This window comes from Schistocerca nitens, chromosome 7 (assembly GCF_023898315.1).
Source record: "Schistocerca nitens isolate TAMUIC-IGC-003100 chromosome 7, iqSchNite1.1, whole genome shotgun sequence".
NCBI classification, from domain to species: Eukaryota; Metazoa; Arthropoda; class Insecta; order Orthoptera; family Acrididae; genus Schistocerca; species Schistocerca nitens.
In genome coordinates this window covers 22,480,467-22,624,645 of record NC_064620.1, presented here as the reverse complement: position 1 = coordinate 22,624,645, position 144,179 = coordinate 22,480,467, and the positions used below count along the sequence as shown (strand labels likewise).

The window sequence follows — 144,179 nt, the reverse complement described above, 5'->3', positions numbered from 1 at the left end:
TCTTTTTTCACATGCAGCTCTGTCGCATCGCTGGGACGTCTTTATAAAGGAAGAGCAGTTTTCATGATACCAGCTCTTTAAAGAAATCACTTTCTTCTTACTACTAAATCATTGTATCCTCATCCTCTTCGTCTGAACTTGGTGAAGTGAAAATATTATCTTTAGAGCACTCCATTCAACTAAGATGTTTCTTTGAAATGTTTTTTTCCAGTTATATTTTAAAAATGTGAATGTTTTCTTGGGTGGTTATAAAATAACAATGCCTTCCTCTCGTTTTCCTGCAGAAGAGATAAATTTCTGTTGATTTCTTCTATAAGGTTGCCCGCTGTCAAAACTTGAACAGGTGTGGACGTAGCTGACACCGCCGTTGCTCACCATGCTTTGATAAATGCCTTGCGACGTGATGGTGTCATAGTTGATGTACAGATGAGAGGGAGAATTTTCCATGGGATGCTAAGGAGTCTGCATCATTATCATTCATTTCTTGTGTGAGGGTTCATCATCGCGCTTATCAGAGAGTGTGTAGTTAATATTGTTAAGAATGTCAGGATTCCAATGAAATACTCCCGTGGCTGTAAAGCCTGACACAGAGTTTCCAAAGGTGGATAAATTTCCCATTCTCTGTTTAAACGACTCATCAAACTGTAGTCGCCGTTACTATCTTTTCAGCATCTAGTTGATAAAAAACAGCAGTACCTTGAAGCACACATGTGCTTCCATAAGTGTTGATTAACATTAAATAATCTCGACTGAGATCTCTTTTTTCAGTCGAAACACAGCAATAACTGCAGTTCTGAAGATATTATGTCTAGCATTAGCTCTTCCTCAGTGTTCTTCAATCCATTCTAAGAACTTCAAGGAAATGAAAAACACTGTATCAAGCTCCTGTCAAGATTGTATAGAATGCGGAAGCTTGAGTCCGGAACCGGTCGCAAGTTCGAATCCTGCCTCGGGCATGGATGTGTATGATGTGACTAGGTGAAATGTCGTGTGACGAGGGCCTCCCGTCGGGTAGACCGTTCGCCTGCTGCAAGTCTTTCGATTTGACGCCACTTCGGCGACTTGCGCGTCAATGCGGATGAAATGATGATGATTAGGACAACACAACACCCCGTCCCTGAGTGAAGAAAATCTCCGACCCAACCGGGAATCGAACCCGGGCCCTTTGGATTGACAGTCTGTCGCGCTGACCACTCAGCTACCGGGGGCGGATGTGACTAGGTTAGCAAGGTTTAAAGTAGTTCTAAGTCCAGGGGACTGATGACCTCAGATGTTAAGTCCCATAGTGCTTAGAGCCATTTTTGAATACGGAAGCAGGTACAGCAAAGTAACAGTATTGGCTTCGGCAGTTTCTAAAGGTCAACAGAAGGGTGAGATGCATGTCAGTTAAGAATTTTGAGAGGCGCCATTTACAAACGTATCACTTTTGACATCTACTATTGCAGGTCTCTGACATTATTTAGTATACTTACCAGGGTTTGCGTTTCTCCTTTAGAATATGTTGGCATTTTCCTGCAGTACGGTACAGTCTCAAGCAATCACTTAAGGAATACCCTCATAAGATTCCCCATTTATTTGTCAGAGTTAGTGGCCATCCGTTCTAAATGGTGAAAAAGTGCCTCTTTAGAAATATGATTGGAATTTAGAGGTTACAGTAATTAACTTAACACTGCATTCATCTATTTTAAGAGAATCACAAACCTATTTCAGTCCATATGTACAGAAAATGGTGTAATGTTTTGCTGGCTATAATAGATGGATAGCAGTTTTAGTCGTATTATTTAGTGTACAAATGTCATTTCCCCGCCGAACGAAATACAATTCTTGCATTCGTCGGATCAATTATGAGCACTGACTGAAATGCAGCGCTGTCTAGACGAATTTTAATGAGGACCCAGAATGTCTCTAACGCCTTCCCCATTATCCACAATCCCTGAGTTTAGCTCCTAGTTCACACGTGTTCTAAGTGTTCCTTTCTGTAGTCATGGAAGACGTTTTTACCCCTTTCCCCACCTCCTAGTATTTTTATACCTGTTATGAAATGTTCTTTCGTCTTCTTCAGCGATAGGTTCACATACAATGTGAGCAGAATTAGTGATAACCACCAGAATTTCTCTTCACATAATGCTAAACGGAGGTTCTTTTAGGTGATATTCCACACCTACTAAGAGCCCTACGCTACGTAAATGCTGCACAGTCCTCGTTTATATCGCTTGTTTATCAGTATTTTTGTTGCTAATATGGTTGGCCATTTTGCGTTCCTTTAAAGTAATTTGATGAAGTGCATTTTGTCTTAGCAATTAGAATAATATCAGAATAAGATACACAGTACATTACATTTCATCAGATTAATACTTGTTCCATACATCATGAATATGATATTTCATAATGATGTGGAACGTGTCAGTTTAACATAAGATTTCTTCACACAATTACTTTATAGTTATCATTTAATGTCAGAAAATTCACCTATTGAGTAGAAAGAGGTGTCATTCAGATATTCTTTTAATTTATTTATTTATTTATTTTTTGTTAAATGTAGGTTGGCTATCTGCTATTTGGCAAATGACAAAAGATGTTCGTAGCGGCATAATTCACCCCTTTCTGTGCCAAAGTTAGATTTAACCCACAATAGTGAAGATAATCCTTTCTTCTAGTGTCATAGCAATGCACTTCGCTTTCATTTTTGGATTGGGATGGATTATTAATAACAACTTTCATAAGGGAATATATGTATTGCGAAGGTACTGTGATTATCCAGAGTTCCTTAAATAAATGTCTGCAAGGTGATCTTGGGTGGGCTCCAGCTATTATTCTGATTACACGATTTTGTGGAATGAATGCTTTTTCTCTTCATGATGAACTACCCCAAAATATGATTACATAGGAAAGGAGTAAATGAAAACGGACATAGTAGGCTAATTTACTGATATATTTATCACCAAAATTTTGATGTAACCGTAACAGTACAAGTAATTGGCCTAGCTGTCCCACTACATTGTCAATGTGTTTTTTCCAATTCAATTTCCCATCAATGCACGCAACCAGAAATTTTTAATATTCGACCTTGGCAAGAGATGTCTCTTCAAAGTCTTTATTTATCAGTGTACTAGGCCATTTACTGTAGAGAATTGTATATGGTGTATTTTCTCAAAATTTTGTAAGAGTCCAGAGAATCATTTAACTATTTTCTGATAGACATTATTTAGAATTTCCTCAGATGATTCTTGTTTCCTATGTGTGATTACTATACTTGTACCATCAGCAAAAAGAACTAACTTTGTATCTTCATGAATACAGAATGGCAAGTCATTAATATCTTTTAAGATCAACAAGGTACTTTAGACTGAACCCTGTGGGACACCATTCTTGATACTTCAGCAGTTAGAGAATTCTTCTGATTTTTGCAGACTATCTCTACTGTTAATTTCAGCCTTCTAAATTCTTTCAGTTTAGTATGAATTAAACCACTTGTGCACTGTGCCACTCTTACCACAACATTTGAGCTTATCTAGAAGAAGTTCATGATTCACTTGGAGAGATCGCAAAATATGCATTTGCTGTTGAAAAGCTTTTCTAAAAACCAAATTGACAATTTTAGTGTTTCATTTTTGGAAAAATGTGATGTAATTCTTGAATATATTAGTTTTTAAAGAATTTTGGATAAAGCTGTCAAATGTGAGATTGAGTGGTAGTTGTTAGCATCAGACCTATCCCCTTTTCTATGCAATGCTTTAGTAACAGCGTATTTCAGTCTAAGGGAAAAAATGCCCTGTTTCTGTGAGCTACTACATATGTGGCTGAGAATGCTACTTATCTAATGGGAATAAGCTTTTAGTACTCTGTTAGACATACCAGCAATTCCCACGTGAGCTTTTACTTTTGAGTGAATTTATTGTTTTCCTAATTTCAGTTATAACAAATTGCATAGGTATTGCCTCTTTCATATACTGCCTTGCAGTTTTTAATGAATAGCTGGATCCTAATTACTCTACAACCATTAAAATGTTTATTAAAATGTTTTCTACTTCAGATTTTTTGTTAATAAAATTTTCATTGATTTTGATAGAAATACAATCTTCTTGTGCTCTCGGTTGCCCTGGTTCGCTTTTAACAATATTCCAAATTGATTTAACTTTATTACCAGATGTGCTAATCTCAGATATATTGGACATACTTTAGGACTTTTTTTATTAATACAGTGCAGTAGTTTTGATAATGTTTCAATGTTTCTCGATCATTACTGCTTCTAGCTATAAGCCACATTTCGCTTTTCTGTTTACAAGATATTTTTATCCCTTTACTAAGCCATGGCCATTAGATGGTTTCTTAGAATTATATTTCACTGCTTGCTTAGGTGCGTAGTTGAAAATTACCAGTCGTTGGGAATTCTGGTTGTATTAGGTGCTAATGTAGCCCGCAAAGCTGTGAGGTACTCGACTGTGAGCGCACGTGGAGCTGTGGGACTTAACTGCGGCGCATTTGGCTGCATAACTGAGGCTTAGAATCCCTGTGGGAGGAAGCGGGCATGTTAGCTAAAAGCACTGTGCCGACGAAGGGGCCTTCCGCCCGAGGTTGCCGGCGTCCGTAATGCGGATGAGTTTAGAGCGTAGCAGGATGGTGGGTGGCACGAAACTGTACTTCATCTCAGCTACAGCAACGATCACGTCTATGTTAGTAAGAAAGTCTGAGAAGAAACTGCCCTCAGGCAAGGCCTTGGCTATAAGGGGCAATCCAATGAAAATGAGACCGACGGAAGAAAGTACACTACTGGCCATTAAAATTGCTACACCACGATGATGACGTGCTACAGACGCGAAATCTAACCGACAGGAAGAAGATGCTGTGATATGCAAATGATGAGCTTTTCAGAGCATTCACACAACGTTGGCGCCGGTGGCGACACCTACAACGTGCTGACATGAGGAAAGTTTCCAAAGGATTTCTCATACACAAACCGCACTTGCCTGGTGAAATTTTGTTGTTTGATTTGATCCATTGTAAATGGTTTCTGAAAGCCTGCGACTGTAGATACAATAGGTTTGTTTATAAATAAATAAATCTTCTGCTACCAGTCACGATTTTTCTTTATTTTACTATTCGCACGACGCGTTTCGAGAAATAATTCCCATTTTCAAGTGTTTTTTTTATGTGTGTTATGCCATTTCTTTTGATGTTGTCAGTGTGTGTGAGTCTGCTTCATTTTGTTGACTTTTACTGTAATACATAAGAAACGTGATTTTTAGTTGGGTATCAATTCTTTCTGTGAGGTTGGAGGCTAAAGTTTGAGAACAATTTGTACTTACAGTGTTCTAATGGTCCATTTGTGTAGAGTCTCACACACACTTAACATCACACACAACTTGTACACTTTACACATCGAAAATATCTTATATAAACAAAACAGTTACAAAGATCTTCTTACAGGTAGTTCACAGAGATAACATTATAGGTCTTCCACAGATTATGATATGCTTTTGTACAAAGGTTATTTATCTTAACAGTTTGTCTCATGAATTACTTATATTTATTTTACAATTGTGCTTATTTATATGTTTTACTATTTTTATTTAAGTATATTATCGAAACATCTGAAGAAATTCACTGATTCACTTTCAAGTTTTCCATTTAATATTTTATCTTCATATTTTCTGTAATGTAAATATATCTCCAGTTCTTCAAGCAAATCCATTTATGTCCTTTATTTAGTCGGTGGAGTACTTTGACATTTTGCTCTATTTTTCCAAATGGGTGTCCTGTATTACGTATGTGTGTTGGTACTGCTGATGTAGTGTCTTTGTTGTGTGTGTATGCTCTAATGTGCTCTGTGTACCTGGTGTTAATATTTCGGCCTGTTTGTCCTACGTAGAACTTGGAGCATTCCTGACATGTTACCTTGTATATTCCAGAGTCTGAATATGGATCATGATTACACTTTATATTTTGTATTAGTTTTTGGTGTAGTTTATTGGATGTAGAAAACCCAATTTTTACTCTGTGATTTTTGAAAATATTTGTAATCTTCTGTGATACATTGCCTATGTATGGAATGCTAGATATATATTTGTTTTTCTCTTTTTCTTCTGCGGTGCAGTTTGTACCTAGGGTTCTCTTCACTTTGTCTAACATTGTGTCAACCATGGAAGCATTGTAACCATTGGCAACTGCAATCTTCTTCACTGTGTTTATTTCTTGTTTGCATATTTTCTTGGTTCAATGGTATTTTTGTTGCCCTATGCAGCATTGACCTGTATGCTGCCTGTTTATGGATATTTGGGTGACATGAGGTTGCAGGGATTGTGGTGTCAGTCATTGTGTTTTTCCTATAAATTTTGAATGTGCATGTGTTGTTGTGTCTTGCAATATTTAGGTCCAGAAAGTTGATACTTTTATTTTGCTCATGTTCCACTGTAAATTTGATTTTCTCATTTAGATTATTGAAATGATTAAGAATGTCTGTGATGTCTTTGGTATCTCCTTTCACTAACAGTAGTGTGTCATCTACATATCTCCTATAAAATTCTATTTTCTTTAGGCAAGGTTCTTGGCTGTCAAATAATTTTTGTTCTAACTGATTTATGTATATGTCAGCTATGGTACCGGATATACATGATCCCATTGCTAGGCCATCTGGTTGCTTATAAATGTTGTCATTAAAGGTAAAGTAGTTGTAACTTAGGGTTAGCTGAAGGAGTTCCATAAATTCGACAATCTCTGTGTATGAACGTTTCTTGTGTTGCATAAGGTTCTTTTGTATTACTGTTAGAGCTTCTTGTATGGGTATGTTTGTATAAAGGTTGGTGATGTCAAGTGATATAAACTGTGCATCTTGGGGGAGCTTCCTGGTTCTTAGTTCTTTGGCAAGAATCATGCTGTTTTTTATGGAATATGTTGTTTCATATGTATAATTTTTCACCAGTATGTTATTTAGTTTTTGTGACAGTTTGTATGCTGGGCTATTTATAGAGTTGACCACGGGACGTATCGGGTTTCCATTTTTGTGTATTTTTGGCTGTGCTCTTAGGCGTGGTGCTTTTGGATTCAAAATAGTAAAACATATAAATAAGCACAATTGTAAAATCAATATAAGTAATTCAAGAGCCAAACTGTTAAGATAAATAACCTTTGTACTAAAGCATATCATAATCTGTGGAAGACCTATAATGTTATCTCTGTGAACTACCTGTAAGAAGATCTTTGTAACTGTTTTGTTTATATAAGATATTTTCGATGTGTAAAGTGTACAAGTTGTGTGTGATGTTAAATGTGTGTGAGACTCTACACAAATGGACCATTAGAAAACTGTAAGTACAAATTGTTCTCAAACTTTAGCCACTAACCTCACAGAAAGAATTGATACCCAACTAAAAATCGCGTTTCTTACGTATTACAGTAAAAGTCAACAAAATGAGGCAGACCCACACACACTGACAACATCAAAAGAAATGGCTTAACACACATAAAAAAACCACTTGAAAATGGGAATTATTTCTCGAAACGCGTCGTGCGAATAGTAAAATAAAGAAAAATCGTGACTGGTAGCAGAAGATTTATTTATTTATAAACAAACCTAAATTTCGTTGTGATGCCTCGTGTAATGAAGAGAAATGCGTTCCATCACGTTTCCCACTTTGATAAAGGTCGGATTGTAGCCTATCGCGATTGCGGTTTATCGTATCGCGACATTGCTGCTAGCGTTGGTCGAGATCCAATGAGTGTTAGCAGAATATGCAATCGGTGGGTTCAGGAGAGTAATACGGAACGCCGTGCTGGATCCCAACGGCCTCGTATCACTGTCGAGATGACAGGCAACTTATCCGCATGGCTGTACCGGATCGTGCAGCCACGTCTCGACCCCTGAGTCAACAGATGAGGTCGTTTGCTAGACAGCAACCATCTACACGAACAGTTCGACGACGTTTGCCGCAGTATGGACTACCAGCTCGGAGACCATGGCTGCGGTTACCCTTGACGCTGCTCACAGACAGCAGCGCCTGCGATGGTGTACTCAACGACGAACCTGGGTCCACGAATGGCAAAACGTCATTTTTTCGGATTAATCCAGGTTCTATTTACAGCATCATGATGGTCGCATCCGTGTTTGGCGACATCGTAGTGAACGCACATTGGAAGCGTGTATTCGTCATCGCCATACTGCCGTATCACCCGGCGTGATGGTATGGGGTGCCATTCTTTACACGTCTCGGTCACCTCTTCTTCCCATTGACAGCACTTTGACCAGTGTACGTCATATTTCAGATGTGTTACGACCCGTGGTTGGACCCTTCATTCGATCCCTGCGAAACCCTACATTTCAGCAGGGTAATGGACGACCGCATGTTGCAGGTCCTGTACGGGCCTTTCTGGATACAGACAATGTTCGACTACTGACCTGGCCAGCACGTTCTCCAGATGGGGACGTTTGCAAACGTTTGAAAACGTGTGGTCAATGGTGACAGAGCAACTGGCTCGTCACAATACGCCAGTCACTACTCTTGATGAACTGTGGTATCGTATCGAAGCTGCGTGGGCAGCTGTATCTGTACACTCCATCCAAGCTCTGTCTGACTCAATGCCCAGGTGTATCAAGGCCGTTATTACGGACAGAGGTGGTTGTTCTGGGTTCTGATTTCTCAGGATCTATGCACCCAAACTGCGTGAAAATGTAATCGCATGTCAGTTCTAGTATAATATATCTGTCTAAAGAATACCCGTTTATCATCTGCATCTCTTCTTGGTGTAGCAGTTTTAATGGCCACTAGTGTATATTATTTCAAAAGTGATCGCCATAAGTGTTAACACATTTAGCCAACATTTAGAAAGGTCGGTCAATTCCTTCATGTAAAGATGTTTGCAGTTGCATGCGGAACCATGATTGTACTCTGGCGTGCGCCCCTGCGTCCGAAGCAAATCGGCGGCTACGAGTGTCTTTCCTCAAAGCTCCAAACGTGTGGACATTGCATGGAGAGAGATCGGCACTCTATGTATGATGTGTAAGGGCTTCCCAGCGTAACGTTTACAGCATAGTGGAGATAATCGTGGTGGCGTGTTAGCGGGCATTATACTTCAACAGCATAATGCTGTCCGTCAACATTCTTGGGCGTTTGGACTTAATGGCTTGCTTCAGTTTTTGCAGTGTCTGAATACCGCTGTGCGTTAATTGTGACGACATGTTTCAGAACGTAAATGGTCAGCTGACCCTGGCAGTCAAAGAAGAGCGACGTCATGACGGCTGTTTGCTTAGCGTTCGCTGCAGAAATGCCGCTAGGAAGCCGTTAACATCCTTTTTACATTTTAGAACTCTCCCCATGTGACTTCCATATTTTTGGAGCCCTGCAAAAAGACATTAGTGGCCGTCGATTTACTCCGGACAAAGAGCTGCAACGTATGGGTACAATCATGTCACTGTAGGCGACCGCAGTTTCTTTTCCTTCATGAAGGCATTGGCACTTCTGTCTCACAGAGGGATAAGTGTATTAACCGTAATCGTGATTACTTTTGAAATAACGAAACAGTTTACTGACCGTTTTTCCATCTGTCTCGTTTGCATTTGACTCCCCCTTATAAAACGAATGCTCGAGTCTGGTAGTAGCGGAACATATATAGGAACTAATAACAAGTTTTTCACTCATAGTAGATTTATAGTGTCTGTTATAGCTGACAGAAAAAACACGAGGCTCCAGTGAAATACTAGGGAAAAAACCGTGTTGTCCGTAGTTCCGAGCCGCCACCGACAGATACCTGCCCTGAAATGGCGTCGTCTCCCGTTCGATGTCAGATCCCGCCTACTTCCAGGAAGTTCCAGACGTAGTAATCTCGTTTTGCTTTCTACTCGCCGTGACGAGACCGGTGTCAACCGTCGAGCAGTGAGCAGACTTCCGTCTCCTGTGAATTGTACCTACGAGTCAACGCTATCAGAACTGTGTCAGTGTCTACGAACTGGCGTTTTCTAGTTACCATATTGAAGCCACAGTATGGCCATCCTGAAGTGGTATCCATTCACCACACAGTAATTGTGTCTCATTTAGTACGTTCCGAACTGCAAGTAGATATGTTAAGGTTCATAGCTACAGTCGAGCCTGAGGAGCAAAGATAAGTTTTCTTGGAATATAATAATTACTCCAGAATGAGATTTACACTCTGCAGCGGAGTGTGCGCTGATATGAAACACCCTGGGAGATTAAAACTGTGTGCCGGACCGAGACTCGAACTCGGGACCTTTGCCTTTCGCGGGCAAGCGCTCTACCAACTGAGCTACCCGAGCACGACTCACGCCCGTCCTCACAGCTTTACCTCTGCCAGTACCTCGCCTCCTACCTTCCAAACTTTACAGAAGGTTCACAGGAGAGCTTCTGTAAAGTTTGGAAGGTAGGAGGCGAGGTACTGGCAGAGGTAAAGCTGTGAGGACGGGCGTGAGTCGTGCTCGGGTAGCTCAGTTGGTAGAGCGCTTGCCCGCGAAAGGCAAAGGTCCCGAGTTCGAGTCTCGGTCCGGCACACAGTTTTAATCTGTCAGGGAGTTTCATAATAATTACTTATTCAGAGTGTTCTAAGTAACTGTATTATTAGTAGTCATTTAGTGTCCAAGAAGTCGGACGCAACAGGTGGGCCGCGCGGAGTGGCCGCGAGGTTTGAGGTTCCATGTCACGGATTGCGCGGCCCCTCCCGCCGGAGGTTCGAGTCATCCATCGGGGATAGGTGTCCGTCTGGTTCTTAGCGAAAGTTAGTTTAAGTTAGTTTACGTAGTGTGTAAGTCTAGGGACCGATGACGTCAGCAGTTTGGTCCCTTAGGAATTCACACACATTTGATCATCTCAGCAGCCGGTGGTAACTTACGATATTGTAGCATACTAGCCACAGCCCAGTCAAATCGCTGCAGTGCGTTAAGGGGAGCCGGAGGTGGACAAATCCAAAAAATTACGACTTTTTTTTCTACCGAAAATTAATTGGAACATTCCTCTTTAATGTAAACTTTGAATTATTGTTCTACTCGGCCTAGAAGTGGAGTTATTACCATTTTCCCCCACGCCTGCAGAGGAAATGGGCGGCCGCTGAATGCATTTAACACCCTCTCGTGACTTCCTGGCGAACTGCTTGGGATTTTCTCGGCCTGTTACGCATACAGCACCTTATGTTACGCATACAGCGAGTGTGCGAGGGTTGGCTACATTGTTTTCTGTGACAAATATTACCCGTATTTCCTTACAGCTTACTCCTATTTTCCTCAGAATTTCAAACATCTTGCTCCATTTAATATTGTCGTACACTTTTGTTCTGGTTACGATGCCACGTTCTAGTAACCGTGTATATACGAAGAGGAAGAACGTAGGGAAAAGAAAATTAACACTAATACCAAGTTGCGATACTACAATGAATAAGAGAGCGGAACATCGTCTCTTTGCTGTTTACCGTTTCGAATTAGTTCAGTGTTGCGCCTGTTGTTGGTAGTATTATACTTCTTGTGTAAAGCGGGTAATATGCAGTATGTACAAGAATCAGGAGGGAACAATAAAACCAATTTTTCATGACTTAGCACAGCCAGAATTGTTACACAAATGTCTACACGGAAAGACACAGAATCCTAATGAGAGCGTAAACAATTTGATTTGGAAAGTGATTCCTAAAATGGTGTTTGTAAGCATAAAAACACTGCACTTTGGCATTTATGATGCAATAGCAATCTGCAACCAAGAGAACAGTGTGAAGTGTGAAGTTCTGAAGGCATTAGGATTTACAGCTGGGGTGAACACTGTACGAACACTAAGAAATATTGACAGAGAAAGGATAAGAGGAGCAGAAAGATGAGAAAGGCATATGAAGTATGATGGAACAACAGGCCACAAAAGAAAACAGAAGAGGAAGCTTTTGGAGGATGAAGAAGAAGACCCCGATAATCCATCCTATAGTGCAGGAATGTATTGAGAAACTTTGATAGTTATTTCCCGCAAATTAGAATTTTTCGAATGTTGTTGTTGTTGTCTTCAGTCCTGAGACTGGTTTGATGCAGCTCTCCATGCTACTCTATCCTGTGCAAGATTCTTCAGCTTCCAGTACCTACTGCAGCCTACATCCTTCTGAATCTGCTTAGTGTATTCATCTCTTGGTCTCCCTCTACGATTTTTACCCTCCACGCTGCCCTCCAATGCTAAATTTGTGATTCCGTCATGCCTTAAAACAAGTCCTACCAACCGATCCCTTCTTCTAGTCAAGTTGTGCCACAAACTTCTCTTCTCCCCAATCCTATTCAATACCTCCTCATTAGTTACGTGATCTATCCACCTTATCTTCATTCTTCTGTAGCACCACCTTTCGAAAGCTTCTATTCTCTTCTTGTCCAAACTGGTTATCGTCCATGTTTCACTTCCATACATGGCTACACTCCATACAAATACTTTCAGAAACGACTTCCTGACACTTAAATCTATACTCGATGTTAACAAATTTCTCTTCTTCAGAAACGATTTCCTTGCCATTGCCAGTCTACATTTTATATCCTCTCTACTTCGACCATCATCAGTTATTTTACTCCCTAAATAGCAAAACTCCTTTACTACTTTAAGTGTCTCATTTCGTAATCTAATTCCCTCAGCATCACCCGATTTAATTTGACTACATTCCATTATCCTCATTTTGCTTTTGTTGATGTTCATCTTTTTTTCGAACATAAGGATCATTTTCTCAAAATCCACTCAAGCTAGAGTGACGAAATTTTTATACAGCACTCCTAGTGGTCAAACGTACATTGTAACACAGCCATTTGGCCATATGTTCAGTAGTTTCATTTCAGTTTCATTATAAAGCAATTATTTGTAAAAAAATTTGGGTCATTAATAAAAAAAAATAGTTGGAAGGGAACTAGAAAAGTTTCTCCAAAATCCCTCTGTCATAACTGCAATACTAAACCACTCTATTTGTAAAAAAAATTCAAATTTTTCTATTTGGTATTTTATTCATGAATGTTCCTCAAACTTAGTGATTTTAACATGGGCAGCATAGGCACCTCCGGCTCCCCTTAATCTGTCGATTTAACTTCACTCATTCTGCGCTAAATTGAGCTTGTACTTATATTAGTCTCTCCATTCCTCGCTCTGACTGCTTGTACTCACAGTACCTTGCCTGTTCTAGAACTTACCTGAAATACAAAAACCATACATTGGTTCTCTCAAGTTCTGCGAAAATACGAGACACTGAAATTAGTGGCAGCTTCACCACACATATGTGCGTCATACGCTTGAACACTGTGCGTGTCTGTAGAAATACGAAAAAAACTCATGTTTGATGCGACATCCACTTTCAGCAGAACACCTCAGTTAGTTTCATGTACCCAAAAAAAGCTACTAAAATTGTGATATTTTGCGTATTCACAAGAGTAGTGTACTGTATCTCCTGAGGTGGCCATGAACTTGAAGTGTGTAAATGCCATGTACCGATAATTATTGTATGAGTAGCTGGCGAAGCACGCCAGCGAGTAAACAAAGGCTTTATACAGCAATTCCATGTACATTAGAGATTCTGTGTCTGAACGCTCTATTCTTTTGTCTTCTTCTTCTGTTATTGGACTTAAAGAGAAAAGAACGATTGTCTTAAGTTGATCTTGCTGTAATAGTCTATGTAAGTTGAAAAATTAGAAAAAATATAGTTGTTCATAACTTAAAATATGTGTACGTTGTTCAACAGTGTGTATTCTTCAGCCTTACTTGTCCTGAGTAGACATGACCTTAACGGAACATTGACGATTGTTAGGCGCCATACTAGAAAATAATTAGTAATTTTCATTCAGCTACTAGAAAATAATTAGTAATTTTCTTTCAGCTCATCTTCGAGACGTGCCACCGGTTAGGACACTAAACTTTCTTTCAGATTCTACGAGCTATGTGGCCGCTACGAATAATTTAATATATTTCACCTCCCAATTTTCTCAAGGTTGCGAGATAATATCCCACGCAGAAAGGCCTGGTCACAGGATTCTAGTTATATGACGTCACCTGCAAAAGATTATGCTTGTCATCTTATATTGGTATTCGAGACGAAACCACGATATGGAGATACGGGTTTTATTACTTCAAATTTAACTGGCATACGAAATATTATCTGGTGCTATAAGCACATAAGTTTTAACTATACTTTTGATGAGGATTCAAGAGAGACAATTATTTATGGTCCCGTAAGCACACTGAGTGCTGAGCTATTTTGCTGATTGTTGATCCACGTCGGGCTAAATTAAATTACGTTACACTGTTCAGAGTATAATTAGAGTTATTTCTCTCTTGTTTTGAAGTCACTTTATTAAAAGCATTCAAAGCAGATATAAAAAAAATTAAAATTTTAATAAATTACATTACAGTGGTGCCATATTAGTTTGATATTCGGTTTTTTGTTGTACATTCGTCGACCTTGTTAGGCGTGCTTGGTGTGTCGGCCTACGCTGTTCTGTGCATTTGGCAGCACTGTACAGCAGTTTGTGTTACTCAGTCACTAAGCTGCAGTACTGCGTACTCCTTGCATTTTGCGGTCCCTGGCGAAACATAACATCAAAGCGAACACCACAGTAGATTAGTGTTTGGGTCATTCTGCTGAATGGGCACATAAAATGCCACTTTAAAAACTAAATAATTTGCAATGAGTAAACAGTCTGTTAAAGAGCAGGTTTATTTCTTTTGACTTATTACCCCAATCTGTATTGCATGCACAATAGATCGAATATTGATGGTATGAGCTCTGAGGCCTGTTTAGAGACTAAGGTGTTCCGTTCACTCACGGTACTGGCTGATTTTAACAGTAACTCCCACATCACTCTTCACTCTCAAGCTTGCATTCGGGTTTATTTTGCTCTGTTGTAGCATATGCAAAATTTTACCAGTGTACAACAAACTGTTGCCCTACGGCCATTTGACTTGCATTGGTTTGTAATAGTAACTGAATTGAATATAAGAATTTTACTTACATAAATTGAACTTTTTAAATATACTTAAATTTTATGAATAATCCTTTAACATTGTGAGGAATAAAGCTAAATGATTAAAAAGCCGTTTCGTTATCGTGAACCGTTTATGTAGTATGACTATTGTTATGTCGACCTGATTTCCGATGTGCAGGGACGAAAACGTGTGCGTTATGTATGACTGTCAACCTGATATAAAAGCTGATAACTCGAGAATGAAATGAGATATCGCCATGCTCCCAATTTTAAATAGAATTTCACCTTATCTACATTTCACATGCAGGAATATGGGTTAAAATAAACTATTGGCGAAGTTTATAAAATACGTTATTACTCTGCAAACTGTCGAAAATCTTGTGCAATGCTTTATTTAATTTTATGTAACAGACTGACTATGACGAAAACTAGAGTAATTCAGTTCCTTATCGAGCGACGACATCAGATCATAAGATGCGCCATAATCAATTTTTTTTCTTTGGTTTTCTTAAAATCGCCTCATAATTATTTCGCAGCATCTGGAACATTATCTCTCAGTGCAGGTAGCAGCATTAGGCGAGCAGTACAGCGACAACAAAGCCACTCTCAGCAAGGAATGTAGAGAGTATGTCTGTAGCGGTCAAAGGATTAAGTCTTGTAATTAATAGTTGAACATTGTGAGAAATAAAGTAAAACGACAGAACAAGCAGATGTTGATAGTAGCAGCAATCTTACCTCGGCCGACGAACTGACAATCGGTGCACTAGACCAGTCAGCTGTGGCACTGTTACGACAACTGGTTCTCTGAAATTCCTCATACTCTACACCTGCACAACATTTTAGACGTTGTGTCCAAAGAAAACCATCGACCAGGCGCTGTGAGCAACGAATCCTCCTCAGTGCGAGCAGGGATGGCGTCTCACCAGAGCATGGGCAGTCGGAAACAGACACCTGCGTTTCCTCTCTGAATTGAACGTAGCGTGGCTGACCGCCATTTCAGCATTCGACACTAGTTTGTAGTTTTCGCGGAGAGAGCGCTACTGTACGTAACATATTTTCATCTGCTTTATTTACGGACCAGCATGCTTTGGGAGAGAACTGAAAGTACTGTAGTGCGATACCCGGCTCGCATTCGAAGAGATATGGCATAATTTTAATGGGATATTTAGAGAGTGGTGTGTCACATTATCACTGGTCCCTCAGTGATGGCAACCTCGTCACATCACTTTTGCATCTGTACACAGGTATCTATGGGAAACTGATTTTTGCGTATTATGTAATGCGTAGATTTCTATTGTCTATTGTTAAACCACAATTTATGAAAGATGTTTAGGCTATATTTTATCAATAGGATTAAGTAGGAATAATTAATATTTGTCATGTTGGAAATAATTGTGGTAGCGGGGAATGTCTGCACCAAAGTATTGTTGGCAAGAGAGACCGCACATTGATATAATTTTAAAAAGGGCGGGAGAGACCGCACCAACAGTAAATATTTGAAGCTTTTTCAGAATGGAATTAATTTTTGCCAGCAATGTTGCATTACTGATTATAATCCATCCCAAAAACCATCAACTTAAAACTTTGCCAACATTTTTTTGTTGCCAAAAAAAGTGTAACTATTAACTAAGTAACTTCAATCAAATTAATTAAAGAATAACGTCGGCTTTGGTATTAAAGTATAACGTCAGCTTTGGTAATAAATGCAGCCACTTATTATGACAGCCCACCAGCAGTTAATAGAGTATAGTAAACCAGAGTAAGTGTATTCATGTCGCAGTGCGAAGTAGTAGTCAGATGGCGATCCAGTAACAGCAAAAAAGGTAAGGAACAGTTTTGGGTTATTGCAGATAACGACTGAGGGCCACAACGACGACACATTCTATGTTTCGTCGAAATATTCAGAAAATCGCTTTTAATAAGCAGCAATTAAATTTGTATGCGAAGACTGAGAAAGAGAATAAATTTCAAAGGGAAGATTTCATTTGTTATTATTAAGCAACAGATAGAAATCCTAAGGAAAGGTTTCATAGGTTACTGTAGAAGGGAAGCTTGCGTAAAAAAAAGAAAAGAAAGTTATAGAGGAGACGGGAAGGTTTCGATCTTAATTACAATTCTCTAAACAGCCATCGGAAATCGCACATCTCTGACACCAGAAAATGTCCATGAACGACATCTGAGATTATCGGTTCACACTGCATCAAGACAATCAACATACATTTACTCACCACGTTTCCGAGGGAATCGAGTTGCTTTTTTGTCCTCTTCAAACACTGCTCCATTTTCGCTTAGGATGTGCACGGAGTCATCCACATAGGTGCCCTTTTCTGGTGTGTTTCACACACCTGACCTACTTTCGTAGTCTATACCTTATTGTTCGGGTCGGGGAATCTACAGCTGCGCTCTTCACATCTTCGACGACGTTTTCTGGTTTGGATTATGTGAACGGCTCCAGACGAGACAGTCGTGTTCAATCCTCCAGTCTCAGGAGGAATCCGAGAATAGCCTCAGATCCCAAGCGACAGATGTCGTTGATGCTGATGTGATGATGATGATGTTTGGTTTGTGGGGAGCTCAACTGCTTGGTCATCAGCGCCTGTACAAGATCCCAATGTTTACACAGTCCAATTTTTTTCACAGTCCAATCTAGGCACTGTCACGAATGATGATGGTGATGATGAAATGATGAAGACAAAACAAACATCCAGTCCCCGGGCAGAGAAAATCCCCAACCCGGCCGGGAACCGAAACCGGGACTCCGTGATATAGAGGCAGCAAAGATAACCACTAGACCAAGAGCTTCAGACTTGATACTGATGTGAGCGGATGTCAGTACTTTAAAACGTTGTATATGATCGTTATGTATGAAAGACATTTATGACCTACCTCCGAGGTTATTTAAAAACCGTTTTTACAGCAATGTGTTAATAATGTAATTTGTAGTAAAATAATGTTCTGTATTTTTTCCATTTAAAGTAATATATTTTGTAAAGAAACTCGTAATTATATAGTTCTCTCAGGGACTTTTGATAAGAGTCAGTCGGAAATGAATAATATGTAATTTCGGTAAAGAAACAATCGAAGATTACGTACTTCATTTATTATCTCGAGTTCGTGGCTCTTTTCCCTGTTGGATACCACAAAGTGAAAACATATGCTTATTTGTCAAATGTCAAATGTGTGTGAAATCTCATGGGACTTAACTGCTACGGTCACTGCTACGGTCATCAGTCCCTAAGCTTACACATTACTTAACCTAAATTATCCTAAGGACAAACACACACAGCCATGCCCGAGGGAGGACTCGAACCTCCGCCGGGACCAGCCGCACAGTCCATGACTGCAGCGCCTAGACCGCTCGGCTAATCCCGCGCAGCTATGCTTCTTTGTACCTCCGTATTTAGTTAAATATATGATATTTAGTTGAAATTTGTAAGTCGTTTTATTTAGAAAAGCACATCTCATCTATTCCTGTGACGAGTAATTGTATCTTCCTGTTATCAGCCACTAAAGAAAGGATGGCTGACGAATTATTCGAGCGTAGAACAACCGGACACGTTGGGAGTTGTTTCGTTACTTACTTGAATATGTCTAAGTCGAATTGCCCTGAGATCGATTTGCCGATCTTTTCCTTTCATTTCTTCCGTGCATTTTTACGTGAGTATAACGTTAAGCAGATCGGTCAATTACCGTCAAACAATGACGTTGGCAGTCGTTTCAGTGGCCTGATTGTCTTCTGTCCCACGATATTATTGGACGGTGACGTAAATGGATGCTTAATTCCCAACTGTTATCAATAATAATTAAGTTAACCTTCTCATTTTTTTTTTTTTTGCTTACGTTTGCCGTCTACGGAGGCTTCTCTCGTCCGCCACGAAATTGTACAACAATCAGTAATTTTTTATATCGCGATATAATGGGAGAATTTTGCTCCCAGAACCCTTTCATGCACTGTATATTCATAGAGAGAGTGAAAGAAACGTTTCAACCTGACAAGAACTCACGCTTGAATGTTCAGAGAACCAACTATTAATCCATGAAATTCTGCTCATTTAATTCATCAAATAATTTACTCTCTTCTGCAAGAAGGAAGTCAGTACCAAGACCAAGTTATCTGTGCACCGTTCAATCTTTCGACCAACTTTGTTGTATGGGAGCGAAAGCTGGGTGGATTCAGGTTACCTTATCAACAAGGTTGAGGTTACGGATATGAAAGTAGCTAGGATGATTGCAGGTACTAGTAGATGGGAACAATGGCACGAGGGTGTCCACAATGAGGAAATCAAAGAAAAACTGGGAATGAACTCTATAGATGTAGCAGTCAGGGCGAACAGGCTTAGATGGTGGGGTCATGTTACACGCTTGGGAGAAGCAAGGTTACCCAAGAGACTCATGGGTTCAGCAGTAGAGGGTCGGAGGAGTCGGGGCAGACCAAGGAGAAGGTACCTGGATTCGGTTAAGAATGATTTTGAAGTAACAGGTTTAACATCAGAAGAGGCACCAATGTTAGCACTGAATAGGGGATCATAGATGAATTTTATAAGGGGGCTATGCTCCAGACTGAACGCTGAAGGGCATAATCAGTCTTAAATGATGATGATGATGAATAATTTAAACATCTAGATGTGTGCAATCTTATATTACTTATAATCCAAACGCATTGTAGGTGACGAGTGCCTTGTATGCTACTTCTTCAAAGGAGTAATCCAATACAAATTCTTGTATACAAATAAGTTTCAGATAAGTGTCCAACGAAATGTTAATCATTGAGGAGAACAGTTTCGAACTTAACGAGCTATCTGGGAGATTTTTCACATCTGTTTTTTGAGACTGTGCTTGTGAAAAGAAAACATGGAAGAACGAAAATAACGAACTTAGGCTACATAAATATTTTCAGTTTCGATAAGAATCGAAGGCCGTCCGCACCAGCGAGAGCGTAAATGGCGGCACGATTTATCTACACAGATAAGCCTGTTTGCGTTCCTGAGTGGCACATCATGTTTCTGCCTTCCGACGTAATTTTAAGTGCGGCGTGGCAATTTGCGCAAAGACCGTAATCCCTGTTGGGCCGCGCAAATGGGCAACATTAGGCGGCCACCGGACAAAGAAGAGCTGTCAGCTGCGACCCGTGGCCCCTGCCAGCCGCTCCGCCCCCGCATTTAGGCCCAAGGGCTGGGATGAGGGGCGACTGCCACCGGGGTGGGATATTGTTGTGCTCTGTCGGAACCCCAGGGCTTCGGTTTACGTTTCTGGTTAACGCCCGCTCTCCGCTCGCTCATTTCCATCTCGTTTCTCTTCCCGTGTGGATTCGTCCGCATCCGTTGTGAGAGCGGAAGTAGGTAGCGAGAGGTTGTGGCAAGAGAGACGACAGGAAACGGCAAAGTAGATAGGGTGGTGAGAGACGTGGAGAGAGGAACAAAGAAAGTAAACAGAATGGTTCATGTCGAATCCGTTTTGGTCGATGGATTAGCGAATCATGCCAACACACGCAACTGAAATTCTCCCTGACGCTATAGCAATGGCGGAAATTAGCCATGTACTGCGTAAGGACACCATTATCGATACCCGTACGAGAGATCGATATTAGAACCTAATAACTGATGGCCGTGGTATCTATAGTGCTCCACAAGGTACTGGAAGATATTGCAGTGAGACAGTCAGCTGCAAGAAGCCGTAGTTGACGGTCGGCTTGCGATACAATAGCGCCCACAGTAGATGAACACAAATGTGTAACGAGTGAGAAAGAAATGGGTGGTTGAAAAATCAATGACGCAAATATTGTGGTGCAGAAGTGTGAGAAAGATGGTTCCGTGAGTAGTTTCAATATGGTATAGTATTATGCGAACAGCAAGCTAGTTTATCAGGCAGATGTGTATAAAGATTGAATATTGGAAAAAGTCATGAACAATTCCAGGTCATCTGAGCAAGTATTCGTAACTGATTGCTTTATAAAGTGAAACAACTGAAGGAAACAATCTTACGTGCGTAAGTGAGATGAGTTATTAATAATGATTAACACTTTTATGGAAGGTGAAAGCGATTTTAGGTGATCTCTTAAAATTTAGAAAAATCTTTTATCAAAAATCTTTTAACTACCCTTTAACAATTGGCATGTGATTACTTTACTAGTTTCAGTTGTCATTGCCACCAACCTCAGACCAGGCTCGTATGAGAAGCAAGTTAAACGAAGATTGAATGTAGCAGTAATAACTATGTCATCCAATAACTAAGACTTGTATAATAGACAAGTTCAATAAAAAATGTGATCATAACCGCACAACAAAAATGAAACCAGTTTTACGCTACGGGTAGTCAAACTTGAATCATAAAAAGGCCATCATTACACCATGTAACTAGCCGACTGTGAAATAAAATTTTGTCAGTCCAGTAGGACTACCCTGACTGTAACGTATGTGTTATGGCTATGAATGGGTAACAGGCAAGATAGTCCTAGTGTCACACAGACATTTTATTTTACTTTCGATAAGTTAGACATCTCAACAATGAAACAGTGATATTTGTGCTTTACGTTCTCTCTCTCTCTCTCTCTGTCTCTGTCTCTCTCTCTCTCTCTCTCTCTCTAGAACCCCGAAAGTCAGAGATCTCCCCGCAGAATTCGTCACTACGAACAAAAGAAGAAATTTATGCTCACATCAAGAAACTTAAAAGCGATAAAGCAGCATGGGAGCATGGAATTGTAACAGAACTCTTGAAGAACTTAGGCCCAAATTCAGTCAAAGAAACTGCTCAAATAATCGAAAACATCTGGCAAACCGAAAAAGTCCCGGGATGAATGGAAAATTGCTCTGACTCATCCACTACATAAAACAGCTAATAAATTAGATGTAAACAACTATACGGGGCTCTGTCTATTACCAGTCACCCACAAAATGCTCTCAGCTTCCCTCTTCTATAGAACACATCAATTAGAACCCAAAGTAGCTGAATATCAAGTAGGATTCAGACCGGACGGATCATGTCCCGAGCAAATTTTTAACCTCAAAGCGAGCTCTCAGACAAAAACCTGTAGCATGCACATTTGCAGATTTCAGAAAATCATAAGATTTAATAGACAGGCCCTCACTATTCCAAATTTTAGAAGAGAGGGCATTAGATCCCGAAAAAGTGGAAATCATAAAACAGACACTAATTGGTACGAAATGCAAAGTAAAATTTATGTGGGGGATCTCAGAACCCTTCGACAGTCAAGTAGGTGTGAGACAAGATGTTGTACTCTCTCCTATTCTGTTCAACGTAGTTCTTGACAAAGTTGTGGAAGAGCGGAAGAAAGAAATGTGGGGTTTGGAGGCCATCCGACTGGGCGTTGCCAGACCGATATCTCACCATCAGTGCCCGCAGACGGCCACGGAGTAATGCTGGCAGCCTTGCTCGGGACCTGAAAAAGTTGTCTCGAGACACACAGCCTACAGACGACTGAACAGACATGGTTTATTTGTCCGGAACCTGAAACGTGCATTCCACTGACCCCTGGTCACAGGAAAGCCCGTAAAGCCTGGTGTCAAGAACACAGTACATGGTCGTTTGAACAGTGGTCCAAGCTTATGTTCACGGACGAGTTCAGGTATAGTCTGAACAGTGATTCTCGCCGGGTTTTCATCTGGCCTGAACCAGGAACCAGGTACCAACCCCTTAATGTCCTTGAAAGGAACCTGTATGGAGGTTGTGGTTTGCTGGTGTGGGGTGGGATTATGTTTGGTGCACGTACACCCCTGCATGTCTTTGACAGAGGAACTGTAACGGGTCAGGGGTATCGGGACGTCATTTTGAACCAGAATGTCCGCCTTTTCAGAGGTGCAGTGGGTACCACCTTCCTCCTGATGGATGATAACGCACGACCCCACCGAGCTGCCATAGTGCAGGAGTACCTTGAAACAGGCGAATGGAGTGGCCTGCCTGTTCTCCAGACCTAAAACCCATCGAACACGTCTGGTATGCTCTCGGTCGACGTATCGCTGCACGTCTTCAAACCCCTAGGAGACTTCAGGAGCTCCGACATACACTGGTGCAAGAATGGGAGGCTATACCCCAACAGCTGCTCGAAGACCTGATCCATATTTCAAATAACTTCCGGGAATTCAGCCAGGTAACACTTTCAGCGACCGCCGATATTTCGGCGGGAGAACACCCCGCCATTTTCAAGGCAAACTGCAACGGACAGGCGGCGTGCATGCAAATTTAATACCTCGGTTCTGCGACAGAAGCAGGAAAGATAACACACACACTGAACACTAGTGCCACCAAAGATGACCAAAGTCAGAGCTATCGATAGTGAGACTAAGAATTCACAGGTGAGGCAGCATGGACTCTGTTCCTCTGTTTTTTGACAAGGGAGAGAGCCGGATTCCAAACAGAGTTTAAACAGAAACCTCCATCCCTGTTAACGAGGTTGCTCGCTAGTTTAATCTCAACTGCCTCCTTAATGACACTGTCCCAATAGCTGGACGTGCATGCCAATATCTCGGTGTTATTATATAACATGGGGTGACCAGTATCCAAGCAATGTTCGGCAATAGCAGATCTATTTGGCTGCTGTAATCGTGTGTGCCGTTTATGCTCAGTACATCTGTCCTCCACGGTCCTGATAGTTTGACCAATATATGCCATACCGCAGCTACAGGGAATACGATACACACCTGCCTTACGCAATCCAAGATCATCCTTAACGGAACTCAAAAGTGCTCTAATTGTAGATGGAGGTCGGAAAACACATTTCACATCGTATTTCCGTAAAATACGACCGATCTTATTGGACGTGTTTCCTACGTAAGGCAAAAAGGCAGTAGACTTAGGTGTTGACTCAGAATTATCATCAATCACCCGATGTACAGTTGGTCGATAGCGCAACGCACGTTCAATCTGTCTATCACTATAACCATTTTGACGAAATGTAACTTCAAGATGGGACAGCTCAGCTGGCAAAGTCTCAGCGTCAGAAACGACATGTGCCCTGTGTACCAAGGTACGAAGTACCCCTTCACGCTGAGCCGAATGGTGACAACTATTAGCTTGTAAGTACAAATCGGTGTGAGTACGTTTCCTGTAGACTGCATGTCCCAATGATCCATCATCCTTCCTCCTAACCAACACGTCGAGAAAGGGAAGGCAACCATCCTCTTCCACCTCCATCGTAAAACGAATGTTCGGGTGGATCGAGTTCAGATGTTCTAGAAAGACATTCAAATTCTCCCTACCGTGAGGCCAAACAACGAAGGTATCGTCAACGTATCTAAAGAAACAGGCGGGTTTTAAAGGCGCCGACTCCAATGCACGTTCCTCGAAGTCTTCCATAAATAAATTTGCGATCACAGGAGACAACGGACTACCCATCGCAACTCCATCTGTCTGCTCGTAATACTGGTCATTAAATAAAAAGTAAGTGGATGTCAACACATGCCTAAAGAGATTAGTTAAATCAGTACCAAACCTGGCTTCAATTAACCGCAACGAATCAGACAGAGGAACACGAGTGAAGAGAGAGACCACATCGAAACTCACTAAAATATCAGAGTCATTCAGCCTCAGTCCCTCCAAACGACGTAAAAAAATCAGCTGAGTTCCTGATATGATGTTCACACTGTCCTACTTGTGGACTCAACAGAGAAGCAAGATGCTTCGATACACGATATGTCGGAGCGCCGATGTTACTCACTATAGGACGGAAAGGAACCCCTTCCTTATGAACCTTTGGAAGGCCATATAACTTAGGGGGGACGGCACTATAGGTGTTAAGCCTCTTGATTGTGTCCTGCGAAAAACCACTTTTCTTCAGGAGGCTGTTGGTCTTTCTCTCAACACTTTTCGTGGGGTCAGCATCGATTCTGCGATACGCTGAATCAGATAGTAAACGTTGCATCTTTTGTACATAATCAGGTTTATTTAAAACAACGGTGGCATTGCCCTTGTCAGCAGGTAAAATAACAATACTGGGATCAACTTTGAGAGAGCGTAAAGCAGCCCTCTCTGCTGCTGTTACATTACTCTTGGGTGGACGAGCCCTAGTCAAAACACGGCATGCCTCCCTCCTAACTTCCTCTGCAGCGTCAGGAGGTAGTTTGCAAACTGCCTGTTCAGTTGAACTAATAAAATCAACTACCGGCAAATTCTTCGGAGTGGGTGCAAAATTTAAACCCTTCCCTAGCACGGATAAGGTTGCGTCGTCAAAAGATTTCTCTGTGAGATTTATCACAGAACGTCGAGATATAACATCCGACTCCGCGCTATGAAAACGTTCAAACTTTGCCAAATGCCGGGCAGTAACGTTACTGCCCGGCATTTGGCAAAGTTTGAACGTTTTCATAGCGCGGAGTCGGATGTTATATCTCGACGTTCTGTGATAAATCTCACAGAGAAATCTTTTGACGACGCAACCTTATCCGTGCTAGGGAAGGGTTTAAATTTTGCACCCACTCCGAAGAATTTGCCGGTAGTTGATTTTATTAGTTCAACTGAACAGGCAGTTTGCAAACTACCTCCTGACGCTGCAGAGGAAGTTAGGAGGGAGGCATGCCGTGTTTTGACTAGGGCTCGTCCACCCAAGAGTAATGTAACAGCAGCAGAGAGGGCTGCTTTACGCTCTCTCAAAGTTGATCCCAGTATTGTTATTTTACCTGCTGACAAGGGCAATGCCACCGTTGTTTTAAATAAACCTGATTATGTACAAAAGATGCAACGTTTACTATCTGATTCAGCGTATCGCAGAATCGATGCTGACCCCACGAAAAGTGTTGAGAGAAAGACCAACAGCCTCCTGAAGAAAAGTGGTTTTTCGCAGGACACAATCAAGAGGCTTAACACCTATAGTGCCGTCCCCCCTAGGTTATATGGCCTTCCAAAGGTTCATAAGGAAGGGGTTCCTTTCCGTCCTATAGTGAGTAACATCGGCGCTCCGACATATCGTGTATCGAAGCATCTTGCTTCTCTGTTGAGTCCACAAGTAGGACAGTGTGAACATCATATCAGGAACTCAGCTGATTTTTTTACGTCGTTTGGAGGGACTGAGGCTGAATGACTCTGATATTTTAGTGAGTTTCGATGTGGTCTCTCTCTTCACTCGTGTTCCTCTGTCTGATTCGTTGCGGTTAATTGAAGCCAGGTTTGGTACTGATTTAACTAATCTCTTTAGGCATGTGTTGACATCCACTTACTTTTTATTTAATGACCAGTATTACGAGCAGACAGATGGAGTTGCGATGGGTAGTCCGTTGTCTCCTGTGATCGCAAATTTATTTATGGAAGACTTCGAGGAACGTGCATTGGAGTCGGCGCCTTTAAAACCCGCCTATTTCTTTAGATACGTTGACGATACCTTCGTTGTTTGGCCTCACGGTAGGGAGAATTTGAATGTCTTTCTAGAACATCTGAACTCGATCCACCCGAACATTCGTTTTACGATGGAGGTGGAAGAGGATGGTTGCCTTCCCTTTCTCGACGTGTTGGTTAGGAGGAAGGATGATGGATCATTGGGACATGCAGTCTACAGGAAACGTACTCACACCGATTTGTACTTACAAGCTAATAGTTGTCACCATTCGGCTCAGCGTGAAGGGGTACTTCGTACCTTGGTACACAGGGCACATGTCGTTTCTGACGCTGAGACTTTGCCAGCTGAGCTGTCCCATCTTGAAGTTACATTTCGTCAAAATGGTTATAGTGATAGACAGATTGAACGTGCGTTGCGCTATCGACCAACTGTACATCGGGTGATTGATGATAATTCTGAGTCAACACCTAAGTCTACTGCCTTTTTGCCTTACGTAGGAAACACGTCCAATAAGATCGGTCGTATTTTACGGAAATACGATGTGAAATGTGTTTTCCGACCTCCATCTACAATTAGAGCACTTTTGAGTTCCGTTAAGGATGATCTTGGATTGCGTAAGGCAGGTGTGTATCGTATTCCCTGTAGCTGCGGTATGGCATATATTGGTCAAACTATCAGGACCGTGGAGGACAGATGTACTGAGCATAAACGGCACACACGATTACAGCAGCCAAATAGATCTGCTATTGCCGAACATTGCTTGGATACTGGTCACCCCATGTTATATAATAACACCGAGATATTGGCATGCACGTCCAGCTATTGGGACAGTGTCATTAAGGAGGCAGTTGAGATTAAACTAGCGAGCAACCTCGTTAACAGGGATGGAGGTTTCTGTTTAAACTCTGTTTGGAATCCGGCTCTCTCCCTTGTCAAAAAACAGAGGAACAGAGTCCATGCTGCCTCACCTGTGAATTCATAGTCTCACTATCGATAGCTCTGACTTTGGTCATCTTTGGTGGCACTAGTGTTCAGTGTGTGTGTTATCTTTCCTGCTTCTGTCGCAGAACCGAGGTATTAAATTTGCATGCACGCCGCCTGTCCGTTGCAGTTTGCCTTGAAAATGGCGGGGTGTTCTCCCGCCGAAATATCGGCGGTCGCTGAAAGTGTTACCTGGCTGAATTCCCGGAAGTTATTTGAAAGTTGTATACGCCAGGAGAAACTCATGTCTCACCTGATCCATAGTATGCCATCCCGTTGTGCGGCCTGTGTACGTGTGCATGGTGATCATATCCCATTTTGAGTCCGGGTACATCCGCAGGAAACAGTTGCGTTTTGTAGCACATGTGTTTCTCAACTACCGGCCGGAGTGGCCGTGCGGTTCTAGACGCTACAATCTGGAGCTGATCGACCGCTACGGTCGCATGTTCGAATCCTGCCTCGGCTATGCATGTGTGTGATGTCCCTAGGTTAGTTAGTTTTAATTAGTTCTAATTTCTAGGCGACTGATGACCTCAGAAGTTAAGTCGCATATTGCTCAGAGCCATTTGAACCATTTCGTTTCGGAACTTATCACCTATACCGCGGACTTAAGGATCTGTGTCGTGTGTGTCCCTATGTGTCTATGCCATTAGAGCCAGTTTTGTGTAGTGCCACGTTGTGAGTCACCATATTTTTCAATTATTCTTAATTTATGAGCATGAGTGTAGTTACCCCTATCTCCTTCTTCTAAACAGTAAACTTTTATATTAATTCCCCCCCCCCTATCTTATTCTTCCTTATTGAAATCATCTCTGTGTTAAACTCACATCCCTCTGTCTACATCCTTCTCGCTTTCCTTAATAATTCCATTCCCACTCTTAATTCTTATCTCCTAGCAATCTTTTATACCTGTTTCCCTCACATTTCCGTTTAACATCACCTTTTGGTAACTTCCACAAATCATAAACGCTTCTCATTTTCCCCCCAAAATATCTCCTCAACAAAATGTTCAGTGTCGATGACGGAACTAACCACAAATGAACATCTCCAAATTTCTTGGCTTCCTTTAATCCACAAAAGTTCACTTCTTTCTGCTTTACACTACATTATATCAGAGAATCTACTATTATTTCAGCAAACTATCCACATGCCAATCTCTGTCTTCCTCCTTGCTTTCTACTCTTTCCCCATAACACATTTCCTCTGGAGAAGAGTTGCTTTAGTTGTTACTTTATTGTTCTTCCCTCACGAGTATCCTTTTGATATACTGAGAAGGTTAGAAAATTTATTTTAATTAAATATATACAAATTAAAAATAAATTGTATGGATTTCATTAGCTTCCCTAGTCTTTGAGTTCTACAATTTGCTTTCAATGAAATCTGGATATTTGATACATCTAATATTTCTTGTGGAGTTAATATTTACTGTTTTACCCTTTATACAGTTTCAAGTGACTCACATGGTGCAAGCTCAATGATTTTCCTGTTTTGGGGTTAATCAGTTGGATTGCATTTTCATGAACCACTTTAGTTACATCCATACGGCCTTTATATACGGAAAAGAACTTTTGGCTTTGACGTTTCTTCTTGCTAGAGAGATGGTGGGTTTTCACAAGTACTTTTTGGCCTAGTGAAAATATTCGTGAGTTTGCCGTTTTGTCCGCCCGGTTCTTTCTATTTAAAGCCGCAGCCTTCAAATGGCTCAGTGCTTATTTTAATAGATGTTGATGTTATACCCTGGGTACTGGTGATAATTTATTTTCTAGGTAAGTCCCTATACTATATACACCATCTGACTTGGGTATCAATCTTGGTGTTGCCAATGGTGAATTATCCTCTTGGCATACTATTCCTCTCTCGGTTTCGTATTAATGAACTAATCCTCCACAATTTGGTCATCATCAGTTTTCGTACAACTGCATACATTAACTGTTCACAACTCTTGTTCCTCATCATCGGACGGTTCCCAGTCAATTGTCTCCCAGCATGCTGGTATTTGCCTCTGATCACTCCCTAAACCTACTTCAGAATCTTGCTGATCAAAGCTAAGTCTGTTTACACATTTAATTATAAAATCAACTTCATTTGGCGATTGAATCTCTTGTGATTGGTCTTCGTACGGTTCATCTCGTCAGTTCTGTTTTTTACCGGGGTTTGGTGGGCTCAACTCGACTTCCTGTGTCCGCATCTCGTTATCTCGCGCTCGCGTCCTCGCTTCCCGAGCACGCGGTCCTGGGTGCGGTGCCTGGCGGGGTCAGGGATTTTCACCTGCACCGAGATGACTGGGTGTTTGTTCTGTCCTCATCATTTGATCATCATTCATGGAAGTGGCGAGATTGGACTGAGCAAAGGCTGGCAATTTTTACGGGCGCTGATAACCGCGCAGTTGAGCGCCCCACAAACCAGACATCATCATCATCATCATCATCATCGACTTCCTGTACTGGTTCATCTCGCGTCTGTTGTCCTGCTGAAGTCTGATCCTCCCAACCTTTCTGCATTCTAGGCATTCTAGTTTCATCCGAATAATTTCGGTTTTATGGTGGAAACCTCTAAACCTTTCAGATTCGTTTAAATGGTGATCATATCGCGAGTTATAGTTACCACCATAATTTATGGAACCAAAGCAATTATCGTAATTCTGCGGCTCATCAAAACTATAATTATTGTTTGACCTATGTGAGTTGTCAAAACCGTAGCTATTGTTATCCTATGGACGACTACTATTCTTCTCAAAACGATTACCATTCCCTACGTTACTATTGCCATTGTAAGCATTATTAAAGGCCAATCGGTTGCTATTATTCCCCCTACCATTGGTTTCTCTCACTGCACGTTGTTTCTTCGCGTCATCTTCAATGAAGATGAATTCAAGTTCCCTTAATATCCCTTTAAGTGTCTCAATATTATCTCCAGCTCCCCTAACCCCCTGATAACGCTACGGTAACTTCATTGTGCTCATACATATCAGTTCCCCATCACTGTCTGGATGGTCTTAACACTGATTATTTTACATTTCTTCAAAAATCTAACTGGGTTCCTTTCTCCCAAATTTTCAAATGACGCCTTCTATAGCAATTCATATTTTATCCTATTTTGACTTTCCACGGACGAGTATCGCTCCAAGAATGCAGACTTAAATCATACGACCGAAAGTTTGCAGCGATTCTTTGCATCGTTTACGCTATTGCGCCTTCCATATGACCACAAATGAAATCAAGGTTATGTCTAAGTGGCCATTGTTCTGGTAAACCGATTTGGAATTGATGTATAAACGTGCAGGTGTAGAAGCCGTTCCGATTTTGTTTGTAATGTTGGAATTTTCTGATTGTCAAAAAACGATTATTGTAAAATTTTTCTATTCCACCATATGCCGTTTATGTTTTTGCAACATTTTCCGTTGTCTTCAAACCACATTTGGATGCTGAGACGACATATTTGAGTCCCATCTAGCATCGCATCTACGCAGTGGTGTGCAATTATCTAAACCGTACCGTTCCTCGTGTATAGGACTGGAAGATACGATTAAATTTCCCATTACTGAATCAGTGTTTTGTCTTTGTACTTATTTCATACTGAACTGCGGTATGTGGCCTGTTGTAGTGTAACTCGTGAGCTGAGAATTTGATGCGTGTGGCGCAGTAACCTGCTCTGTTATCGCGTCATTCGCGTACTTTCGGAGGTTTGGCTGCCTATCTGTTGGTATGCGCGCAGTTACCGCTTCTTGCACCATCGTCTGCTGTGAACGCACACTACCTGTTTCGCTCACCTGTCTCATATGTACTCCTACCATTTGCTTCTGTTTCGGATCGGAAAATACTGACGCAACATGGTGTGGACATACAAATAGAATCTCATGACTTTTTTGTGTTTCCGCAACTGACACGGAAGGCTGCATAACGGACTTGGTTACCTCTGGATTTTTTTCCACCACTATGTCAAATGATACAACCTATTCCGTTGTCTCACTACTGCTTTCTGTACGGTTCTCAGCACACCGTTTCAGTTCTGTACGAAGCTGTTCATACTGCTGCTTACTTTTCGAGACGATGTTTAAATTGCGTGTATCGAATCTTTTTAAGGCGGATCGCGTGACACGTATTTTGACATTGAGTTCTTCCACGACTTTTTGCGCCTTACCAGACGCCTTACGTGCTAAATTATCAGCCCTCTGTTTGATATTAGACACTGCATGCTGCACCTGGCCAATGTCAATACACATCTTTTTTCTGACCAGCCCTAAGCGATTGAATTAGTTCGTGCGCGTCTCTTGCCTCTTTCCGGATTTCAGTAAACTGTTCACTAACTTCCGTTCTCATCTTTTGCTGACCTATGAGGACTTTTTAGAACTCAGCATTGGTTTCTAATTTGTTACCATTCAAACCAGCATTTGTTTCGGTTTTTAAATTCGCCGTTTCCGTTTTTAAATTCGCTGTTTCGGTTTTTAAAGCCGTCAACCCCGTATTTGTTTCTGTTTTTAAGTCTGCTAATCCTGCACTTGTTTCTATTTCTAAGTCTCCTAACCCTGCTCTCGTCTCTTAGCGTGTTTGCTTGAGAACACTAGTGAGTTGCTTCAATATTGCGAACACACTGTTAGACTCTTCACCATCGTCATTTGTAACCATTTGGTGTAAATTTAGCCGTGTGCATCTTTCATGGGACGTCTCACCGAGTTTCGTGCATAGTGCTGACGCACTTACACACATTATTTCCGTAGGAAACTGTCCCGTTTGATTCAGAATTACAATATTTGGTTCAACGTACTGAAGCTACACGTCCTCTGATTCTGCTTCTGAACCAGTAGATCTGTGATGTTTTCGGTTTTGTGCGGTCTCAACCTGAGATACAGATAGCTAAACTGCCACCATTCCCTCTGCACTGTCATTTAGTTCGGTTTCGTGACTCTCATTCGATACGTTTTGTTTAAAGTCATTTTCTATCCTATCAAGGTTTTACGTTTGCCCTATATGCAATGATCTACGTCCGTCCGCCATCTCAGACCGTCCAACTGACTTTCTTTCACGATTTGCGCGCCCCAGAGCTCAACAAGAAGTTATATGACCTTAAACGTCTACAAAATATCATAGAAATTCTCTTATGCCTTTAGCACATCATTAGCAACGACATTCACTATTAGTGGGCACTCAAACCAACTGAACAACGCCGTAGATAGCTTCGCGCACAATCCTGCAGACCAATTCCCATCCTGTCAGGGTAGCCATTATCTGACACTCCACTCCTTTTCACATTCGTCAGACATCAGCAAAAACTCTGTAAGTGCGTTAGCGTCACTAGAATAAAATTTTTTGGTTAGGAGTAGACCCTTAGTCTATGACAGTCCACATCGGTGTTTAGCTGTAAAATTGGTTTAATTTATCTATATTGCCGAAGGAGCACACTTGTTTATACAGACTGTTACATGACAATTTCAGGATAGTTGTCAAGGTAGCGCATTACGTCCTGTTTAGCAGAAATAACACTGAATACAACAATACAAAATTGAAGTAGAAGGTTCTCTACAAGATGTTTCGTACTTGTAGACAGTGAAGTTGGTCAGTATTACACCAAATCATTTGATTCTGGTTCTAAGTTCGGTACTATTTAGGATGACAATCAAGTCTATGCATGATCGTTGGTTTTTGTGACAAGATGGGCAAAAGATTACTCAAGATTGCTCGAGTTCGCAGTGGCACAAGCTGCTGACCCAACAAGTTTACGCCTTTGCCAGCGACATGTACCTTTTGCTCCGACGTGCTGTCTGCTACTTTGCTGGTCTCGCCGTCTGAAAATCGTATCTGTACTGATCTCATTAGCTGAAACTGTCCTATGTTTGTCGTTAGGTGACAAAACATTCATTAATTCCTAGTCTGGAAAACACGCCGATATACACGTGTATAGATGGAGCAGCTTGTATGCTTCAATGCCCTCTCCATTTTCGCAAGAAAAATTAACTACGTGGCTGTTTCGTGTCTCGGCTGTCGAGGCCCAGCGACTCTTCAGCTAATTTATAGCTGAATGTCAGCCACATTCAACGCAGTGTTCACACAAAAATTGCCCTTTAGGCATAGTACAGAGCGTGATGCCCCCTGTTCTACACTTGTCGCTGGTTCAGAGTAGAGTGCCAGAAGTTTTCGGTATTGTGTCTTTCTTAGCAAATTGTCCCCCACCTGTGTCCTTTCGTGCTTCACGTCATTGCTTTTTCAGACCATTGAGTGTGTTCCTTTCACCTTTTGGAATCTACCCCTGCCAATCGCAATGGGCCTACCTTTAAACTGTGTCGCCACATCGCCCGTTTTTCTGCTTCCGAGTTTATTTCAGCTAACCAGACATTTTGTACCAGCTCCTGACGCCTGAAAGTTACACGCATACATCACAAGCGTACCAAAGGCCTTTCACACTGCATCACTGGTCAATAAGTATCTGTCTACAAATTCTGCAACACAGTTGTCTATAGAATTTCTCCGCCGCAAGCAGCGCTGAGCTGCTTCCTGCTCCCCTTATTGTATCGCCAGGTGCATTCGTTGTCTCTCTCGCGGTGGGTCGCCAACCTCTGTTAGAATCCTTCTGTTGTACGTGGGCCATGACGTCGCAACTCGCTTCTGCCCCCAAACTGAAATGTTCCTTCCAGCAGCTTTTCTCACCTTTGGCTCATTGACATGCACGATTTGGGTTCGGTGTGTTAATACCGTCGAATCGAGTGACATCCCTTTGCATTACATGCTGTACATTTTGACAGGCAAATCTGCTCACTATCGCCATAGTATGTCAGGTGACATATACTTCTACTTGTTACACTGTATAAATCTCATGTAAGGTGCGGAATTAACATTGGTTCAAACTGCCACCTTACACAGTCTACAGTCGTAGCTTTTCCCGAACTTGTGTAGACGGCCTTCGACATTCTGGGAGGTGGCGATCCAATCTGCTTCCGCTGGAGACTATTTCGTTTTGACTCGGATGCAAAGTGATGACGCCGTGTCTCGTCTGCAGCAGCCACTCATGACAAGAACTCATTCCTCTCCTTGACACAGCACTGCAGATGTTCAAAATAGTCTCATTCGACATGATTCCTGTGTTGGTTAAAAAGACTAAGGTACCCACTGGGCGCACCCTTTGCGAAATTTCAACAACTAGTGGCATCTGTCCTTCCCTGAATCGCATCTGCCATACTTGTTACGGTAGTCTCCGTACACTTGTTGCATTCCTCAAAGAATATTCGTTTCCCACGCGCCTTCCGCTAGCAGTAAACGCACTATACTCTTTTGCTCTTCTTTTGAACCTTCCATTTCACGGTTTTCAGTGTGACTGAGTGCACTGGGCTGTCAACATGGAGGTATGCTCGACCTGTTGTCAAGAGGGCACGTGCCGGTGCCCCTGTAGTGGCGTTTGGGAACTCAGTGCTCTTACATGGAACGCACATAATCTATGGGCAAAGACATCATGGTCCTTCAGCGGTTTTCTTTTCAATAGCCTCCGGCAGGTTACGTTTTGTATGCATCTTCCGTGAATGTCTATTTTACTAATTTTACTATCATCTGACGTAAATATACGTTTATGCTTAGTTTCTAATAAAAAAACTCACCAAAACCATGTTTTAAACTTTTTTCCCTCCACTACACAGTGCGTAGGTTACCCCAGCGTCGTAACACAACACACACGTCTCATTAACACATAAAGATCCATCTGATGATGGATCTTTATACCTCTGAAATGCGTTGTGGATATAAATGAACAATGACTGGTAATAACAAAACTGCTGTTCCCTTCAGTAATAATAGCAGTCAGGGTAAATCCTAATCTCAAACTTCCGCCTTTACAATTCTTTTTACCTGAATAGTCAGTCACCTTCTCTATTTTTATTTCTGATTACTTTGGTGTCCTGATGGAATCTAACTGAAACTGTATCAGCACATTAGATTTTTGCGAAAATCAGATACAGTAGACTCACTGTTTCTTAATTGGAGTATGAATTGATGTGAAAAGGTTTGTTGAGTCATTAAAATCGTTTTCAATTTGCTTAAGTTCCTTCCATTTTAACGCCTACAATTCGTCCTACTCTCTTGAAAGTGTTCTTTCGTGATAATGTCTCAGAATGTTGGTAAGAGTCATTCACTTGACAAAAGACTAACATTGATATGGTTACGTGGTTCTTATCGATCATGTAAATTGTTGATCTAAACTATTTCCCATTTTCAAGAGTTTCTGGGAAGCGCTCTTTATAACGGCGTTATCCTAAATGCCAGATGCATTCATTTTATGCCTACATTCTGCGAATGATCGTTAAAGTATCTCTTCCACCGTACTACATCTACGTTCACACACCTACACTTATTTGACAATACCATCATTTTTAATTGTGAATGTATAAAACTACATTATCATGATAATTTGGCATTGTAACCGCTTTTCTGATTTACTACGTGAACTAAACGGTGGTTTAAGGAATCATCCTCAACTACAGTCATAGTTACCTAAAACCAGACTACGGAAAATTTACATCCGTGTCTTCCATCGTCGAGTTTGTGCTTCTTCTCCAATATGTCCTATTTTTAGCATGAGACTCGCTTTTAAATTTTTGCTAACGACTACCAGACTGTGAGACTGAATTTTGAGGGTTGGGATGTGAGGGCTCCGTTATTTTAAAACGTGTCAGTTCTGGTTGTTAAAACAATGGTTTCTCGGATATCGGCTGCGTGATTAAAATTTTTTACGATTTCCGTGGAGACCAAATTCGACTATTTGAAACCGATTTATAGAGTTCCGTCGTGGCCTTGCTTCCTGCTTTCATCAGCTATGAATTTTAAGAATATCGACAAAAATCGGTATTGTTCCAAAAATATTAATGATGTGCACAACATGAAAGTAGGGAATCTCTATTCTACTTACCATGACGTACAATGATCCTCCGACATACCGGAGGTTCCAGTGCGTTTGCCTTTGGAAGCAAGTTTAACTGTCAAGGTGAATCTATCCCTACTGGATTCCATTTGACCTAAACTCTAAGACACGATCTCGCTATCTGACCCAAGGAAGTATTCATAAATCTCCGACAGGAAACGAACAATTTGTTCACAACATGGTAGGAGCAGACAGGCACTGGATTTACTTGTAGATGTCGGGCGTTAAACGGCTATCATCTATTTTGGTATTCCATGTTGAACCAAAACCAACGAATGTGGTTACTTCATCATGCACTTCCAAGAAACGTATCGCTAGTTTCTTTAGCTACACTACATACGTCGCGACCTTCCCTCTTGAGGTTAAAGGAACAGTTAATGTTGAAAAATATATAACAAATCATTGATAAAATGAAGAAAAATAACCGGAAATGCACAGTTTTTCGTCATCACGAAAACGCCAACTGTCGCATATCACGTAATTCAATTGCTGTATCGTGGAGTACATCGAGTTCATGTCACATTACCATTGTTCGCATGATTTATTGTCTAAATACTTCACATTGTTCCTTTGCGTGTAACCCAATGTCCATGGACAGTAAATCTCATCACCCCAGGAAGACGCTGAATCGTACGACAACCATACATTTGAGGCACCAACATCACTATGCGAAAATATTTCCAAAACTGGTACGGACGTTTGCTAAAGAGCAGGCGAATCTTTTAAGGAACGATAAAATGATTATTAGCAATAGGATTTAACTGCATTGTTCTCTCGAAGAATCTAAACGGTGGAATACAATTCCGCTGTCAAGTGCGATGGTGGTACATGAATATACGAAAAGATAAGGTGTCAGAAGGAGACTTCAGATGACGAAAATCTTTGTTATTTCCGACAGAGCTCAGCATTAATTACGGTCAACATGATGCACGCTACAGACAAATAAAACGTTGAGTTTCTCTCATACGCAGAATACGAAGGGATTAAAAACAATATCTAGCCACTGGGGGCAGCTTGTACTCTCTTGCGAGCCAGAATACTGAGGTAATTAAAATACGCGCTTGTAGTTGCGCCGGTATGTAGAAGGAGAGAGAAAATAATAATAAAAAAGAATAACAACAAGTTATGCGCCGTCCTGCTACGATGTTTACGGGTGTCGTGTAATTAGCGTTACTCTGCGCAGCAGACCGCAGACACTCGGCTTTTCTCGTAAACTGGACCGAGATGTTAAGGCCACACGCTACGCCCGTACTCCGGGTGAGATTTCCTGCGTACGGTGGCGCGCCAGCCGCCCCAAGGCATTGCCTCATTACAAATACGACAGCCACGGGGACTTTGGCTAGCGCCATGAAGGTCATCTCATCCCCTCAGAAATAGAGTTTTTTATGACTGAAACGAATTCAGCGAGTTAAATATCGCATGTAGCGACCATTTAGAACATGAGCCTTGATTTTTATGAATGTTCAGAACGTGTACAATTTGCGTCATTCTTTAATACGCCACTACTTTCCTCTGCTTTACGCATGATATTTGAATTTCGTACCTCTTCTTTTACTATCCGCAATGTGGAGATTGGTTGTCTTTACAGCCGAATACATTTTAACACTGCGTCCCCTGTGTGTTACGTAACTGTCCTCATGAAATCCCTAAACGATTACTATTATTGATTAGGGGGCTGGACGCCTATTAGTCGATATTGAGGGGAGGTTTACCATCATTGGCCCGAGAAAAGCATGTTCTTTGGGAATTTTTCCTCAGGATGTCTTATAGATATCAATGTCAGATTTGGTCCAAACGTTTATTTATATTTCCTCTAGAAACTGCATTTTTTTCGACCAGAAATGTCGAAGAGCAAAGGCGGAAGTGCAGTGGTAACGAAACAAAATTTCGATGTAGACCTCCACGCGCGGTATGTCACAGGTCAGCCGGCTCGTCTGAAATCAAAATTGAGTTGACGTTACCGAAGTATATGAGATTCTTTAGGAGTTGTACCTCGCGTAAGTTATTTGGACCATATGAAACAAAATGGCGGCCATTTGAAAAAATATGGTTTTTCTCATCGATTTTTCGACTTCGTAGGCCAAGTAAAAATATTTAGATTTGATGGATCGGAATAACAGTAGTTCAACTCCAATGCAATTTAGTTAGCTCGTCGGAAACAAAGAATCATGCCAATCGGTTCAGTAGATTTGAAGTTACCATACCGCGCGATAAAAAAAAGTCATTTCGAGAAAAACGCGTTTGAAGGTTCAAATGAGTCTGAGCACTATGGGACCCAACCACTGAGGTCATCAGTACCCTAGAACTTAGAACTACTTAAACCTAAATAACCTAAGGACATCACACACATCCATGCCCGAGGCAGGATTCGCGTTTGATGTTTAGACTACATATAAATGAAATATTATGCAACTTTCTTTCAATCTGCTGTTCCGGGTCCATAAACTAGTCCTTTCTCTTCCTCATAGAGGGCGCTCTGCTCGATCTGGGCCATCCTACGCTGTTCCAGAGCCGCTCGCACGGCCGGTGACAAGTGGTTTTCGATCGCTTGCATTCGGTGGTCCTTCGAATGCTTGGCGAATTGCGTCGGATAGAGTCCCAGGGTGACGTCCATCATTGTCATGGTCTTGATAATTGCTGAATACCCTTCGTTGCAGCTGCTTACTGCCATGAAAGTCGCAATCTCCACAGTCTTTGCATCAGAATGCAAATGCTTGGGGGCTGACTTCCAAACACACGCGTTCCAACTTTCATTTGAATTTTGAGTGTTTCCTCCCAATCACCACTAAAATAACTCGTCCTCCGAAAGAAAAAAAACTGGTGATTGAAAAAGGCCGACTTCAGGCAGGTGCATTTTTTAGTTCAACCGCAATTAACAAACATTTCCGTTCCGTATTCGGAAAAACAGTTTCAGGGATGGATTCTCAACACTTTTATGGATCCAAAAATGCATCTTAAAAACCGATTTTTTGAACCAAAAGGTAGTAAACCTCCCCTTAATGCGGGACGTTTCCACCTTTAATCTTTATAACAGCTTGAAATCTGGTGGGGTCGTGAATGTATGTAGTGGATTTACGACGTCTTCCTCCTCGAGAGACGAAATAAGAGGAGGAAGTGGTGTTGGACTATGTTGTGTGGGGCAAAGTCGACGTTTCAACATACTCCAAAGATGTTAAAATCTGTTCAGTCGGGTTTCTGGGCAGCTCAGTCCATTTCATAAATGGTACTATCCACGAATGATTGTCTTACAGAAATTGCTTTATAGCAAGATGCATTGTAAGATTGGTGCAAACTGCCACGGCTCCAACAATTCCTCTTCTGTACGCAGTACTCAGTGACACAAAAGTAGTTCATATCCCCAGCATCTATCGTTAAGTGAAATGAGAGGATCTCTCCCTTACCTCATAAAATGTCCCCATATGGTAACACCACCTCCTTCGTCCTTCAATGTTGGCATTGCACATTATGACAGGTAATGTTCTCCAGGCCTTCGTTAAACCACAAACGGATCGGGCACTTTCACAGCACCGTTATAAAACGTTTTAAACTAGTCTCTAATCGCTCTCCCATGTATGGCTCGTTCAGAGGGAGCGTGGCAAGCTATGGGCTACATTTCATGCAGGCCGTCATTGCCTTGTGTCTCAAGTAGAGTTTCCTACCAATGTAGATACATTTTCCTGACGATTGTACATATTTCTCTCTTGTCGGGTAGAAAGGTATGCAGTGTGTCAGCAGGTAGTGCTATTGTAGTAACTTTTTCCGGAGGTAGCGTTACAGGAGTAAGAGAAACGCTGAAACGAAGGGTAAGAATGCCGAACATGCGTCGTGAGAATATACTATTAAAACTCGTTATTCTTTGTATTGCGACATAACTGTCACGAAGGAGTCTAACTGAATGAAATTTAAAACGTTAATTTGACAAACGGTCGTGAAGTCACAGTAAATAGAAAAACCTTTAAAAATGTTGTGTCTTAATGTGTGTGGGTTGACGACCGTTTGTGGTGCCAAATAAACATTATATAAACCATTTCTTCCTTAGTGACTCCTTGTTGTAGCTTAGAGGAAAAATATCGTCTGCCAGCCCAACCATTGGAGTTGTTGTATGCATTTTCCCTGACATTCTACATTAAGTAGAGTTGAAAATAGCTCTGTCGACAAGAGCTTTCCGTAGCTTAAATTTTGCAAACACTCCACCACCAAATCGTTCAGTAATACCTAAATTTACGTACAGAATCTTGTATTTAGCATATACAAGGGCAAATAAAATTATTCTGATGGAAAACTTGAGATTGTAAAAGTGAGACCTACTGTCATGTGAACATTTTATGTAACGATGCCTGTGTTACAAGCGTTCCCTATTCCTCGAAATCATTCGCGATTCGCTTCCGCACCTGTTTACACAAATTCTTGTATGTCTACTACAGGATGAGGAGAGTGGAGCCAGCAAGAGTGAGCGATAGCCGCAGGTTCAAGGGCAGCCTTCAAGAGGTAAAAAGAGAAAACCCTCTAGTGTTCAACTAGATGCTACGAGAACTCTGTATGCGGCGGCCTAAATTACGATGCAGAATACAGAGCTAGTCGGTAAAGTAGGTGGAACATGTTATTAGGGTGACCGTCACAGACGTCCACCTCTGGTTATATTCAAACTGCCCCTCAAGGGCCAGGGATGAAGGACGAGTAAACACTATGAAATGAAGTAAATGAATTTTTTCTAAACTACTTTCAGAAAAACCTTTATGCACAAAAAAAGGTGCTTATGAGGTATAGTGTGTACTAAACAGCTAGTTTCCTTCCGATAGTGCTGTATAAAGAGCTTCACAGTTTTCTGTTATTATTTTTTGTCAATGTGCACTGCGGTATTCCAGTGCTGTACTGTAAACAAGAATAGCCTTTGTTGTCGCAAGAAAACCGAGGTTCTGCCTTTTCCGGATGTAGCATTTCTGGGTTGACTTTTGTGCTTCGTAATATCAGGAGTCACTTTCCCGAGTACATACTCGGATGTATTCTCGTGGCAAAAACTTTCCTACGACTGTACGTCCTCAGCTTCCATGTCCGCGACATTCCCTGTGAAATACTTTTGTTAACTCACCGCGGAAGTCACTGCTTCGCCCACGTAGATCTCCTGTCTTCTCCTTTTTCTCTGTTGCTCTTCCAAATGTAAACACTACGCAACGTCTTCTTCGCCAGTTGTGAAGGAACTATGAGGAAATATTTTATGAGTAATAGCCCTTTTTACGCCACATCAGAGATCTTTGCCAAGCAAATATGACTAATGTGACATAAATTTCATTTTCAAATGGGTTTAATAGTATAATACCGGCATAAGCTAACTCTGTGACAATGGCTATCGCATTAGATTCTCACAACAATTTTTAGACAAAATTTTGAATGACAGGAAATATAATGAGCGCAATTACAATGCTCAGCAAAAAGGGTCACTTTATTAACGCTCAATAACTGTCTTCCATCGCGAAGCAGAAGATTGAACTATGGCTCAAAACTCCCTACACTGGAAAAGCGTCACACTCGGGCTGGGCGACCCTCCAAACTGGGACATAAGAGACCGAAATACAGAAGGCCATGTAAAGTGTAAGGTGGGTTAACCCGTTGAGTCAAAACAATGTAAAAAGGTTGATTTTAAACTTTTTAATAAAATTAATATCTACTGTCGTAGTAGGCAACGAATAGAAGTAGACATTAGCAAGAACTAAACAATCAATTATTTTAAAGCTTTGGTTTCACTTTGGAACCACTGGGACATAGTTTTCAACTACCCATCATTTCATTAGATATAAACAGACGGAAAAAATTGCAGCACTAGAAAATATTTAATGCAGAGAAATGAAATTTCAAGAATACATTTGTCTAGGTAGCATATTTAAGAGTGATTAACACTGGAAGCTCACAGGTTACTGTGAGCGCGATATGTTGTTGTTGTTGTTGTGGTCTTCAGTCCTGTGACTGGTTTGATGCAGCTCTCCATGCTACTCTATCCTGTGCAAGCTTCTTCATCTCCCAGTACCTACTGCAACCTACATCCTTCTGAATCTGCTTAGTGTATTCATCTCTTGGTCTCCCTCTACGATTTTTACCCTCCACGCTGTCCTCCAATACTAAATTGGTGATCCCCTGATGCCTCAGAACATGTCCTACCAACCATTCCCGTCTTCAGGTCAAGTTGTGCCACAAACTTCTCTTCTCCCCAATCCTATTCAGTACTTCCACATTAGTTATGTGATCTACCCATCTAATCTTCAGCATTCTTCTGTAGCACCACATTTCGAAAGCTTCTATTCTCTTCTTGTCCAAACTATTTATCGTCCATGTTCCACTTCCATACATGGCTACACTCCATACAAATACTTTCAGAAATGACTTCCTGACACTTAAATCTATACTCGATGTTAACAAATTTCACTTTTTCAGAAACGCTTTCCTTTTCATTGCCAGTCTACATTTTATATCCTCTCTACTTCGACCATCATCAGTTATTTTGCTCCCCAAATAGCAAAACTCCTTCACTACTTTAAGTGCCTCATTTCCTAATCTAATTCCCTCAGCATCACCCGACTTAATTCGACTACATTCCATTATCCTCGTTTTGCTTTTGTTGATGTTCATTTTATATCCTCCTTTCAAGACACTGTCCATTCCATTCAACTGCTCTTCCAAGTCCTTTTCTGTCTCTGACAGAATTACAATGTCATCGGCGAACCTCAAAGTTTTTATTTCTTCTCCATGGATTTTAATACCTACTCCGAATGTTTCTTTTGTTTCCTTTACTGCTTGCTCAATATACAGATTGAATAACATCGGGGAGAGGCTACAACCCTCTTTCTCCCTTCCCAACCACTGCTTCCCTTTCATGTCCCTCGACTCTTATAACTGGCATCTGGTTTCTGTACAAATTGTAAATAGCCTTTCGCTCCCTGTATTTTACCCCTGCCACCTTTAGAATTTGAAAGAGAGTATTCCAGTTAACATTGTCAAAAGCTTTCTCTAAGTCTACAAATGCTAGAAACGTAGGTTTGCCTTTCCTTAATCTTTCTTCTAAGATAAGTCGAAGCTCAGTATTGCCTCACGTGTTCCAACATTTCTACGGAATCCAAACTGATCTTCCCCGAGGTTGGCTTCTATTAGTTTTTCCATTCGTCTGTAAAGAATTCGTGTTAGTATTTTGCAGCTGTGACTTATTAAACTGATAGTTCGGTAATTATCACATCTTTCAACACCTGCTTTCTTTGGGATTGGAATTATTATATTCTTCTTGAAGTCTGATGGTATTTCGCCTGTTTCATACATCTTGCTCACCAGATGGTAGAGTTTTGTCAGGACTGGCTCTCTGAAGGCCGTCAGTAGTTCCAATGGAATGTTGTCTAGTCCGGGGGCCTTGTTTCGACTCAGGTCTTTCAGTGCTCTGTCAAACTCTTCACAAAGTATCTTATCTCCCATTTCATCTTCATCTACATCCTCTTCCATTTCCATAATATTGTCCTCAAGTACATCGCCCTTGTATAGACCCTCTATATACTCCTTCCACCTTTCTGCTTTCCCTTCCTTGCTTAGAACTGGGTTTCCGTCTGAGCTCTTGATATTCATACAAGTCGTTCTCTTATCTCCAAAGGTCTCTTTAATTTTCCTGTAGGCAGTATCTATCTTACGCCTAGTGAGATAAGCCTCTACATCCCTACATTTGTCCTCTAGCCATCCCTGCTCAGCCATTTTGCACTTCCTGTCGATCTCATTTTTGAGACGTTTGTATTCCTTTTTGCCTGCTTCATTTACTGCGTTTTTATATTTTCTCCTTTCATCAATTAAATTCAATATTTCTTCTGTTACCCAAGGATTTCTACTAGACCTCGTCTTTTTACCTACTTGATCCTCTGCTGCCTTCGCTACTTCATCCCTCAAAGCTACCCATTCTTCTTCTACTGTATTTCTTTCCCCCATTCCTGTCAATTGTTCCCTTATGCTCTCCCTGAAACTCTGTACAACCTCTGGTTCTTTCAGGTTATCCAGGTCCCATCTCATTAAATTCCCACCTTTTTGCAGTTTCTTCAGTTTTAATCTACAGGTCATAACCAATAAATTGTGGTCAGAGTCAACATCTGCCCCTGGAAATGTCTTACAATTTAAAACCTGGTTCCTAAATCTATGTCTTACCATTATGTAATCTATCTGATACCTTTTAGTATCTCCAGGGTTCTTCCATGTATACAACCTTCTTTCATGATTCTTAAACCAAGTGTTAGCTATGATTAAGTTATGCTCTGTGCAAAATATAAGACATTGCAAATGAGAAATGCCGGTACATTAATAATTGGTGAAACAGACAGACTATTGAATGCAAGCATGTAAACGTGCATTCACAGTATTGTACAGGTGCCGTGTATCAGTTTATCGGATGCAGTTCCGTGCCCGTTGCTCTTGGTCAGTCAGTTCATGGACGGTTAATGCTGATTGTGGATAATGCTGGAGCTGTCCGTTCATGTCCCAAATGTGCTCCACAGGAGACACATCTGGTGATCGAGCAGACCATAGCAACATATCGATACTCTGTACTGCATGTTGGATTACAACAGCGGTTTTGTGAGCGAGCGTTATCCTGTTGGAAAATATCCCATGGAATTATGTTCATGAATGGCAGCACAACAGGTAGAATCACGAGAATAAAGCACAAATTTACGGTCATGGTGAGTGAGAGAACTTTGAGAGTACTCCCGCTGTCGTTCGAAATCTCACCCCGGACCATAACTCCAGGTGCAGATCCAGTCGGGTTTCAGAGGCTCATCTGGCTTCCCAACCACCACGCGGGCGTCACTGACACCGAGACAGAGCCGGATTTCATCAGAGAACTCAAAAGACCTTCACCCAGCCCTTCAACGAGCTCTCGCTTGACATCACTGACATCAAATATGGCGGTGTTTTCGGATCAGTGGAATGCACAGGGCGTCTGACTTTGATTTGTAACAGTTCGTGTGGTGCCAGCTGCTGCTCACATTGTTGCTACAGACGCAGCACGATGCGTCAGCGCAGTCCGCCGAACACGATGGTCTTACATCTCGGTAGGGCCACGTGGACGTCCAAACCTCGATTCTCTCGTGACAGTACATTTCCCGTGACAGCAATCATGTCCAGTGGATACATTCCAGCAGCGTCTTTCTCCAGTATCGCAGAAGCAACATCCACCTTTTCGTAGACCTAATATATCACCTTTTTCAAACTTAGTGAGGCGCTGATAATGGCGTCTTTCCGCTTTAAGGGGCTCCGAAAAGGCTCAAAATCATGAAAAGTTCAATTTTTACTTTTTTTTGCGTTTTCTGAATCTGCAGACTATTACCTTTTAATAGATATATAATTTATTCAATTCCGAAGATTACAACTATTTTAATTTTTTTTTTTGAAGTGTGTTCTTCATGGGAGTGACCCACTGTGGCGCTGTTAAGCTGCTGTCAAATGGTGTTATTATTAACGTCCGTGTTCATCAGGTACATTTTAGTGATGTGAGATAAAGTATGTGTTGTGGCTAACCTGTGATGGTTCAATATATATCGCTGGTGTGATTGTCGATTGTTTCTTGTTTATTTACTCTGTCGTTATCTCGAAAGTATTCGTAATTAATTCTGTTTCTTGAGTCTCTGTTTTGTTGAAGAATAATAATGAGTAAAAGTAAAGTTATTAGAAATCCTCTGAAGGCTTTTAAGAAAAAGAGAAATGTTGGAAAGCCAAAGGTATGTGTTATTACTGTAAACAATAAAGACGATGAAAATCCCCAACATAGCTTGTGTCCCAAAGAAGAAGACAGTTGGTGTAAATATAACAAAGGATTGCTAACTGGTGAAGTGTACACTCATAAGCATAGTCTGCCTCATGCAATAATGGAGGTGATAAAACCTATTTTCAGACACTTGGCAGCACCTGAACTGTTGAAAAAGTGTATTCACGGAAAAACTCAAAACCCCAATGAAAGTGTAAATAGTGTTATATGGTCGAGAATCCCCAAGACTGTATTTGTTGGAATAGAAACACTTCACTTTGGTGTGTATGATGCTGTTGCGACTTTCAATGATGGCAACATTGTAAGGTGCAAGGTATTTAGAAATATGGGAATGAAGATAGGTTCTAACATGGTACGAGCGATGCTTGCTTTAGACAAGGAACGCCTTCGGGCTGCAGACAGGGCTGTAAAGAGTCTAGAAATACAAGCAAGAGTAAACAGGAGGAGGAACAAGAGGAAGCTGGAGGAGGAGTTTGCAGAGGATGAAGATAATCCATCCTATGGACCTGGAATGCACTAAAAAGTTAATCCAATCTTTGTCGCTCGATTCCCAAAACTTTTATTTTCTCATACTAATTACATGTTTTCTAAGGATCTTCCAAACATATTTGTTTCAAACTTTCAGTAAATGTTACACAGTACCTTCTGCATAATTTAACACAGCCTTTTTCCAAAAAACTGTATGTTTTTGAATATATAAATAAAACATTGCAAAAAAATGTTGTGAATTTTCATTATAATTGAAAAAAAATCATATTTAATAACTGAACTAAAATTTTGTAAAATCCCTGTGTTAAGTGGTAGCCCATATTCCAATAAATAATCTGTTAAAAGTTCAACTTCCTACCTCAAATACTTTGTGAGGAAAGATGTAATTTATAAGCGTTATTTTAACATTGCAAGTATAGGGCGTTCCGGAGCCCCTTAAATGCAGTCTTGACTAACATCAACGCAACAGTTGCAGTCTCAACGGTACCTAATGCTCAAGACCGTCACAGGATGTATTTAAAGGAAACACAATCTGCATCCTCATTGTGGTGCTACTAGCTCAACTCTTGTGTGACTCTCGCGAAATATATTTCAGATACAGAGATCCGCCTACCAACTCCCGTTTATGTCGTACAACTCCATCTTGCTGCTGCGACATTTTCCTGTCGGTGTATTTGAAATTTCGCATCTTTCCCCGACACAATCCCACATCTCTAAACTTGCATGAACTCATAATGCCTAAAACAAATGGTAGTCCTACGGAAAGCAAGAATTGGCCTACAATTTTGTAATTTAATATCAAACGTACATACGGCTCCAGTGGTTTCAATTCGAAACCACTTACTTTTACTGTGAATGACCTCCTCAGGACGCTCACTATAAAAGAAAACCACTTGTCACAATCTCCTACATTAAAGTAGTACAGTCTCTGCGCCGACTGTTATTTTGCGAACTGTGACTGCTACACAGAAGTACCTCAGTGCACCATTGGACTTCTCTGACATTCAGTTCCATGGATAGTTTCATGCGAAAGGCGCTGGTACTTAACAAATAATAATAATAACAATAATAATGATAATTAAATCGTACTCTGCTTGATGAGTTAGAAGATAGAGGAATGGATGCTACAACACACGCAATAATAAAAGAAACGTTAAGTGACATTACTGCCAGGATCAAGCATCACAGTACGCTGTCAGACAGCTTCGAAATAAGGGGCAAGGGGGAAGGACTGTCACCAATTTTATTTAACCTGGTTTTGGACCAAGTAGTGAGACAGTGGAGACAACTAAGTAGTAACATGAAGATCAAAGGTGGGCAAGTGGGGTACAACGTCAAACATATTGCAACAATGGACTGCCTCGCATTCGCAGATGACATGGCTCTCTCAAATGAGACAGAAGAAGAGGCCAAGAGAGCACTAAAAAGTCTAGCAGAAGCAGCAGGAAAGGTCGGACTGAAGATTGCACATACGAAGACCAAGACATTGAACACCGAGTCTGACTGGAAGATAGGTGGCCAAGTAGTTGAGAAAATCAACAGTTTTCGCTGTTTGGGGGAGAATATGACTGGTGGCATACAGAGAAACCGTAGCGCAGTAGACAGGGGACAGCTTTTGCAGAACCTTCGGTATACGGTGAAAACAACATATGGTAAGAAAAAAATCTGTCACAGAAAGGCAAATTGAGACATTACACAGCAACTGTAAGAAATGCTGCTCTGTATCCATCAGAAACGATCACACTCGGCAACAGAGCATGTATACAGCTGGAGAAGAAGGAGCGGAAAATTCTGAGAGACATATGGGGCACCAAAAAACATGGGGATATCTGGATACAGAAACAGGACAAGAACTGTATGAAAGTATTGAACCCATATCACGCGAGATACCGAAGAGAAGGTTGGCCACATCGTGAGGATGGACGAGGATAGGTTTACTAATAAGGTACGGAATGCAACATGTCATTCTGGGAACAACTGGGTGAAGGAAGTCAGAGGTGACCGGAAGGCTGTAGGAATAAAAGAAAGGAATATTCAGGGAATTGTACAGGACAGGGAGATGTATAAAGGGTTGGTGGATGGTCACAGGTGGCCGGAGACCAAAATCGAAGTTGTCTTAACAGAAGAAGAAAGAAACAGAAGAAGGGGATGAGTGAAGAGGTATTTGGAAGAAAGAAGGCGTGCAAAACAAGTGACACGTGATCCTGAACGGTCCTAATCAAGCAGAAGAAGAAGGATAATTAAATCGTGGTTCAGGCAGAAACCACTGATGCTCGAAGGGTTGCTAACCTCACACGGGCACCAAATTTCACGACAATTTTGCCCATCGCCACCATGGATATGTAACACGATGGAAATCCGTCGCACCCACTCTTACCAACAGTACACCCCTTCTTTTGACGTCTTTACCACGACGCCCCCAGCGTTGAATTCACACTGTTTTGTTATGGAAGGTCGAGGAAAATATTTCGTACGCACCGCCGGTCAGAACCGGCATGGAAAAGCAGCAGGAGTGGTTTAAACAGTGAAACAACCCCTTGCCTTGCGGCGTTGATTCCCAAACAATTCAGGGTCTAAAACAACAGTGTACACTGCGACGTTCTTGACAACTGTCGACAATTCTGACACTCCCTGGACGACTGGTACCTTTCCTAAGACAGTGTAGTGCTGCAACTCCTTTGGAGTGTGGCGTGACCGCGGTTTTTAGTCTATACACTGCATGCAACGACTAGGGACTCTTCAAACCAATTCAACAAAATCTGAACGTGTTCCGAAGTAGCAAGTTGTATTTGTGCTCCTCTTCAGTTCTCACGCTTCGCGCCTTCCTCTAGCAGGATTATGCGGAAGGGGGAGAGGGGAAGTGGAGGTTCCACCATTGATAAATGCGTAAATAAAATGGAAAATAGTCCTTCTAAGACTCTCAAGTTCGACAACATAATTGACGCTATCCGCATACCTTCCTCGAACACTTTCAAATGACTCTGAGCACTATGGGACATAACATCTGTTGTCATCAGTCCCCTAGAACTTAAACCTAACTAACCTAAGGACATCACACACATCCATGCCCGAGGCAGGATTCGAAACTGCGACCGTAGCAGTCGCGAGCGAACACATTCAAAATCTACTTGTACCTAAATATTGACACCCATTTAGCTGAGTGCCACTCCATTGCTGCTCTAACACCTGCTCGCAGGTGTGTGAAACCTGAGGGATGTTAAAGGGCTTGCCTGCCCCAGATGGTACACTAGCGGTGGGGTGCCTCTAAGCGTAAGGGGTGGTCTCGTCTCTCTACGAGTATTCCTTGAACGTGTTCGGCAAAAGTGTATGGCTAGCAGCAAGGGTGATGCCAAGCTCATGGTTTTAGAGGAACCATTTGCCGCTTTATTCACACATGTATCAAGTGATCATGACAATGGAGGTCACGTGTCAGAAGGCTGAATAAACATAAACACCGGTTGCCACCTCGGATAATATCAAGATTTTGTTAAATTGTTTTCAATAGCCCTTGTTGTTCTACGCTGCATATTAGCAAAATTAGCGGTTGCGTTACACTCAAGGTCAGATCACATTCAGTGAGGTATCAGCCCCGTGATGCCCTTAGACAAGGGTTCAATCGTCTGCGGGGTTGTCAGCAGTGCCAGATGTTGTCGAGAACGTCATTGTGTGGCTCATCACACTGCGGCATGTCTTTTACGACAGCGAAATGTGTGGAAATCAACGCCCCAAGGGAAGGGGTGGTTTAACTGACGCCCTTTATCTCATTCCTGCAGCCTTACCGTCTTTCTTCCGGGTGGCGGTGTGTCTTAAATTTCTTCCTCGGCCAGTCACATGGAAAACGCTTGATTTCAACACTGGGATCGCGGTTCCAAAGAAAGGGTGAAACATCAGTAAGAGAGGGTACGGCGACCTTTCTCTTGTGTGACTTGTCCACTTTGGCTTTGAGCAGAATTATGAAGAATGGTGAAAATTTGTGTAACATGGCTGAGCCATGGTCGGCTCGGGCTGATGTCTTTTTTTTTTTTTTTGTCACCAATGAGTGGCGTCTTATTGCTCCCTCAGTTACTACCTAAACAAGCTGCTCACTTGCCTCCATCAGTGGCAGCAGCAGCGTTTATCGATACTACACTCCTGGAAATTGAAATAAGAACACGGTGAATTCATTGTCCCAGGAAGGGGAAACTTTATTGACACCTTCCTGGGGTCAGATACATCACATGATCACACTGACAGAACCACAGGAACATAGACACAGGCAACAGAGCATGCACAATGTCGGCACTAGTACAGTGTACATCCACCTTTCGCAGCAATGCAGGCTGCTATTCTCCCATGGAGACGATCGTAGAGATGCTGGATGTAGTCCTGTGGAACGGCTTGCCATGCCATTTCCACCTGGCGCCTCAGTTGGACCAGCGTTCGTGCTGGACGTGCAGACCGCGTGAGACGACGCTTCATCCAGTCCCAAACATGCTCAATGGGGGACAGATCCGGAGATCTTGCTGGCCAGGGTAGTTGACTTACACCTTCTAGAGCACGTTGGGTGGGACGGGATACATGCGGACGTGCATTGTCCTGTTGGAACAGTAAGTTCCCTTGCCGGTTTAGGAATGGTAGAACGATGGGTTCGATGACAGTTTGGATGTACCGTGCACTATTCAGTGTCCCCTCGACGATCACCAGTGGTGTACGGCCAGTGTAGGAGATGGCTCCCCACACCATGATGCCGGGTGTTGGCCCTGTGTGCCTCGGTCGTATGCAGTCCTGATTGTGGCGCTCACCTGCACGGCGCCAAACACGCATACGACCATCATTGGCACCAAGGCAGAAGCGACTCTCATCGCTGAAGACGACACGTCTCCATTCGTCCCTCCATTCACGCCTGTCGCGACACCACTGGAGGCGGGCTGCACGATGTTGGGGCGTGAGCGGAAGACGGCCTAACGGTGTGCGGGACCGTAGCCCAGCTTCATGGAGACAGTTGCGAATGGTCCTCGCCGATACCCCAGGAGCAACAGTGTCCCTAATTTGCTGGGAAGTGGCGGTGCGGTCCCCTACGGCACTGCGTAGGATCCTACGGTCTTGGCGTGCATCCGTGCGTCGCTGCGGTCCGGTCCCAGGTCGACGGGCACGTGCACCTTCCGCCGACCACTGGCGACAACATCGATGTACTGTGGAGACCTCACGCCCCACGTGTTGAGCAATTCGGCGGTACGTCCACCCGGCCTCCCGCATGCCCACTATACGCCCTCGCTCAAAGTCCGTCAACTGCACATACGGTTCACGTCCACGCTGTCGCGGCATGCTACCAGTGTTAAAGACTGCGATGGAGCTCCGTATGCCACGGCAAACTGGCTGACACTGACGGCGGCGGTGCACAAATGCTGCGCAGCTAGCGCCATTCGACGGCCAACACCGCGGTTCCTGGTGTGTCTGCTGTGCCGTGCGTGTGATCATTGCTTGTACAGCCCTCTCGCAGTGTCCGGAGCAAGTATGGTGGGTCTGACACACCGGTGTCAATGTGTTCTTTTTTCCATTTCCAGGAGTGTAGTACTGCTGTACCTTCCTCGGTGAGGCGGCTATATTGCCATGTCGTGGTGTGTGTGAGGCAGTTGGTCGGTTGGTCGGTAGCGACGGAGCAGCAAGGCAGTCTCCGCGGGTTGAGAGGTCAGGCCGAGTCCGCTGGCAGGTCGCACATACGGTCCGAGTTGTATGGCTCTAGGTGCGAGAGTTGCAAAGTTCGTCGCCCACCGAACCTGCATACTGGAGTTGAGTAATCAGTGAACCTGTTGTGAAATCTCAACTGCTGCGACGTCTCTCCATTGACAGCTCGTTGTTGCTCCCTGGGCTGTTCCCGCAACCAGCACTGTGTTGTTCTGTTTTGTAAACACTTGAGGTTACACACCTGGAGACGCGCTGTCAGGCTGCAGGCTGAGCGCGATGTCCCTGATGCCTCGCATATAAGTTGACGCAAAATCTGATAATTACAGACTCACGTAATTCTCCCTGCATTACATAGCCAGAATGCCGATGCGTTTCCACAGACATTTCATACATCGTCATCGAGAGTATTACTCCAACAAACAACAACTAATTAACTGCAAAGCGATTCTGCCGCTGTCAGTCTTTTTTATCGACCTAAAGCGCACGCAGATTGACTATAGTCACGTTAAATGGACTCATGGAAGGGGCAAGACCATTGCCACCTTACAAAACGAGCGGCTTTTTATTCGTTCGCCTGCTATCAACATACACATCGTACACTGCAACACTGCATGGTCTGAGAAAGATCCTAGGGATACGAAATGTCACTAGTTAAAAATTAATCATACCATGTCGAAGCACAATATATGTAGTTCACACATGGAGTTGGCTAAAATTTTGCAGTCGTCTTTCTGTATGATGTTTACCATTTGAAATGATTATAATTTATTAGTGAAATGCACCAGACGTATCATCAGCCTTGTGGCCGTAAACATTCCGGTTACCTGCCGTGGTCGTTGGAATAGCTTTCCGGCAGTGTGTTTTCCTCGCCGTCTTGATGGTGTCGGGCATAGCGTGTAGTTCGACAGCTTGAGGTTGTTCTCCATTGTCTTTGAGTGGCTGTTGTGCCTTGACTGTGCTTAGACGACAAAAATGGTTCAAATGGCTCTGAGCACTATGGGACTTAACATCTGAGGTCATCAGTCCCATAGAACTTAGAGCTACTTAAACCTAACTAACCTAAGGACAGCACACACATCCATGCCCGAGGCAGGATTTGAACCTGCGACCGTAGCGGTCGCGCGGTTCCGGACTGTAGCGCATAGAACCGCTCGGCCACACCGGCTGGCCCTTAGACGACAATTATTAAGACATAGTCCTGCTGTGATCGTCGTCCTCGCTGGTATTTTTGGTTCAAAAATGGTTCAAATGGCTCTGAGCACTATGTGACGTAACATCTATGGTCATCAGTCCCCTAGAACTTAGGACTACTTAAACCTAACTAACCTAAGGACAGCACACAACACCCAGTCATCACGAGGCAGACAAAATCCCTGACCCCGCCGGGAATCGAACCCGGGAACGCGGGCGTGGGAGGCGAGAACGCTACCGCACGACCACGAGCTGCGGACTTTGGTTCTCGTGTCATTGGTCGGGTGGAACGGAATTGATTAGGTTGTTGGTTGGTTCTTCGGCCGTCCCTAGACCGTGCTGCCACCCGATTATCTAGTGTTACTCTTGGCTGCCTGTCTCACCTCAACTGTTTTTAGAGTTTCCTCCCCCCAGGCCGACCCTTGGAACACTTCTCAGCACCACTGTTCTGCTGTCTGTGATTGTGATTTTCTTTTGTCATAGGTCTTTTGTCATGGCCTTCAGCCATGTATTAATTTTGTCTGTTCTATGTTCAGTATATGGGCTTCAGCCAAACCTTATCTGAAGTATTCTAAGATTAGGCTTTAGCCGTGTTTATTTAAAATTCTTTTTTGCTCTGTATTTAGGCGTTCAGCCGCGTTTGTTTTAACATTTGTAGCTCTCAGCTGTAATGTGTAAATTCCTGTCTGTAAGGTATCTCTTTAATTATCTTGAATTCTTAAAATGGCCTTCAGCCATAGTGTGTAAATGCTTATCTTAATGTTTGTCTTAAATTATTTTGAATAATTGTTTGGGCCTTCAGCCGTCAATATATTTCAAGTTATCTTAAGATGGTTTTCTGTTCTCCTGTTTAAATACATGTCTGTAAAGGTTTCCTTTTATTGTTGTTGTTGTTGTTGTGGTTTTCAGTTCTGAGAGTGTTTTGATGCAGCTCTCCATGCTACTCTATCCTGTGCAAGCTTCTTCATCTCCCAGTACCTACTGCAACCTACATTCTTCTGAATCTGCTTAGTGTATTCATCTCTTAGTCTCCCTCTACGATTTTTACCCTCCACGCTGCCCTCCAATGCTAAATTTGTGATCCCTTGATGCCTCAAAACATGTCCTACCAACCGATCCCTTCTTCTAGTCAAGTTGTGCCACAAACTTCTCTTCTCCCCAATCCTATTCAATACCTCCTCATTAGTTACGTGATCTAGCCACCTTATCTTCAGCATTCTTCTGTAGCACCACATTTCGAAAGCTTCTATTCTCTTCTTGTCCAAACGGGTTATCGTCCATGTTTCACTTCCATACATGGCTACACTCCATACAAATACTTTCAGAAACGACTTCCTGACACTTACATCTATACTCGATGTTAACAAATTTCTCTTTTTCAGAAACGATTTCCTTCCCATTGCCAGTCTACATTTTATATCCTCTCTACTTCGACCATCATCAGTTATTTTGCTCCCTAAATAGCAAAACTTCTTTACTACTTTAAGTGTCTCATTTCCTAATCTAATCGCCTCAGCATCATCCGATTTAATTTGACTACATTCCATTATCCTCGTTTTGCTTTTGTTGATTTTCATATTATATCCTCCTTTCAAGACACTGTCCATTCCGTTCAACTGCTCTTCCAAGTCCTTTGCTGTCTCTGACACAATTACAATGTCGTCGGCGAACCTCAAAATTTTTACTTCTTCTCCATGAATTTCAATACCTACTCCGAATTTTTCTTTTGTTTCCTTTACTGCTTGCTCAATATACAGATTGAATAACATCGGGGAGAGGCTACAACCCTGTCTCACTCCTTTCCCAACCACCACTTCCCTTTCATGCCCCTCGACTCTATTAACTGCCATCTGGTTTCTGTACAAATTGTAAATATCCTTTCGCTCCCTGTATTTTACCCCTGCCACCTTCAGAATTTGAAAGAGAGTATTCCAGTTAACGTTGTCAAAAGCTTTCTCTAAGTCTACAAATGCTAGAAATTCCTTTTACTATGTTTCAATATTATTGGGCTTTCAGCCGAGGAATTTATTTAAATTTTCCTTAATATGGCTTTTAGCCGAAATTGGTAAATACTTGCCTTTAAAGAATTTCATTTTCTGACATGTAATATTATTTCGGCCTTTAGCCGAGAAGATATTTTAATTTTACTTAAGTAAAGCCTTCAGCCGTTTCTCTAAATCCTTTTGTTTGAAAAGGAAATATTTAAACCTTACTGTTGTGAAGTTACTTGGGCACTCAGCCGTGAATTGATCCATGTTGCTTTAAACGTTTCGAGTAATAAAGTTCTCTGTTCTTGAGTAACAAACAGTAACTGATGTTGGCCCCTTTCTGCAACCTAATCCGCACTGTCCTGGATACCAGATTTCAATGGCACACATAAATGTTAAAGCACAACATACGCTGTTGCAAAAGTCATGGGATACCTTGTAATATCATGTCGGACCTCCTTTTTCCCGGGTTAGTGCAGCAGCTCGACGTGACAGAGACTTTCAAGTCATCGGAAGTCCCCTACAGAAAGACTGAGCCATGCTGCGTCTACTGAAGTCCATAATTGCGAAGGTGTTGCCGGTGCAGGATTTCGTGAGAGAACTGACCACCCGTTTACTTATCATAAATGTTCAAAAGTGTTCAAATGTGTGTCATATCTTATGGGACTTTAGTCCTAAGGTCATCAGTCCCTAAGTTTACACACTACTTAACCTAAATTATCCTAAGGACAAACACACACATCTGTGCCCGAGGGAGGACTCGAACCTCCGCGGGACCAGCCGCATAAATGTTCGATGGGATTCATGTAGGACGACCTGGATGGCCAAATCATTTAGTTGGATTGTCCAGAATGTTCTTCGAACCAGTCGTGAACAATGGTGGCCTGGTGACACTGTCCACTGACATGGGAACCTGAAGTTCTTGCATAGCTCCTAATGGTCTCCGAACTAAATAGTTTCCAATCAATGATCGGTTCGGTTGTACCAGACGACCCACTTGTGGGGCGGCGAGTAAGAAGAAAGGGAATATATGATTGCAGTACAAAATGTTGCTGTATAAAAGTTTGTTTGTTGTTTCAGCTTCTGGCTGTTAGAATACTGTTAAAGCTGTCTTTCGCCGTTCTCAACACTGGCTCTCTATTTACGTGTTAGCCCCCAGAAAGCGATTTAACAAAACGTGAAGCTTGTAAAAGAGTTCCTAGTGCCCACTTCATCTGAGAAATCTATTATAGCTGCAGCTTGTAGCTCTGAGGAATCAGGAGATTGTCCGGAATTTATAATCAAACACGATTTTCCAAAATAGTTGAGTATATTCTCAAATTCACTGGTAAAATTACAAGTATCCCTGCAACCTAACAGAGCAGTTCAGAGTCTAATGCGCTGATGCAACTATAAATGTCCGAATTAAATGTTGAAATGAATGCTCGCCATAATTTGATGAAAATATTTCATCAAACGCCACGCTAAATAATTGGTAGAATGTCTGTCCCGCGACGGCACGTGAAAATACGACAATATGCAAACTGAAGCTAGAAAATGAAAATCACTTGAAATGATTTCATGGTTACGCGCATCTCTAGTAACTTAATACGGCATCCGAGGCTGTTAGCAGCAGTGATACCGACGCGACGCGACTGCCGACACAGATGGCGTGTTATTCAGCGTCTGGAGAGAACTGGGGCCTTGCTTCCTCGCGCAGCGCTCTTATATACACTCCTGGAAATGGAAAAAAGAACACATTGACACCGGTGTGTCAGACCCACCATACTTGCTCCGGACACTGCGAGAGGGCTGTACAAGCAATGATCACACGCACGGCACAGCGGACACACCAGGAACCGCGGTGTTGGCCGTCGAATGGCGCTAGCTGCGCAGCATTTGTGCACCGCCGCCGTCAGTGTCAGCCAGTTTGCCGTGGCATACGGAGCTCCATCGCAGTCTTTAACACTGGTAGCATGCCGCGACAGCGTGGACGTGAACCGTATGTGCAGTTGACTGACTTTGAGCGAGGGCGTATAGTGGGCATGTGGGAGGCCGGGTGGACGTACCGCCGAATTGCTCAACACGTGGGGCGTGAGGTCTCCACAGTACATCGATGTTGTCGCCAGTGGTCGGCGGAAGGTGCACGTGCCCGTCGACCTGGGACCGGACCGCAGCGACGCACGGATGCACGCCAAGACCGTAGGATCCTACGCAGTGCCGTAGGGGACCGCACCGCCACTTCCCAGCAAATTAGGGACACTGTTGCTCCGGGGGTATCGGCGAGGACCATTCGCAACCGTCTCCATGAAGCTGGGCTACGGTCCCGCACACCGTTAGGCCGTCTTCCGCTCACGCCCCAACATCGTGCAGCCCGCCTCCAGTGGTGTCGCGACAGGCGTGAATGGAGGGACGAATGGAGACGTGTCGTCTTCAGCGATGAGAGTCGCTTCTGCCTCGGTGCCAATGATGGTCGTATGCGTGTTTGGCGCCGTGCAGGTGAGCGCCACAATCAGGACTGCATACGACCGAGGCACACAGGGCCAACACCCGGCATCATGGTGTGGGGAGCCATCTCCTACACTGGCCGTACACCACTGGTGATCATCGAGGGGACACTGAATAGTGCACGGTACATCCAAACCGTCATCGAACCCATCGTTCTACCATTCCTAGACCGGCAAGGGAACTTGCTGTTCCAACAGGACAATGCACGTCCGCATGTATCCCGTGCCACCCAACGTGCTCTAGATGGTGTAAGTCAACTACCCTGGCCAGCAAGATCTCCGGATCTGTCCCCCATTGAGCATGTTTGGGACTGGATGAAGCGTCGTCTCACGCGGTCTGCACGTCCGGCACGAACGCTGATCCAACTGAGGCGCCAGGTGGAAATGGCATGGCAAGCCGTTCCACAGGACTACATCCAGCATCTCTACGATCGTCTCCATGGGATAATAGCAGCCTGCATTGCTGCGAATGGTGGATATACACTGTACTAGTGCCGACATTGTGCATGCTCTGTTGCCTGTGTATATGTGCCTGTGGTTCTGTCAGTGTGATCATGTGATGTATCTGACCCCAGGAATGTGTCAATAAAGTTTCCCCTTCCTGGGACAATGAATTCACGGTGTTCTTATTTCAATTTCCAGGAGTGTATAAAGCCGTGGTGCGGACGGCTAAGGGAACGCCGGATAAAATCGGCTGTCCCGACTAGCCGCTGTGCTAGTAACGCACCACTTCAAGTCACATAATAAATCATAGCTTCTCTTGCTGATGGCTGAATAAGCTCTTAATTTAACTGTGCATTCAGCACGCTGGTAAGTATTGATAATAAAATTTTGACGTGGCTAAGTTAAGTATTGTGGGCGAGAGAATTAATTTAATTGCACTGCACGCAGCAGATGAGCTCTGAACTGTCCCTTTTGAGATCCGCTATTGCTAGAATTTTATAGGTATTCAAAAGAAACTTCACACATCTTCATAATCATAGCGGACCTCCAACTTATTTAAATCTAAACTTCCTAGCCTTAATTACTAACCTACTTAATCTATCTTGCTTCCTTCAGTATTGAGACGAAAACCACAAAATCGTGAATCTCCACTAAAATCTTAATTTGTGAAATCCAAAGTACAGTTTTTATTAAATCATTATGAAAGCTGAATCTAAATATAAATTTTGAAGTCTCTAGCTCTTTTCTGTTGCGCCAATTATTTTTGCAGAAAAACGTTTAAATTTCGGAAATGGCTTAAGTTATCGAACTGATATTTAACACACATTAATTTGGTATTACTTCTGACATGCCAGAAAAGTTTTAGGTCATTTGCTTGATTTTTAAAGTATTGCGCAACATTTATGACGTCAGAGCTAGTTACAGCAGACTGGCTGGCACACAATGGAAACTGATATGCATTTACTACAGCGTGAGTAGGCTGCTTCCCTACACACTCCATTCCATGTAAACACAGCTCACACAACTATGGAGCCACCAACAGCTTGCACAGTGCCCTCTTGACAACTTGGGTCCATTACATCGTGGTGTCTGCGCCACACTCCCACGCTACCTCAGCTTTTACTAGCTGGGATTGGGACTTATCTGACCAGGCCACGGTTTTACACCCAATCGATATAGTATGGTCAGGATCCCAGGAGAGGCGCTGCAGGCGATGTCGTGCTGATAGCAAAGGCTCTCGTGTCGGTCGTCTACAGGCAAAGCCCGTTAACGCCACATTCAGCCTCACCATCCTAAACGATACGTTCGTCCTCCACCTTGATTTCAGCGATTGTTCCTCGCAGTGGTAATTATCTGTTAGCACTGAAAACTCTGCGCAAACGCTTGTGCCTGAAATTTAGTATCCTCGGCAAATTCTTGACATACAACTTGAACTTTCACGGCTGGTATTGTCTTCACTTAAAACTTCCGGGCTGATAGGCCGTGGTCGAAGTATAAAACTGTCTCCTGACGTTTCGTCTCCGACTGCGGGAGACATCCTCGGAGGTAAAGCGACGAACTGGGGAAGAGAACTCGAGTTAGCGCTGAATATATAGGCAGTACAGAGGGCGCCACTGTCGATCACGTGGCGTCGGCTATGAGATTGTCTCTGGTAATGCCAACATCCTCGACTGAAAGTAATCGATCGTCACGCTTGCGGTGCAACGCTGACATCCAAATTTTATCCAGTTTAACACCTTCGTCTTTCCTGTTAAAATTATTACGATGTTTATCAATCTCGATAGCCTCTCTATACAAGCGTGCATAATAATGCGAGATTTTTGATATGACGCTCGTCTCGCTGAATTTTATTTCATGATCACCTTCCTGGTAAACATGTTCCGTTACGGCCGATTTATCCGTGTGACCCAGGCGACAATTCCTCTTATGTTCAACAAGACGGGTTTTCACACTTCTCTTTGTGGTACCGATGTAAACCTGTGCACAGCTACAAGGAATTTTATATATCGCCGGTGTAGCCAAAGGGTGCCGTGCATCTTTTGCCGACCTTAAAAATTCTTATATTTTCCTAGTAGGTCTGAAAATAGTTTCCACCCCATACTTGCCTAAAACTTTCCCAATGCGATCTGTGACCTTGCTAATGAACGGAAGAAAAACTTTGCCCATGGACTATTGTTGTTCGTCGTTACTCCTGATTCTCTGCCTAGAGCGAAGTGCTCGATCTATATCCTTGCTAGAATAGCCATTCTTCACGTAAGTTGATCGTAGATGTTCAATCTCATCTTTTAAACAAACAGGTTCACAAAGTTTGTGCGCCCTGTCTACCAAAGTTTTCATTACACCTCTTTTTTGTCTAGGGTGGTGGTTTGAATCTTTGTGTAGATAACGATCAGTATGTCTGGGCTTCCTATGCACCTTATGGCCCAACGTTCCGTCCGGTCGTTTAATCACAGACACATCCAGGAAGTTCAATTGCCCATTCCTTTCTGTCTCCATAGTGAATTGGATTTTCGGATTAATGCTGTTTAAATGTGTCAGGAGGGCATCCAACTCCTCTGCTCCCTGTGTCCATACTACCAACGTGTCATCGACATAGCGATACCATCTGGCTGGTCTCTTACTGGCAGTCTGCAACGCCAGCTGTTCAAAAGTCTCCATAAATAAGTTAGCCACAGCAGGACTGAGAGGACTGCCCATAGCCTCTGTACTGCCTATATAATCAGCGCTTCCTCGAGTTCTCCTCGCAGTTCGCCGCTTTACCTCCGAGGATGTCTCCCGCAGTCGGAGACGAAACGTCAGGAGACAGTTTTATACTTCGGCCACGGCCTATCAGCCCGGAAGTTTTAAGTGAAGAAATTCTTGACAGTTTGGATCTCGGAATACAGAATTCCCTAACGATATACGAAATGGAATGTCCCATACGTCTAGCTCCAACTGTCATTACACGCTAAAAGCCTGTTACTTCCCGTTGTGCGGCTATAACCACGTCGGAATGCTTTTCTCATGTATCACATGAGTACAGGTGACAGCCCCGCCGCTGCACTGTCCCTTTATACCTTATGTATGCGACACTTCCGCCATCTGGATACTGGCGTATCGCTATCCCATAACCTTGGAAACCTCAGCGTATAGTGAGTCAAGGTTGTTCTGCTGTTGATTGTAAACATTGTACAAAGGCGGCTTCCGATAAATAAAGATAGACACAAAAGGTGGAAGGTTAAAGGTAATCCAGATGACGCGAATCCTTTGCTGAAACCGACGAGATATTGCTTCATGTGTGAAGTACATATTTTGTGCTTCGACATGGTATGATTAATTTTTAACCAGTGACATTTCGTATCCCTAGGATCTTTCTAAGACCATTCAGTGTTGCAGTGTACGATGTGTATGTTGATAGCACACGAACGAATAAAAAGCCGCTCGTTTCGTAAGGTGGCAATGGTCTTGCCCCTTCCATGAGTCCATTTAACGTGACTATAGTCAATTTGCGTGCGCTTTAGGTCGATAAAAAAGAATGACAGCGGCAGAATCGCTTTGCAGTCAATTAGTTGTTGTTTGTTGGAGTAATACTCTCGATGACGATGTATGAAATGTCTGTGGAAACGCATCGGCATTCTGGCTATGTAATGCAGGGAGAATTACGTGATTCTGTAATTATCAGATTTTGCGTCAACTTATATGCGAGGCATCAGGGACATCGCGCTCGGCCTGCAGCCTGACAGCGCGTCTCCAGGTGTGTGACCTCAAGTGTTTACAAAACAGAACGATGGCTTGCGCTGGGCGTGCCTTCGCCTACGTTCCATTAATTTTACGCTTTCCAGTAATTGAAGTGGGGCAGGCCAGGGCTCCTTTAGGAATTAAAAATTCCGGAAAAATTGTTGTTGCTCGCAGCTGTGGATCTTCCCAGGTAGCTTGGGTAGAGTTTGCTCGTGAAATTTGGTAGACAGGGAAGAAATGTGGAAAATCAATTACCAGCTCGTGCGTTGGTCGGCACTGGGAAACTGGGTATTTTGAGCGCTTCTAGAGATGTGATTCGCTCGGTAAGGTTTTGGTGGGGAAAACAGAGGCTAAGAGCAATCTTTCTCGACACCCTGTCGAGGTCTTCCGTCTTGATCTTTTGTTCTGAGAGGACGTAAGCCGTGTCAACTCTTTGCTGATGGGAAGATTGTCGCAATCTGATAAGGTTGCGGACAGCAGTCTGTTGCCAAAGTATTGCAGGAGTGTAATTTCCGAGGCGCCGCACCCGGATTCCATGGCCGCGCCATCGCTTACTGGAGACCGCAGCCACAGCAGCAGTATTACGGTGAGATAGCTCCCGCTTCGGCCTGCGTTTGGAGTAGCGTTAAATAGCTGGGTCACATGCAATTGCTGTTTCCACTACGGTTTCACGATATTTTGGGGTGTAGTGATTCTTCTTATTTCTCGTTTTGTGTACATGTCAGTCAGTCAGCCAATTTATAAGAGATCGCGTTTTGTACCGATTTTGACACAGTTCACTGCCAATCCCAGCTAGAAGGGTAATTTGTAAATGATTCATTTGTGTTTTTATTCAGCATTGGTCTGAAGTTGATAAGAAATTTATTGATTCAGTAGAGCTTTTACGTTTAGTAATTTCATCCTGAATTCACCCTTTGCTTTATTTTACTTCTGTGTAATTGCCTGATATCATTGAACCCCCTAAGTGTTCGTTATGGTTCATGTTTGGAATTAAAAATAGGTGTGATTTGTCGTCAACACTACCACCGCAGATTAATTAGGGGTGACAGGGCGACATTTAAATCTAGAGTTATCCATTCTTGCATACATTTTCACTCCCGATTTCTCTGTAAGTTGTTTGACAGTGGTGAACACACGCAAAATCCAGACAAGCAACAGGTGGGGTGTTACACTTTACTACCTAACAGCTGGCGAGATGTGATAGTAGTGGTTCTACAAAGAAACTAGAATTTTTAATTTAACGCATGATACGCAGCTTTTTATGGATATTTAGTGCCGTAGTGAGTGTGTCTCTTGGAGGCGAAGCTGTATAATATACACTACCTTTCAAAAGATAATGTGTTCATATCGTAGTAAGTTAAACTATTTTTCATAATTGCTTCCTTTATCTGTATGAAACATTTCATTTTTGTGTTGTGAGATGTACCTGCGGTAGTAAGTACAGATTTCACATTTTTACTTACAGACTTACGTTTCGAAACTCCTATTTATTGACTTTCACAGGGAAACTAATGGAAAAATTATTAAACATGAGGAACACAGTACATAAATTTTTACATTGTGTACTTTGCTAGTGTCTAGCTTTATAAAGTGAATAATCAATTACCTGTTACTCATTACTACTCCTATGTCAGTGTAGAAAGTATCACCGTTCCACTCCCGAAAATCAACTACTGCGAAAATGTTTTTCCGACTTTTATGCTTTAGCTTTTCTGATTCTCAGTGGAGAAAAATGTCTTCTTGATTTACCCAATGTAATAGAAACTCATTAGGTCCAGAATGACTCATTAAAAAAGAAAAAATGTATTCAAATCTTAGAGGCTACGAACCTAACTCCAACGATGAAATCCTAGCAGTAAAAACTGAAATGGCTTCAGGACATATTAAATAAAAGAAGTCATACTTCCTGATCGACACCCATTATATCCATAACATCAAGAAAACTATAATAAAAAGCTCACATTCACAATTCATATTTCTTCTTCAGTCTACATCAGTATACTCTGCCGCATAGAGTCATACAAGAATAACATTCCAGTACGATAAGGAAATGTAACACCTATAGCCGTCTTTATGAGGTCTTTTATTGTATGGCTACCAGTTTCGGTGCATCATCTGCAGGCCTTAGGTGATGCTGAGCCGTTTAACACCACCCCCGAACACGATGCATCAGTGGGCAACATCTATAACTGGTTTCCAGACTGCCACCATGTTAACTCTCCTACCAGCAACTATCAACTGACTGATACCATTTAGTCACGTACCAAACAACAGGCTAGAAGTTCTGATTTGGTGTCAATTATCAGATCGACAGCTTGCTAAAGTCAACAGACGAGTGCATTTTACGCTACGACGCTCCCTATGTAGTAGTGCGTCACGGTCTGAAAAAAAAGACAGATGACGTATGACATCCGCCTCAGAATTTTCCACGCTATAGGCTATCTGTTTAATTGGTATGTGGAGTTACATCTCGTGACAATATTGGGAGCTACGAAAAATATAGGGTCTCTGTTTTATTGGCATTCGAAGTGACATCTGGTGGCGTGGCGGGAACTACCAGCCAGTCAGTTACAGAAGAAGCGGCCTCTTGCGGGAAAAGCAGTAAAACGAACAGCCACCAAACTTCCAAAGATCAGAGAAGCTAGACTAGAATATTTATTGAATCATAAATTGTTCACAGTTAGTATAGAATTCAATTGCAGTAATAATGAGAGGTTTTGTTGCAACTGAATCTAAGACTTTTTCAATTTGGTCTGGTTACTAACAGTTGAGGCATAATGTTTCCTCCTTCTCTCTCTACAAACTGAGATATTCCAATAAAACAGTTCGCTTGATGTGAAATAGCTTGTTTCATGACCAGTTTCGACAGTAACTAGCTCTCTTACTCAGATTTTCACTTCTCCCAGAAATATAATTACACATAATTAATAGTCTCGTCGCCATAACGTGCATATGCTGCAATCATAATAATACAGCTCCACATTGGTTTTTAACAGTATCACCCGGTATGATGAGACAATGAAACAGAAAATTCTTCAAGATGTTCAGCGTTTCTTTACTGCCATATAAATATGGTGCATTCGCAGTTTTCCCCTGCCCCGCCCCTCGCCCTCACCCTTGTCCTCGTAAGACAACTTGGAGAGGTAGTCGAATTAGTGTGAAGCCAGCCTACAGAAATCTGCACCCGAGCCTGATCACTGCACGCATGCAGAATTCAGGATCATTCCTGCCACAGTAGGAGATCCATGTTTGCTATTGCCCATGTAGTAAAATAGCTCTCCGCTTCGCTCCTTCCATTGTCCACAGTCCATGGATTCATTAACCTTCTTATTTTGAAATTCCAACCTCCAAATGATACATAAAGAACGGCTGATGTGCAAGAGAGTCGTTAGTGCTGTCTTACAGTAGAAGCACAGACGGAAGATTAAGTATAGAGACAAACACACCGATAATAAGTAATCAATGATGGTGAACAGGAAGATATCCTACACCGTTAAGTACTAATCCGCTGTGGAATGGCTGATATTTAAACAAATATTCTTTTTCGGTTGTATGTTTCACTGATTTCTTTTCAAATCACTATCTCTTGTCAGAATATGAGAAAATATGTTTCACACATCCTTTGTAATGCATTCTCTCCTGAAATGTATGGTATTTCGCTTTGCTCGTTGGTACCCCCGTGTTTTTCGCGTTTCGATGGCTGTATGTTTCACTACTATGTAACATTGTATTCTTATTATTATTATTTATTTCCTTTCTCAGACGTTATGTGTGGTTAAAAATGGAAAGTGTCAAGGACCTTGATCGAGCGTGACTTCCTTTTAACTGTACGGTATACGTTACATTGCATTTAGGAACTTTCGTGTAATTGAACATGTATCAATAATTACAGATTTCTGTAGTTGTATATATACTTTTGGATGTAGCTGTATTGCGTTGATGCACTAGTGGATATTGTGTGGTATGACTCCTGTAGTTGATAGTATGATTGGTATAATGTCAACTTTATCCTGATGCCACATGTCCTTGACTTCCTCAGCCAGTTAGATGTATTTTTAAATTTTTTCTTCTGTTTTCTTTTGTATATTTGTTGTGTTCGGTATGCACATTTCGATTAGTTGTGTTGATTTCCTCTTTTTATTGGTGAGTATGATGTTAGGTTTGTTATGTGGTGTTGTTTTATCTGTTATAATGGTTCTGTTCCAGTATATTTTGTATTCATCTTTCTCCAGTACATTTTGTGGTGCATACTTATATGTGGGAACGTGTTGTTTTATTAGTTTTTGTTGTATGGCAAGTTGTTGGTGTTTTATTTTTGCTATATTGTTATGTCTTCTGGTGTATTCTGTATTTGCTAGTATTGTACATCCGCTTGTGATCTGATGTACTGTTTCTATCTGTTGTTTGCAAAGTCTGCATTTATCTGTTGTGGTATTGGGATATTTAATAATATGCTTGCTGTAATATCTGGTGTTTATTGTTTGATCCTGTATTGCAATCATGAATCCTTCCGTCTCACTGTATACATTGCCTTTTCTTAGCCATGTGTTGGATGCGTCTTGATTTATGTGTGGCTGTGTTAGATGATCCAGGTGCTTGCCATGAAGTGTTTTCTTTTTCCAATTTACTTTCTTCATATCTGTTGATTTTATATGATCTAAAGGGTTGTAGAAGTGGTTATGAAATTGCAATGGTGTGACCGATGTACTTATATGAGTGATTGCTTTGTGTATTTTGCTAGTTTCTGCTCGTTCTATAAAGAATTCTTATATTATCTACCTGTCCATAATATAGGTTTTTATGTCGATAAATCCCCTTCCTCCTTCCTTTCTGCTTAATGTGAATCTTACTGTTGCTGAATGTATGTGATGTATTCTATATTTGTGGCATTGTGATCATGTAAGTGAATTGAGTGCTTCTAGGTCTGTGTTACTCCATTTCACTACTCCAAATGAGTAAGTTAATAGAGTTATAGCATAAATATTTATAGCTTTTTTTGTCTATTGCTGTCAATTCTGTTTTCAGTATTTTTGTTAGTCTTTGACTATATTTTTCTTTTAGTTTTTCTTTAATATTTGTATTATCTATTCCTATTTTTTGTCTGTAACTTAGATATTTATAGGCATCTGTTTTTTTTTCCATCGCTTCTATGCAGTGGCTTTAGTTATCCAATATGTAATCTTCTTGTTTAATGTATTTTCCCTTGACTATGCTATTTTTCTTACATTTGACTGTTCCAAAAGCCATATTTACATCATTGCTGAATACTTCTGTTATCTTTAGTAATTGGATGAGTTGTTGATTTGTTGCTGCCAGTAGTTTCAGATCATCTATGTATAGCAAATGTGTGATTTTATGTTGGTATGTTCCAGTAATATTATATCCATAATTTGTATTATTTAGCATGTTGGATAGTTGGTTCAGTGGAAGGCAGAACCAGATAGGACTTAATGAGTCTCCTTGATATATTCCACACTTAATCTGTATTGGCTGTGATGTGATATTATTTGAATTTGTTTGGATATTAAGTGTGGTTTTCCAATATTTCGTTACTATGTTTAGGAACTGTATCAATTTAGGATCTACTTTGTATATTTCCAATATTTGTAGTAAACATTAGAGGAGTACACTATCAAAAGCTTTTTGGTAATCAATGTATGTGTAGTGTAGTGACCTTTGTTTAGTTTTAGCTTGATATGTCACCTCTGCATCTATTGTCAGTTGGTCTTTACATCCTCCTGCTCCTTTTTGTTCTTCATTTATAATTTAGTTCTGTGTTGTATGTGTCATTAATTTCTGTGTAATGACTGAAGTTAATATTTTGTATATTGCTGGTAGGGATGTTATGGGGCGATATTTTGCTGGGTTTGCTGTGTCTGCTTGATCTTCAGGTTTCAGATAAGTTATTCCTTGTGTAAGTGTATCAGGGACTGTCTATGGGTCTGCAATGTAACTGTTAAATAATTTAGTTAGATGTGAACCTGTTGAGGTGAACTTCTTTAGCCACAAATTTGCTATTTTATCTTTTCCAGGGGCTTTATAACTGTGCATAGAATTAATTGCTGGGGTGACTTCATATTGCAAAATTATCACTTCAGGCATTTGTGGTATCATCTTGTACATGTCTGTTTCTGCTTGTATCCACCATGCTTGTCTGCTATGTTGTACCGGGTTTGACCATATGTTGCTCCAGAAGTGTTCCATGTCTGTTGTGTTTGGTGGATTGTCTATTTTAATGTGTGTGTTATCTATTGTCTGGTAAAATTCCTTTTGGTTTGTGTTGAATGTTTGGTTTTGTTTCTTATTATTTTCACTTTCTTTGTATCTTCTAACTCGTTTGGCCAATGCATGTAATTTCTGTTTCTTTTCATCTAATTGCTCTATCGCTTCTTCTTGTGAGATTTTACCTAAGCTTTTGCGTTTTTTGTCTGATATTTCATTTCTTATAAATTGTGTTAGCTGTCCGATGTCTTTTCTCAGTTTTTCTATTCTGATTGCCATGCTGGTTTTGTGGGTTCCTTCTGTGTGTTGGTTGGTTCTGATTTCTGCCTAGTGTGTATCTTTAGTGTAGTGAGTGCTCCTATATAAACCAGTAAAACTCTTCCATAGTTGTATTTTCATTTATTTTGTTGTGTATGATTGTGTTGACAGTTGTTAGTTGTTTCGACTTGTGGGTTGTTTGGTGGTCGATGCAAGAATAGTCTAATGTCTGTATTTGTGTCTTTGTATTCTATATATGACAGCTGAAATTTTTCTTCTATGTCTAACATATGTGTCACTTCGTGTTCTATTTGTGCTGGTTCAGGTGGCTGTCTTAAGATTTCGCTTTCCTCTGACTATTTAATTGATGCGTGTTGTTCTTCGTTTGTTTGCTCTGGGATGTTTGAGTCCATTACTGTATTTTCTTCTTCTTCTGATTGCACATTATTTTGTTTCACTATGTGTTGTACTTGTTGTTTGATGTTTTCTAATTATGACTGGGGTATCCTGTTATTTTTGATTATTACATGTGCAAGGTGATGGGGCTAGCAGTGTATTTAACACTAAATTCTTCTAGGATCTTCATACGGAAATGATGCTCTATGCCCCCCTTTTCTAACTCCGACTTTTGCGTTGCACATGGATTAAAAAGAAACGAGAACTGATTGTAATCGACCCTGCAAGTAATGAAGAAAATAGTTTGGCACCTGCAGTAACTTAATTTGATAGAAATTAATTTGATAAAGGCAAGTTTCATTGACATATTGAGAAATGCAAGGGTTACATTACCGATCTGCAGAATGAAAGTTCTGTCCAAAATAACAGTTTGATTTATTATGGCTTAACATCAACCATAGACCTTGCCGTTGGTGGGGAGGCTTGTGTGCCTCAGCGACACAGATAGCCGTACCGTAGGTGCAACCACAACGGAGGGGTATCTGTTGAGAGGCCAGACAAACGTATCTTTCCTGAATAGGGTCAGCAGCCTTTTGTGTAGTTGCAGGGGCAACAGTCTGGATGATTGACTGATCTGGCCTTGTAACATTAACCAAAACGGCCTTGCTGTGCTCGTACTGCGAATGGCTGAAAGCAAGGGGTACTATGGCCGTAATATTTCCCGAGGGCATGCAGCTTTACTGTATATATAAATGATGATGGCGTCCTCTTGGGTGAAATATTCCAGAGGTAAACTAGTCCCACATTCGGATCTCTGGGCGGGGACTACTCAGGAGGACGTCGATATCAGGAGAAAGAAAACTGGCGTTCGACGGACCGGAGTGTGGAATGTCAGATCCATTAATCGGGCAGGTGGATTACAAAATTTAAAAAGGGAAATGGATAGGTTATAGTTAGATATAGTGAGAGTTAGCGTAGTTTGGTGGCAGGAGGAACAAGACTTTTGGTAGGTGAATACACGGTTATAAATACAAAATCAAATAGTGGTAATGCAGGAGTAGGTTTAATAACGAATAAAAAAATAGGAGTTCGGGTAAGCTACTACAAATAACATAGTGAACGCATAATTATGCCCAAGATAGATACGAAGCACACACCTACAACAGTAGTACAAGTTTATATGCCAACTAGCTCTGCAGATGACGAAGAAATTAATGAAATGTATGATGAGATAAAAGAATTTATTCAGGTAGTGATTGGAATTCGAGAGTAGGAATAGGGAGAGAAGGAAATATAGTAGGAGCATATGGATTGGGGCGAAGAAATGAAAGAGGAAGCCTACTGGTAGAATTTTGCGCAGAGCATAACTTAACCATAGCTAACACTTGGTTCAAGAATCATGAAAGAAGGTTGTATACATGGCAGAACGCTGGAGATAGTAGCAGATATCAGATAGATTATATAATAGTAAGACAGTGATTTAGGAACCAGGTTTTAAATTGTAAGACTTTCCAGGGGCAGATGTGGACTATGACCACAATCTATTGATTATGAACTGTAGATTAAAACTGAAGAAACTGCAAAAAGGGGGGAAATTGAGGAGATGGGACCTGGATAAACTGAAGGAACCAGAGGTTGTAGAGAGTTTCAGGAAGAGCATAAAGGAACAATTGACAAGAATGGGGGAAAGACATACAGTAGAAGAAGAATGGATAGCTTTGAGGGATGAAGTGGCGAAGGCAGCAGAGGATCAAGTAGGTAAAAAGGCGAGGGCTAGTAGAAATGCTAGGGTAACAGAAGAAATACTGAATTTAATTGTTGAAAGGAGAAAATATAAAAATGCAGTATATGAAGCAGGCAAAAAGGAATACAAACGTCTCAAAAATGAGATTGACAGTAAGTGCAAAATGGCTAAGCAGGCATGGCTAGAGGGCAAATGTAAGGTTGTAGAGGCTTACCTCACTAGGGGTAAGATAGATACTGCCTACAGGAAAATTAAAGAGACCTTTGGACAAAAGAGAACCACTTGTATGAATATCAAGGGCTCAGATGGAATCCCAGTTCTAAGCAAAGGAGGGAAAGCAGAAAGGTGCAAGGAGTATACAGAGGGGCTAAACAAGGGCGATGTTCTTGAGGACAATATTATGGAAATGGAAGAGGATGTAGATGAAGATGAAATGGGAGATATGATAATGCGTGAAGAATTTGATAGAGCACTGAAAGACCTAAGTCGAAACAAGGCCCCAGGAGTAGATAACATTCCATTAGAACTACTGACAGGCTGGGAGAGCCAGTCCTGACAAAACTCTACCATCTGGTGAGCAAAGTGTATGAGGCAGCGAAATACCCTCAGACTTCAAAAAGAATATAATAATTCCAATCCCAAAGAAAGCAGGCGTTGACAGATGTGAAAATTACCGTACTGTCAGTTTAATAAGTCAGGGCTGCAAAATACTAACGCGAATTCCGTACAGACGAATGGAAAAACTGGTAGACGCTGACCTCGGGGAAAGTCGGTTTGGATTCCGTAGAAATATGGGAACATATGAGGCAATAATGACCCTATGACTTATCTCAGAAGCTAGGTTAAGAAAAGGCAAACCTACGTTTCTAGCATTTGTAGAATTGGAGAAAGCTTTTGACAATGTTGACTGGAATAATCTCTTTGAAATTCTGAAGGTGGCAGGTCTAAAATACAGCGAGCGAAAGATTATTTACAAATTGTACAGAAACCAGATGACAGTTATAAGAGTCGAGGGAAGCAGTGGTTGGGAAGGGAGTGAGACAGGGTTGTAGCCTCTCCCTGATGTTATTCAATCTGTATACTGAGCAAGCAATAAAGGAAACAAAAGAAACATTCGGAGTAGGTATTAAAATCCATAGAGAGGAAATAAAAACTTTAAGGTTCGCCGATGACATTGTAATTCTGTCAGAGACAGCAAAGGACTTGGAAGAGCAGTTAAACGGTATGGACAGTGTCTTGAAGGGAGAATATAAGATGAACATCAACAAAAGCAAAACGAGAATAATGGAATGTAGTCGAAATAAGTCGGGCGATGCTGAGTGAATTAGATTAGGAAATGAGACACTTACAGTAGTAAATGAGTTTTGCTATTTGGGAGCAAAGCAACTGATGGTCTAAGTAGAGAGGATATGAAATGTAGACTGGCAATGGCAAGGAAAGCGTTTCTGAAGAAGAGAAATTTCTTAACATCAAGTATAGATTTAAGTGTCAGGATGTCGTTTCTGAAAGTATTTGTATGGAGTGTAGCCATGTATGGAAGTGAAACATATACGATAAATAGTGTGGACAAGAAGAGAATAGAGGCCTTTGAAATGTGGTGCTACAGAAGAATGCTGAAGATTAGATGGGTAAATCACACAGCTAACAAGGAAGTATTGAATAGGATTGGGGAGAAGTGGAGTTTGTGGCACAATTTGACAAGAAGAAGGGATCTGCTGGTAGGACATGTTCTGAGGCACCAAGTGATCACCAGTTTAGTATTGGAGGACAGCGAGGAAGGCAAAAATCGTAGAGCGAGCCCATGAGATCAATCCACTAAACAGATTCAGAAGGATGTAGGCTGCAGTACGTATTGGGAGATGAAGAAGCTTGCACAGGAAAGAGTAGCATGGAGAGGTGCATTAAACCAGTCTCAGGACTGAAGACCATAACAACATCAACACAAAATAATAAACAAAACACATGAAACATTTACAGTACGTCAAATTGAATACTCAAATAAATCCTGTGAAGGCGAATTTGTCCATAAACTAGCTTGTGACGTTTATGACCAAGTGGTATGTGGAGCCGATTCCTTGCAACGCAAATCTTAAGAGAAACACCCAGCCAAACTAGCATTATTGCTGCTACAGTAGTGTGAACTCAGACAATGAATATGCAAGACAGAACCACGTAAGAAAAGACGGTAACAGGCACGCTCTTCTGGGCTCTAATTATCACAGACCAAAATTCCCTAATCTGCCTGTGCTGCGGACATCCATTACCTAGCTGTCTTCTTAAGTGCGAGGACACGATCTGGCATACCGGAGGCGATGGCTGGTTGCTTCCACGTCCTGTGGTGGTGATGATAATGTCGCGAGTATTGCCCAAAACAAATTATCCTGGTCTGGTTGTTCCAGACTAAAGATTTGCTGTCAATACAAATGCGCCTCTGAGGGAGAAGAAGAAGGCTCGACACACAATCATTGATGCTGAAGTGATTGATTTTAACAAGCGAAGTCACACAGTAACTCCGATACAGACAACTTTAGCCAAAACTGCTCAGGATGGACAACATAGGCCGCTGGTACACAGAACGCCCAATTGCCAACTGTACTCGGAAAGTTACGTTGAACTCGAAACTTCAGCAAGTTCGTCAAACAGTCACAATTAAATGATAGTATATTAGACAGCCAACGGAAGGCAGGCTGCCCAGAGCAGCGAGAGCTCAGTCTTGTAACCTACCCCTACCGAAAGGCGAGTGCCGACTACCTCAAGGGCACCCGCACAAACAGAACATTCACGCCCCCACGACAGTGGGCGTGGTTAAAGATTCCAATCAGCCACTCGAAAACCGGCGGAAAATTCCACTCTGTTGCCGACGCCGTACTATTGCACCAATGGAGATACTTGGCGCCAATTTCTGCGCCGATTTTGCTACGTCACGGAGCTATCCCTTGTGCAAGCCAATCACAGTTATGATTATGCAGAAAACGCGGTAATTTGCCCGCCAAGACTGCCTGGGAACACAATTTATTCCCACGCCTCGCTGGTAACCCACCAGAAAGAGTTTCCACTAAGTTTCTGCGAAGTAACGGAATCTCTAGCCCAGTTGCTCCATCAGGCCCCTGTGGGCGTGTCGCGCCCGCTCTTATGACAATGTCGGCGTCTGGAAAGCATCGACTGGACTCCCTCACACACGTCGGCTTAACCCTTCCAAGCTCAGCAGAACCCACCTGTCACCAGACCACCCGGGTGACGAGAGATGCTGAGTGGGAAGTCCGCGTGTGAAAGAATAGCAACTTTTCACCGTATGCAATTAGAGAGGAAAATCGAATTACTCAGAGTAAGAAAGAAATATGAGAGGGGGCTCATGCCACCTCTCACACGGATTTGATCAGCTAGTCATAGTTCTATTAAAAATTTTAATTCTTGTTATGTGGTAATAAATGTTGTGTATACTTGTGATCTGTATCCAGTTGTGTTGGTTCCTGAGTTTGTTGCTTGGTTATAACAGAACATGAGGTGTCGGTTAACTTCATCTGACCATCTCATCCTCTGTCTCTGTCTTCCTTCTAGAGTGGTTGCAGGAAGCATATCTTTGGATTTAAATCATTCTCTGTGTGGCTAGCAGTGTTGTTACCATTGTGGGCGGGCATAGGGTTCAAGCATCGTCCCCGACCATGACAGCGCTTGTCTGAGGCTTCATTAGTTCTGTCCTGAACCAACTAATCACACTAAAAGGGGGGAATGGGGGTTAGCCCTATTAGTGGTTTGTTCTTTTCGTCGCTTTTTACGACTGGCAGAACATACCGGAGGCCTATTCTTTTCCCAGGCCTCCACGGGTTTTATTATTATTATTTTATTATTTTCATTCCTTTTGTTAATCTTATATTTATTATTACTATTATTGTTATTATTATCATTATTGTTACTACATGACAGTTAGTGACAATTCTTCCCAGCTGGAAAGTGTTTCAGGCGTATTTACAGAAGTGATGCAGATTCCAGACTGTTGTAAGTGTTCTAAGAAACTCAATACTTGCTTCCCTCTGATGTAATCGTTCCCAAAATCCACCAACTTAACAGAGAGTTGCAAATAACTAACTTCCTTTGCTTACAGACAGGCCGGTGATGATGGCAGAGATTAGCGGTGACCTGAGGATGTCTACATGGCTGAAATAATCTGGGAATTACCTGAGAGCCTTTTGACAATGAGCCGATATATAACATGGTGTGGAGAGAATTTACAAGTGTACTGAGAGATGGGTTATATAACATGGTACCTGAATTTCTATGTTGCACAAACAGAAGAAAAGTTGCATATTCCATTTGCCGTGTCCGAAAATCATGCTAAGGTTTCCATTCTTGTACTAAGGTTCTTTTTTAAACGACCCTTGCGTGCAGCGTGATGTCTCGTAAATAAATTTTTCTTTTCAAGTAAAACAGTCTAAGTCGATTGACATTATATAATTTATTACGTTTTGGCTGTTGCCATCATCATATCTGAAAATAAGATTAACCTGAGAAATCATAAAACAAAGTTCACTGTTAGTTGTAATATAACTTACACCCACGACGGTCATCAACTGTCTGGATTCAGATTTTATTGCAATACAATTACCAGATCTACGTTTTGATAGCCCACCTCGGTAGCTGGAGGACCGGCGGCGCAGACTGCTAACTGAAAGGTTCAGGGTACGATTCCCCAGATGTTTGGAGACTGGACGCTGTGTCATCTTAAACTTAGTACTGTCATCGTTGACATGAGAATAGTTTCATGGCGTCAAACAGCAAGTCTAAACCTATGTAACTTTGCATCAGGGAACGGTTTGGCACTAATGAATGCTTTGACATGTCGAAACATACTGTCGTATCTTCCACTGTTGAGATCGCTGTAAGGGACGCCCAGAAAGCCAATTTTGAAATAATAAAATAGTTGTGCTACTTAATTTTTATACATTTACCTTTTGATAACTTGAGAGGTGGCAGGAGCCCCCTCTCATATTTCTATCCTACTCTGAGTAATTCGATTTTCCTCTCTAATTGCATACAGTGAAAAGTTGCTATTCCTTCACACGCGGCCTTCCCACTCAGCGTCTCTCCTCACCCAGGTGGTCTGGTGACAGGAGGGTTCTGCTGAGCTTGGAAGGGTTAAGCCGACAGGTGTGAGGGAGTCGAGTCGATGCTTTCCAGACGCCGACATTGTCATAAGAGCGGGAGCGACACACCCAAAGGGGCCTGACGGAGCGGCTGGGCTAGAGATTCCGTTACTTCGCATAAACTTTGTGAAAACACATTCTGGCGGGCTACCAGTGAGGCGTGGGAATGACTTGCATTCCCAGGCAGTCATGGCGGGAAAATTCCCGCGTTTCCTGCAAAATCATAACTGTGATTGGCTTGCTCAGGGCATAGCTCCGTGACGTAGCAAAATCGGCGCAGAAATTGGCGCCAAGAATGTCCAGTGGTGGAACGGTAGTGCTTTGGTAATAGAGTGGAATTTTCCGCCGGTTTTTCGAGTTGCTGATTGGAACATTTAACCACGGCCACTGTCGTGGGGGCGGGAATGTTCTGTGTTCGACTTGTACAGGTGCTATTGGGAGTGTCGGCTCTCGCCTTTCGGTCGGAATAGGTTACAACACAGAGCTCTCGCTGCTCTGGACAGCCTGCCTTCCGTTGGCTGTCTAATATACTTTCATTTAATTGTAACTGTTTCACGAACTTGCTGAAGTTTCGAGTTCAACGTAACTTTCCAAGTACAGTTGGCAATTGAGCGTTGTGCGTACAAGCGGCCTATGTTGTCCGTCTTGAGCAGTTTTGGCTAAGGTTGACTGTATCAGAGTTACTGTGTGACTTCGCTTGATACAATCAATCACTGTAACGTCAGTGATTGTGTTCGTCTCCCTCAGAGGCGCATTTGTATTGACAGTAAGTCTTTAGTCTGGAACAACCAGACCAGGATAATTTGTTTCGGCCTATACTTGCGACATTATCATCACCACGACGGGATGTCGAAGCTACCAGCCATCGCTTCCGCTACGCCAGATCGTGTCCTTGCAGTTAAGAAGACAGCTTGGTAATGTATGTCGTCATCACCGGCAGATTAGGGAATCTGCCCTGTGATTATCAGAGCTCAGCAGAGCGCGCCTGATCCCGTCTTTCCTTACGTGGTTCTGTCTTGGATGTTCATTGCCTGAGTTCACACTACTGTAGCAGCAATTAATGTTGTGTTGGCTGCGTGTTTCTCTTAAGATTTGAGTTGCAAGGAATTGGCTCCACATACCACTTGGCCATAAATGTCACAATCTAGTTTATGGACAACCTTACCTTCTCAGCATTTATTTGAGTATCCCATTTGATGTATTGTAAATGTTTGATGTGTTTTGTTTACGATTTTGAGTTTAGTCATAATAAATCAAATTTATATTTTGGACAGAACTTTCATTCTGTTAATCGGTAGAGCAACCCTTTCATTTCTCACTACGTTAATGAAACTTTCCTGTATCTAATTAATTTCTATCAAATTAAATTATTTCAGGTGTAAACTCTTTTCTACTCCACTTTCAGGGTCGATTACAGTCAGTTCGCGTTTCTTCTTAATCCATGTTGCAACAGCAAAAGTCGGAGTTAGAAAAGGGGGTTTAGAGCATCATTTCCGTATGAAGATTCAAGAAGAATTTTGTGTTAAATGCACTGCTAGCCCCGGCACCTTGCAAACTGTTTATGTACACACAAGAGCTCTCATTTTTTGTGATTTTAATCATAATTACAAGTATGATAATGATCATATTGGCACTGGCCGAAGCAATATAATGAAATTAAATACACTAAGTGATATTTTATTTTTTGTGATATCATTCTTCTGACTGCTGGATGTATTCCAAACTGCGTCTTCCCTTATAGTTTTTACCCTACACAGTACCTTCCACTACCACAGAGGTTAAACCTTTATGTCTTAACACAACTCCCATCATCTTGTCGCTTCTTTTGTCAGAGTATACCATATGTCTCATTCCATAGGCAATTCTGGGTAGCAACACCTTATTTCTTACCTTGTAAGCCCACTTAGTAGTCGAAACTCTTCTGTAACTCCACATCTCAAATGCTTTGACTCACTTCTATTAAGGTTTCCCACAGACCACGTTTCACTACCGTACTCGAAATGTGGTGTCTCAGAAATTTCTTCCGCAAATTAATGCGTATGTTTGATTACTCTGTTTCTTGTGCCCTCCTTGCACTGGCCGTTATGTTTTATTTTGTTTCCTAGGTAGCAGATTTTCGTAACTTCGTCTAACTTGTCGTCACCAAATTTGATGTCAAGATTCTCGTTACTCTCCTTTCTGCTGCTTCTCATTTCTTTGCACATTTCGGGTTTCCTAATCGATTATCTGTATTCATCGGCTATTCATTACAATTCAGCAGATCCTGTAATTCATCTTGACTAGCAGTGAAGATAGCAATGTTATCAGTGAATCTTATCATTCTTGCTCTTCCTCCGTGAATTTTAATCGAACCTCGAACGTTTCTTATATTTCATTCGTTGCTTTTGCAGTGTACCGACGAGACAGAAGGGGCGAAAGACTGTATCCCTGGCTTAAGGCCTTATTATTACGAACATTTAGTACAGCGTGACTGTTCTTTCTTGGTTATTGTACATCCCACATATTACTCGTCTTTTCCTATAGCCTCTTTCTCTCAAAATATGGAATGTTGTGCACAATATTAAATTGTTCGACAAATCCTGTGAGTATGTCTGGATCCTTTCTTCAAATATTTCTTCCAATAACAAACGGAACGTCAAAAACCACCTCTCTGGTGCATTTCGTCTTCTGATCGTCTTCTAATAGACCCTCAGTTTTCTTGCTCATTCTTCTGCATATGATGCTTGTTAGCAGCTTGGTAGCATGAGCCGTTTAGCCGATTATGCAACAGTCCTTTTACTTGTCGACCCTTGATGTGCGTGAATGATGTACTTCCGAAACTTTGGTGGTATTTCGCTGTAGATATAATTTCTAGGTTCTGAGTCACCTACTCATATTGTATACCAATTGCGTATGAAAAAAGCAAAATTTTAAATTATGAAAAAGTCATACCTTATATCACATATTTTTTCTCTTAAAAAAATTAAAAATTTAGTTTATTTTGTACTTAACTTATTTACAGTTAGAGTGGGTGACTCAGTTTTCATTACCTTACGTTTTCCTTACATTCCCCTTTCATTAAACGAATTCCTTTATTATAAAAACTATTTTTATATATAAATTTCTGATACTTTTATTTTAAAAAATAATTTGGGCATAAATGAAGATTTAATAAGACACTACTAAGATCTGACTCATTTGTGAAAAAATATCTGTGTCAGCGTAGCAGTGAGTAGGATTAATAATGTTAATTAAACTAAAAGTTCCAAATGATAAAATTTCTCATTTTCTTTAATGCAGTGTATCTGTTTAATCTGTGCTTCTTCAAAAAAAAAAAAAAAAAAAAAAAAAAAAACTGAAAATCACAGTTATTAATTTCAAATATCTATCTATCGAAACAATCTTAAAGTGATTATTAAGTTAATTACAGATTTTTTCTTCATATCTGCTATCCAAAATTTGCATTTGTTACTGTTTTCCATATGTCCCTTTCCTTAGGCAAATATTACCGAATTTCATTATAAATAAGAGGCCACTGAATTTTCATAATTTGTGAATAATCAGAGCTACAAATGGTCACTAAGTGTTATAAACTGGAAGACATATGTGACAACTCACAACTGATAATATTAAAACAAATGTTTAAGGAAATTATATTGTGATTGACTAACAACTGTAGAAGATCATGATTAATGAACTACATTTAATTTAGTTGCGGATGGTATATCACAAAAGCTACTGCTCAACTTTCAGTCTTTAAGACCAGGTATAAATCTAATGTCTGTATATCAGAAGAGCAACGTAGAAGAAGGGCAAGAACAAGAACTGTTACGCCCCTAATAGACACTACTTAGACGACTGAAACTGAATTAAGAGACACTATAAAAAATACGATGCTCATTCAAATGGGTATGCGTACAATCGAGGATTGCCAAGGTACATATATAACAGTAGTGTAGTGATAACAGGGCTACTTATAGGTACAGTTTTTGTAAGCTGTAAAACCTGGAGCTCTTCCGAGGAAACCAATAAAAGCTGTAGTACTTTAAACCGAAAAGTAGTCACTTATGACTTCAGTTATATTCCTCGATCATTATTTAATTATATTTTCAAAACTCTGTTTTATTCCTTCATAATATATTTACAATAGTTCCTGGCAATCCTTATCACCATGTACACTGCCCGACAAAAATGTGATGCACATAGAAAACGTAGCCACATGAAAGTATAACTTACACGTACACACATGTGACGTACATGAAATTGATTAGAGTTGCAATTCTCCGCAACTGTTAAAATGGCCACCAAAGTGTATTATTGTTGCTACCAGGAGTGGGAGGGTGTATACGGTGCGTGAACAGCGTCAGATCCTGAGTGATCTCTGTGAAAGACTCGGAAATTCCGTGTACTTGGGTGGGACAGCATTGTCAGTGCCTGACAGTGATCCAAAGAGGTGTCGTGGATCTCCATTTGGACGGCTGTGGAATCGTGCAGTATAAAGACTCATGCAGTAACCTAAAATGGCGGCGAGTGAATAACATGCGTTAGCTTGGCTCGCAAGTTTACGTGAAATCTGGAGGTGTTTTAAGCAGTTAGGCTAGTCTACATATACTGAACCAGCGCATCTACTGCCACGTGTCGTATTTTATATCACATACTGAGCACCAATTACACGGAATCGCACTTAAAATGGAAAATCGCCGAACAACGCGCAGTGCAGCCAACGGCCAGGCCGGAGACAGCGCAGGCGTGGAGTCTACACCGGGAGTTGCGGCCGCTCCGCCCGGCATCGCTGACGTCTCCGCACTCGTGAAGGCAGAGGTGAGTGCCGCGCTGCAGGCTAAGGAGACGCTGGGGCTCGTTGTTCAAGTCATCACTGATTCTGTCACTGCAGCAGTGGCGGACAAAATACAGAAATCTCTGGAGGCGAATGCGAGCGATATCCGTGCACTGGACAAAAAAATGTTCAAATGTGTGTGAAATCTTATGGGACTTAACTGCTAAGGTCATCAGTCCCTAAGCTTACACACTACTTAACCTAAATTATCCTAAGGACAAACACACACAGCCATGCCCGAGGCAGGACTCGAACCTCCGCCAGGACCAGCCACACAGTCCATGACTGCAGCGCCCCAGACCGCTCGGCTAACCACGCGCGGCTGCACTGGACACATCGTTAAAAGCAAGCGAGGAGAAAGCACGATTGCTCGAAAAGAAATTGATCGAGAAGTCGTACGAGCTCCGACAATATCAGAGACGCAATAATCTCAGACTGTTCAGCATTCCAGAGAGCAGCAGAGAGAACACAGATGAACTTGTGATAAACCTTGTCGAAGAAAAGCTAGGCGTGCAGGTGACTGTGACATTGACAGCAGTGGGCTGTAGGTCACCAGGTTCTACAAAACCAAAACCTATAATAGTGAAATCTGTGTCCTATAGGAAAAGATCTCAAATCTTCAAAGAAGAATCTCGTGAAGTCGGGTCTGACAGTAGGCGAGGATCTGAAAGACTAAACATTTTGAAGAGCGCGATTTCGAAATTTGGGCTACTGAACGTATGGACAAATGACGGCAGGGTAATGGCTAAGACCGAAAACGGAAAGAGAACAATTTTCAGTGTTAATGAACTCGAAAGCCTGTGCTTTACAAGCTAAATAATGCCTAATATTCCTGCCACTAACCTGTATGTTTATATTGTTTACACTGTCAAGCATAACTTAACTAATGTATTATCAAATTTTTCGTTTCTCCACGTAACTATTTTTTATCTCTAATTGTTTTCTCATGTCATTTTGTTATTTATTACATAAGGTAGTCTCACTTCCATCTTTAATTAGCAACCCACCATCATACTTTAGTTGTTATCCTCATAAGTGCAGTTGTCACGTACTGTACTAAATACATCCGACAACCATGTAGATAAACAAGAGGAATATATGTTCATAGAGATCAAATCCCTTAACAGAAAGTGCTTAATATGTGTCCTTTACAAAGCTCCTAAAGTAGGTGTGTTCGCCTGCTTCGAAACTACCCTCTCTAGTCTGGAATCGTCATATGAATATGTAATTATAGCAGGTGACACTAACATTAATTTTCTGCGCAATAGTCCAGCCACTGGGAAATTTAAGAGGATGCTTTCTTCCTCAAATATGACGCTACTTCAGCTGGCACCTACTCATCACACGACTACCAGTCACACTTTCATAGATATATTCGCAACGAAATCTCCAAACAGAATAATCCGCACCTCTCAAATATCTGCGCATGGCATGTCTGTCCATGACATAATTTTCATGACGTATTCACTAGAATGTCCTAAAAAGAAACAAAAACTGTCTACATACTGAGACTTCAAACGCATAAATTTGCCCAACTCGAAACTGAGGCACAAGATATACACTCCTGGAAATTGAAATAAGAACACCGTGAATTCATTGTCCCAGGAAGGGGAAACTTTATTGACACATTCCTGGGGTCAGATGCATCACATGATCACACTGACAGAACCACAGGCACATAGACACAGGCAACAGAGCATGCACAATGTCGGCACTAGTACAGTGTATATCCACCTTTCGCAGCAATGCAGGCTGCTATTCTCCCATGGAGACGATCGTAGAGATGCTGGATGTAGGCCTGTGGAACGGCTTGCCATGCCATTTCCACCTGGCGCCTCAGTTGGACCAGCGTTCATGCTGGACGTGCAGACCGCGTGAGACGACGCTTCATCCAGTCCCAAACATGCTCAATGGGGGACAGATCCGGAGATCTTGCTGGCCAGGGTAGTTGACTTACACCTTCTAGAGCATGTTGGGTGGCACGGGATACACGCGGACGTGCATTGTCCTGTTGGAACAGCAAGTTCCCTTGCCGGTCTAGGAATGGTAGAACGATGGGTTCGATGACGGTTTGGATGTACCGTGCACTATTCAGTGTCCCCTCGACGATCACCAGTGGTGTACGGCCAGTGTAGGAGATCGCTCCCCACACCATGATGCCGGGTGTTGGCCTTGTGTGCCTCGGTCGTATGCAGTCCTGATTGTGGCGCTCACCTGCACGGCGCCAAACACGCATACGACCATCATTGGCACCAAGGCAGAAGCGACTCTCATCGCTGAAGACGACACGTCTCCATTCGTCCCTCCATTCACGCCTGTCGCGACACCACTGGAGGCGGGCTGCACGATGTTGGGGCGTGAGCGGAAGACGGCCTAACGGTGTGCGGGACCGTAGCCTAGCTTCATGGAGACGGTTGCGAATGGTCCTCGCCGATACCCCAGGAGCAACAGTGTCCCTAATTTGCTGGGAAGTGGCGGTGCGGTCCCCTACGGCATTGCGTAGTATCCTACGGTCTTGGCGTGCATCCGTGCGTCGCTGCGGTCCGGTCCCAGGTCGACGGGCACGTGCACCTTCCGCCGACCACTGGCGACAACATCGATGTACTGTGGAGACCTCACGCCCCACGTGTTGAGCAATTCGGCGGTACGTCCACCCGGCCTCCCGCATGCCCACTATACGCCCTCGCTCAAAGTCCGTCAACTGCACATACGGTTCACGTCCACGCTGTCGCGGCATGCTACCAGTGTTAAAGACTGCGGTGGAGCTCCGTATGCCACGGCAAACTGGCTGAGACTGACGGCGGCGGTGCACAAATGCTGCGCAGCTAGCGCCATTCGACGGCCAACACCGCGGTTCCTGGTGTGTCCGCTGTGCCGTGCGTGTGATCATTGCTTGTACAGCCCTCTCGCAGTGTCCGGAGCAAGTATGGTGGGTCTGACACACCGGTGTCAGTGTGTTCTTTTTTCCATTTCCCGGAGTGTAGTTTGGGGGATGACCTCTACTCCCCTCATGGAAATAAACGACGAACTCCAGGATTTCACTAACAAAATTACTCAACTATATGACAAATATGCTCCAACAAAGACCAGAAAAGTAAAAAGGAAACCTGCACCTTGGCTGACTGATGAACTAAAACAGCTCATGAATCTCAGAGACTCTGCACATCGAGCATACAAGATACACCCTACACCTGAAAATCATACTGTATAAAAGCAGAAACGGAACATAGTCAGGCAAGCAGTGAGAAACGCTAAGCTCAGGCATGCCCGTACATTAGCTGACAATAGATCTAGACCAGCTACCCTGTGGAAAAATCTCCGTAGGCCGCTCTCAGGAACATTCGCGACGTCTGTAACTGGTCATGAATGCCTGTGTCCGATATATCTGTGACGTTCGACTTTTTGATCACATTTCACCAGCATATGCAAAACTGTCCTGGTTGCGTGCAGACAAATGCAGAGATTTCTATACACTCTGTCTCATCTACTGCCTTATAAATGTACACTGTCCCTCATATCTCTCCTCGTCCTTAACCTTTATGTCGGAACAACATGACAGAAACACACGTTCCCATCATAATAAAATCCTCTCCGTTCCACTGCATCGCACAGTCACCTTCTCCGAGCCCTGTACAGTAGCGGGAACCCGACTCTGGAGTAACCTCCCTCGTTATGTTAGACAACTTAAAAACATGTCCGGCTTCAAAAAACAGTTAATGACGTATCTACTTAAGCGACAGTAATGCTCTGTACATGAATGCACTTCTCCCCATTACTTCCTTCTTTCCCTCTCCTTATATATCCCTTCCCCAAAACTCGCTATACTAGTAAACATCTACTTTACACACCAAGATATTAATGTACATCTGCACAAATCTTCATAACTATTGCCAGTTTTTCTCATGTTTATCAATATTATTAGATTTTTTTACTGTTATTATTATTGCTTTTATCATAGCACTTGTAAAAATACTGCCAATATTTACTTTATTAGGTCTTAGTCATTACTCTTTATTCATATTGTCACTAGAGTAATCGTAATCTAATTTTCTTGTCTAAACTATTGTCATGGTGTAACTCTGATGTGTGAAATGCTGCATGTGTGGAACACTGGTCCGATGCAAGAGAGGGCCTGATGGCCCTAATCTGATCAGGTTATAAACAAATTTAAGAAAAATTATTTGACTGTGACAATAGCCGCCTTTACTCTGCATAGTAAAGAGAGGGCAGGCATACGTTTTGTAAGGTTCCAGTCGACTACACCTTGACCACGGTAGGGGGAATCGCCGTACTGTACACCGAGTACACCATAACCCAATCGTATCTACGCCTGCCATTCGAGAACGAGTGAAAATCCCTGCAAAAACCTGTGTCATTATGCACCATTGATCAGAGACTAGCATCAGCCGGAGTACAGAATTACCGTCCTGTGGGTGGGCTGCCGTTAACACCACGTTGCAGAAGTGGTACCGGGAAACGTGGACTAGTGATGGATGGCGTCGCATTGTGCTCAGCGATGAGTCGCGGTTCTACGCTACCCCGGATCACCAGCGTCGGCGAGTGTGGCTGGGAAGAAGTCCCATTCTTCCAAAGTACTGGAGACGCGCAATGGTGACACTCATGGCGTCATGGTTTGGTGAGCCATAGAGTGCGATTTCAGGTCATGTCTGGTAGTGGTTCAAGGAACTATGATAGCACATTCGGATATCACGGATAACCTGCATCGTGATGTATTACTTCTCCTGCGACGGCATACTGCATTTGTAAACAGGACAAAGTTCGTACAGTTGTCCCAAGTGTCTCTATGAAGAGTGTCGATGATGTTGAGGTGCAGCCCCAGATCTGTCCTCGGCAGGACATCTGTGGGACCGGCATCCCAGGGCCATTACCCATGTCCTTAAGGAACATCTTACAAGGTTTGCCTCAGGAGACGATGCACAAACTTTGTGACACCCTTCCCACTACATGCATCATGGCCAGAAAGGGTGAAACGTCATACTTACGAGGGTCATTCAATAGTTAAAGCGACAAACTGATCTGGAGAAAAAAGCGTTTATTTTCACGAAACAATAATTTTTCTCCTGTTCAACAAAATCCCATTGAACATACACTCCTGGAAATGGAAAAAAGAGCACATGGACACCGGTGTGTCAGACCCACCATACTTGCTCCGGACACTGCGAGAGGGCTGTACAAGCAATGATCACACGCACGGCACAGCGGACACACCAGGAACCGCGGTGTTGGCCGTCGAATGGCGCTAGCTGCGCAGCATTTGTGCACCGCCGCCGTCAGTGTCAGCCAGTTTGCCGTGGCATACGGAGCTCCATCGCAGTCTTTAACACTGGTAGCATGCCGCGACAGCGTGGACGTGAACCGTATGTGCAGTTGACGGACTTTGAGCGAGGGCGTATAGTGGGCATGCGGGAGGCCGGGTGGACGTACCGCCGAATTGCTCAACACGTGGGGCGTGAGGTCTCCACAGTACATCGATGTTGTCACCAGTGGTCGGCGGAAGGTGCACGTGCCCGTCGACCTGGGACTGGACCGCAGCGACGCACGGATGCACGCCAAGACCGCAGGATAATACGCAGTGCCGTAGGGGACCGCACAGCCACTTCCCAGCAAATTAGGGACACTGTTGCTCCTGGGGTTTCGGCGAGGACCATTCGCAACCGTCTCCATGAAGCTGGGCTACGGTCCCGCACACCGTTAGGCCGTCTTCCGCTCACGCCCCAACATCGTGCAGCCCGCCTCCAGTGGTGTCGCGACAGGCGTGAATGGAGGGACGAATGGAGACGTGTCGTCTTCAGCGATGAGAGTGGCTTCTGCCTTGGTGCCAATGATGGTCGTATGCGTGTTTGGCGCCGTGCAGGTGAGCGCCACAATCAGGACTGCATACGACCGAGGCACACAGGGCCAACACCTGGCATCATGGTGTGGGGAGCGATCTCCTACACTGGCCGTACACCACTGGTGATCGTCGAGGGGACACTGAATAGTGCACGGTACATCCAAACCGTCATCGAACCCATCGTTCTACCATTCCTAGACCGGCAAGGGAACTTGCTGTTCCAACAGGACAATGCACGTCCGCATGTATCCCGTGCCACCCAACGTGCTCTAGAAGGTGTAAGTCAACTACCCTGGCCAGCAAGATCTCCGGATCTGTCCCCCATTGAGCATGTTTGGGACTGGATGAAGCGTCGTCTCACGCGGTCTGCACGTCCAGCACGAACGCTGGTCCAACTGAGGCGCCAGGTGGAAATGGCATGGCAAGCCGTTCCACAGGACTACATCCAGCATCGTTACGATCGTCTCCATGAGAGAATAGCAGCCTGCATTGCTGCGAAAGGTGGATATACACTGTACTAGTGCCTACATTGTGCATGCTCTGTTGCCTGTGTCTATGTGCCTGTGGTTCTGTCAGTGTGATCATGTGATGTATCTGACCCCAGGAATGTGTCAATAAAGTTTCCCTTCCTGGGACAATGAATTCACGGTGTTCTTATTTCAATTTCCAGGCGTGTATATGCTCTTGTTCCAACGGGCTACAAGCTTTTCTATTCCGGCTGCAAGGAAATCTTTATCTCGATGTTTGAACCAATTTCCCACAAACTTTTTCACGTCCTCGTTGTCCTCGAACCTCTTCCCACGTAATGCCTCCTTCAGTGCACCAAACAAATGTAAATTACTGGGTGCTAAATCAGGAGTGCAAGGGAGATGAGGCAGTACTTCCCAGCCCATTCTGTCGATGGTTTCACGGGTTAATTGAGCAATATGAGGAGTTTCGTTGTCTTGCCGGAGAATCACACCTCTATTCGGAGATCCACGACATCTCTCCCTCATGGCTTGCTTCGCCTTGTTTAAAAGCAGATCCGATTAGTATTGGGTGCTCATTTTACGCTGCCCTTGAGATAATCATAAAAAAATGGACCTTCAGCATCCCAAAACACTGTCAACATGACTTCTCCTGCTGATGCTTGAGTTTTGAATTTTTTCTTGCCGGGTGAGTTCGTGTGCTTCTACTCCACGCTTTGTCTTTTTGATTCTGGCTCATAATAGTTAGTCCAAGTTTGATTACAACTTAAAATTTTCTTGAGGAAGTGCTCACCTTCACTTTCATAACGTTCCTTTAGCTCTGTGCGCACTCAACCATCTTCCCTTGTGTAGCCTCGTCAACTCCTTTGGGACCCATCTTGCACATGTTTTGCAGTACTTCAGCTTGTTACAGAAAATGTTATGACCATTACTAACTTTAACCTTATAAACTATCATTTCCACAGTCACACCGCGGTCGGCACGAATAAAGTCATCAATTCGACTTTCAAGTGAGGGAGCTGAAACTACAACTGGTCAGTCAAAACTGTGTTCGTCAGTCACTGAGTAGCGACCATTTTTGAACTGCTCTATCCACGTATAAAAATTTGAACGATTTGTACAACCTTCAAATAAACGTTAGACATTATACACGATATATTCACTGGTTCCTCGCCTTCAGCAAGTAAAAAACGAATAACAGAACCTTGTTCAACTAATGTGGTCGCTTCAAGCAGACTCGCCATCTTGAAATGTATTTTTGAGGTTATAAACAAGACTATGTTGTTACATCAGCTGATCAGGGTTCATCCCAGTTATGCCAACTTAAAGCCGTACTGGTACCAAACTCGCCCTACGAACACTTTTTACCCCAGACCAATTTTTCTCTTCACTTATTAAATGTCCCTCCTCAAATGTACTCATAGTGCCAAGTTCTTCGTAAAAACCAACTGAACTTTGTAATTACTGAAATGAAATCACAACTTAACCTGTGGAGTTTCATTTTGTTTCCTCAGTGCAATATGCATGTTGCACGTTTTCTGTGACGCAAGTGGTATACTACAAAGTATTCTATGTTATCATATCAGACAACAAGTCCGAACTCAATGGAAGTAAACCGAATTCAATTCAGTTGACTATTACTGATTTGTCCCCACCTATCAGTTTCTTGTTTGGACGGCTCAAGAATGCTACCCACGAAACACACTCCCACATATTTCCAGAAAAAAATAAAAAGCGAATGAGGTTTGCATCACTTCCTCACTAACGGTTACATTCTACGATGTATTCAATTAGATTAATCGCATATTTGGGGCCACTTACAAAAACTTTTCTACCTTAGTCATTTTTCCATAAGGCTGTATTACTTTGTAAACTCTCCATAGTTACCAGATTGTTACCAAAGTTTACAAAAGGTTATTAGCAATACATAACATCTAGGTTAAAAAAAATGAAAAGCCATTATCCGGCGAACTACTAACAACTCTTAAATGGAGCTACGAGCTGTCTGAAAGAAGACTGAATGAGGAGCCACTTCGGTTCGAAACGTGTTTTGAGTAAAGAGAGCGCCAAACGCGAAAATGCGACGTGTATTCTAATAACAATGGAGCTCTGACAAAAGTTGGCATCGTATAAAGGAGGAAGCTTAAGAGATTCAGTAAACGTCTGTTGTTAATGAATAGCGGAAGCGTTCCATGTTTATATTAAACACGGAAGCGGAATCCCCTTTTAAATGAGCCGTATTGCCAACTAAGTCGAGAAGCAAACCGTTCCACCGCGCCGCGCCGGGATAACGTGGCCGCCATTTGTGTGACGTATCACCGCCCAGATGTAAAGCATTTTTATGCAAAGCAGCGCCGGCGCTCGTGAATTCCGACCCGTTCGTTAGGGAGGAGGGAGTGAAAAGAAGGGCCAGCAGCTAATCCCGTAGCAGCGGCCGTCTGCGGTCCACCCCCGACAAAGGCGCCGTCTCCCGCACCCCCGCAACCACCGACGCCACCGCTAATGAGCAGCCCCTGTACTCTACACGTAAGCGTACAAAAGAGCCTCCCGTGTTTTGGCAGAAGACGTTCTCGCTCAAACTGTAAATTTAGTAAGAGAAAAAACGTACGAGCGTAGTCTGATTAATAAGGTACCAGTCTAGCCCATTCCACTGTACATCGAGTTGTTTATTCTTAAAACTCTGAAGCAAACTGGGCGTAGATTTCGTTACGAGACACTTTTCAAATAGACAAGTACCGCATCTCTGAATGTACGAGGGTAGAGTTTGAGTGTGGCCCCGCAAATTAGGGGTTACCACGGGGTTTTATTCTTTGTCCGTTGCTTTTCCTCGTATATATCAAAGATTGGCCTCTATACATGCCAAACGGCTAAATAATTTTTCTCTCTGCAGATGACACAAGTTTTATTTCAAAATACAGAGCGTGTAACATAATTAACGTACCTAATAAGGCAGTTATTCACACTGCCACATGACTGATAGTGTCGCAGAAGAAGCGAGTAGCACTGTGGTGTAGTGGTTATGATGCTAAACTGTTGCATGGAGGATCGTGAGATCTACAACGGAATTTCCTTTTCCTAAAAGTATTAGAGATGTGAGAAGTTTCCTCGGATTATGTTCTTACTACCGTCGTTTTATCGAAGACTTTTGTACCAAAGCCAGGCCACTCCAAGAGTTGTTAAAATCTGCTGCTAAATTTATCTGGGGTGGTGCTCATTCTTTCAATGTGCTGCGACAAGCTCTGACGACTGACCCTGTACTTGGTCTGTATGATGAGAGAGCACTTACAGAACCACACACAGATGCCAGTGGGTATAGGATCGGTCTGTTCTGGCGCAGATTTCGGATGGAAAAGAGAAGGTTATAGCCTATGCTTCTAGGACACTTACAAAAGCCGAGAGAAACTACTCAACTACAGGAACAGAACGTTTTGCTGTGATCTGGGCCATATGCAAATTTCTACAGTATCTCTATGGAAGGCCATTCACAGTTGTTACATACCATGATTCACTTTGTTGGGTGACAGGTCTTACGGATCCAACAGGACGACTAGCCAGGTGGGCACTACGTCTTCAAGAGCATGACATTACCATAGTGTACAAAAGTGGAAGAAAACACCAACATGCCCACTGTCCCTCAAGAAACACTGTGCAAGACCATCAAGACTTTGATGAAGATAGTGACTGACTCGCTGCACTCCAGGATATTTCTGCTGAGCAGGAAAAGGACGCCAAGATACCTCAATTAATGCGTGGCTTAAATCGGTCAGAGGATGTGAAGGACAATTTAAGGTAGTTAATGGATTACTTTGAAAGAAAAACTTTGATCCATTTGGAAATAGGTGGCTACCAGTGATTCCTAAACACATGCACTTAGATGTTCTACATAAATTCCATGACACACCTGAGGCCGGACATTTAGGATTTATTAAGACATACGGTAGAATCCGCAAGAGATTTTTCTGGCCAGGTATATTTAGGAGTGTCCGTCACTATGTGTCGCACTATCGAGAGTGCCAGAGGAGAAAGGCAGTTCCTTTGAAACCACGTGGCCGACTCATACCTATTCCACCAGCCGAAACGCCTTTCCAGCGTGTTGGGATTGATCTCCTCAGACGATTTCCAACGTCTGCTAGTGGCAATAGATGGATTATAGTCTTCACCGAGTATCTGACACTCTGTGCCATTACAAAAGCCATGAGAACAGCCGAAGTGTTTGAGGTAGCCAAGTTCATTGTGGAAGACATTGTATTAAAACACGGTGCCCAAGGTCGTTAATTACGGATCGAGGGAAAGTTTTTCAATCGAATCTTGTGACAGAGATAAGCCGTCGCTGCAACATTACTCATCACATGACGACTACCTACCATCCGAAAACTAACGGGCTTACTGAAGGCCTTAATAAAACATTTGCCGACCTGCTATCAATGTTGGTCAATGTTGAGCAGAGCAACTGGGATGAGGTGCTACCTTTCGTGACGTTTGCCTACAACACCGTCAAACAAAACACCACAGGATTTACGCCAATTACCTAACATCTAAGAGCATCAGCCTTGAAATCAGGAAAAGATTTTTGATATCATATGTGTGGAGTGTGGCATGCTATGGGTGTGAAACATGGACTCTCGGGACAGAGGAAGACCAGAAGCTAAACTCTTTTGAAATGTGGTGCTATAGACGCATGCTCAAAATAAAATGTATCGACAAGGGCACAAACTAAGTGGTTCTGGAAAGAGCAGGTGAGAAGAAAAGCTTCTGGAGTTTCATTGTTAAAAGAAGAGTGCAATTTACAGGCCATCTATTAAGACATAAAGGACTCCTGAACACAATCATAGAGGGATATGTCGAGGGAAAAAGACCAAGAGGAAGACCACGACTGAGGTACATGGATCAAATCGTGAAAGATGTGGGATGTAACACCTATAAAGAAATGAAGAGAAAAGCTGAAAGACGCATAGAAGGGAGACAAGCTGCCATAGTAGCTGTTGCAAACCAATCCTTGGATTGACAACTACAGAAGAACCTGGTGCATGGACGTGAAGCGACTACGACGACGGACACTGTATTTCCGTTACATCCTGATGACATGGACGACGACTACATCGGCCAGGTGTCAACCAGAGCTGAGGAAGCTCGGCAGTTAGCGCTTCTCCGTACGCTGTAGGCTCAAGAAAACTATCACCGAAGGTACGACGCGAGCCACAGACCTGTTGTTTACCAGTCTGGTCACCTCGTCTGGATCTTCACTCCTGTTCGGAAGATTGGTCTCTCTGAGAAGCTGCTCAGGCGCTACATTGGACCGTATAAGGTTGTAAGACAGTTTTCTGATGTTACTTATGAAGCTGAAGATTCAGACCCCGACACAAGACAGGGAATTATCAGAGATGCGGTCAACGTCCATCGAATGAAGCCCTGGAAGGATACAGCAACCCAGGGTAAATTCGAAGCTGCAGCGACAGGTAACAAGCGAAAAGGTAACGAAGAACGTAGCGGCAAAAGAAGATCTAAGAATATCACCGCCAGGGTGAGCATCAGTCATCGGATGTCGGAGTATGCAGAACCGATGACTCGTTCCCGGACTAGGACGACGTGAAACCGAGACGCTGTTATCTTAATGAGGGAGCAATGTCGCAGTAGAAGGTGAGGAGCACCGTGGTGTAGTGCTTATGATATAAAACTCTTTTGTGAAGGGTAGTGAGTTCAAAACTCACCTGCAATGTGCAATTTTAATTTCTATATTCGGTTCGAGTACATTCTGGAAGCATCCACAAATGTCAAGCATCATTTTACTGGTCTGTTCTGTAGCTTTATATATATTGTATGTGTCCTGGCCGGAGACAGCTCGCTGCACGCACTTGTATGTGCAAGTGCTGAATAAACCTTCGTTAAGTGAAGTTAGTGTTCGTCATTCATCTAATTACACCGTCTTATATGCGACAATAAAACAGTTTGACCATTAATTGAAACAAAACACAAAGCGTATACTTTCTGGCATGGAACTTTTGCAAAAGCAGCTGTTGAAACTGTCAATGAAGTCGACCATTTTAAATTCTTAAGACGGGATAGATATAGGACTGCGTTGGAAGTTTCACAGTCAAGATATTGTGTAAAAACTGAATGTAGCTATATTAAGTCTGAGAATGACCTAGACTGTGTCTAGCACTGAAACACTAAGGCTTGTACAGTTTGCTTCATTTCGCCCTACTGGTGTTACACATGCTCAAAAGATTTAGGACGACGTTACTTCGTGTGTCTTCCATACCCCATTGAGCAGTAGTTGAGGACTGGCTTGTTACCAGATTATACCTTTATCTTTCACAAATTACGTACGAAGCTAAGCATTATTAGATCGTAGATCGATTGGATACAAAGAACTCTAATGTCGAGCAGTTGTCGAAAACAAAGCTGAAACAATCGTTAATCCGCCCCTCCTGGGTGGTTTTCGTTGGACTTGGAGAGCTTCAGTATTGTGTACATACAGGGTGCTTCAAAAATGACCGGTATATTTGAAACGGCAATACAAACTAAACGAGCAGCGATAGAAATACACCGTTTGTTGCAATATGCTTGGGACAACAGTACATTTTCAGGCAGACAAACTTTCGAAATTACAGTAGCTACAATTGTCAACAACAGATGGCACTGCGGTCTGGGAAACTCTATAGTACGATATTTTTCCACATATCCACCATGCGTAGCAATAATATGGCGTAGTCTCTGAATGAAATTACCCGAAACCTTTGACAACGTGTCTGGCGGAATGGCTTCACATGCAGATGAGATGTACTGCTTCAGCTGTTCAATTGTTTCTGGATTCTGGCGGTACACCTGGTCTTTCAAGTGTCCCCACAGAAAGAAGTCACAGGGGTTCATGTCTGGCGAATCCACGCCGTCTCCTGTATGTTTCGGATAGCCCAAAGCAATCACACGATCATCGAAATATTCATTCAGGAAATTAAAGACGTCGGCCGTGCGATGTGGCCGGGCACCATCTTGCATAAACCACGAGGTGTTCGCAGTGTCGTATAAGGCAGTTTGTACCGCCACAAATTCACGAAGAATGTCCAGATAGCGTGATGTAGTAATCGTTCCGGATCTGAAAAATGGGCCAATGATTCCTTTGGAAGAAATGGCGGCCCAGACCAGTACTTTTTGAGGATGCAGGGACGATGGGACTGCAACATGAGGCTTTTCGGTTCCCCATATGCGCCAGTTCTGTTTATTGACGAAGCCGTCCAGGTAAAAATAAGCTTCGTCAGTAAACCACATGCTGCCCACATGCATATCGCCGTCATCAATCCTGTGCACTATATCGTTAGCGAATGTCTCTCGTGCAGCAATGGTATCAGCGCCGAGGGGTTGCCGCGTTTGAATTTTGTATGGATAGAGGTGTAAACTCTGGCGCATGAGACGATACGTGGACGTTGGCGTCATTTGGACCGCAGCTGCAACACGGCGAACGGAAACTCGAGGCCGCTGTTGGATCACCTGCTGCACTAGCTGCGCGTCGCCCTCTGTGGTTGCCGTACGCGGTCGCCCTACCTTTCCAGCACGTTCATCCGTCACGTTCCCAGTCCGTTGAAATTTTTCAAACAGATCCTTTATTGTATCGCTTTTCGGTCCTTTGGTTACATTAAACCTCCGTTGAAAACTTCGTCTTGTTGCAACAACACTGTGTTCTAGGCGGTGGAATTCCAACACCAGAAAAATCCTCTGTTCTAAGGAATACACCATGTTGTCCACAGCACACTTGCACGTTGTGAACAGCACACGCTTACAGCAGAAAGACGACGTACAGAATGGCGCACCCACAGACTGCGTTGTCTTCTATATCTTTCACATCACTTGCAGCGCCATGTGTTGTTGAAAATTGTAACTACTGTAATTTCGAAAGTTTGTCCGCCTGAAAATGTACTGTTGTCCCAAGCATATTGCAACAAACGGTGTATTTCTATCGCTGCTCGTTTAGTTTTTATTGCCGTTTCAAATATACCGGTCATTTTTGAAACACCCTGTACATTGTGAGCGTCTATGAGTGCCTGACACCTAAGCAGCATGCTCCATAAAGTCTCTGGCATCAGTTTCCATTATTCACCGCCGGCCGCTCCATTACTTCAATGTCCAGGCTTCGTAGGACATCCCCGGTGACGCCCGCCACTTGGGCCATGGCATTAGAAGGAATTCAGGGCCACTACCGCATACAGCATCCACCAGACGGTCCAACAGTATCTGTTCGATTTACTGGAAAACGGTATAGAGACGACGGACAATGATACGATACGTGTGGCTGTCAACACTGATGCCTCCTCACTATACAGCAGATCGTTGGAAATCTGAAAGTGCTGCTCACTGTCTCCGCACACGAACACGACCATCACCTTAAGTCATAGGATATATGGACTCGTCTGTAAATAACACGTTTCGCCAGCGACAAAGTTGCCATCTCTCACAGAAACGGAAGAAGGCAGGCTGCAAGATTGTAAAAGGTTAACTTTAAGGGCCGGAAATGTCACAATTAATAAAATGTTCCGGGCCATTACGTCGTGGTCGAAAGGATAAAACTTTAAAACGCAACATTTAGTCCCCATCAGCGGAAGACATTTTCAAGGGGGATCGTATCCTCTTTGAGTGTCCGATTCACACACTGGCTCGCTACTGAGTACAGCAAAATTCCGCTTCCGCGTGCTTCCGCACAGTGGCGTGAAGCTTTGAGTCCATTGCGCGACCGCTGTTGCCGTGACCCCATGGTGGAAGAGTAGTGCACGTCTCCAGATGTCATTCGATTTCACGCCCTCCTGCTACCTATTCAAATTCCGGGGATGTCTTAAGCCGCGTACACACTGCCACTGGAAACATGTTTCTGCCGGAAACATTGTTTTCTGCGATGTTTCGCAAATGTTTCCGACTTTGTTTCTGGTCTCTGTTTCCGTCCACACTGGCGGCAAACATTTCTCGTGTGTTCACGCCGTCTGCAGTGCCCCTTGTGTTATTGTGTTCGTATCGTCTGCTGCTGCGTTATGTCTGGTGTCGAAGAAACAATAATGATATGTGGAGCTGCATTATTAATGCTAGAAGGTTTACACAAACAAAATGAAAGGCGTCCTCGTCGTTGGTGGAGAAAAACGTTCCATAGAAGAACTGGCGGAAATAAACTGCTACGTGAGCTGAGTATGGAAGACGGCTCTGGCTTCCGCAACTTCACTCGGATCTCACCTACCGATTTTGAATATCTGGCAAATATGATATCACCATTTGTTTCAAAAAAAGACACGAATTTCAGGAAAGCTATTTCAGTCAACCAAAGGCTTGCAGTTACTCTTCGTTTCCTGGCAACAGGGGATTCATTTCAGAGCCTTGCGTATTTATTACGCATTTCGAAACAAGCAATATCTAAAATAGTACCCGAAGTATGTGGAGCTCTGGTGGAAGTACTGAAGGATTATGTAAAGGTAAGTAAATGAAAAACATCGTTAAATAAGCACATTTTCGAAGTGTTATTATTTCTCAATTACGTTACATAATTCGTCAAACACAACTTCTTCAACTGCGTTGTCACTGTCTACATAGCTTGTAAATGTAACAGGGGAATTGTTACTTGAGGATGATGGCCCTGTTACATTCATACCCCTTTTCGACTGCTCACTTTCTAAATACGCTACATGTTGTTTCATTAGTACATTATTAAGCAAAGCCATTGTATTTGCTCGTTGTAACTCGGGCAATTTCCTTAAAACTGAGGCCACATACTGCCCATACGCACTGCATTCATCGTCCTTTTCTTCTTGTTTTTGCAGCACTTTAGTTAGCAATTGAGACGCAATCTTGAAGGGTTGCTGCATGTCTTTTTTCTCGCCCATCATCCTTCTGATTTTTGGTGGTGGAGGACTGGAAGGTCCAGCAACAACCTCTTCATCCTCATTTGTGCCCTCTGGCAAATGTACGAAAACCTGAAAATCAAATTTCTTTCTTTCAGATACCTGCGACTGAAAACGACTGGAGTGAAAAAGCATGTTTATTCTCACAAATTCTTCAGTTCCCCCATTGTGTCGGAGCAATTGACGGGAAACGTATCGTGCTACAGTGCCCTGTTGGTAGTGGAAGTGAATATTATAATTATAAAGGTTCATTCAGCATTGTGCTGCTTGCTGTCGTCGATGCCAGCTACAACTTTTTGTACGTAGATATCGGCTGCCAAGGCAGAATATCAGATGGTGGTGTGTTCAAAAACTCGAGCATAAATGAGTTAATTAACAAAAAGAAACTTAACTTGCCACATGCCGAATGCTTACCAGGTGGCACCATGGCCCTACCATATGTTTTTGTAGCAGACGATGCTTTTCCCTTACAGGAAAACATTATGAAACCCTACCCGGGAAAACATGTTAAAGGTTCAAAAGAGAGAGTTTTTAATTACAGACTTTCAAGGGCCAGAATGGTTGTTGAGAACACTTTCGGCATTATGGCTTCAGTTTTTCGTGTGTTTAGAGAACCTATGTTGCTACAACCGGAAAAGGCAAAAACTGTCGCACTTACAGCTGTATGTCTCCACAATTTTTTAAGGCGAAATGCTGCGGCATGGAACCAGTACACCCCACATAGAAGCTTCGATTCCTACGATTGACAAACAGGTGAAATGATTCCAGGCACATGGAGACGAGATGACACTGCATCAGTTTTCATTGCAGCACAGAACATTCCAAGGAAAGCTGCTTCCACGAATAAACAAATTCGAGACGAATTTGCTAATTATTTTTTAAGCCCACAAGGAAGTGTACCCTGACAAAATAACTATGGGTGAATGTGACTGTGTACTATAAAATACAAATAAAGATAAACAAGCATAATTTTCGTACCTCATTTTCCACAGTATCTGTTGTCTCCTTTGGCTCATGTACATCGTCCAAGAACTGCAGCAGCCGATAGCCGAACCAGTTCGAGTCATATGCAGTGTCTGCACCACTACCAGATGGTCTGCTGGCAATAATTTTTCTTTTCTGGCGCCTGTACGCAACCACGAGCGATCGTATTTTCTTCTCAACACTTCCCTTGTCCGTGCCAAAAGCTGCTGCAATTTTTGCAAGTGCATCGTGTTTTTTAACGGTATTTTTGTAATCCTTGCTCCGGACGTTCCATAAACAATCCTCCCCCTGGTACATTGCAATTAAATCGACAATTTGTTGCCTTGGCCACTCCATTATTCTACAAAAACAAAGCGAAAACGAAAACGACAGTAAACAGAACACCGTTAAAAAGTTGACGACACACACACACATATGCTAGCGCCGTGCAGCGGTGACAAGTGGTAGCTAGCCGGAAACATTGTTTCCTTTGATCTGTACCGACACTGCTACGGATAGATGTTTCTGTGTTTCCAAACATGTTTCGAAACATGTTTCCAAATGGTGTCCACATCAAGCTACCGGAAACATGTTTTGAAAACATGTTTCAGTCTCAGTGTGTTTACAATCCCTGTGGCCTCGCCGTACAATCTGTCATGGTGTCAGCTTGTGGCTGCTACAACAAAAGCGAGGCATAATAAAAACGTTGTCGGATAGAGCAGGAAAAATCCGCGAAACAGAGCTGCTTGACCCAGAATTAAAAAATCTCACCAGCACATTGCTCAAGAATGGCTATTCGTTTGCTGAGATGAAAGGAGTGTTAAAACCACCGCGTAGAAAACACAGAGATGCTCAAGAAACAGTGAAATCGGAGGTTTTCCTGCCATTCGTTAAGGGTGTTACTGACCGCATAGGAGAAATCTTGAAAAAGCAGAACATCGCGGTATTCTACAAACCCACCCGGAAGATACAAGGTTATCTACAATCGACCATGGATATTGGCCAGCCGCTACAAAAAGCAGGAGTTTATAGGGTTCCATGTTATTGTGTGGAGGTGTACGTGGGTATGACAAAAAGAACGGTCAAAAAACGACTAGATGAGCGTAGGGGCAATTGCAGGAGAGTGGAGATTGACGGATCAGCTGTTGCGGAACGTGCTTCGCAATTACGAGACCACCGCATTCATTATTGGCTAGAGCATGTTGTCGTGTTAAGCGGGGTCCTCGAACAGGACGTCTGGGTATTACGTTTGGTTCAAATGGCTCTGAGCTCTAGGGGACTTAACATCTGAGGTCATCAGTCCCCTAGAACTTAGAACTACTTAAACCTAACTAACCAAAGGACATCACACACATCCATGCCCGAGGCAGGATTCGAACCCGCGACCGTAGCAGTCGTGCGATTCCGGACTGAACCTCCTAGAACAGCTCGGTCATCGCAGCCGGCCGATATTACGTTTCTTTCTAGTAACCTGTTCGTTACAGTCAGATGAGACACAGCGGTTATAGTGGCTCTTCTAAGATAGTCATGCAGTACTCTGGCGGTATATGCGCGACGACGCAAGGGAGAGATGTCAGGATGTCGGTCGCAACGTGTTGGTGTAGTGTGTTGGTGAATTTGTCGAACGCAGCTTCTGTACCGACCTATCTCCTTGTATCGTGTCCATAGTTTACGGATGACAGCAACACGATCAAAAATTCATCCTTTTTCGTTCAAACAGATCAGCCTTGCGTTGCATTAAGATGTCGCGTTGCATGTGCTTGGTTGAATACAGCGTCCCCGAATGACAAATTCCGTCTTCGTACGTCACCAGGAAACACTGACTCAGGTATTCACAATCCTCTGGGGAATCACCTGACACAGTGCTGCAAGACAGCCGATAGAAGGCAAATGTTTTTAATGGTTGCGGACACCAAAAACGAAAATCTCAAACCATACAGTATGACCACAGGTACCGGATGTATGAAAATATATGCAACACGTCGGACTTGATTGACGTGTTCCCCTAATTCCTCTGAACAGTGCATTTTGGCGGCAAGTCTGCGCACTCGTGAATAACACTCTTAGCCCAGAAGCTGGGAGTCAGGAAAATCTCCGGCGCTAGTTCCCTAAATTCTTGTAGGCTGTTCAAGTGTTTCACAATTCCAACTCAGCCCTCCTTGTCATGTATTTCGTTGTTGGACTTATTGTTGACAATACTGACTCGTTCAGAGCAAAGTACAACGCTGAATCATCGAACAATGTGTGAATGAACGATACAGACTTGCATAACACCTATGACAGCCTAAGAACGAGGAGGTGGGAGTGGAAGTGTCAGACCTATAAAATTAAGGAGCTTCGAATGGAAACGTTAGAAATAAACTATTATTTCAAAAGTAATAGCTATAACTGTTAATAATTTTATCCCATTGTTGGCGAGGTTGTTTCAAATTGTTGCTAAAGCTTCGCTCCATGCAGTACCGATCTTTCGCCAAGCGATTTCCATATTTTTGGAATTGTGAAAAAGTACATTATTGATAGTCGATTTGCTTCAGACGAAGAGGTGCACGCTTGGGTACTATCGTGGTTCCATAGCCAACTACTAACATTTTTCCATGAAGGCGTTGGCTGCTAGTCTCACAGAGTGATAAATATATTAATTGCTATAACTTTTACTTTTTAAATAATAATCAAATCACTTACTTTCGTCAGTCTGTCTGGTTTCTATTTAACTGCAACTTATATTTATGCCAAGGAAATTTTATTTCGTTTTTAAAGCCAGTACTGCACTAGAACAATACACTATTCAGTTTTATAGCAGCGAGGCTTGACAATAAACACAAGCAGGTAATCAGGTGCCACACGAACACTTAATGGATTTATAAGGCCGCACGAGACGGCCAGGACAAGACAATTTCATGTAGTAAACTGGCCATACATGATGACTAGAAGATTTAAAGGGCAATTATTATTCTAGATGAAAATGAGTGAAACATTTTTTCCATGTTCCCACTAGTCTTTTATCTTTCGCAAATTAACTACGCAACAAAATATCATTACATCCTCGATCGATTGCATAAAAGGAACTGAGATGTATAACGGGTGTCGAAAACAGAATGGAAACAATCAGTCATTCTGGGTGCTTGTCATTTAAAATGAGTGAGCTATTTCTTTCCGTCTTCTCACTAGTCTGATGTGGCCGGAAACGAATTTCTTTCGTGAGCCAATCTCTTGGCGACAGAGTAGCTTTTGCAGCCTACGTCCTCAATTATTTGCTGGATGTATTCCAATCTCTGCCTTTTTCTACCTTATGATCAGAACGCTGCGTCAGGAATAATCGATCTGTTACCTTGAAATTCCGCTTCTCCAGATTCATTTTAGCCATCCTGCATGTTTCAGGCCAGAAGATATACTTTTCAGTTACTCCCGTGCTTATCTAGATGTTACATCGGTGACGTGTGTGTGTGTGTGTGTGTTGTTGTTGTTGTTGTGGTCTTCAGTCCTGAGACTGGTTTGATGCAGCTCTCCATGTTACTCTATCCTGTGCAAGCTTCTTCATCTCCCAGTACCTACTGCAACCTACATCCTTCTGAATCTGCTTAGTGTATTCATCTCTTGGTCTCCCTCTACGATTTTTACCCTCCACGCTGCCCTCCAATGCTAAATTTGTGATCCCTTGATGCCTTAAAACATGTCCTACCAACCGATCCCTTCTTCTAGTCAAGTTGTGCCACAAACTTCTCTTCTCCCCAATCCTATTCAATACCTCCTCATTAGTTACGTGATCTACCCACCTTATCTTCAGCATTCTTCTGTAGCACCACATTTCGAAAGCTTCTATTCTCTTCTGGTCCAAACTGGTTATCGTCCATGTTTCACTTCCATACATGGCTACACTCCATACAAATATTTTTAGAAACGACTTCCTGACACTTAAATCTATACTCGATGTTAACAAATTTCTCTTCTTCAGAAACGATTTCCTTGCCATTGCCAGTCTACATTTTATATCCTCTCTACTTCGACCATCATCAGTTATTTTACTCCCTAAATAGCAAAACTCCTTTACTACTTTAAGTGTCTCATTTCCTAATCTAATCCCCTCAGCATCACCCGATTTAATTTGACTACATTCCATTATCCTCGTTTTGCTTTTGTTGATATTCATCTTATATCCTCCTTTCAAGACACTGTCCATTCCGTTCAACTGCTCTTCCAAGTCCTTTGCTGTCTCTGACAGAATTACAATGTCATCGGCGAACCTCAAAGTTTTTACTTCTTCTCCATGAATTTTAATACCTACTCCGAATTTTTCTTTTGTTTCCTTTACTGCTTGCTCAATATACAGATGGAATACCATCGGGGAGGGGCAACAACCCTGTCTCACTCCTTTCCCAACCACTGCTTCCCTTTCATACCCCTCGACTCTTATAACTGCCATCTGGTTTCTGTAAAAATTGTAAATAGCCTTTCGCTCCCTGTATTTTACCCCTGCCACCTTTATATATATATATATATTTTATCAGCAGGAATTTTTCTTTTGCTAGTGCATGATTCTTTCTCTAGGCATAATGTCTTTTCTTATCACTTTTACTTAGGTGCATAAGTAAATATGAGATGGGTTCTTGGAGGGCCGCTGTTATTCATGTACCAACTTTAGATATTGAACGTGGTGACTAAAATATAGTTGCCATTTAACTGAATTGAATGTAATTTCGTTAACTTCTATTTATTGATTGCAAAGCAAGGCTCGAGATAATTTCGATTCTTGCCATGGGGCTGCCAAGATAAAATTTACTGAACTCATGGAATCTGTATAATTTTAAAAAATGAGCTTTAACGTAAATTAATTATGTGTTGCAATTTAGAAAGATTCTTACAATGAAATCTCTCGCATTTACAGTTATTGTTAACACTAAAAGAAATTAATACTTCGGCGAGTAATGGCCGACCAGTAGTTGCGACAGGAGATGAGCTTCCCACAGCGCATATTACTGAAAAAATGCTTATTAAAAATAATTAGACACTGCGAGCATTTTAGGTGACAACTATTGCAAGGAAATTCATTTTGTGATCACAATAATTAGTTTATTTTAGCATAATACAGAATAACTTACATAAAATATGTGTAGCCGCTCAATGGCTGCCTTCCGTATCGCGAAACAAAACAGTGTGTGACCCATAAAATACGCCCTTCCCCCTCTGCCGTACAATAGCGCCTCTTTCGATCCTTTTTTATTTTCATGAGGTGGAAATGTTGGAACACGTGAGGCAATACTGACCTTACACCTTCTCTTAAAAGAAAGATTAAGGAAAGGCAAACCTACGTTTCTAGCATTTGTAGACTTAGATAAAGCTTTTGACAATGTTAACTGGAATACTCTCTTTCAAATTCTGAAGGTGGGAGGGGTAAAATATAGGGAGCGAAAGGCTATTTACAATTTGTAAAGAAACCAGATGGCAGTTATAAGAGTCAAGGGACATGAAAGGGAAGCAGTGGTTGGAAAGAGAGTGCGACAGGGTATTAGCCTTTCCCCGATGCTATTCAATCTGTATATTGAGCAAGCAGTAAAGGAAACAAAAGAAAAATCCGGAGTAGGTATTAAAATCCATGGAGAAGAAATAAAAACTTTGAGGTTCACCGATGACATTGTAATTCTGTGAGAGACAGCAAAGGACTTGGAGGAGCAGTTGAACGGAATGGACAGTGTCTTGAAAGGAGGATATAAGATGAACATCAACAAAAGCAAAACGAGGACAGTGGAATGTAGTCTAATTAAGTCAGGTGATGCTGAGAGAATTAGATTAGGAAATGAGATACTTAAAGTAGTAAAGGAGTTTTGCTATTTGGGGAGCAAAATAACTGATGATGCTCGAAGTAGAGAGGATATAAAATGTAGACTGGCAATGGCAAGGAAAGCGTTTCTGAAGAACAGGAATTTGTTAACATCGAGTACAGATTTAAGTTTCAGGAAGTCGTTTCTGAAAGTATTTGTATGGAGTGTAGCCATGTATGGAAGTGAAGCATGGACGATAAATAGTTTGGACAAGAAGAGAATAGAAGCTCTCGAAATGTGGTGCTACAGAAGAATGCTGAATATTAGATGGGTAGATCACGTAATTAATGAGGTATTGAATAGAATAGGGTATAAGAGGAGTTCGTGGCACAACTTGACAAGAAGAAGGGACCGGTTGGTAGGGCATGTTCTGAGGCATCAAGGGATCACAAATTTAGCATTGGAGGGCCCAAGAGATGAATACACTAAAAAGATTCAGAAGGATGTAGGTCGCAGTAAGTACTGGGAGATGAAGAAGCTTGCTCAGGATAGAGTAGCATGGAAAGAAGCATCAAACCCGTCTCAGGACTGAAGACCGCAAGTACAACAGAAATTAAATAAAGATGCTACTCTTCAATTATCGCTGCATATCAGTTGTTTCAATAATATTAACTGTATCTTTTATGCTAATTACATTCATAAAATACGTTAACTACGGTTTACAACCGATAAAAATGTCTATATGTATGTGCCTCCTGATTCATTTTAGCCACCCTGCATGTTTCACGCTAGGAGATACACGTTTCGATTACTCCCGTGCGTAGCTAGGACGGGCACAAGTGCTTTTATTTTTTTCCTTTTAGCATCTTTCTCCTCGTCACCGTTTGAGTGCTGCCGGGGGTGGATTGACTCTCGTGAGTGTAGCCATTAGGGCGGGTGACAATTAGGAGGTTTCGCTCGCCGTCGAGTCCGTGGGCGGCGCGGCGCGGCACGGTGCGGTATTGGAAATACGTCACGTGAGTGCTGAGGGGGCAGTGTGGTATGTGTCCGTGTGGTCGGCGGCGGCTGGCCGAGTTATTAGGCCACAGTCCGGGGGCGGTTCAGGCGCCCGAGAGCGGCCGCGGCAGCGGCGGCGGCGGCGGCGGCGGCGGCGGCGGCGGACCATTAGCGGGTTGCGCGGTTGCCATTGAGTGTCTGCCTCTGCGTGGATGCCAGGGACAGCGCGCGCGCTGAGGCGACAGCAACGGCCAATCGGAGGCGCCCTGCCGAACCGGGAGTCTGTCACTGTCCCACACAGGCTTCTGTCTCATAGTCTCCTAGCCTTAATATTCAATTATATTTCTTAACTCGCACCAGGCCGCATACCACGAAACTGCGTAAAAGGTGTTAATTTTAAATGAAAGGTGGAAATACTGGCAAAACTTCGGTGTATTCTGAAGTTTAGAATTACGAGTTCACGTTAGCAAGTTTATGGTAACGTATTTCCCGAAATCTGAACAGCTACTAAACATGAATTGTTCTTAAATGAAAATGCTCACCACAATATTAACTTTATCGGTCTCTAATGCACTTAAGTTTTTGTCGACATCCACAACAGCCCAACTGCACTTCACACAGAACCCAACAGTAAAAAACTTAATCTACTAGAACAGTCAGAAATAATGCTACACAAAGAAAAATATTCCGAAAAGTTGTTGAACGAACAAACAGAGTTTAACAGCCACAATTTTTTCTACACCTTTAAAAGTTTATTTTTTCTGAGGAATCAAATCTATAATACACTCCTGGAAATGGAAAAAAGAACACATTGACACCGGTGTGTCAGACCCACCATACTTGCTCCGGACACTGCGAGAGGGCTGTACAAGCAATGATCACACGCACGGCACAGCGGACACACCAGGAACCGCGGTGTTGGCCGTCGAATGGCGCTATCTGCGCAGCATTTGTGCACCGCCGCCGTCAGTGTCAGCCAGTTTGCCGTGGCATACGGAGCTCCATCGCAGTCTTTAACACTGGTAGCATGCCGCGACAGCGTGGACGTGAACCGTATGTGCAGTTGACGGACTTTGAGCGAGGGCGTATAGTGGGCATGCGGGAGGCCGGGTGGACGTACCGCCGAATTGCTCAACACGTGGGGCGTGAGGTCTCCACAGTACATCGATGTTGTCGCCAGTGGTCGGCGGAAGGTGCACGTGCCCGTCGACCTGGGACCGGGCCGCAGCGACGCACGGATGCACGCCAAGACCGTAGGATCCTACGCAGTGCCGTAGGGGACCGCACCGCCACTTCCCAGCAAATTAGGGACACTGTTGCTCCTGGTCTATCGGCGAGGACCATTCGCAACCGTCTCCATGAAGCTGGGCTACGGTCCCGCACACCGTTAGGCCGTCTTCCGCTCACGCCCCAACATCGTGCAGCCCGCCTCCAGTGGTGTCGCGACAGGCGTGAATGGAGGGACGAATGGAGACGTGTCGTCTTCAGCGATGAGAGTCGCTTCTGCCTTGGTGCCAATGATGGTCGTATGCGTGTTTGGCGCCGTGCAGGTGAGCGCCACAATCAGGACTGCATACGACCGAGGCACACAGGGCCAACACCCGGCATCATGGTGTGGGGAGCGATCTCCTACACTGGCCGTACACCACTGGTGATCGTCGAGGGGACACTGAATAGTGCACGGTACATCCAAACCGTCATCGAACCCATCGTTCTACCATTCCTAGTCCGGCAAGGGAACTTGCTGTTCCAACAGGACAATGCACGTCCGCATGTATCCCGTGCCACCCAACGTGCTCTAGAAGGTGTAAGTCAACTACCCTGGCCAGCAAGATCTCCGGATCTGTCCCCCATTGAGCATGTTTGGGACTGGATGAAGCGTCGTCTCACGCAGTCTGCACGTCCAGCACGACCGCTGGTCCAACTGAGGCGCCAGGTGGAAATGGCATGGCAAGCCGTTCCACAGGACTACATCCAGCATCTCTACGATCGTCTCCATGTGAGAATAGCAGCCTGCATTGCTGCGAAAGGTGGATATACACTGTACTAGTGCCGACATTGTGCATGCTCTGTTGCCTGTGTCTATGTGCCTGTGGTTCTGTCAGTGTGATCATGTGATGTATCTGACCCCAGGAATGTGTCAATAAAGTTTCCCCTTCCTGGGACAATGAATTCACGGTGTTCTTATTTCTATTTCCAGGAGTGTAGTACAAAGAGCTGACAACCTACAACATAATGCCAAATAATTGTTTTAATAATACCTGTATACTAGTAATGCTGTATCATATTATCTTCTGTGAAACAAGAAAATCGATTGTATTTAGAAGTAGAACATCTGTATGAACGAGAATCTTTGGCATGTTTACGTTCTGCTACTGCAATGTGCGAAAAAGTGTGTGACTATGTATATATCCCAGTATGTACTGCAAAATTAAAGATGTGTATTGTGTATACCAACTGCACAACAGAAGCAGACATCATACAATGTTAAACTGTAAGTTAGTTTCATATTATTAACGCTGTTAAACTTATATCTACAATATACCATGTTGTAACACAAAAATGTAATATCAACAGGCAAACAACTAAACAACCTGATGTAAATCACTAAAAAGCACATGAAATGAGCCTCCAGGGCACGAAATGCATAGTACAGTAAATAAACGCCACTTGTGACTGAAGGCGGTTTGTTCTTCATTTTACGAAAGTAAAACAGTCGCGGACGAAACACTGAAAAACAATGGATAAAATTAAACTAGTAAACTATTTTACACGCATTACTGAGTGAGACACTCCTTTAAATAAAAATGACTTGGATCGAGTATGTCGACAATGCTCTTAGGTGAAATATTTCTTTAACAAACTGTTTTTAAACTCTGATGTATTATTACATGTATGTAATTCATATTACAACAATCATTAACATTGACAAAGGCCAACATTGATAGCAAATACTTACTCTCAGAAATATTTGACAAATCGTTAATAAACATAAAAAATACCTCACAAAAGATTACTCAGCCTTTAATAACTTCTCTGGTATGGACGTCTCTTTCAACAATGCTTCTAATTATTCCGACTGCGGTGTCAACAAATAAAATATTACCTTCATTCCTCTTGATATACTTTTCATTCAAAATCACTAACAAAATTCTTCTCTCTGTTTCACAGTAATCAAACACAAATCATTTTAATTAAACACAGACACATTTAACTTTACGTCTACATCGCCGTAAGTCCACTTCTCGGCGTCTGTCTCGCTACTACACTAACGATTGAACTCTCGCGCTCCTCGCTGCCTAGCAGCAATGACAAAGCTAACACATCGTCCAGCGACACAACTACTCTGACCAAAGACTGCGTGCTAATAATAAGAAATTAAAATTGTCGTTTAGCTTTTGAAACATCTTAAGTATGAACAAATTCCAGAAATGCAAATAACAAATTCCCAGGAGACTTGTTTCACTACCAAACTTCCTCTCCGGCCATAATTTTGCAGCACGATTTTTGCATATGGCAAAGATTGTACTGAACAAATTCGTCTATACAACATTACACAAGTGTAGCAGTAAGCTAAGAATACTAGTCATCAGAGGAGCACACCGAAACTCAAGCAACATAGTATGCACCAAGGGTAAAATCATCACGTTGTCCCTAACAATCCCTAACATCAATATGCCACACTTCAAATCATAAGCCATAAAAGTACACATAATATTCATAAAAATTTCGCTATTCTCACTTCCTGTTATCATATCCCCATTGTAAAAATCTATTAGTCATTGTTTCACACATTTCATCTATAATAAAGGTTTAAGTCTTCACTTAACATAAGACACCTCTAGTAAAATTCTTTCAGTCAATGGACAAACCCTGGTTATAGCTCAGTATTAGACTATCAAGGCGCTGAAATTGATTATCTCCTCCGATTATTGACAGTTCATGTTATACCTTCGCAAATATGTATATACGCTACCTGTTTATCATTCCGAGCTGGAATCCACTGTTACATACTTCTGTTCGTTAGCCTGTAAAACAAGATACATTATAATACGCAAAATTCTAAGTTGTTGATTCCAATGTTGCTTTTATCTTCTGTGTTGCTTTTGTCTTTGACGAAAACTTCATTGCTGTCTTCTTTTAATAATATTTTCTTGTAAAATGATAAATTGTAAAGGTCTGGGTCAGTTTCTGAGAACGTTATGTTGTATATGCTCTGTAACAATCATTTTATCTATTACATAAAAGTCATAACACAGTGAAAATAAACGCGCGAAATCACTTATAGTACTGCATGAGGCACAAAAAGTGTTATTCACATATACATGTGAATGACAGCAGACCTACACAAAAAGCTTAACTATTAAATGTGTACAAACACTTGATGCCAAAAGAAAATGAAATACGTGTTGTCACAACGTGACTGTTATATACCAGCGCGTTATTGTCATCATTAGGGAAAAGAAAGTCAAATAACAATTGAATGAACTGTGTTTATATTGGTGATGTGATTTGGATCTCGCGAATCTTTGGTTCTGAGTGTTTCAAGATGTACTATGTCGGGATGTGGACTTCGTCGAATTCGAAACGGTCGTTTATAATGTAATGCAAATTTCTAACATTTTTTCTTCGCCTTTCAAGAGAAGGGGTGTGCTCAAACTAAAACTTTTCGTCCAACATCGCGTTTCCTGGCGCGACTTAGATTCTTCCGTAGCATTTTCCTCTTCTCAGCTGCCTTCTTTGTATTATTAATTACAATACCAATCATTTCACGATTACGTAGGCACCGTGTATTGGGTAAAGAAACAAGTTCTTTAATTTTGTTTGACGGATTTGTAAAAAGTACTGTTATTGCGAGAAACGTCTGTAGCAATTCATGTCTGTGATCTATCTGATTCTGTAACCATAATGTCATTAATCTGTCGCGAGTCTAGCAAAAAGCCTCAACGATCCGTTTTTTTAACAACTTGTAATGGGCTGGTGTACGGATTTGCCACCGGTTCAATAATGCCTTATGCGAGCATGGATCTAATTCTTGTTTCAGTTTGTCTCTATAAATAAAAGGTACTGAGTAATGCTGTGAAACGAAAGTTTTAATAGGTATTGCTTGCACTTCATACACAAAACCTCGCATAGAACCGGATACATTGTCAAAAACATGCCAACGCGATTGTAAAACTTTTGTAACTATTGTCTGTCTTCGTCTGTTGCTGCTTCACAGTTGTCTACCCTGGCTTAGATTGTCTGCGAAACGTCGGAATTAGATTCTTCATCTGCATTGTCGGTAGCAAAAGACGTGTCAGTGTAGAATGATGTATGCAGCTGCGTCTTTTTTGTGTATGAAAAAAAGTTCTAATCTGTTAATTTCATGTTCATCCAATGAAATGCTCTGCAAAAATTGTAATGCAACTTGCGCTTTATTGTTGCGTAGCTGAATATAAGAAAGTCCCAAATCGCTTTATGTTCTGTCAGGAAATCCATTCTTACCATAACTTCTGATGTTAAAAATGGGACGATCCTAAAATTTCGATAAAATTTGTGGCCATGAAAAGTAAATTTTAAGTGTGTCTTTTCCAGAAACTGCTTCTCTAAGCTTAGTCTTTTGTAATGAGAATGTAGGGCAAGAATTATTCTTATTGCATTTATTAAATGCTGTATCACTAATCACTGTAATTGGAGATCCAGGGTCAAAAACTACGATGAAATTATGTGAGTCAGTTTGTATGTTCATAATCGGATGGTACACATTCTTTTGTGGTTGTTCTTTTCCCTGCAATAAAGTGTCTCTTAGTCTTCCTAGGTCATAATACGTCCGGCTACTGCGTTCGTATTGTCTGTAGATGACGTTTTGTTGTAGACAGCTATTGTATGCAGAGCGTCTAGTCAGTATCAGGAGGGTGGAAGTGATTACTTGGTTTACTTAATATCAGTGTTGTTGCTGTCCATAACTCTTATTTTGACTGTTTTCATTGCGGTTACTTTGTGCGTAATTCAGACTATGCTTCTGTTGTCTGTTCTCGTACCTTCTGTTGTACGGTACGTGACGACTGGAAAGTAACTCAATATTTCGACAAAAATAATTTTTTCCCTGGCTATTATTATTGTAATTCTCTTATGATCCGTAATTTTTCTGAGACGAATTGTGACTGCTATTATTTAGCTGCTCAAACTGTTGGTTTTTACCAGCAAAATTTTGGTTTTGTTGTTGACTGTACTAAGGCTATTCATTTAAATTGTTTCGACTGTTGTAATTTTTCTGAACCTTTGATTATTCCGTATCATCTGTTGTGTATGTTATTAAATGTTCTGTTACAACCTTGATTACTATCGCCGTTGTAACCTCTGTTGCTCTGAGAGAAATTTTTGTTAAGGAAAAAATAGTCTGCTGAATTTCAAGTAATTGAAGTAAACCGCCTAATGCATCAGCTACGAGTAAAGAAATACGTAGCGAACGAGGAAGTTCTGAGATATAAAGCTGAATGAGAGCTGACTGACTGCATGGCTGTGTTAAATGCTGGTTCTGTTGTACCACGTACTCAAAAAATTGCGTAATTGTCGCTAATTGCGAATTCTCAAAATTGGGTACGTAAACTAACTGATCTCTGACGCCTCGCTGTGTCGTTTCCGACCAAGGCGCTGCTAAAAATGAGTTCATGAATTCTTCAACAGAATAGCATTATCTGGTTATTGGGCCCATTCGCATGGCTGGTTCGCCTTCTAAAAACTTATAAATGAACTCTAATTTCTGATTTATTGGCTAAGCTCGAGATAAAGAAAACGAGAACTGCTGGATACAATCTATATGGATGCAAATCAATACTACCAGTTTTAAAAATTTCGAATTTTAGTACAGAAAGAAAATCTTTAGTCGAATCCGTCGTGTCTTAGAGAATTTTGTAGATCGTTTCTATTGTAAAATGTTTTCGATTGCCGCTTTTCTGTTTCAAAGTCACCGATTCTTCTCATTCTGCCTATGTGTTGTTCATATGTAAATCCATCTGACTGTCCATGAAAAATATTTGGAGAATCACAAGGGTTTTGTTCATGTGATGCACTTCTCGCAATGTTGACAAGATTTTTTTTATTTTCTTGATCTCCGGCGCGTAAATGTTTTCCGTCATCATGAGAACACTGTAATGAAAGAATATCTTCTGTTTGTGTAAAAGGTGTGGTAAGTGTCTGGAAAAGTCCGTGGTGAGCTCTAATTGTTCGACTTTCTGAGAAATGGCTTCTATTTGTGCTGTCAGACATTGCACTAGTGTCGTGGTGTCATTGTCAGCTTTGTTAATTTCCGATTCCAAATGATTGATCTGTTACGGATTATTGAGTGTTTTACATTATAGTCTTGCGACTGCAGCACAAGGAACTACTTTATTTATTTTCTTACGAAGTAAACATTTCTCTTTGTGCGTTATTTCTTTAGTATCTTTAACTGGTTGACTTCTTCTACAACTCGTTGCAAAAATAAAGTCTGCAACTTTGTCTGATTTTCTGCAAGCGAATCTAAATGACCAGAAATTTTATGCAATTTCATGTCAATGTGGTTTGCTAGCTGTTTCTCAAATATTTCACTCTGCTTCCGTAACTTTTGGGCAATATACCTTGATAGAAATTTGTTACTTTCTTTCTGTTATGTGTCAAGGTGTGTTGCTAATATGTTATTACTTTCTTGTTGTTGAGCCGCAAGAAGTTTGTTATTTTCTGTGAGTAAAATCTGAAGCGTAGTCCGGAAATCACTGATCTATGAAGAACTGCCATTAATCAGAGCGGATAGTTCATCGGTATTCTCATTGCCTATTTCTTTTGTGACTTGACTTTGCAATGTCTGTGTTGCTGTGGATTTCGCCTGCTGGGAATCTCAGACTTGTAAAGGTGAAGTTGGTGCAACATGGACGAAATAAATACGAGGGCAGTTCAATAAGTAATGCAACACATTTTTTTTCTCGGCCAATTTTGATTGAAAAAACCGGAAATTTCTTGTGGAATATTTTCAAACATTCCCGCTTCGTCTCGTATAGTTTCATTGACTTCCGACAGGTGGCAGCGCTGTACGGAGCTGTTAAAATGGCGTCTGTAACGGATGTGCGTTGCAAACAACGGGCAGTGATCGAGTTTCTTTTGGCGGAAAACCAGGGCATCTCAGATATTCATAGGCGCTTGCAGAATGTCTACGGTGATCTGGCAGTGGACAAAAGCACGGTGAGCCGTTGGGCAAAGCGTGTGTCATCATCGCCGCAAGGTCAAGCAAGACTGTCTGATCTCCCGCGTGCGGGCCGGCCGTGCACAGCTGTGACTCCTGCAATGGCGGAGCGTGCGAACACACTCGTTCGAGATGATCGACGGATCACAATCAAACAACTCAGTTCTCAACTTGACATCTCTGTTGGTAGTGCTGTCACAATTGTTCACCAGTTGGGATATTCAAAGGTTTGTTCCCGCTGGGTCCCTCGTTGTCTAACCGAACACCATAAAGAGCAAAGGAGAACCATCTGTGCGGAATTGCTTGCTCGTCATGTGGCTGAGGGTGACAATTTCTTGTCAAAGATTGTTACAGGCGATGAAACATGGGTTCATCACTTTGAACCTGAAACAAAACGGCAATTAATGGAGTGGCGCCACACCCACTCCCCTACCAAGAAAAAGTTTAAAGCCATACCCTCAGCCGGTAAAGTTATGGTTACAGTCTTCTGGGACGCTGAAGGGGTTATTCTGTTCGATGTCCTTCCCCATGGTCAAACGATCAACTCTGAAGTGTATTGTGCTACTCTTCAGAAATTGAAGAAACGACTTCATCGTGTTCGTAGGCACAAAAATCTGAACGAACTTCTCCTTCTTCATGACAACGCAAGACCTCACACAAGTCTTCGCACCCGAGAGGAGCTCACAAAACTTCAGTGGACTGTTCTTCCTCATGCACCCTACAGCCCCGATCTCGCACCGTCGGATTTCCATATGTTTGGCCCAATGAAGGACGCAATCCGTGGGACGCACTACGCGGATGATGAAGAAGTTATTGATGAAGGACGCAATCCGTGGGACGCACTACGCGGATGATGAAGAAGTTATTGGTGCAGTACGACGTTGGCTCCGACATCGACCAGTGGAATGGTACCGTGCAGGCATACAGGCCCTCATTTCAAGGTGGCGTAAGGCCGTAGCATTGAATGGAGATTACGTTGAAAATTAGTGTTGTGTAGCTAAAAGATTGGGGAATAACCTGGTGTATTTCAATGATGAATAAAACAACCCCTGTTTCAGAAAAAAAAATGTATTGCATTACTTATTGAACTGCCCTCGTATTTAGACTTGCAATCACATTGTATCCGAATTCGATAACGATTCCATATTGGTTGGGACGTGGTTGTCTGTAAGGGAAGAATCTACCTCTTAAATTGCGGAGTTTGATTTTCCAAAGTAGGATGCAATAAGTCTTCAGAAATCGCAGTGTCATTTCCCGTCGAATTGGACATAGCCACCGGTTGATGAGTGCTGGTGCGAGAACTACTAACTGGCCACAAGAGGCGTACAGCCCCGTTACTTTTACTCTGCACTACGTTTCCAGTGGTCAGGCCACTTCATTCGCATACTGTGATGCACATGCTAACCTTTCCGCAGCAAACTCTCATCTAACAAAGCACTACCCTTGGTGCGGAATGTCTTACCAAGGGACGACATGTGTTACGAATTTGCTGAAGTCCATAGGTAAATATTAAAAGAATTATATCGTCCCGTCATGAAGCTTATCAGTTACCATCCCACTAACTTATTAACACTCCACACATATTTACTTATTACCCACAAAAAAAATTTTTCAGTTGTTAGGTTTTAACACAAAATACAAAGAGTTCCAGACCCGTGACAGGCAGTTTTAGTATCCTGCAGCCAATATCACAGAAAGTTCTTCATCACTGTTGTAACAGGTGGAACGGTTGAATCGATCCCAAAATTTTTTTTAAATTAAATCCGTTTCGGAGGAGGGTATCCTCATTTAACTTTCGATAATGTATTTTGAAGTGCTCTTTAACTTACTTAGTTTTGCAAAGACTAAATTCCAAGTCTTTGGCGGTGTTTACCTTTTGCTTGTCTCTCCGATGATCTTATTTCGTTAATTGTTTCTTACCAACACTGTAGAATTAACTTTGATGTTTCATTCTGGCTTCGCTGGTACAATATTCGAAACCCTGATAATAGAAGCGAAGAAAATTTCATATCTATGCTTAATCAGACATGAAAATGAAGGGGAGATTGAGATTTGTTCCCAGCTAATTGTATCTGTTGGCTAAATCGAATTTCTACTTTGGCAGCATAGAAAGGAGCGGCTTTATTGCCCAAGGGCTGCTAAACTTTCCCCCTGTTGATTCCCCGACAAAACAACAGTTGCAATGACATGACCGTTTCAAGGGAGATTCTCCGGCTGAAGTGTATTCCATCGTTATGGGAACATCATACATATAGTCACATGAGCCTGTGACTCTGCTAGTGTGACACAAAGTACGAGATTCTGATGAGTGAGACATCCTACAGTAAGAGTTTTCATGTAAAGAGACGCGAGACGGACACTCACAACATAGAATAAATGCATTACTTCTCATACAACTCGCACACAAGCTTAAGTAATTGTCTACTCAAAAAATGAAATAGAATGAGAATGAAGAATTAAGTCTGAACGTTTAAAAATGAATGAAAACTTTAATAGCCTAGAAGTAAGGCAATACGTTAATTTAGCTTCCACTGCAGTGCGCTTGATTATTGCTGTACATAATTTAGAAACGAAAAACTAGTTTTTCTGCTTCTTTACATTTGATAATGAGTTGCAGAATTTATTCAGGAAACGCAAATTTCAGGGAAGTTATTTAGGTCATGGATAAATGTGTTATGTAACTGTATTTGACATTTGTTTTAGAATATCTTCAGCCAGAAAACAGACTTTGGCAATGCATTAAGGGCTGTGTGCTTCAGAGCTGACGTACAGGCAATTTTCATTGTAGACGCCTCGTCCGATTTTTTCTGGTAAAATACGTACCAGGCAAATAAATTAACAGCGAATAATATAACGAACGTTACATTAACTATCTATTAAAACCTGAAAATTTACAATGAGAAAATCAGAAAAAACCGCACCATCAAACACAGGATTCAGAACTGAACTTGTCTTATCAAAATGGTTTATTTGTGTCACTATTTCGGAGATACGTTCAAGAAGAAGACAGTGTAACTGGCGGTTTGACCTACGTATTCTTTTAAACTCTTGTTATACTTTTAATTTAGAAAAATTTTTCTTTATACACTACTGGAGATTAAAATTGCTACGCCACGAAGATGACGTGCTACAGAAGCGAAATTTAACCGACAGGAAGAAGATGCTGTGATATGCAAATGATTAGCTTTTCAAAGCTTTCATACAAGTTTTTCGCCGGTGGCGACACCTACAACGTGCTGACATGAGAAAAGTTTCCAACCGATATCTCATACACAAACAGCAGCTGACCGGCGTTGCCTGGTGAAACGTTGTAGTGATGCCTCGTGTAAGGAGGAGAAATGCGTACCATCCCGTTTCCGACTTTGATAAAGGTCGGGTTGTAGCCTATCGCGATTGCGGTTTATCGTATCGCGACATTGCTGCTCGCGTTGGTCGAGATCCAATGACTGTTAGCAGAATATGGAATCGGTGGGCTGTGGAGGGTAATGCAGAACGCCGTGCTGGATCCCAACGGCCTCGTATCACCAGCAGTCGAGATGACAGGCATCTTATCTTCATGGCTGTAACGGATCGTGCAGCCACGTCTCGATCCCTGAGTCAACAGATGGGGACGTTTGCAAGACAACAACCATCTGCACGAACAGTTCGACGACGTTTGCAGCAGCATGGACTATCAGCTCGGAGACCATGGCTGTGGTCACCCTTGACGTTGCATTCAGGCAGGAGCGCCTGCGGTGGTGTACTCAACGACGAACCCGGGCGCACGAAAGGCAAAACGTTATTTTTCCGGATGAATCCAGGTTCTGTTTACAGCATCATGATGGCCGCATCCGTGTTTGTCGACATCGCGGTGAACGCACATTGGAAGCGTGTATTCGTCATCGCCATACTGGCGTATCACCCGGCGTGATGGTATCGGGTGCCATTGGTTAAACGTCTCGGTCACTTCTTGTTCGCATTGACGGCACATTGAACAGTGGACGTTACATTTGAGATGTGTTAGGAACCGTGGCTCTACCCTTCATTCGATCCCCCAGGCTGTGGCTAAGCAATATCCTTTCTTTCAGGAGTGCTAGCCCTGCAAGGTTCGCAGGAGAGCTTCTGTGAAGTTTGGAAGGTAGGAGGCGAGATACTGGCAGAAGTAAAGCTGTGAGGACGGGGCGTGAGTCGTGCTTGGGTAGCTCAGCGTGTTCGGTCAGAGGGTAATGTGCCCTGTGTAATAAAAAAACTGAGTTTACAGATCAACAACGAACTTAAATGGATGTCTTACGACGTCCGCCCCGAGCAGATGAAACGAACTAAAAATTAAAAAAAAAAAGTTTGTAGAGCACTTGCCCGTGAAAGGCAAAGCTTCCGAGTTCGAGTCTCGGTACGGCACACAGTTTTAATCTGCCAGGAAGTTTCAACTTACGAGACATTTGTTCCTTCCAGCAACAGAGGGCTGACCAATGTCTCTTTATTTATTTTTTTTTTTCATCGGTATTCAGCTTACACCACACAGACGTATCGTTCCACATAAAGTATGCTGGTGCTGATCAATACTCCAATACAATTTGCTGCTAGTTTCTTTGAGCAAATATTTGTACATGCATGTGCACACACACACACACACACACACACACACAATAAATACAAAACCAGCATAGTTAGAGACACGTCAATACAGTATAGTCTTTGTAAATTCGTATATTATGCAGCCTGTTTGACAGTTCATATTATACGCTTCTAGGGAACGTAGAGGCGAGTAGATAAAGTTTCGATGAAGAACCTATGTCCGAAAATGTACAGTTTCGATGTAAAGTAAGTTTGAAGATAAGCTTATTTTTAGATCACCCTCTACACAGTACGCACAGAAGCTGAGAAAAGGACGCCGTCGTTAGTCGCTAGTGTAATTATGACATCACACAGCCTCTTCATCCGAATGGAACAAAGTCCAATTTCTTCTAATGTATTTAGCAGTGGTCCTTTTGGCACAGCACACTTAGAAGAAATTGAAATTTTTTCACTTCACAAAAGTAATCCATTATCTGTTTTAAACGAACAACTTCAGTTCAAAGACAAACATTTCTTTGAGCTTTTCGATGATCTGCTTTAGAATGTTTACTCTTCTGTCCTTGCGAGGTGCCGGGGCTAGTAGTGTATTTATCACTAAATTCTACTAGAATCCACATGTGTAAATCATGCTCTAAGCCCCCCCCTATTCTAACTCCGACTTTTGCTGTTGCACAAGGATAAAAAAAATACGCGAACTGACTCTAATCAACCCTGCTAGTGGAGTAGAAGAGAGTTTGGCACCTGCAATAATTTAATTTGATACATAAGTTAAATAAACAAAGGTTTCATTAGCATAGTGAGGAATGATAGGGTTGCTCTATCGATTAACAGAATGAAAGTTCTGTTCAAAATAACAATATGATTTATTAAGCTTAAACCCAGAATAGTAAAAGAAACACAGGAAATTTATAAATCATCAAATTGGCTAAAATTGGAGATTCATACAAACACTATAAAGGTGAAGTTGTCCCTAACTTAGATCCTGAGGTTTAAGACGAAGTGGTATGTGGAGCCAATTCCTTTCCACTCAAATCTCAAGAGAGACACACAGCTAACCCAATAGTAATTGCTGTTACTCGAAACTGAACACAGTTAGAAAAGGATGAACAGGCGCGCTCTGCTGAGCTCTGATTATCACCTAGGAAAAATCCCTATCTGCCGGTGCTGCGGACGTACATTACCAACAGTCTTCTTATCTCCCAGAACACGATCTGGCGTACCGCAGGCGAGGGCTGGCTGCTTCGACGTCCTCGACCGAAAGGCGACTGCCGACTACCCAGAGCACCCGCACAGGCCGAACACCGAACATTCCCGCCCCCACGACAGTGGCCGTGGTTACGTTCCAATCAGCAACTCGAAAACCGGCGGAAATTCCACTCCATTGCCGGAGCACTACCATTCCACCAATGGAGATTCTTGGCGCCAATTTCTGTGCTGATTTTGCAGAAAGTGCGGGAATTTTCCCGCCACAACTGCGTGGGTACACAAGTCATTCCCACGCCTCGCTGGTAGCCCGCCAGAAAGTGTTTTCGCAAGGTTTCTCTGAAGTAACGGAACCTCTAGCCCAGCCGCTACTTCACACCCCAGCGGGCGTGTCTCTTGACAATGTCGGCGTCTGAAAAGCATTCACTCGACTGCCTCACACACGTCGGCTTAACTCTCTCCTGTTCCACAGAGCCCGCCTGTCACCGGCCCACCCGGGTGACGAGAGACGCTGCGTGGGAAGTACGCGTGTTAAGGAAAAGCAACCCTCCACCGCATGCAACTAGAGAGGAGAATCGTAAGATAGAAATATGAGAGGGGGCTCATGCCACCTCTCATTGCCCCTACGCCATTTTAGATTGTAATTGGTGAGCGGTTGGCTCACTTAGGAGCAAGGTAGTGAGTCAATCGCCCAAGAACAATCTTACAAAGTGACTCCACATACCGCACTCTATAAAAAAGATCATTGCAACTGAAAAATGCAACTCATAGAGGGAGGATTATTTATGATGTAGCCAACTTCACCTTCTTAATATGGAACACTAACACTCACATCACACATCCATACCCAGGGAGCCCCTTCCGAACACCGATTCACGCAGACATTCACGCTCTAAACATGGCCCGGGCATCTGAGCCAAATATGGAGCAGTTTATTCTTTACAATCAGAGTTGGAGTGCTCCGCAATTAAATGCCCAAGATGTTACAACAATTTTAATCATTAAACTAACCTGACCTCACTCACACATGATAATATTTAAGTTAACAATCTCTTTGTGAGTTTTCAGAATCTAGTTACAACCTCCGATTCATTCTGTCTCCCTGCAGCAAGAATAACCTTTACAAAATGTTCCCTGAACTGATGGTCCATTCACAATGACAGTGGTGGTATCTGCTTCAGTTTATGGGGACTTCAGGCACACTGTTAGCATACACACAACAATAAACACAAAATACAAAAAAAAACATGATGTGGAGAACAATACAGTAATCTGTAATAAGAATTACAGTGTAAAACACAAACGCATACAAGGTATAACATACATTACAGAAACAACATCAGAAAAAGAAATTTAAGAAAAAAAACAAGGTTCATGGGGCATCAAATTGTGCGTGCACATTGCACAAAGTTCACGACTGTGCTGAGAATGAGGCACTAAATCACATTGTTAGAAATATCCGTGGCACTTCACAAATTCCACCGTACTGACATCACATAAGGCTAAACGTCGGGTGTAGTTGCTACGTTGTGGCAACAGCAATAGGGAGTTCTGGAGTGTCTGCAGTACGCTGTTGAGATTGTAGTCAGACCCACGCATATGATCACGGCAGTACGGTAGGAAGACACAGTGATAGGTTCTCCTCACGTCGGTTAATTGTCTCTGAGATCTCCTTGTTGGGATACATCACTAGTCTAGGTCTCTTCTCTCGCTGGACCGAACTTTACGTTTCCCAATATTGCAGTTCGACGAGGGATGATGGCACGTGGAGTGACTCCACAAGTGTGTGAGGTCATCCATACAGGATCGAACTAGGAGCGACTATTGTTAAAAACTGCTCTCTAATAGAGAGGAGAAGTAAGACATGAGACCATACATTTGTTAGTGTGGCACGATACTGCTTTGTGTATGCAGATCGGCCAATGCTAGTGAGTTGTAAAAACCCAAACAGGTGAGTATAGAGCGTCCCTTTCTGTCCTGAGGCACATGAGGCGCAGGTTCTGACACGATATGTGATCTTCTTCGTGTACTCACGACAACGTGGTCTGCCGCAGGGAATCCCTCCAAGCGGCTGCCGCGTCCGGAGAGCTAGCAGGCTGTCGCGTGTCAGGGTCAACGGCCAGCCCCACTTTCGCTTGTGGCGGGGCAAGGGTCCCGTGTAATCCCTCAGGTAGGCAGCCGGGTGACTGTCAGCGTGTAGGACGGGACGCTCGCCCTCTAGCAGGTAGCCGAAGACCTCTTGTTTTTGCGCTGGCTGGCCTCTGCATTGCCACGTTCCTCGTCATCTGTACAATTCTTACAAAAGTCTTATGCCTAACCTTTTCCCATGACCTTCTATGTTATAATAAATTTACCTAATGAAACATTGATGGTCTGTCATTTCAGACACTCTTATTTTACTTTTATAGTTATTAATCTATGGCAATCATTATAACACCTAATCTAGACATGGAAATAATTTATTTTGATATACGTGTAGAGACTGATCTCAGTAAGTACATGGTGTGTGATAACTGATGCTTTGTAGTGGATGAACAACTAAATGTGCGGGCCCGCACTAATATTACTATTAATTATATAGATCGACAGTAGACATGCTTCAAGAATTAACTACCATATCCCAACGATCTACATTCTACGTCTTTTAATTAAATTATGTTGTTATGCAGGTCTAAGTTTTACTGTGCTATAAAGAACATGCAACTACGCTACTTTCGCTCGCCCGTCGTCCCTCCATCTCGGGTCTGTGGTTTGGTGACCTGAAAAATAGCAACTCAACAGGCGCGCGCCACACTTGTGGTAGAAAACCCCCACAATATTAATCTAGTTATTGTTAAATCCTACAGTTTAACTTATCCTAGTATCGTACTTTCCCTTTTATTTATTTATTTATTTATTTTATTTATTTATTTATTTATTTATTTATTTATTTATTTATTTACCTTATACAATACCCTTACATAGTTCCTGTTACGCTGAGATGTCTTGCTGCTCGCCGCTATTGACGACAGTGATGTGCGCGCCGTACGACATGACCTCCGAGTTTTCATTACGCCTCACTGAAACTCCAGAGACTGGGTTAGCCATGGCTATACACGACAATAAATTTATAGTTGCAACTTCCTTCTCTATGTGAAGCGGTTTTCGCGATCGAAGTACACCTTTCCAGAAGCAATGTAATATGACCAAGCCAGGACTGGTTCCTGTTGAGGATTCAGACACCCAACACACGCCAGCTACACAGTATGTCACGAATATCCAAGTACAATTCCTTGGTGATTCATCTGTGACAAAAACGAGCAGCACGCTAAATCCCCAACCAGCACATTAGCATGGTAGGCTTTTATGCCCTCATTTCTCTCGTCTAGGGCACCATTAGAGTCAAATGCTCACAGGTTCACCCCGACTTGCAAGACAACGATACCGGCGCAGCTCTGCAAAAACTATACTGCCCATATTCACCCTCGAAATCGCGCAATATACCACAATCGTGCAGTGCACTGACGCGTGCCTGCAAGCATTGGTATGAACGTCTCACGAACTGGTTGTGGCCGCTATGGAGCGTATCACGACCTCTCAGAACGCTTCTAAGAGCACGTTCTTGTATGCGCCCGTTTGTGCGACGTCTCGTCACTCATCCTTATCCCTTAACATGGACACCAGATAGGAAAGGACAAAAACATTGCTCATGAAAAGGTGGTGTCTCCTACTCCATCGACATTGGAGATCGCAAACATAAACAAAAAGAGGATAGCAGCAGTAAATTCTTATGCAAGACAACGCGGCGTGTTAATACTTTAGCAATCTTAATCTATTAATGTAACGATTATTGTTCCCCGAACAAAGGTTCATATCTTTGCCTATTCTACTATGTACATTTCTTACACTACTACTATTCTACGAACTCCTTTATGTGAGAGAAGTGGTGGAGTCCTATGGACTAGCGTCAATCCCTTCTTAGACTCCCCCTCCTCTGACGTGCATTAGGATTTGGAGGTCTAATTTCAATCTCCTGGTTCTCCTGTTGTCCTTGATTTCGCTCCCTCCAATTACGGTCGCTTTGCCGTTCGTCATTCCTCCTGTCCCAGATTGCTTGTCTGGATTGACCCTGTTCCCTGACGTTCTGGTTTCCGTGTCTCTGGTTTCCATAACCTTGAATAGCGTAACCTTGATCTCGGTAACCCTGGTTTCCTAACTGACCAGTGCGATTATGCGATCTGTTGTCGTCTTCCCTTGCTGGCCCGTGGTATTTGTTATTTTGCGCCTTCTTCCTGTCCTTTGCGTCTTGTTTATCGAAGACTACTTCGAGTTCACGCAGTAGACTCTTGAATGCATCTATGTCAGATCCACACTTCCCGACAAGTGTCTGTTGATACCTAACTGGCAATTTCGAAAAGCAAAATTTAATAATTTCTCCGTTGCTGTATGGACTATCTAAAAACTGATTCTTCTTGAGTAAGTCATCAAAAAATTTGGTTGCGCTCTTATGCCCGGACACTTCCAGTTCAGGACAAAATATTATTTCCTCTTTAATCCTGTCTTGCGTTTCCTTTGACCAGTAGGTCCGCAGGAATGCACCAACAAATTCCTGATAAGTCCGACACGTCGCTGCCACGCCCCGCATCTTTTCCGCGGCTTGGCCTTCGATGTGTCCACACATGAATTCTAATTTGGCCTGGGTTGGCCATGACGACGGTAATGAATTAGTAAATTGCATCACCCAGCTCTTCGGATGCATCGACCCTCCATTATCTTTGAACTTCTGGAATTTGAGTATCGACAGGAAGTGATTGTGATCAAAATTCTGTCCGATCCTCGCACTGGTGTTGTCAGACGTTTCCGATACTTGCACGTCTGCGGAGTGTCCTGATCTATCTTGCTGATAACTGTGATGTGCTACGTCTGTATCACAGTGGAAGTGGCATTCAGCATTCACTCTTCTAAGTGGGCTGCAATTATTGGGGCTATTACTCGCTGTTTCTGCGTGTGCATTGTTTGTTCCGCACGCTGTCACTGGGCTAGAGCACGGCGGGCTTTTCCTCGGAGACACAATCCTGTGTGCTCCATCATTGGTATCCGAACGCGCAGTGCTCGTGTGCCCATTTCGCTCTAGTTTTGCTATCCGACTCTCTACTTCTTTCATTCGTTTCGTGATGTTCGTAACCGCAATATTACCTTGAGTCTTTAAGGCCGCTAGGGATTTCGAGTGGACTTGTGTCGCACGTCGCAAGCGCCCTGCGAGTTTAAGAGTTACTCTTGCGATTTTCATTGCCCCTGTTGCTGCAGTTTTGGCTAGGCCTGCTACTTTTTGTGCTACCATTGACATTTGTTTTGCTTCTCCACATTCTTTCTTTATTGTTAATAATTCCCCACGAATTGCCCCTATATGCGAGATTATTGCCTCAGTGTCCCTCTTACGCTGTTCGTCAGCTTCTTCCTTCTCCTTCTTACGTTGTTTCTCCTCTTCTTCCTTCTCCCTCTTACGCTGTTTCTCCTCTTCTTCCTTCTCCTTCTTACGCTGTTCGTCAGCTTCTTCTTTCATTGATCGTTGGAAGCTCAGTATTGGGTTTACGTCATCTTCTTGATCCTCTTCAAACATGGGCGATGTAACTCTGGACACCTGGGCGCTAGAGCTCTGACGTGACCGAGCTGGCCTCTGTCTGCACTCGTTCGTTTGACTATAAACTTCTGCTACCGTCTCGACCTGTGTGCCTGTCTCTGTTTCATCCTCTACTTCACTATCATAATCACGGCCGCAACGCTGCTCTGAGATCGCGTCCAAATCACCTTCCTCATCAATGCCCCTGGCGTCCTGTCCTGCTAAAAATGTGCCCATCTCATCTCCGAACCTATTCCCGTCAGTAAACTGCCCCTTATCCATTATGCTATCCTCTTTTGTTTTAGCTTCGCCCGATAATAGTCGTGCCTTACTTCTCGTTATCATTCATAAAAACAAATTCATCTAAAATGCACAATAAAATTAATCTACTCCATATATTTTTTACACATAAACATAAAATTTCAACAACGCTGTTCCAACGCTGTAATCACAAACACAATATGATGTGGTACAGAAACCACACACAAATCCGACAAAGTGCGATGCGGTACAGACACCACATCAGCGAAACACAAAAAAAACAATGAACAAAAATATATATACTGAAAACAAAAACTGTAGTCATGCGCCGCTACTTAAAACTAAACGCGGAACTACCAAAACAAAAAAAACTTGGGTATTAATCATTAAAAAAAATCGAGAGAAAAAAAATTGAATGTTCCTACTAAGAATCCTGTTTGTTTATCAGAGATTCACAGGAAAGATCCGAGGCCAAGGGTCGCCATATTATGCGAGGTGCCGGGGCTAGTAGTGTATTTATCACTAAATTCTACTAGAATCCACATGTGTAAATCATGCTCTAAGCCCCCCCTATTCTAACTCCGACTTTTGCTGTTGCACAAGGATAAAAAAAATACGCGAACTGACTCTAATCAACCCTGCTAGTGGAGTAGAAGAGAGTTTGGCACCTGCAATAATTTAATTTGATACATAAGTTAAATAAACAAAGGTTTCATTAGCATAGTGAGGAATGATAGGGTTGCTCTATCGATTAACAGAATGAAAGTTCTGTTCAAAATAACAATATGATTTATTAAGCTTAAACCCAGAATAGTAAAAGAAACACAGGAAATTTATAAATCATCAAATTGGCTAAAATTGGAGATTCATACAAACACTATAAAGGTGAAGTTGTCCCTAACTTAGATCCTGAGGTTTAAGACGAAGTGGTATGTGGAGCCAATTCCTTTCCACTCAAATCTCAAGAGAGACACACAGCTAACCCAATAGTAATTGCTGTTACTCGAAACTGAACACAGTTAGAAAAGGATGAACAGGCGCGCTCTGCTGAGCTCTGATTATCACCTAGGAAAAATCCCTATCTGCCGGTGCTGCGGACGTACATTACCAACAGTCTTCTTATCTCCCAGAACACGATCTGGCGTACCGCAGGCGAGGGCTGGCTGCTTCGACGTCCTCGACCGAAAGGCGACTGCCGACTACCCAGAGCACCCGCACAGGCCGAACACCGAACATTCCCGCCCCCACGACAGTGGCCGTGGTTACGTTCCAATCAGCAACTCGAAAACCGGCGGAAATTCCACTCCATTGCCGGAGCACTACCATTCCACCAATGGAGATTCTTGGCGCCAATTTCTGTGCTGATTTTGCAGAAAGTGCGGGAATTTTCCCGCCACAACTGCGTGGGTACACAAGTCATTCCCACGCCTCGCTGGTAGCCCGCCAGAAAGTGTTTTCGCAAGGTTTCTCTGAAGTAACGGAACCTCTAGCCCAGCCGCTACTTCACACCCCAGCGGGCGTGTCTCTTGACAATGTCGGCGTCTGAAAAGCATTCACTCGACTGCCTCACACACGTCGGCTTAACTCTCTCCTGTTCCACAGAGCCCGCCTGTCACCGGCCCACCCGGGTGACGAGAGACGCTGCGTGGGAAGTACGCGTGTTAAGGAAAAGCAACCCTCCACCGCATGCAACTAGAGAGGAGAATCGTAAGATAGAAATATGAGAGGGGGCTCATGCCACCTCTCATCCTTTGTTTTAAAAGTTTTTTTTATTTTTTTAAAATTATTAAGACTTTTAGCAAATATTTTATCTTTACATTGTAATTGTATTTTACGAAACATTATTTTATGATTGACTATCTGTTTTAGAATTTTTGCTTATATGCTTTTAGACTGCATATTGCTAATTCACATAGTTTTATTTTTGACACTGGCTCATAATTTTATAATTCTAAATTCTTTCATTTTTATTTGCTTATATGACTGTCATATAACTTGAGGAATAGCTATGCTTAAAAAAAAATTTGCACATGTAATCTACATACCAACTTGATAGATTATATTTCATATATACTGTCAACTACTTCGTATCGTATTTGTGCAGCATGTAGTATACATGTCAGCTACAGATTATTGTAGCTTACTCTTTAAATATCGTTTCAATAAAGACATGTTGCTGCTCAATAATACATCGTCTGACGCGACAGTCTCTGCCATTCCACTTCGCAACAACTTCGTTGGAAAGAAGCCTGCGGCCACATCTTTGCACTGGCGTTTGTCCTCACCATGGCAACCACTAGTTCGACTATCGACTTTACAACAACTACAGTGAAACAAGCCTGCTGCTTCATCTTTGCAACGGCGTCCAACTTCACCATAGCAACCAGTGGTTCCAAATGGTTCACTGACAGGCCTTGAGAGGGCAACCCATGTACTGCCAAACCGAAGTTCATTTTCCTACACATTTAAATAGTTTTAACGCTTCTTAATTAACAATAGCTGTTTAATAAGCTAAGTTTAGTGTGTATTTATTTCTAATTCTTGACAATGTTCTTTTAACTAAGAAATTTTAAATTGTAATTCGACTTATAACTCATTGATTAGTAATGACATCATGCAGTCAGAAGTGGGTGGAGCCTCCATTATATATAGTAAGACGTGCACTGGTTTCTCCAGTAGTGATTCTCCAACAGAAAGAGGTTCCTACTCAATGGTAATTCAAGGTTTTACAGCTTTATAGCTTTATAACTTTATGTATTTTCTTTAATGTGTGTAGCCCTCTAAATAGAGTTTTGTATACAACTTGTAGGTTTGAAGATGACCACAGTAGTGGTCGAAACCGGTCACCTTGTTAAATAAATCGTGACCAAGACTGTTTTTAATAGTAATTATTTATAAAACATTGATCACTGCTGTTCCCGTAATGCATTCAAAGGTAAGATACAGAAGTCCCTGAAGAGTGAAATAAACGAGATGTGCTGAGAAGCTAAGACAAAATTTCTGCATGAAAAATGTAAAGAAATCGAAAAAGAAGTGATTGTCAGAAGGACTGGCTTAGCATATAGGAAAGTCAAAACAAAGTACGGTAACATTAAGGCAAGGCTGGTGATTAACAGGAATTCCACTGTTAAATGCAGAGGAGAGACCGGAGAGATGTAAAGAGTATGGTTTGATAGAAGAAGAAAAAGATGTCGATATAGAACAGATAGGGGATCTAGTATTAGAATCAGAATTTAAGAGAGCATAGGAGGACTTAAGGTTAAATAGGCCAAAATTTCTAAAATCATGGAGGAAGTGGCAACAAAACGGTTGTTAACATTGGCGTGTAGAATGTATGAGAAAGGCGACAAACCATCTGACTTTCGGAAAAATAACGTCCACATCATTCCGAAAACGGTAAGAGCTGACAAGTGCGAGAATTATCGCACAAAAAGCTTAACAGCTGATGCATCAACGTTTCTGACAAGAATAATATATAGAAGAATGGAAAAGAAAACTGAGGATGTGTTAGAAGACGATCAGTTTGGCTTTAGTAAGGCACCCGAGAGTTAATTCTGATGTTGCCGTTGATAGTGGAAGCAAGACTAAAGAAAAATCCAAACACGTTCGCCGGTCGGTGTGTCCGAGCGGTTCTAGGCGATACAGTCTGGAACCGCGCGACCGCTACGGTCGCCGGTTCGAATCCTGCTTCGGGCATCGATGTGTCTGATATCCTTAGGTTAATTAGGTTCAAGTGGTTCTAAGTTCTAGGGGACTGATGACCTCAGATGTTGTCCCATAGTGCCCAGAGCCATTTGAACCATTTGAACCAAATACTTTCATAGAATTTGTCGACCTAGAAAAAGCGTTCGGCAACGTAAAATGGTGCAAGATTTTAGAAATTTTGAGAAAATAGGGGCAAGCTATAGGGGAGAGTGGATGATAATGTTGGACGACCAAGAACGAAGCGCTCTGATTGAAAAGGGTAAAACAGGGAAGTAGTATTCCGCCCCTACTGTTCAATCTGTACATCGAAGGTTCGGCAGTGGAATTAAAAGTCAAGGCGAAAGGCTGCCAATGATACGATTCGCTGATGACAATGCTATCGTGAGTGAAAGTGAAGAACAATTACAAATGGTTCAAATGGCTCTGAGCACTATGGGACTTAAAATCTATGGTCATCAGTCCCCTAGAACTCAGAACTACGTAAACCTAACTAACCTAAGGACAGCACACAACACCCAGCCATCACGAGGCAGAGGAAATCCCTGACCCCGCCGTGAATCGAACCCGGGAACCCGGGCGTGGGAAGCGAGAACGCTACCGTACGACCACGAGATGCGGGCGAACGATTACATTATATGGTCAATGGGGTGAACAATCTAATGAGTACAGAATATGGATCGAGAGTAAGTCGAAGAAAGAGGAAAGTAATTAGAAGTAGCAGAAATCAGAACACAGAGAAACTTAATATCAGGAAGTTAAGTAATCTACATCTACATCTATACTCCGCGAGCCACCTTACGGTGTGTGGCGGAGGGTACTTATTGTACCACTATCTGATCCCCCCTTCCCTGTTCCATTCACGAATTGTGCGTGGGATGAACGACTGCTTGTAAGTCTCCGTATTTGCTCTAATTTCTCGGATTTTTTCGTTGTGATCATTACGCGAGATATATGTGGGCGGTAGTAATATGTTGCCCATCTCTTCCCGGAATGTGCTCTCTCGTAATTTCGATAATAAACCTCTCCGTATTGCGTAACGCCTTTCTTGAAGTGCCCGCCACTGGAGCTTGTTCAGCATCTCCGTAACGCTCTCGCGCTGACTAAATGTCCCCATGACGAATCGCGCTGCTTTTCGCTGGATCATGTCTATCTCTTCTATTAATCCAACCTGGTAAGGGTCCCATACTGATGAGCAATACTCCAGAATCGGACGAACAAGCGTTTTGTAAGCTACTTCTTTCGTCGATTAGTCACATTTTCTTAGAATTCTTCCTATGAATCTCAACCTGGCGCCTGCTTTTCCCACTATTTGTTTTATGTGATCATTCCACTTCAGATCGCTCCGGATAGTGACTCCTAAGTATTTTACGGTCGTTACCGCTTCCAATGATTTACCACCTATGGCATAATCGTACTGGAATGGATTTCTGCCCCTATGTATGCGCATTATATTACATTTATCTACGTTTAGGGAAAGCTGCCAGCTGTCGCACCATTCATTAATCCTCTGCAGGTCTTCCTGGAGTACGTACGAGTCTTCTGATGTTGCTACTTTCTTGTAGACAACCGTGTCATCTGCAAATAGCCTCACTGAGCTACCGATGTTGTCAACTAAGTCATTTATGTATACTGTAAACAATAAAGGTCCTATCACGCTTCCTTGCGGTACTCCCGAAATTACCTCTACATCTGCAGATTTTGAACCGTTAAGAATGACATGTTGTGTTCTTTCTTCTAGGAAATCCTGAATCCAATCACAAACCTGGTCCGATATTCCGTAAGCTCGTATTTTTTTCACTAAACGTAAGTGCGGAACCGTATCAAATGCCTTCCTGAAGTCCAGGAATACGGCATCAATCTGCTCGCCAGTGTCTACGGCACTGTGAATTTCTTGGACAAATAGGGCGAGCTGAGTTTCACATGATCTCTGTTTGCGGAATCCATGTTGGTTATGATGAAGGAGATTTGTATTATCTAAGAACGTCATAATACGAGAACATAAAACATGTTCCATTATTCTACAACAGATTGACGTAAGCGAAATAGGCCTATAATTATTCGCATCTGATTTATGACCCTTCTTGAAAATGGGAACGACCTGCGCTTTCTTCCAGTCGCTAGGTACTTTACGTTCTTCCAGAGATCTACGATAAATTGCTGATAGAAAGGGGGCAAGTTGTTTAGCATAATCACTGTAGAATCTTAAGGGTATCTCGTCTCGTCCGGATGCTTTTCCGCTACTAAGTGATAGCAGTTGTTTTTCAATTCCGATATCGTTTATTTCAATATTTTCCATTTTGGCGTCCGTGCGACGGCTGAAGTCAGGGACCATGTTACGATTTTCCGCAGTGAAACAGTTTCGGAACACTGAATTCAGTATTTCTGCCTTTCTTCGGTCGTCCTCTGTTTCGGTGCCATCGTGGTCAACGAGTGACTGAATAGGGGATTTAGATCCGCTTACCGATTTTACATATGACCAAAACTTTTTAGGGTTCTTGTTTAGATTGTTTGCCAATGTTTTATATTCGAATTCGTTGAATGCTTCTCTCATTGCTCTCTTTACGCTCTTTTTCGCTTCGTTCAGCTTTTCCTTAACAGCTATGATTCGACTACTCTTAAACCTATGATGAAGCTTTCTTTGTTTCCGTAGTACCTTTCGTACATGATTGTTATACCACGGTGGATCTTTCCCCTCGCTTTGGACCTTAGTCGGTACGAACTTATCTAAGGCGTACTGGAAGATGTTTCTGAATTTTTTCCATTTTTGTTCCACATCCTCTTCCTCATAAATGAACGTTTGATGGTGGTCACTCAGATATTCTGCGATTTGTGCCCTATCACTCTTGTTAAGCAAATATATTTTCCTTCCTTTCTTGGCATTTCTTATTACACTTGTAGTCATTGATGCAACCACTGACTTATGATCACTGATACCCTCTTCTACATTCACGGAGTCGAAAAGTTCCGGTCTATTTGTTGCTATGAGGTCTAAAACGTTAGCTTCACGAGTTGGTTCTCTAACTATCTGCTCGAAGTAATTCTCGGACAAGGCAGTCAGGATAATGTCACAAGAGTCTCTGTCCCCGGCTCCAGTTCTGATTGTGTGACTATCCCATTCTATACCTGGTAGATTGAAGTCTCCCCCTATTACAATAGTATGATCACGAAACTTCTTCACGACGTTCTGCAGGTTCTCTCTGAGGCGCTCAACTATTACGGTTGCTGATGCAGGTGGTCTATAGAAGCATCCGACTATCATATCTGACCCACCTTTGATACTTAACCCAGATTATTTCACATTCGCATTCGCTAATAACTTCACTGGATATTATTGAATTCTTTACTGCTATAAATACTTCTCCACCATTGGCGTTTATCCTATCCTTGCGGTATATATTCCATTCTGTGTCTAGGATTTCGTTACTGTTCACTTCCGGTTTTAACCAACGTTCCGTTCCTAATACTATATGCGCACTATTTCCTTCAATAAGAGATACTAATTCAGGAACCTTGCCCTGGATACTCCTGCAGTTTACCAATATTACGTTAACTTTTCCTGTTTTTGGTTTCTGAGGACGGACGTTCTTTATCAACGATGATGATGTTCTCTCTGGTAAGCCGTCAGGTATTTTATCGTTTCGCACAAGGGGGGGTCCCTCTAACCTAAAAAACCCCCGTGTGCACGCCACACGTACTCTGCTACCCTAGTAGCTGCTTCCGGTGTGTAGTGCACGCCTGACCTGTCTAGGGGGGCCCTACAGTTCTCCACCCAATAACGGAGGTCGATGAATTTGCAACCATTATAGTCGCAGAGTCGTCTGAGCCTCTGGTTTAGACCCTCCACACGGCTCCAAACCAGAGGACCGCGATCGACTCTGGGCACTATGCTGCAGATATTAAGCTCAGCTTGGACTCCGCGTGCGATGCTGGTTGTCTTCACCAAATCAGCCAGCCGCCGGAAGGAACCAAGGATGGCCTCAGAACCCAAGCGGCAGGCGTCATTCGTTCCGACATGTGCTACTATCTGCAGCCGGTCACACCTAGTGCGTTCAATAGCTGCCGGAAGGGCCTCCTCCACATTACGGACGAGACCCCCCGGCAAGCACACCGAGTGCACACTGGCATTCTTCCCCGACCTACCCGCTATTTTCCTGAGGGGCTCCATAACCCGCCTAACGTTGGAGCTCCCTATAACTAATAGGCCCGCCCTCTGTGACTGTCGGGACCTTGCCGGAGAATCGGCCACTGGCCCAACAGGCAAGGCATCCTGTGGTGGCTCGGAAACGATGTCATCACCACTAGGAAGCACCCCGTACCTGTTGGAAAGGGGTAAGGCAGCTGCCACGCGGCCAGATCCCACCTTCGCCTTTCGGCCAGGCACGCGCGAGCCCACCACTGTCCACCATTCACCCTGGAGTGATGGCTGACCGGTAAGATGCTCACTGCCGGAAGACGCAGCGACATCAGGGGTTCCATGTGATTCCAATGCCACCGAAGTAGGAATAGGTCTCACCACAGTTGCCCCAACACCACTACGAGCCGACGCCTGCGCCTCGAGCACGATGAGCCTAACAGACAAAGCCTCCACCTGCCCCCGAAGAGTGGCCAATTCTCCTTGCGTCCGCTCACAACAACCACAGACCCTACACATGACTATGTTTACCCTACTCTATACGGTGACAAATACCCAAGATAATCTTCTGATGAGCTACTCTGATAATCAAGAAACACTCACTGAAATACGAGACGCGAAAACTACGCTAGGTTTTCCCAGAAAAACTATTTAAAAGCTAAGCGCAGCAAATAAGTACAAAATAAATTTCTCTCCTAACGATCAAGAACTGTTAGTTTCTATGCAGAGCAGATAAACACAAATAGAATCCCTTCCTTAGTGGAAGGTCGTAGACAAAATGCAAAATAAACGCTTTATACAAACAGTACTCGCTGCTGCTGGTGCTCTAGCTCTGGCTGTCACAAGACAAGTTAAGTAATTTTACTATGTAGGGAACAAAATCACCAATGATGGACATAGGAAGGAGCACATAAAAATTAGACTAGCGCTGGTACAAAAGGGCATGACTGTCGAAGAGAAGTCTACTAGTATCAAACATAAGCCTTAATTTGAGCAGCAAAGCGTTGTACGGCAATGAAACATGGACTACGGGAAAACCGGAACAAAAGAGAATCGAAGCATTTGAGATTTGGTGCTATAGGTTAGTGTTTCAAATCAGGTGGACAGATAAGGTAATGCATGAGTAGGTTTTGCGCAGGATCGGAGATGAAAGGAACATATGGAAAACGCTGACAAGAAGAAGGAAACAGAATGGTAGGACATCCGTTAAGACACCGGGGAATAACTTCCGTGGCACTAGAGGGAGCTCTAGAGGGCAAAATCTGTAGAGGAAGACAGTGGTTCAAATGGCTCTGAGCACTATGGGACTCAAGTGCTGAGGTCATTAGTCCCCTAGAACTTAGAACTAGTTAAACCTAACTAACCTAAGGACATCACAAACATCCATGCCCGAGGCAGGATTCGAACCTGCGACCGTAGCGGTCTTGCGGTTCCAGACTGCAGCGCCTTTAACCGCACGGCCACTTCGGCCGGCAGGAAGACAGTGACTGGTATACATCCAGCAATTAATTGAAGACGTATGTTGAAAAGTGCTACTCTGAGATGAAGAGGTTGGCACAGAAATTCGTGGCAGGCCGCATCAAATCAGTAGAAGACTGACTACCAAAAATAAAAAGAACGGTTAACAGAAATTTATTTTTGAAGAACGAGAGAACATCAGAATAACGCTTCATGTTTCCCTACTGTTCCTTGTCGCAGTTCTGATTCTATGAAGAATAAAAATTATGTGATCGTATACTATGTTATATTAAGCTGTACATACCCTTCGTTTCCCATCTGATTGACAGCTTATGTTTACTTCGTCTTCCGACTGTGTCTATAGACGTTTCTAACACATGGCAAGAATGCTGCAGCGCAGGGTAACTCAGGGAAGCGTCCTCAAGTATGCAGCACGGAAGGCCCTCCTCTTGCGCTCCCTCTGTCTTGAGTCTTCAGCAAACTTCTGCGCTGCACGAAGAGTTACGAGTTGTCCGCGCTTCGTTCCTCGTAGCTCCTTTATCTTCAGGACAAGAAACATCATGCTGATAAACTGCTTCTTATCTTTCTCTATCTGACTACTTCTGCGACCACAATATGGCCTCCTGCGCCAATCGTTATGTTGATTTCCTAAGAGCTTTTTTTAAATTCCATGACAAATGTTCAGCACATGGGCTACGTGATTTGATACTTCGCGTTAGCTTTTGAAAGTTTAACATTTGGTTCAACAGATTTCCTTCTTGTATTCCGGATGAAATTCTCAGAAATGTCAAGGGGACTCAATGAACGGAAAACGGCTATTAACGCCTTTACAGTATCGCTTCAGCACCAGCATGCGACATGAAATACGATTAAATTCAAGGCACATAAATTGCAGACGACCTAATCGATCGAGACTGCTAGGTTTTTGAGAGAATATCTCTATCACCCTGCAGCTATTTCCTGATTTGAAGCCGGCCGAAGTGGCCGTGCGGTTAAAGGCGCTGCAGCCTGGAACCGCGAGACCGCTACGGTCGCATGTTCGAATCCTGCCTCGGGCATGGATGTTTGTGATGTCATTAGGTTAGTTAGGTTTAACTAGTTCTAGGTTATAGGGGACTAATGACCTCAGCAGTTGAGTCCCATAGTGCTCAGAACCATTTGAACCATTTTTGAACCTGATTTGAAACTTCCTGGCACATTAGGATTATGTGCCACATTGGGATAAGAACCAAGTACGTTGCTTTTCCTGGGCCATGCTCTTCCCGACAAATGAATGTTCATTTCCTAGTGATGCGCAAATGAAATTTTGAATTGGACTAAGCAGAAGAAAAGTAAAAATTGGAAGAAGAAAACACGCAGAGTAGCATATACGAAATTCGTATGTCAGAGAAAGTCAGAAAGTGCCAGAACGGTATGCAGCCTCAAAGTACAATATTCTGTATGTAAAACAGACTAATACAAACACAAATACATATATACTGGAGGCCAATGATGATGCCTTCAAATTAGAAATGCGTAACACGTAAGTCACGAAAAATTCTCTTTACTCAGTTGTAATTGGACATAATTATCAAGATACTGTTACACGTAAATGATGGAGCAACCAAAGTTACGGATGATAATAAGGTATCTGTTTAGAGTGGCGTTTCAGCACAAAATTTTAACCCGTCACTAAGTTTCATTTTATTGTGATTGAACAAAATACCATTGCCGACTGAACAGCAGTAATGCCAAGACTAACAAGTACATAACTGTTGGGTCGAAGCAGGGAGCCCACATTGGAGTGTTGTAGATGGTGTAGAACTGGTACTATTGCAGTAGCGGAAATCAGTATAAAGGTACGGGTACGTGCATGAAAAGTAAAATTGTCGGTAGGAAAATTTGTGCACTATGTATATGAAATAGTGTGAAATCCAGTATACCATGCGAGCTAACGTCCCAAAGATGTTCGGGCTCACATGCGGTTTCTCTTCGTCGGAATGTCTTGGCTTAGCCTCGTCTAGGGGTTGACCCGCACGTGTCGCATTAGACGCTCTAAATTAGATACTTGTGACCCTTTGGTCAAATTGTCTGGTTGATGGCAAGTTTGCGAAATACAAAGTTAACAAAACATATAATAACAGTAATAATAATATCGGGAGCCAAATCAACGACCCATAAATGATGTAGGCCACACAGTTGAGCCGGCCGAAGTGGCCGTGCGGTTAAAGGCGCTACAGTCTAGAACCGCAAGACCGCTACGGTCGCAGGTTCGAATCCTGCTTCGGGCATGGATGTTTGTGATGTCCTTAGGTTAGTTAGGTTTAACTAGTTCTAAGTTCTAGGGGACTAATGACCTCAGAAGTTGAGTCCCATAGTGCTCAGAGCCATTTGAACCACACAGTTGTCATTTGGTTAGAATAATGTTTATTCAGAAAGCAAACCACTAGCGGAAGTGGTCGTATTTAGAGTTATTGCTATACTCTAGCGAATATCCATTTGACACAGTTCGATCATTCACAATCTCATTGCGAATTACCAGTCCAATACTCTACCTCGTTAACTATGCGAAAGGTTAGAGTTCACAACAGGCGTGCGGTTGCTCACTGCTCAGAGACTAAGTCCCGCGATACCACCCATTTCACTTCCTAGCTGCCTAACAGATGTGAAAATTACCGAAGTTTAATAAGTCACAGCAGCAAAATACTAACGCGAATTCTTTACAGACGAATGGAAAAACTAGTAGAAGCCGACCTCGGGGAAGATCAGTTTGGATTCCGTAGAAATATTGGAACACGTGAGGCTATACTGACCCTACGACTTATCTTAGAAGCTAGAATAAGGAAGGGAAAACCTACGTTTCTAGCATTTGGAGACTCAGAGAAAGCTTTTGACAATGTTAACTGGAATACTCTCTTTCAAATTCTAAAGGTGGCAGGGGCCAAATACAGGGAACGAAAGGCTATTTACAATTTGTACACAAACCAGACGGCAGTTATAAGAGTAGAAGTACATGAAAGGGAAGCAGTGGTTGGGAAGGGAGTGAGACAGGGTTGTTATTCAATCTGTATATTGAGCAAGCAGTGAAGGAAACAACAGAAATATTCGGAGTAGGTATTAAAATCCATGGAGAAGATATAAAAACTTTGAGGTTCGCCGATGACATTGTAACTCTGTCAGTGACAGCAAAGGACTTGGAAGAGCAGTTGAACGGAATTGATAGTGTCTTCAAAGGAGGATGTAAGATGAACATCAACAAAAGCAAAACGAGGATAATGGAATGTAGTCGAATTAAGTCGGGTGATGCTGAGCGAATTAGATTAGGAAATGAGACACTTAAAGTAGTAAAGGAGTTTTGCTATTTGGGGAGCAAAATAACTGATGATGGTCGAAGTAGAGAGGATATAAAATGTAGACTGGCAATGGCAAGGAAATCGTTTCTGAAGAAGAGAAATTTGTTAACATCGAGTATAGGTTTAAGTGTCATGAAGTCGTTTCTGAGAGTATTTGTATGGAGTGTAGCCATGTATGGAAGTGAAACATGGACGATAAATAGTGTGGACTGATGTGTTGGTGAATGTGCCAACACCTTGTAGATAGAGGAGGCCGAAATGCACGCTATCTAACGCAGACGGGCGTGAATTCTGGAACAGGATAAGTAGTGAATTCTAATAAGAAAAGCATGCAGCTCCTTTGGTACTTATCTTTTAATCCATCATTTGTATACATCGTTCTTGATGAGACATCTGGAGATTGTGGCGATACAAGTGCGACTCTTTAGATACAAGCTATCTAAGGCTAATGGCGCCTTGCTAGGTCGTAGACTTGGACTTAGCTGAAGGCTATTCTAACCGTCTCTCGGCAAATGAGAGCAAAGGCTTCGTCCGTATAGTCGCTAGCAACGTCGTCGTACAACTGGGCCGAGTTCTCGTACGTCTCTCGAGACCTGCCGTGTGGTGGCGCTCGGTCTGCGATCACACAGTGGCGACACGCGGGTTCGACATGTACTAATGGACCGCGGCCGATTTAAGCTACCACCTAGCAAGTGTGGTGTCTGGCAGTGACACCACATGGACAAGAAGAGAATAGAAGCTTTTGAAATGTGGTGCTACAGAAGAATGCTGAATATTAGATGGGTAGATCACATAACTAATGAGGAAGTATTGAATAGGATTGGGGAGAAGAGAAGTTTGTGGCACAACTTGACTAGAAGAAGGGATCGGTTGGTAGGACATGTTCTGAGGCATCACGAGATCATCAATTTAGTATTGGAGGGCAGCGTGGAGGATAAAAATCGTAGAGGGAGACCAAGAGATGAATACACTAAGCAGATTCAGAAGGATGTAGGTTGCGGTAGGTACTGGGAGATGAAGAAGCTTGCACAGGATAGAGTAGCATGGAGAGCTGCATCAAACCGGTCTCAGGACTGAAGACCACAACAACAGCTGCCTAAAAACCGACTGTCCGCTTTCGCGTTCAGTCCGAACTGTAGCCTTTGGGGTCTCTAACTCACTATACTCTTTGGTGTCTAGACCAGAACTGTCCCTCTCTGCCCGTCTCCGACCGCGTTTCCGGCGAGCCGAACATCTTCGCTCTACTGACTAGCGCAATTCCCCCTTCCTGAAGCCAATCCATCTGATTGGCTGCAGCTTAGTCTACATTATTTTACATTTTAACATATTTAAATAATCATGGTTCGATCACTTTCACGTTCTAAATAAAGTAACAATAATACCCATTACATAATACACGTTACTTTGTTTTATATAACATCAATAGAATATCTTTCGTGTTAGCAGAACAGCCAACACCGTTTTACGAGTGGTGGCCGAAAAGCACGCGTTTTAGCTCACGCAGGCTGGCGTGAGGAGGGAAGAACTATACTGACCTGAGGTCTGAAACATGACAAGGAATGAGAATTCAGAAAGTGGACGTAATTAGTTTGATACTTAACTTTAATCCATAATGATGAACGTCGCTCTTGACGGTACATGATTCACAATATTATCTGTTCACAAGACATTCTTGAAGTAATTATAGTGACTGAACATGGAGCCTTGCTAGGTCGTAGCAAATGACGTAGCTGAAGGCTATGCTAAACTGTCGTCTCTGCAAATCAGAGCGTATGTAGACAGTGAACCATCGCAAGCAAAGTCGGTTGTACAACTTGGGCGAGTGCTAGGGAGTCTCTCTAGACTAGACCTGCCGTGTGGCGGCGCTCGGTCTGCAATCACTGATAGTGGCGACACGCGGGTCCGATGTATACTAACGGACCGCGGCCGATTTAAAGACTACCACCTACAAGTGTGGTGTCTGGCGGTGACACCACAATATCCTTAGCTTTGAATGCCACGACCAGTAGCCTTGCACCAATGTGCTCTCTAATAAATAAATAAAGAGCAAAAGTGACTCTTATGCACTAAACTTTAATAATAAATATTCTATTACCTAATGATTCAATAAGGTGTCATGCTGTCATAGTTCAATGGGTTTTGTGTGGAGGATATGATGCTGTGATGCTTACCTGATAACACTGATAATTTAAATTTATTTTATCTTGTAAACAAACTATGTTACAGAGTTGATATTTACAACGTCTGTCATTTTAATGATGCGATTTTATATGAAATGTCGATCGTTAAGATCGACCAAAGCGTTCATATTTTAGCATTCAGGTCTTTGTTACAAAACTTGTTAATTTCACTTTAACAGTAAATCTTAAACTATTATAGATATGGTCAATATTCGAGTTTTATTGGGATCGCCGTGAAAATGTATGAAGGATGGTAGATTAAAATAACTGTGGCTAATTCCCTGAATTTCTACAGAATTAAATAGTTTTCATAACTATTTCCCTTTATCAACGATCTTTGGTCCGCCATATTTAACACTGCTATGCATCCTTGGGTTTTCCTATGACGTAGGTTCTCGTCTGTCTCACACACAACAGTGTTTAGGCCTCAACAGACAATAGACGCCTGTGAGTTTCCCCATGCCATGGTGAATCTGCGCCCTTTGTGACGCTATCTTGGTCGACAGGGTTCGTTGCACAATTCCTTTAGGCTGACTCTTTCGGCCATGTATTTAAAAGTGAGCGCAATGCTCGTTAACTCACAACCAACAGATCCAGTCAAACGGTATCACATTTGGTGTCAGTAGTATAGTACATAACAAGACATCAACAATTCGGGTGGTAGAGCGTGGAACTCGGTATGAAGGCAGTCGCCTCTCTGCAGGGATAGTGCGTGCGTACGTGCATTTACTTGTAATATCCCCACGGAAAATTACCCTCTACCACGCACTAATTAATAATGATTAATCAAATCATCCATATTTATTTACGTTTAAAAAGTATCTGATCAGATTTTCTAGTAAGATATGCGCCGACAGCTCGTCGACGCCAAGGTAGTTTTCTAGTACGTTTATTCTCTGGAACAACAGAGGTAGAGATATGTATGCTCCATGGTTATTATAGTTGGGATAGAGAGAGAGAGAGAGAACGGAGTTTTTTCCAAAATCGGATTGTTAAAGGAGTTTTAGGTATTCTTCTTCGCACTAAAGCGAATAAGGGAAATTTGTGCCGCTAGTGGGAGAGATAAAGAAATAATAAACCTGTAAAATTAAATCTCCTGAGATTTAAAATACCCGAAAACGGAATCTGTACAACAAAGGATTTAATATAAACCGTTCATCTGAAATCAGGTTTGTGAACATTTTATTACAGAGTGAATGAAGAATGAGTTCTCTGTATGAATCATTGATGATTGTCTGGGCCTGTAATTAATTGGGAAGTTTCAGCTGTGACGAAGAGAACCTGCAATCTATGAGTTTTACAAATCGTCCAAAAAGGCTTCGTCCACATCTGAAATATTAGATCTGTCGTAAACTGAACGAATTGTTCAAACGATCGATTTTCCCAACTGAATGCAGCGCTTAATAATAATAACAAATGTAAAGATCTTTTCTAGCAAAACTGCCGCTGAATATTAAGACGAGGGGCTCTACCAGAGATTCGACGAGGCTGATCTCAAGTAATATATATATCTTTATTGTACACAGATAAATTATAGAGAAAGAGAGAGAGAGAGAGTGAATGTAATTCTAGAAATTACTTAGAATCCTCCAGTGGTATAATTGTTTGTCTGTCCTTTTACGGATCAGCCAATCATAAGACACGAAGCCCTGACTTTACTGTACTGATTCAGGTATGAGCGTGAAGGAGCGATAAAGACGACAGATACACTTCTGTACAGACAAACATTACACGAAGTTAGCGGCAAGCTGCATTCACACACAAAGACTTTCATCACGATTCAAAACATCACAAAACAAAGTAGTAATCAGAGAAGTCATTAGAATGGCCAATCCGTGACAGGACACGTTTTTGGACGTTGTTAAAATAATTTTGTTCTTTGTTTCATGTGAACGACGACGAGACAACCTAACTTGGAAAAAAGAGAAGAAATACTCGCAGTCGAATTCCACAGATAACTAGCACGCAGGGCGCAGACAAAAGGCCAGATCTAAAATTTTTTAATTAAAGCTTGCTAGTATTCTGGAAGTAGACGTAGATTTGAACATTTACTAATTGTGTTCATATAAGACGTAGTTTGATTGAACTGCCCTAGTTGCATTTAACTGTATAAGTACTATACGAAAGTATTCTTGTGTGAAGGGAGATATATATAAATCTTGACTATAGAATATTTATATGGTTTTAACTAGGGCAATGTTTAAGATGAGTCAAGCAGAGCAGAGCAACATGCAACAGCCTTCAGCTGTGAGCACCGATGATAATGAGGTAGTAAGAAGTGTTGTAGAACCGATCGCTACAGATAGCGCAATAGAACGCCCAGTAGACACGGCTGGAGATGTATCAGCAGGGATGCAACATGGATTAGATCCATTAGTAATTATAATGAGGCAGATGCAAATGTTAACTGAGACCATGAATAATATGAACACAAAGTTAGTCTCAGTCACTGAAGGGCAGGAAAATTTGAAAACCGACATTAATACAAAATTAGCCTCAGTTACTGAAGGGCAGGAAAATTTGCAAACCGACATTAATGCGAAGTTAGCCTCAGTTACTGAAGGGCAAAACCATTTGAATACAAAATTAGCTTCAGTCACTGAAGGGCAGGAAAATTTGAAAGCTGAGATTAAGCAGCACTTACAGGCCAGTTTTTCCGAATTAGAGCAGCGGATAGAGGAAAAGACAAAGGAACTAAAAGATCAGGCCGAAGAGACGGAACGAAAATTAACTGCACAAATAGAATTGGTTAAAGCTCAATGTGAGGAATCTACTCAACGTGTACGTGTAGAAATGAAGGAGTATGTGGCCATTAAGATAGATACCGTACGCGAACAGGTGGAAATGGTTCCGCAGTTAGTACAAAAGCAAGATGCCATGTCATGTGCAATTGCGCAACTTCCTGAATTGGCACGTAAGCAGACGAACCTAAAGGAAAGTGTGGAACATCTGACAGAACGTCAAGACGTTATTGACCACCAGATTAATGTATTAACGGGTAAATTATCCGAAATCACATTAGAAAACAAAAGGCTAATGTGTGAAAACGTTGAGCAAAATGCTAAAGCAGCATTCCAGAGTCTATGCGGCAAACACGAAGAGAATTTGTTTGCGAAAGGACTTGAGGAAGTGCGACAGCAGTTAGGTGATGATCTCGAGCATTGGAAACGAACGATCGAAGAATCGATACGCGTTTCACAACAAGGCTCAGAACAAATGAATACAGGTCGACAGCAGAAGTTGTCAGCGACTATAGACCCAGTTACTGCACATTCGCACACAATACCGACATGTGTAAGTAACTCGACTATCAAATTGCCACGAGCTAGTTGTTCGCGTGACGTTTTAGCGGATGGAGATTACGAAAGCCTTTGTCATGCCGAAGAAAAAATGATAAAGCATCGGCAATTTCAGATTTTTAACACTGACAAAAGGGGGGTCCATCCGATTGTTTTTATTCGAAGTTTTAGAGGAGTGCTACCCAGAAATTGGTCGGAGTGGCAGAAGATCAGTTTCGTTACTGGGTATATACAAGGTTCGGGGGCGATCTGGGCCTCGGACATGACTTCTGTTTGCTCGACGTATGAAGATTTTGAAAAAGCGTTTTTAGCGAAATTCTGGTCAGAAGGAGTACAGGAACGCCTAAGGCAGGAGGTGCTCTACCCCGAGCCTTTCTCTTTTTCGAAGGGAAGCCTTAGGAAATATTTTGAAAAATATATAAATAAAACAAGATATTGGGACAGACCTATGCCTTTGCCAGACATAATAAACATACTTAAGGCAAGATTACCAACTAGCATCCGGAATCAATTAATTTACGGCAACGATAAAGACCTGGAGTCGTTCCTCACGACGTTAGATCATATAGACATTATAGAAGAGAACAGCCAGAAAGCACGTAATAGCAGATTCCAATATAGGGAGATAGAACCTCCGGCTAATGGTAGGCAAGGGAACGCACAGAGATCGATAAATAATGGAGAAACCCCTCAAAATCTCAACAATAATACCGGCAATAGTCTTGCGAGGGGCTATCCAAGGAATAACAGGAATGGGAGAAGATACAATCCCGTATGGGGAAACGAAAGGAATTCTAGACCGCAAGCTTGGAACAATAACGGTAATAGAAAGTGGAATCAACCGGGGGGAATAAACTCAAACAACCAACATCAGTGGGGACAGACATCTACGAATCAACCGGTGATTACCGAAGTGACGGATGATGTCAACCACCAGGCGAATCAAAATCCAACAAACTTGTAAGGACCCACTCGTGCCCCGGAGGAGCGGTCAACAATAGGTTGAGGGGCAACAGGATATGTGTACCAATGCTAACGTACAATGATGGACGATTACTGGCAGATGAATTGACCGAAGACTTAGAACCCAAAGATGAAGATAAGGAACAGGTGGCAGTAGCCGAAGTGCAAGTCATTTTGGAGACTGTACCTATAACGGCGGTTTTAGACACAGCTGCAACCACGAATGTTATTTCGGAGGCTCTATTCAACAAGATCAGAAATATAAGACGAGTACCAATTTTTCCAGTTCAAAATTGTAGAATAATAGGCGCCGTTGGGGCTCGATCGGCGAATGTAAAAGTGCAGTCACTACTTAGTGTAGAAGTAGGAAATGTAGCAATATTAAGCACATTCCTTGTTGTGAAAAATTTGGTGGTAGACTGCATTATCGGAGTCGACAGCCTACGTCAATACGGATGCAGAATAGATTTTAAAACAGGAAAAATTTGGTTAAATATAAATAAACAAGAAATTGAGTTGGACTTGTTGAAAAAAGAAAGCCTTACCAGAAAATATAATAGTGGGATCAGTGTGCAAGTAATCAGGACTGCACAGAATTCTAAACAGCACGCAAATAATGAGTTCCAAGTCAAAGGAGATTTCGGTCAATTAGTGTATGAGAAGTTAAATGAATCCAACTGCATCACTGAAGATCAGAAGAAGCAGCTCAAAGAATTATTATTAGTGTATAAAAACGTGTTTGATGAAAGGCCAGGAGTGATTAAAGGATACATATGCCATCTCTACGTTAAGCCGCACGAAACATATTGTCGAACTTTCTATCCTGTTCCCTGGAGGTTAAAGGCTCAAGTTCAAAAAGAAATAGATCGCATGTTGAAATGGGGTTTGATCGAACCCTCCACAAGCCCCTACTGCTCACTATTGTTGGTCGTGCCAAAAGCATACACGGGATCGAACAAAATAAAAGGGTTATTTCC

At 42.5% G+C, this 144,179-nt stretch overlaps 2 non-coding genes across 2 annotated transcripts; one reads left to right on the top strand and one right to left on the bottom strand.

Annotated features, from left to right (window-relative positions):
• Positions 1-10,190: 10,190 nt before the first annotated feature.
• On the bottom strand, positions 10,191-10,265 carry Trnas-cga (transfer RNA serine (anticodon CGA)). The gene has a single exon. It is a non-coding gene; the product is annotated as a tRNA-Ser (tRNA).
• A 155-nt stretch (positions 10,266-10,420) lies between these two features.
• On the top strand, positions 10,421-10,495 carry Trnas-cga (transfer RNA serine (anticodon CGA)). Its single transcript has one exon. It is a non-coding gene; the product is annotated as a tRNA-Ser (tRNA).
• Positions 10,496-144,179: the final 133,684 nt, after the last annotated feature.